Consider the following 144,179-nt stretch of genomic DNA (forward strand, 5'->3'; position numbering starts at 1 on the left):
AGCTATTACGAAAAACTATCTAACTTTAAGGCTCATTAAGCACAGGAATAGGCTTCCAAGGGAGGTTGTGGAATCCCCGTCACTGGATGTTTTTAAGAACAGGTTGGACAAACAACTGTCAGGGATGGTCTCTAGGTTTCCTTGGTCCTGCCTCAGCACAGGGGGCTGGACTTGGTGGCTTCAAGATCCCTTCCAGACCTACATTTCTGATTCTATGATATTTCAGCAGGAAATCCCATAACTGTTAAGATAAAGCATGTAAGTATCTGGCCAGAATTTTCAGTTACAATTGGCAGAATCAGCTTTGAAGGGCACCTTCCTCAATCAAGTGCTTTTGCTTTTAAGATTAGCGTTCATAGTCTAATCATGCTACACTTAACTTAATTCACTTTGCTGTGAACTCATTAAATTCTTTTCTTTTAGTTAGAAACCCTACCATGGCTTGGCAAGGGAACAGGAAACCTGTGCTCACTACTACACAGTTCTGAATGCACTTGGCTCATTTAACCGGACAGAGTGATGGGTATTGCAGCAAATTACAGCACATCTCATTTACATTCCTACGCCGGATCACTTTTTGCTCAGCACTTAAAGAGCTACTTACAGTTGGATTGACTAAACATATAGGGAGAGAAAAAGAGACTATTATTCCAGGTTGGGCATTAGTGTCTTGGATAAATTGTTTTGTGTTATATCTTTAAAAATCCAATAACGTTCTGTATTTATGATATTTGATCATAAATCTCCAGGGATACTTTCATCCAATTTTAATTACTTAGGGCCGAGCCTTAAGTTAATGGGGTCAGTAAGGTTTTTCTCAAGTCCTTATTATCATCTGAGTCTTCTATGGTATGCTGAATAGAGAGCAAGGACTTCAGGATGTGGCCTTCACCCACCTAGTATCAAATTTGTGAATATACGCTTGCAAAACCCTCAAAATTTGCTTTGCAAAAGTCTCAAAATTTCCTTTGCAAGAATATTTATTCTATCGGTGCTCAGCTGCCCAAATGTTCATGTGAAATGGTTGTAAATACAGTTCAATAACATTCACATTTTAATTAAAATAAATGCTTGTGGACAATTTTTTTCTCCCATTATTTGCTCAATAATACTTGTGACTTTCAAAAACATTCACAACCTTTGGGGTCAAAATTTCCTATATTTGCGTTCTTCCTCAAGATGCATTTTTGGAAAATTTGAGCTAATCCCTTTATCCATTTTTGAGTTATGGTGCAGTGGAAAAAGTACACTTCTTGCTTAACAAAAATTCTAACACTAGTCTATTTGAGCAGAGCTACAGCAAAAAACAGCTGAAGTTTAAACTAACCTTTGGCATAACTATAGACTTCTTTGAGGAATAGTGTATTTGATTGGTTGGTGGGGAAATGGTTTTGATTACATAAAAATTAGGAACATTGAAACTATGCACTGAGCAAGTGCATGAGATTCATTCATTAGGCGCTCATTCCATGACTTCAAATTTTAGGCCATGTCTACACCTACAAGCTTACAGTGGCACAGCTGTACCAATACAGCTGTGCTGCTGTTAAAGTGCTCATGTAGCTGTGTTATGCCGATGGGAGAGAACTCTCTCGTTGACATAATAAAAACAGCTCAATGAGCAGCGGTAGCTGTGTCTGCAGGAGAGAGTCTCCCACAGACAGTGCTGTGCACACGAGTGCTTATGCTGGCAAAACTTATGTTGCTCAGGGGTGTTTTTTTTCACACCCCTGAGTGACAAAAGTTTTGCCAACATAAGTGCTAGTGTAGACGTAGCCTCAGTATGTGGCTGTTTGGTTTTATTATAGTAATACGGGCCCAATCCTGAAGTTCTTATTCAAGCAAAACTCAGTAAGAGTCAATGTAACTTTTGCTTACATAAAAATTTAACAGAGAAACTTAGTCTTAAGGGACAGAATGCTGCAAAACATTGCAGGTTTAGTATCTTCCCAGGTGATAAAGCTGTCAGCATTTTATAATAATTTACAAATATAGTTGCAGAATATTGTCAACAGTAGCTTTAACCCTCAATGCTATCTACCTTAAACATTTATTTTTTATGACCCTTCATTATTCTCCTGTTTGAGTTCTTATTGTGTGCAAGTATTATACAGTAAAGGTACCATGTACAACTCTCATAAGTTACAAAAAGTAATTTGAAAATAAACCCTAGCTAGAGAAACATCCCTTCCCCAAAGCAGGAAAAATAATGAAAAGATTCCATAGTATTCTGTACAAAAAGCAAATATTGTTCTGTCAAGTGTTTGCGTGCAAATGATTAAACATCAGAGTATTAAACTTTTCACACACAAAAGTGAATTGCCATTGAACAAAAGACTCTAAAGAGAAGTAGAAACATTTTTCAGTTGCATGACAATGCAAGCAGGAATTAGTACTTTTTATAAATTTCTGATGTGTGCTTCCTGTTCCAGTTTGTTTAGTCACAAGTACTGAATTAGATTTCTGTTGGCTGATTGCATTTATTATAAACAGGTTTTGTGCTTTGTTTAAATACATCAGGCTACTTAACCCTTGCATAGGCAGCTAAGGTAAAGGGGGTGGGAAGGGAAAGTTTAGTCTCTGGCATTGCTGTTTTTTTTGAGGTTAAAAAACAATTGTCAGAGAGATCACAGAGAGGTTAAAAGAGGGCTTGGCTGTTGCTTCTAAAACTAGTTTCTCTTTTGTTCCTTTTCTAGAAACTAGATGTAACTTCAGGTCAGAAGGGGTTGAAATGAGGCACTTATTTAACAAGCACAACCACTGTATTGATGAAACTGGATCAGAAAAGCTTGTGCGTTTCTCCTAGTGCAATATCTTCCTGTACTAATTCAAGCCATGCTATGCCTCAGGTGAGTACTATTGATTTGTTTTCCCTTTAAATCTACATCTATATATTGAAAACCTACATTGTTTAATAGAAGGGGGAAAGAAACCCATGATTTAACATCTTGTTCCTAAAACACTTTGTGCAGAGATAAAGCAGGTGACTCAGCAAACAAGTGGTTCCATTTTAGTGAGGAGGATATATTCTCCCTCTCTGATATTCACATTTGAACTCCACTTTTAAAAAACAACAACAACACACCAAACAAACATGGGGTGTCAAACAATAGTTAAACTGTTTCCAAGGGTCTCTCTCATGCCAGCCTTTACATCTCTTCAGGTTATCCTTGCTCCGCCCCCCCCAACCCCCCCGATTTTATTATTTTTTTAAAAGCACTCCTAAAACAGCAGGAATGCTGCGCTGGCCTTGAGCCAGCAAAGGCTCAGTGAACAGGATAAAATTTCAGTTCAGATTTACGGGAAGTTGCTGGTGTTGGGAGTAAAAATCTGGTTTGGTGAGTTTAAGGGCAGGGAGTATACAAGAGACAACCTTGCTACTGTGAGCAGGGAGAACAAGAGAGGGGGAAGAAAAAAAGAACAGAGAGATGAGACACTTAACATTTTCCTCTCACAGTCACAGTGTGTGCTCCTGAGTCCTGAGATATCGCAGGCTTTACCAAGCCAGTAGGCAGAAACTAGGCTCTGGTAGGGTAATATCTTAGCTTAACTTTCATGCTTTATGTCTAGTCAGGAATTTAGTCTAAAAGAGTGCCTTCTGATTAGCGCTCCTGTTTAGTACTTTGGAATGTGCAGCTTAGGTCAGTGAGAATCAAGGGTTTTAGCTTAGCTGGTATTACTAATTACAAGTTTCTCTGCATGCATTTCAGTGTTCAGAAACTCTAAACTGGCAGAGAGTGAAAGGAGGGGGTTAAACAGCATTGTAGGGAGTTGCTCAACACTCCTCATTTAGCAGAACATTAGAAAAAGTAAGAAGATGCATTGCTGCCCAGAAACTCTTTCTTCTCTGTGAATGGTGCTTAAGTGTAGAGACTGTCTTCAGAAACACAATACAGGTAGGCAATTTTTTGTGTTCACTGTGCTATCCCTCTGTCCTTACTGCAGGGTTTATTCTCTTGTGATTGTTTTAAGAACATGGTGGGATGTAAGGTATTTTTGAAAAAGTGTTTTACATAATTTCTGTAAAAAAACAGAAACAAAACCACAAGTTGAACTAAGTTTTGATAAATCCTTTCAAGTGATTGAGCAATGGACTGGATTCTTTCTTTAAAAACTTATAAGATTAGAGAGGAAACGAGAAATATCAACTAAAAGAAGACTGAAAAGTGATTTCTGGTACATACACTATTTCAGAAGTTAAGTTTAAAAGATTATGTACATCTTCATATCAAACAAATTATAACATGCCAGTATCTTCTTATCTGATGTGTTAAATAGTGTTGAAGTAAATATGTTTGTGTTTTTTTAGTTAAAATCAGTCTGTGCAGAACATGTAGTGGTGACATAATTCTGATGGATGACAAATTACAAATTAACAGGGCAGCTGGTTGGGATCTCTGATTAGAGACATTAAAATGAAGAGAACAAGACTTTTCTAATAGCTATTTAAAAATAAAATATATTATGGTAGATCTCACCTTTATATGCCTTTAGCCAGATTTATGTGTGGTTAGATGAGGATTGTTGGGGCATGTCTCTCTCCCTATGCATGTAAAAAGAAACCGTTTGTTTTACAAATTAAAATTATACAGTTCATTTCCCATTGGGGCTTTAAATAAAGATTGGGGCTAAAGTCACAGAATTTTAAAAGTTGGATATAGCAAAACAAAAGATTAGATTTTGAAATCTGCCTTAAGTTCTACCTATGCCACCCAGCTGAGGTCACAGGGCAGAACTTGGCCCCAGGGGCTAGTCTGAATCTAATAGTGGTGTCTTTATGAGCCTTCCAGTTTTATGTAATAATAATTTGGACAATCTTGCAATATTGCAAGTCTAATGCTGAGTTCACATGATGGTCAGGGGGAGAAAAGAAAAAAAGCATACATCAGGCATACATACAACAAATATGTAGCAAGTTGTTGTACTTTAGGACTATTGCCAGAGAGATATGCAACATTATATACTAAACATCTCCAAGTACTGCAGGTGCCAGATCATAAAGGTGAAAGATCAGTTGTGGTATTAAGCAGAGCCTGGTATAAAATTGGAAAACTGAAGACAATGTGCACTCTTGAGAAAGGAAAATAAGATAACACCAGAAATATACTGCTATTTGGAGTTTATCTAACAGAGATTCATGTTTAAATTACTAACAAGGCTAAAAATCAAACTATACAGTCAAAATAACATTAGAGTCTGAAAAATAAATTAGGGGAATACATTTTGCTTGTAGTCTCAGTTTCTCTCCCGCTCTTATATTCAGTCACTGGGCCAGATTCTTCTTTCACTCATGTTTTATCCCAATGAAGTAACTTCATTGACTTCAATGTAGCTATTCCTGATTTACAATCTGTCTGAGATGAGAATTGGGCCCTCTCTCTTCCTCATATATCTTGGGATTTCAGACACACACAACAAGACAGGCTAGCTTTGGCATGTAAATATGACTCCTAATAATATCTGTACCTTAATGTTCCAGTACAGTCTGAAAAATCAATGTTTGATTACAAAAATTAAAGGAATGTGCTATACATCGGCAAAGTATAAAATAAAGCTAAACACTTTTGGATAAGAGTTCTTATTTTAAGCAACTAAGATGGCAAATGTTTATGGAAATATTGTTTCAAGAGAAATTTTATCTAAGAGCCTGAGCCTGCCAGGAGGTCCATGCATGGAGCCCCACTGATTACTGTAGGACTTTTCATAAGTGCAGGAGTCCACCTGCATGGAGATTACTGCAGGATCATTGTTTAAGTCTGTGGCCAATGGCCATCCATATCACTAATGTTTGGTGTTATAATTTGCTGTTCTACACATTGTACAGAAGTTGTATTATGCTGATTCAGTCATCACTGTCATATGATAGAAGCCTGTCTGTGAAAGCTGTATAAGTGTCTGGTATCAGGGAAATTCATATGACTGCACTCATTAGGATTTTTTAAATGTCTGCTGTACTTTCTCTGTTAAATAAAAGCAGGTGCTCAGATCTAGTTTGAGCTGGTTGTCAATGTAAATATCTAATAACAAAAGTTAGATGGCACACTATTTAGAGTTGAACACTATTAAAGCTATTCTGAACATACATATGCATGCTCATATTGGTTTAGAATAATGAGTTATGTATGTATTTTCCTGGACTCTGGCAATTCTTATACATTCAGATGAGAGTAATATAATTTCATCTCCCACTTTTATAAAATTCAAACTCTTTTCTCTGAGCATGCATGACTGAGTTCTCAAATTAAGAATGATCCAAATGACTAAGAAGTATACTAAAAGTGTCTGCATTACTACTGACAAACAATAGTAGAGACTTAAGGGCCAAATCCTTTTCCTACTGAACATAATGGGAGTATTGCAATTGATTCCTATGGGACCAAGGAGAAGGATTTGGCCTTTAGGGAGGAAATACATCTGCCAGTTACTAGTTAACTTTGTATACCGATAGTTATGCATGAAGATTGTGTCTCTCTCTCTTTCAGGACATTTACATCTCAATATTGGAGATGACTATAAAGCAAAAGCCCTAATCTGAACACCCCTCGACCTAAATTATACTCGGGTCACTTGGAACTGTGTTCCCATCTATCATTTTTCAATTTTCACGCTTCTAAAACTGACCAGTGCATGCTACACACTTGTAGTAAGGACACTGCTCGTTATCTTTCCCAATAAGAGGCCTAAAAGAATATTTTTTTGTTGTTGTTGTTTTTTAATAACATGGTTCTCGGTACACCTAGGTCCTGCCAAGATCAGGCACATCTTCTCAGTATCCTTGTCAAGACAATGTAGGCTTTGTATAGTTAAGACTTGCAAGGGTTTTGGTGACACAGTAAACTCAATAGAGCACAACCACTTCTTATTAACTGCAAAGTCGACAGACAGCCTCATGTTTGGGGGCTTTTTTGTTTGTTTTCTTTTTACATTTTATCTGCTGAAAATCATAGAGGAACTCTCTCTCAGCAGAGGACTTTTTTTTAGAATATACTTTTCACAAGATAATATTCAGACTGTAATTTTTTTTTTTTTTTTTTACCTAGTTAGGTTGCAGAAGATTTTGAGAGGGGATACAGGCAAAGGTGGGATATTTTGGAGAATGAAGGGGCGAGACAAACTACAAATGCATCAGACTTATTTCAAATAGAATATTAAAGAGCCATTCAGATAGTAACAATTTTCAGTCACTAACTAGGGTTGCCAACTTCCTAATCACACAAAACGGAACACCTCAGTCCTGCACAGCCCCTTCCCCAAGGTCCCGCCCCACACTGCCCCTTCTCCGAGGCTCCACCCCTGCTTGCTCCATCCCCCCTCCCTCTGTCACTCACTCTCCCCGACCCTCACTCACTTTCACCGGGCTTGGGCATGAGAGGGGTGAGGGCTCTGGCTGGAGGTGCGGGCTCTGGGGTGAGGCTGGGGATGAGGGGTTTGGGGTGCAGGAGAGGGCTCTGAGTGGGGCAGGGGGTTAGAGTGCGGGGGAGTATGGGTTCTGGACTGGGGGTGCGGGCTCCAGGTGGGGATAGAAATGAGGGGTTCAGGGTATGGGAGAGGGCTCTGGGCTGGGGCAGGGGATTGAGGTGTGTGTGTGGGGGTGAGAGCTCCAGCTGGGGGGGGGGGTGAGGGCTCTGGGGTGGAGCTGGGTATGAGGGGTTTGGGGTGCAGGAGAGAGCTCTGGGCTGGGGCAGGGATGCAGGGTCCCGGTGGTGCTTACCGCGGCTCCCAGGAAACGGCTACCAGGTCCCTGCGGCCCCTAGGTGCTTGGGCAGCCAGTGAGGGTCTTCATGGTGCGCTCGTGCCTGCAGGCACCGCCCCCGCATCCCCCATTGATCGCGGTTCCTGACCATTGGGAGCCGCTTAGCCCGCACTCGGCGGCCACTTCTGGGAGCCCTGCGGAGCCAGGGCTGAGCCATGGACTGGACTTTTAATGGCCCAGTTTGCAGTGCCTACTGGAGCCGCCAGGGTCTCTTTTTGCCCAGGCATTCTAGTCAAAAACCGGACACCTGGCAACCCTATCACTAACAAACTGGGCTGGATTTAACTGACAACCCAGAGGGAGAAAGCTCTGTATCCTATTTACTATGCCCTGGAGTCATCTAGTCCCTCAACTGGATTTACTTTGTTGAAGCACCATCCCAATTGTAATGCATCTTACAGAATGAATGAGAAGAACTCCATGTACAGACCATAGAGCTAAAAAAGTTAAGGATCAAGTTTAGCTCTTTCCCACCTTATGCAAACAATAGGGGCCTGATCACCCTCTCGTTTACACTGGTGTAAATTAGTAGTAACTCCACTGATTCAGTCTACTGTACTGATGCAAAACCTGTGTAAATGAGAAGGGGTATAAGCACTAAGTAGGAAGTAGAATGACTTGCTTCATCCAAGACAGGTTTAGGTTTGTCAGTGTGTAAACAGTAAAGCCAACTTGGATAAGTCACTATATAAATATCAAGTTATCAGGGATGATCACAAAGCACTTTATAGAAATGTACTGAGATACACATAGGGATAATAAAAATACAGCTACCTCTGGAGTGGAAAATATCGCCCGTTTTATACCATCAATTACTTTTTTTTTTTAAGAGGGTAAATGAAACCGTAGGAAGACTCCAGTTACCCAAGCTCAGACTAGGCCCAGATGCCAGGGTTAATACATTCACTCTTGTGAAAAGTGCCAAGGCATCTTTAGTGACCACAAGATTTTCCCCCAACTAGCATTTTCTGAAACCTTGAAAAATCCATTTCCATCTAGACCTGCAGTAAACCTTTATACATGCATGGACAAGTATGTTTAGTTAAAGACCGCAGAGTAGACCAACAATCCTGTAATTACTTATTAGCACTGTGTGAAACACTGAATTTTCAATTCAGAGAGGATTAGACATATTTTGTTGTTCATGTCCTGTGAGTATCACTGTGAGTTCCAGATTCAAAGCAAAACTCCGCCAAAACCCTGGGATTTAAGATCTTTATTAGAGGTGAATCTGTACTGTGTAGAGTACAGTATATAGTACAGAATTGCTGGCCGCTATTGTCCCTTTGTTTGCTCCCCCATCTTTCTGTATGTATCCACCTGTTGCCTCTTTTCTTATACTTAGTTTCTAAGCTCCTTGGGACAGGGACCCTCTTTTTAGTCTGTGTTTGAACAGTTCCTAGTACATTAGGGTCCTGGTCCATGACTGGGGATCCCAGACACTACCACAACACAAGTAATAATGGGCTGGGCTTTAATAAATAAGATGGGCTAAAGAGCCATTTTGATTTTGATTTTGATTAGAGATGGTTCAGATCTGGGTTCTATTTTATCCAAAATGCCAAGATTTGGATGGAAGGGAGAAGTCTGATAAAAGGTTCTGATTTTTGGCTTCTCTCCAGTCCTGTGAGCCTGGGCTTCAGGCCTCCGTATGCAATAAAGAATCTGAAAACAGGAACCATTTTTTTTGTTCCTTCCAAATACTCTAAACCATCCCTCCACTTTTAGTGCATATTTCCCTCCCATGTCTTATCCGTTTGCCATGTTGTACTTGCATGTTTAATGAGACAAACTACTTATGATGATATTACGCTTCCCTATTTCCAGATCAAAGTATGATCTTTTGCAAAAATCTGGAAGCTAATTCTACCAGCACTTCATTTTTAAACCTGTCCTATGTTATGCACTAAAGATACACAAAGAACATCAATTTATTAACATTTATTTAGAATTTATTAATAATTTATATAGAATTAACAATTGTCTAGAAAGTAACTGCCAGTGCACGATTCTTGTATTTTCAATGTTGGTATTTTTGAAGTTTTTCCCAAACTCCAACCACAGCTGAAAGGATTCCCTCTGAAGTCACACTCTAACTTTTCTGTATGTTATATACACACACAATAGGTTTTAAATCAGTAGCTGAATAAAAGAGAAGAGAGGAATGAATGGTCCAGTAGTTGTAGCACAAGCTTTAGACCTGGGAAACCTGGGCTTAAGTCCCTGCTCCACCACAGACTTCCACTGTGATCTTAGGCAAATCACGTCTACACTGGAATTTAAAGATCCGCAACTCGCTCAGGCTAAGGGGCTTGGGCTAAGGGGCTATTTAATTGTAATGTAGACATTCCAGCTTGGGCTGGAGCCTGGGCTGTAAGATCCTGCCAGGTGGGAGGGTCCCAGAGCTTGGGCTGCAGCCTGAGCCAGAATGTCTACACTGCAATTAAACAGTCCCGCAGCCCAAGCCCCATGAGCCTGTGTCAGGTGGCATGGGCCAGCCGTGGATGTCTACTTGCAGTGTATACATACCCTTATTGTCTCTGTGCATCAGTTCCCCATTTGTAAAATGGGGATCATAGAACTTCCATACTTCACAAGGGTGTTGTGAAGAGAAATATATTAAAGATTGTGAGGTGCTCAGAAATTATGGTAATGAGGGCCCTATAAGCATCTAAGATAGATAAAAAGCTCCACATAAACATTTATACCACAGGTGGTGGCAATACCCATATGATAAACTGCATTTATCTTGTACCTTTCTGTGGCTCTTCAGCACTATATGCCCCCTCATCTCTCTCTGCCAAGACTATTACTAACAGTCCAAATCTCTGAGCAGCTTTCAGACACCTTTAAAAATGTTAATATTTAAAGATGGTTTCCTTCTTTCCCCAAAACATGGGATCCCTCCTTCCCCCAAAAATTACACTGCTCTGAGATTTAGGATGGGCAATGTTAAGTCCTAGACCAGCGACAGATTAAAGGTCCAATGTCTCCTGCACTGTGAAGTGACAAATGCGTGTTTTATACTAGTGGTTCTCAAAGTGTGGTGTTTGGGTAACTGGTGGTCACCTGACCATTTGCTTCTGACCTGGGGAGAGCCAGCCAGTCTCCTCTTTGTTCCAACCTTCTCAGTTCCATTAAAAGAGAACTGAAAGACAATAAATACTTTCCCAATATTACTTTCCCATATAAGCACTTGTTACCATTGCCAAATGCACGTATGGTTACAAACAAGAGGGTAAATGGTATAAACAGTTGAGAGTGGATTGGGTGGTCGTCTAGGAGGCAATGGTCTTGAATCGCCTCTATAGTTACACTTGCCTAAAGTGGGTGTCAAACACTAACACCTGGGTGGGAGAGTGGAGAATTCTGATTTGGTAACTTTGAAAAACCTGATGCCTACCTTTTGGAGAGGATCTGGGAATCCCCATGTTACTTTACTTGTTTCTAGACCTGACAAATCATGGGATTTCAAAATTGTCATTATGATTTTTAGAAAAGTCATTTTTAAATATATCACTTCCCGCTTTTTTCTGAGAGCTGTATAGTTGGGCCTATATAACTGAGGGTTGGTCTACACTAGAAACTTAGATCCACCCAGCTACATCCACACCACTGAGTGATGTAGTTAAACTGATCTAACCCTCAATGTAGAGAGCTCTAGGTTGATGGAAGAATTCTTCCATAGATCTAGCTACTGCCTCTCAGGGAGGTGGATTTACTACAATGATGGGAGAACCCTCCCATTGCTGTAGTAAGTGTCTACACTGATGCACTACAGTGGAGCAGCTGCAGTTATGCCACTGTAGCGTTTTAAGGGTAGACATAGCCTAAGGCATCAGTCTTTAAAGACAGCTGGATATGAAAAGTGATACCAATAAATGCATGAAAATCCATAATCCACTTCTAAAATAACTTGTGTGTAAAATAATTATAGCTGTGAGCAATACAGTCACCCCGAATGCAAAATCAGGTGTATATCTAAAACAGAGAGAGGGAGAAAATCTAGATGATATTATAGGTGGAGCGGATAGCTTCACCTATTATTAAGTTGCCTGACACTTCCCATTATAAAACCCTGTTCTCAGTTGCTTATAACGTTGCCAAACTTTTTAACTGCTCGGGCTGAAATTTTCCATCCTGAGTGTCTGCCTCAGACTGAATTTTTAACTTCAGACAAAATTCAGCCACTTCTGAAAACAAGGCTAAAGAAAAATACATTGTTTTACTCATGTTAAAAAATGTTGGTGATTTTTTTCATTGAAAAGCTCTAGTGCTCCCATGCTTTAGAGCAGGGACTTGAAAATGGGGGGGGGGGGGGGAGGGGTTGTGAATTCTTCCATCTCCACCAAGGTCTGTTCACATTTGGCCCAGTTATATGCCTTTGAAAATCACAATTCACACATGCTCCAGCCCATGTCTGATCAAGACCTTCCCCAAATGTGTTGCAGATCTAGGGTTAGGGTCCAGGTATCTTAACTGAGAGCAAGAAGACCCATGTAGAGGTGGGAGTTGCCTGATTAAAATGCAGAGGGGACAACAGTTGGACACACAGAGAGACTGCGGGGAGGGGAAGGCAAAAATTGGAACTTGAGGATGATTGGGGAGAGAAAGGAACAAAGGGACTGGGTTGGGAGAAGACTGACTGACTGGACAAGGAGACTGGGCTAGCAGCTGGAGAGTGCAGGGGAGAGGACTGCAATTGGTTGGAAAAGGAGACTGGGAGTGGGAGCCAGAAACCAGAAGGTTGGGGAAGGGTGGGGAGGAAGACTGAGATTAGATGAGGAGCCGAGGAACTAGGACAGACTGGGCAAGGAGACTGCGACTGGGGAGACAGTTCTGATGAGCAGCTGAGGTACAGTGGAGAACTAAGACTAGCTGGGCAAAGTGAATGGGACCAGGAGCAAGAGGGAGGACACTGATATGGTTGAAGAACTTGGCAGGGTGTGTGTGTGTGATTGGGACTGGGAATCAGTGGCAATGAAGGGGTAAATGGAGGAATGGAGACTGGGATTGAGTAGGCAGGGAGAATGGGACTAGGAAAAAGAACCATGGGACAGGTTGGAGGAAACAGGGCAGACGGGGTTCCCCTTGTGGGGAATGGGCAGACGAGTCTGTGTCCCTTAGAGGAAAAAACTCCTTCAGAGCCTGGAATGGAACCCAGGGTTCCTGAGTCTCACCATTCCTCTGCTCTCAACAAATATCTGTGAAACCCTCTGGGAAAGTGTACCATCCTCCTCTATAGCTGGTTCACATAGCAGATGACAACCTATAACTAGTGCTATCAGTTACTTAGCTCAAGTGGCAGAGGTCTGTGGGGGGGATCTAAAGGTTCAGAACCCTGCTGATGACCCTTATGAGTGTCAATGTTATGCCATATGAGGGAATTTCTATTTGTTTCAGTTTGCTTTTTTAAAAACCTAGGAAATTATAACCTTAATGTTATTTTAATGTAGTTTTTTGTGTATAAAGTCAAACACTCAAAAGTTAGGAAATGTAAGAATTAAAGTTCCCTGTGCAACCTTAATTCAAGCCCCATGTGCGTATGCATTGTGTTACAGTCTTCAATTACATGCTTACATACTACTTTTCCCACTGGAGCCCTGCCTCATTCAGTGCACAGGCTGGACTTGCTCTAGGGATTAACTGGGGTGGTGTAGTGCAGGAGCAAGTGAAGGACCCCTGTAGTGACTGAGACAGGGGACTACAAAAAAGAGAAGGGATGTCCTCCTGGTTAAGGCAGTTGAATTCTGCCCATGAGAAGTGGGTTTTATCCCTGCCTCTGCCACACAGTTCCTGTGTGATGCTAGTTAAGTCACTAGACCAAACTTTTCACAGGTGGTCACTGTGTTCCTCAATTTCTTGGATGCCCATCTTGATGCCCTGAATCTGATTTGCCAAAGACCTGAGCACTCTCAGCTGCAACTGAAGTCACTGGTAGCTGTGCTTTGAATGTACATAGTGCTGCATAATGCTGAGTACTCTGAAAAATCAGGTCCTCAACACCTCAAATAGGGCACCCAAAATGAGTGGACACTTTTGACCTTAATCTCTCTGTGCCTTACTTCCTCAACTGTAAAAAGGGTTCACACCACCCCCCTCATCTCAGAGAAGTGCTGTGAAAATAAATTCATTAATATTTGTAAAGCTCTCAGATACTGTACTGATGAGCACCATAGAAAAAACCCCATGAGGAAGTTAATAATTCTATCTTCAGAGCACAGTTTCAACAGTAAATAAGGCCTAGTGTCACATACTGAACAGTGAGAAAACACAATATTGCATAGTTGCTCCTTAAGTGAGCACTGTCCATCCTATGCACTGAATGAGGCAAGGGTCCTGTGGAAAAAATAGTATGTGATCATGCAGTTACAGAGTGTATCATAATGCATACACCTAATGGGGCTGAATTAAGGTTACACAGGCAACCTTAATTGTGACATTTCCTAACTTTTAAGTGCTTGACTTTGCAATCTTAATAATGTTCTCTCTCTCGCTCTCTCAGAAAGAGAGAGATGTTATATAAAATTGTTTTTTCCAAGTCCAAGGAGTTCTGTCATTGGCCTGTTGAGGAGGGGACACTCAACGGCGATTATTCAGCCTGTTTTTTGTTCTCAGTTCTGCCATTGGCAGTATGTTACCTTGGTCAAGTCTCTCAAAGTCTGTGCCTTAGTTTCCCCACCCAAAAAATGGGGCTAATATTTCACTGCCTTTGCAAACTGCTCTGTGATCCCATGCTGAATGGTGGGAGTGCAACTATTATAATATTTAATTGAAGATATCTTTCCAAACATTTGAATGACCTCAGCTCCAGTTTGAAGAATCCGGTTTATTGCTCATCTATGATCTATTTATATAGTAGTTTAAAAAATATTATGGGCCAAATTCATCCATGGTTCAACTTCACAGAGTTCAATGGAGTTACACCAAAGATGAATTTGGCTCTGTATAGATTATCCAAAGACTGATTAAATTAGCAGAATTATATTATGAATTCCTGATAAACCATTAGCATATACTGACATTTTACTATAAATCAGATAATATGCAACAATTGTTACAAAATACTCCTAACTCTTCAGCTAATTGTTTAGTGCTAATCTATTAACATACAATAAATAGTCAGAAATTCCCAGAGGGGGTGGCTCTCTGGATAGATGGTAATGCTCTGGACTGTCATATTATTGTTATTTAATATTTTCATCAAAGTATCAGGGCCCATTGTGCCAGGGGGATCTTGCAGTGAGATTTGAGTGAGGAGAGAGTAGATACCATGTTAATCAGTTCAGAAAAGATGTTCCGTGAGTAAGGATGTTTGTGTGAGAAGCTGACAAAGGGGTGAATGAGGCTGGTGTGATGAGTACAGCAGAGGATATAAGGGGCAACACAATAAGCGATTAGCGCAGATAACAGATTGGGACAGGGTTGTGAAAGATCTTAAAAGATGAGGATAAAAATTTTGAACTGGATGCAGAGTAATAGGGGAACCAGTGGAGGGATTCAGATCAGGATTGGGTCCCCCTGGTGCTAAGCACCCCGGAGACATAGGTAAATGCCATCTGCACCCCGAAGACTTTGCAATCTGTTGTCAGTATGGTCAAGTTATAATGTTAGGGATATGTTTACATTAACAGAGTCTGGGCTGGGGGATGGCAGTAATTTGAGGCTGATGCTTTATCCTCTTTTGTTTGAGGAAAATAAAAACATTGTTTTAGCCAGGATTTGTGCTATCCTGCGACATCAGCCAGGACTGGCTACTTACACTAAAGCACTCTTTTGGAAATCCCAGGGTCACACAAAGGGCCTGATCTTCACCATAAGTGACACCAAGGCTGAGACTCCAGACGTCGTTGCATCGGTCAGGATTAGGGCCTTAAACACTATATGTGGGATTTTCAAAAGCACCTGAGGGAGTTAGGCAGCCAGCTCCCATTGCAAGTCAGTGGGAGTTGGATGCCGAACTCCTTTAGATGCTTTTAGAAATTTTGCCCTGTATCAAATGATCATTTTAGACTATGGGTTCTGCATGGGCACAGGGGTCCGTGCACATGGACCCAGTGGTAGGATTGGAAATTTGGACCCTAATCTAGAGAGGTGCTGAGCACCTGCAGAGACCTTGTAAATCCCAATAAAGTTGATAGGAATTGCAGAGTCTCAGCAAGGATGCAGCATCCTTCAAGATCAGACTCTTGTAAGTATATTATACACACACACACACACACACACACACACACACACACACACACACACACACACACACACACAATATGACTGCTTTTTTAAACATAGGAAATAGTAGTGTAGAAATCCACTCTGTTCCACTGAGGGTTTTTTCTCCCCCCTCCCCCCCCCGATAGACAATTATTCATAAATTAAGTTGATGTACCACACAGTTTACCTGAAATGAACCTGTGTTTTCATATTAGAAGGTAATGAATGGGATATTGGAAATATGATCTCTATTCATTTATTGTCCAACCTGCTATAAATATGGTACAGATTGATTTGGACCTTCATTTTTTTAAACATAACCAGCCTTACAGCATTGAGTGCTTTGGCGGCGAAGTGATTAAATCAGAATCAGCAATGTTCAAATTGCTCCTACGGTGTAGGATTTGATATTTGCTTGGCATGAACAAGCCAACTTAACAGAAGGGGGGAAATGTGAGTCTAAACTTGTTTAATTCTGAATAGCGAAGGAAAGGGCTTTTTAAATATTCTTTTACAGACAAGTTAAGAGTACTGAATAGGAGTTGGGTCTCAATCATTAGCAGTTAGAGATTATGTGATTGCAGACTCAGATGTGTGTTGTTTAATACTTTCTCTCTGCTTTGCCAAATGGATATCACAACTGGCATTTTATTTATAATCAGACCCACTGATGAGGTATAAAATTTCAGAATGGATGTTTTGTTCCTTAAAAAAGTCTGTTCCTCTTGAAGTCAGTGGCAAAACTCTCAATGATTTAAATGGTGCAGGTTCAAGCCCTTCGTATGCTAAACATACTTGACAAAATCCGAAGCTATGTAACTCGGCATAGCTCCATTCTTGTTTGTGTTTTGTTGTAGTAGCACAGCACACCAATCAGAGATCCCCATTGTTCTAGGCACTGTGTGCACAATGAAATGAGTCCCTGCCCCAACTAACTTGAGGTCAAGAATCAGAAACAAGTCACTTAGGTAACCATTCAAACACTATTCATACCAAATAGTTGAAGTTAGAGTGCAAGCAATTACTTCACAAATAAGATGAAATGCCATATATACCCCTCAAATGTTCATTTAACAATTCTGAATAGTAAACACCCTTCCTAAAAATTATTGTGTGGATAGTTCACAAGCAGAAAAATGGGCAAAGTGCCCATGTAAATTATTCGCTAGGAACAGTTTACCCAGTTCTAATAGGGGAACAATTATTAAATTCTTCTCATGGTAAAGCACTGAGTTGGTGACCTTGATAGAAAGACACAGAGTGATTTTTGTGAACCGTAGTATCAGAGGGCCTTTATAACACATTATCATAATTTTTCCAAGTTTTGAGGCTTGATCCTGCATTCCAGGCATACCCAAATTCCAATTCACTTATGAATGGAAGTTCACAAAGAACATGGGATAGATCTCTTGGTATCTGAGATTTTGTTTAAATAGAGGGGTTAGCTCTGATTTCAACCAGCAGCAGATCACAGCAACCACCATAGCTGCACTAGCACAACTCTCTAATGTAGACAAGGAAAATCACAATCTACACTAGTTTGAAACTTACACACTATACTGATTATTAGCCTCCAATGGCTGAAATCAGGGCTAAACCCCAGTGTACATGTACTCTGCAAGTCATCTTATTTTTTTACAGTTAGGTGATCTCAGTACCTTTATATTATTTCTCTTTTTGGAATATTTTTTTATTTTTAGTATTCTAACAACTTTGTTGTTGTTAGTTTGTTTCTTAGTGCCTATAACTTTCCTGCATTTATATTCAATTTTTATGAAGAATTGTGGGAATACTTAAAGCTGTAAATTAGTGCCCTTTGTAGTTTTTTTAACAGAAGGAGTTAAATGAAACTACTTCTAATCTCTTTATCCTTGTCACACCACTCCGCTATGCAGTAATACACCAAAGAATTTCCAGAAAGCAAAGGTTGGCGACTTAAAGTAGCTCCCTCCCTGGCTAAAAAAAATATATTCATAGTGTAAATTCATGTTCTTTTCTATTCGGTGCTGAAAGTTTGTTATGCTTGTGAGTAAAGGAAGCTTAAATGCAAAGGAGCTCGAGGCAGGAGAAAGACTGGAGCAGAAAAATGGAACTCTTTCTCATTTTGTATTAAAATTGAATCCAAACAAACCGTTCCCCTCTGAAAGTTAGATCAGGTTTTGAAATGCTGAAAATAAGGCATTTTATAGGACTTTATAATGGAAGATATCAGTGGCACATTGCTAATACCTGGTAGAGAGGTAAGCCTGCAAAACAAATAGCAGCATGTCCTTGAGTGCACCAGAGTTATGTGCTAGACAGGTTTTCATTTTTTACCGTATTGCATAATATCAGCATACACAGAAGGACACGTAGCATCTGAACGGCCCTTTCATTATTGGACAAGATCCTGCTCCCATTCAAATCCAGGGCAGTATTCTCATGGACTTCAACAGGACCTGGCTCTTTTTCCACACTGGATTCTACCATAGCCTGCTAAAAGCTGGACAGCAATTTTCTAGAATGTCATCCTTCTTCCGCTCTGAGTCCAATCCTTCCCTGCTTGCCCCAGCCTCCTCCCTCCCCACGCCCACTCACCCATCTACACACACCACTACTGAAATCCCATAGCAACTGATGTTATTTGCAACCTGCCCGCCCTCCCCCCACTTTTTTTTTTAAATAAGGGCCCAGCTATTACTTAACTTTGAGATATTCAAGGCAAAATGCATATTGATTTTCTTGGCACACAGTAGTTATCAATCTTACCGAAGTTGCATGTGTAGGTGGTATTCTGATTAAAAATAAACATACAAAAATGTAAAATGTGGGTGGAGGTGAAACTGTGGCTGATACTATTCAATGCATTTCTATCATCATAAATCTCTCTCTTCTATTATGCAACAAGCTAGAAATCTACAGATTACTTGAATCATCCTTTTGTCAACGGACCAAAAACTGTGTGGATTAATGCTTGTATCATATTAGCAAGATCCTTATATACCAAATTTATATTTCATATTTAGAGCCAGCACCAGCCCACACTGATGTGATGAAATGTACCAACAGAGAAATATGTGTTTTTCCTAACACTACATACAACCAGTATCTCTCAGCTTCCCTCCTTCTGCTCCACCTCCCTGATGATCCTATTTAAATCCAGAGAATATCACTGCATATAGTACAACACACTCTTTCAACAAAGTTTCCCTGGGTAACTCTGGCAAATGAAATGTCATAGTAAAAGTGTACCTGCATAAATTCTTCAAAAGAATCAATTTTTCTAAACATACTTTTTACTGGCAACTTGGGTTTCCATGGGACCATAATTTATTTCAGAGCCAGCTGTATCATATATAGGCAGAATTGTCAGATTCCTAAAATTGCAAAATATTAGGAACAGCAAAATGTTTATGGACAGATTTTTAAATGAAGTCCATACCCAACACTTCCCATTTTAGGCACCAAAATAAGTGGCCAGATTTTAAAAAATATTCAGCAATTCCAAATGTTCTCATCCTCCCTAAAGCAGTAGAACACTAGCACATATATAACATGCCCAGACCACCCAAAAACGCTAGCTATAGAACTCACACCATGATTCTAGGACTTAACTATAATCCCGTTTCCATGGGGAGCAGTATTGCTGAATGAAGTAGAATAGAAATTTGTTACAATATTCCCACATATCTGATCATTCTCCTCTAAATTTCCACAGGTAATGGATAGGGTCAGTGAGCCTTGTCCACTAAAGTTTTATTTTGGGTGGTGGGAGAAGGGTTTAGTTGTCTATTTTTGTTCTCTGTTGTCTCTGTTTATTCCTTACTGGAACTAGAAATGCACTTCAGTTCACTATTCCTCCTTCAAGGGCGCCAGTGTCAGATATACATGCTTAATGCATCCTGATTCAAATAAGAGCGTGACTCATCATTTCAGGAATTATTATCTAGACAGCAGAAGTAAATCTTTCTAAACTGGGGCTTGGGCAGAACAGGACAGAAACCTTGGGAGTTTTGGGATCTCTGCTCCACAAGTCATCTGGAGCCCTGAAGGAGCAAGGCAGAGTAATAAGTGACAGCAGAGGACAATGCTGAGTGTTGCGGGTTGCCTGCTGAGCTGGACTGCCTCACTTGGGAATTGGCTTATGAATTTATGAATGGGAATAAGACACTGGTGTGTTGGGAGACCATGAAGTTCTATTTTTGTTATAGTTCTTTGGCAGGGTGGGAATGCTAAGTGGGTACAATTCACTGGTGAAATTACATTCCATTTAGCTGTTACCTATCCTGGTCAGGGCAGCTCTTGAAGCAATCCACTCCCAATGGAACCAAAAGGTTAGTTTGGTTCTGAGTCACACTCACACCTAAAATAAACAGGTTTTTTTTTTTACAACAGGGACCTAACTGGAAGTAAAAACACAATGTGGTTAAAAATCACAGACTCCATAGCTGGTAAATATAATATTAATGAGGCTTTATGGTATTTTTCCATCTGTTAACAATAGACAAATATTATGTAAACCAGTGGTTCTCAAACTTTTGTACTGGCAACCCCTTTCACATAGCAAGTCTCTGAGTGCGAACCTCCCCTTATAAATTAAAAACACATTTTTTTCTCCAAAGCAGAAGGACATGTTGTAAAACTTTTTTTGTTTATAAAAAAAAAACTTGTTTGGTTTTATTTATATAATATCCATTTTATAAGTGGGATCACACACTCCAGGGCTTTTACAATTTGTTGGTTGAAAGCACTCAGCCTCCAACCGAACTACTCAACTTTGTGCCTTTGTCTTTTAACACCGTTTTAAATGCTGGAGGCAAAGCGGGGTTTGGGGACAGCTCATGACCCCCGATGTAATAACCTCGTGACCCCCTGAGGGGTCCTGACCCCCAGTTTGAGAACCCTGATGTAAACCAAATGGTGGCCTGATATTTCAGGTATTATATGAGATCACGTACTGAAATGCCTGCTGAGCTTTGTGATGGTTAAATATTCTTTGCTTCAAATGTTACTGGAAAGTGAGGATGCTAAGAAAGGGTTGGAATTACACTGTCCTACCATTTTGATTGAGGCTCCTAGATGCTATGGTAATACATAATAATAATAATAGTTTTGATATTAAAGATCAAACAACTTTAATCAAGGTTGCTGAAATATTCAGAACGAAGATCTCAGTATGCAAAATGAGTTATTCCCTTCTTAGATGGAAGTGTTAAACTTTGTAAAGCTTGTCAAAGGTTTATCTGAGGAAGGCATTTTTTCCTAAGAAATATACCAGTTGATTTACTGTCTTCCTGTTAATTCTAAAATGAAAAAGATGTTCTGGGTTCAATAGCAGGATTTTTTTTATTTGCCAGATTAACGCCATCATCCACCAACTTCATGGAAATCTGCTAACGGTAACAAATTTTAAAATTAATAGCAACAACTTTATTTCCTACTTATATCTAGTTTAACTAACGTGGAAACATCTAATCCGCTTAGTTTTTATACTTTCACAAACAGGGATTTGTTTGATTAAAAACTTTTAATTAGTCCAATCACATGGAGTAAGTATTTAACAACTCCAAGGCAAACCTATTACAGACATCAGAGGTGCCTCTCACATCCAGTTTCTAGAGCTTAATTCTAGGACTCTTTAACCATAGGCTAAAGAACTTGCATAGCAGGGAAGGTGAATGCTAACCCAGTTTTTCTGGATAAGTGGGTAACATTCCTCAGAGGTAGCTTCCCCACCTCCAGAGATAATATTGGCATCTTTTGCTAGCCTCCATTATGTGCTCTCTAACTAAGGTAATATCTCACTTTGTGTATTAAAAAACACAACTAAAGAAAGTAATAATCTTCTCACAGGTTTGGTGGGATTGTAGAAGGGCTGAGTGAGGTTACTGAGGCAGCTGATCACATTAAAATACTGGGGTGCTGAGCCTACTGAACTTTTGAGCACAGTAGCGTAAACCCAAAATCAAGACTCCACAGTGACTATACAGGTCTTAACACAGAAAGTGTGGGGTCACCCCTACAGAAAAGAAGGCGAGGCTGGATAAGGAATGCTAATCAGCAAATGGCCATCGATTTTGTAGTGAGTGAAACCAGATAAGAAAGGAATGGTTGATATAAAAGGAAAAAATTAGTTACAGTAAAAAAGGCAGTGCGAATGTTTGCATAATGGGCTAAATGTGTACATTTATTTGTGTCCCAATTAAATTCTAGAGGTGCCAGTCAAATCAACAGACTGATTCACTTTTTTGTATTGCTTTTATAGGATTTTCACTTGCTTTGGAAATCAAAGATGTGAAAATGGGGTATAATTCAAATGCAAGTAAATTAGAAAGTCTGTAAACCTGAATCTGTAGAAATCATACACACAGTGAAGACAGATTTGTGCCTAGTACAGTGCAAAGAGCATCATTAGCAGTCAGTAATAATAATGGTGCTAAGGTATGACTTCAGCACATGCACTTCAGCCCTCACCCTACGGATCCATCTCCCAAAAATTTAAAGGGCCTGATTCTCAAAATGGCAAAAACAAGCTGTTAAGCTGCCATGACATAGAGGAGTTCTGGGCTGACATACAGAGGATCTGCATGTATGGGAGGTGGGGCCAGCCAGTGGCACTACAATAACAAATATAGCTGTGAGCCAATGCTGCAGGGGTGATAAATAGCACTGGTATTCCTATGGATTTCTGTGAGAAGTGGCAGCCATGCTCCTTGAATATTCCTCTCTGCTACTAGCCCAGCCATCAGCAAGGGTGGATGCAATAGAACATGAAGTATGCAAAGGCCATAGCCTGCAGTGTTCCCTCTAATTTTTTACATCCATGTGCGGAATGACTTTTGTTATGTGCACCGTATGGAGGTGATGTGTGGTGGGGGTGGGGCCGAGGGGTTCGGAGTGTGGGAGTGGGCTCAGGGCTGGGGCAGAGGGTTGGGGTGGGGGTAAGGGCTGTGGCTGGGGGTGCAAGCTCTGGGGTGGGGCCTGAGATGAGGGGTTTGGGGTGTGGGAGGGGGCTCAGGGCTAGAGCAGAGGGTTGGGGTGTGGGGTGTGAGGGCTCTGGCTGGGGGTGCGGGCTCTGGGGTGGGGCTGGGGATGAGGGGTTTGGAGTGCAGGCTGCCCCAGTGCTGAGGCAGGGAGAGAGGACTCTCCCCAGCCCTCTCCGCCGCAGCAGCCCGAGGCCGGGGGAGAGCGTGCCTATCCCTGCCTGTGCGGCCCTTGATAGCCTGCTGCGTGGCTGTACAGCTTAGAGAGAACTTAGGCCATAGGTCTTCTCATTTTCTTAAACATTTTTACAAGGAAAATGGAGAACAGGGACCTAGATATTTTGAAGGCTTGTAATGAAAGCTCCCTCAAGCTTTCCTGAGGCAGACAATCATGGGGAAAGAGTCACTACAGAGAGGCCCGTGTTTCCTAAGTATTTCATGTGCTTATGAACCTGTAAAAGAAAAAATGTGGGCCAGACTCACGCCTGATGTAAATAAGCAAAATACCTTTGACTCCAGTGGAGCTGCGCCCATTTACACCAGCAGTGGAAAGTGTATCAGAGGCAGAGGTGCCATGGAGAAATCTGCCTGCAACCCCACTCTGCCATGGAATCAGGACCAAGCCAGTGCACCCCACACATTGGCAGGGCTAGGTGATGCATTTCTCAGAGCCCTGGCCAGAGGGAGCCCTGGCCAGAATTTAAAACTGCCCCTTCCTCAGGCAGAATCCCAAAGGGAGGGTGGCAATGGTATCGATTTGTGTCCTTTCCCAGAGTGAATCCTCCTCTGCATAGTCAATGAGCAATTGGAAACCCCTGTGCCTACAGGAGTGAATCTGACCGTTTTTGTGTAAGGATATGACTTCTTAGTACCACCCATTTCTTCTCGACTGGAATTGCCATTAAAAATGTAATCTGACAAATCACCAGAAGGGGCTAGAGACCTTATAAATTAAATAAGCCAGATTCTGAACTTATTTACCCTGGCATATATTCACTGATGTCACTGGTATTACTCTGGAGCTGTTTGTACATACACTGATATAATTCATCTTGCCCAGTGTTTAATGTGCTTTGAGATGATGAAAAATTTGTGAAAATACTGTATCAGCAGTAACAGTAATAATGAATAAGAGCAACTTCCTTTCTGCATTTTTAACATTTAATAGAGGTGATGAGTATTAAATTCACTGCAGCCCAGTCCATCAGCAACTTTTAACCATGATTTTGTAACTTGCTAGGGTTGGATTTACACTAGACTTAACTTTGAGTTAATTGATTGCCAGTTAACTTGAGGCATTTGACATGTTTGTAAAGGCTCATGGGGACACTGCCCACACATTTGTTCCTAGCTACAAATGCTTGTTTTTTAGGATATAGTCTCTCTGTGCATTCTGGGAAAATCTGGACAAATATGAAAAGCTATACCATGCTGCTTCCACAGGTGATAGAGCTTATGGAGGACATGTACATAGAGTAGCAACATTAGCATGTGGTGCAATGCATTCTGTGATAACCTATCACACAGAGAGCTGGGAAGAATGACTGGCCAAACTGGTTACACAAATATAGTCTGGTGTCCTGTCCACAGTGCAAAACAAAAGGCCCATCAGTGTACTGACCCCCTTTATATGAAGACAGCCATATGCCAGAGGCTTCAAGCAGGAATGAAATACTGATAGCGGATCATGGCCAGTAAGACAGTTTTTCAACCATGTTTTTTTATGTGACACAAAACCACATTTAGAACCAACTAATAACTGGTTACAAATTCAGTTAAAACATTGTAGTGTGGACAGAGCTTGAAAGATCAGACTTTTAACCTGAATTTCCATTACTGATCACCTACAAGGCAAGTAAATGCTGGTAAAATATGACTATAAAATTCCTGTGTGATATTAGCATAGTAGGCATTGGAAAGCTCTTGAGGCAAAGTTACATTCAATTACAAACCACTGCAGTAAGACCTTTCTCATTCGCAGATAACAGTACGGACCTGATCATAAACAATAAAAGTGAGCTGCAAAAAATAAATTAGAAGAACTCCACTTTCTGGCTGGCTTTCCTAGTTGAGCTGAAAGTGAACAGGAGTAAAATGAAAATCAGGCAGAATAACTTGACAGGAGAAAGAGAAATTATGATAGGGAGCATAACTGAAAAGCTAAATAATGCATCTAAATAATTCCTTCAATGGCACATGGTTCAGACATTGTAACTCACCAAAAAAAAAAAAAAAAAAAAAAATGGACTAGAAACTTGCCACTCTATAAAGAAGCAAGAAGAGAACAAATGTGGAAATTCAATTATGAGGTTATCTATTAAATCAGTGAATACAAAGTGAATTTAATAGGTATCACATGGAAGACTAGGTTGAACAAATAGTGACAGCGAAGATAACTTGATAGTAGGACTGATACCAAAAGCAATCTCAGACTAGAGAGCAAAGCCTTAAAGACACGATGGAGGTAAATTCAACATCCATTGAGTAGATGATGTATGGACTAGACTTGGATCAAGACAAACACATTTGGTGGAGAAAGGTTCACTCAAATTTTAAAAAGAAATTTATTTCATTCAAGTGACTGCTCTTCTTCCGTTTGCCTTCTATGACTATGCATGCAACATAGTTCTGCTTACACTAGCTCCCCTGGACAGCAAATGCTAGGCCTTCACACTTAAAAAATTGCACCAGAAGGACTATGTTCTGTGTGGGATGAGACACTGCTTGATCCAGGTTCCCTGGACCCTAGAATTCTTTGCTAGGTCCAGAGAGAAAGGCAGTCAAACGAGCCAAAGAAAGATCTAAACCGTCCCCTTTGCAATTAGATCATGCGCACCCACACTCAACTACTTTGTGTGAATGTGACCAAATAAAGTTACATTTATATTCTAAACCCAAACAGCACTGGCAATTTTAACATCAAGATTGGATGTTTTTCTAAAACATATTCTCTAGGAATTGTTTTGGGGATATTCTACAGTTTGTGTTATGCAGGAGGTCAGACTATATGATCACAATGGTCCCTTCTGGACTTGGAATCTATGATTCCCTACAGTAATCTGATTTTTATACCAATGATGCTTTACATAGTACAGCCCAAAAAGAACATTTAATATTTTCTAAATTTCCCCTAGTCTTCTTGCGGTGGTTGAAACCCTTCGCTGTGCAGAAGGCCAACACAAAATGTACGCACTACTTAAATGGGGAATAAGCTTTGTGCTGGCCCTCTGCACAGGGATGAATTTCACCTTGAGAGATGTAAAGCCCAAGTGGCTTCATTAAACCCTCCTCCTGATTTAACAGTTATGCTCATCCAATCAGAGCACTGAAATAATACCATGTAACTTACGCAAGCAATCACACCTAACCAATACACTTCAGATTTCAATAATAAATAGTTGCAGTGAACTGTACATGAACAATCCAGACAGTAAAATATGGACCATATTCCTTTATAAATCCACATTTAATATCCGTCAGTACACTATAGCATAACTGCAAGTGTTCTTTAGGCTAAATTTGCTATATGGTACAACAATCAATTGTAAGCAGAAAAGTACTAACAAATTCAACCACGTCGGGGAGAGGTAGGAACACTCGGTGTATAGAAAAGAATTTGACCAGGATAATGCTAAAAGATCATCATCAGCAGAAATTGATATCTTAGGGGAGAATATTATCATAGGACTCAGGGACAAGATAAAAAAAAATATTTTTCCAAATCTATCACCTGTAGGATTTAAAAAAAAATTATTTTAGAAGTAAAGGGAAGGTTTTTAAATGCTCTAATAAGGAAGAGAGTGAGAGAAAAAGAACATGACAAGAAAAGGAGTAATCTTTAAAACAAGCAGGTAAAGAAACTGGAAGGAAAAGAAGAAAGATAGAAAGTTTTTTTTAAAACTGATGGGAGAAAGAAGGGAAGGGATGGGGGATTCATCACAGGATAAGGAAGGCAAGATATCTGAAAATGATGACAGGGACAGAAGTATAGTGAGGAAAGGAAAGTGGTAGGGGACATAGAAAAGAAGTATGTTAAGGAATGGAGAAATAGAAACAAGAGGGAAGGAAAGCAAAGAAAAGTAAGAAAGGGAAGAATGTTTTGAGGATAAAAAACAAACTGAAGCTGAGCTAGAGGATGGATCTGGAGATTTTTAGGGTAGGGAACTCTTTACCTTCAGGCTGCCAGTTCAAAGCCAGCCCCCACATTAGCTGTTACAATCTGATGACTGTTAGACGGCCTTCAGAGATTGATGGTCTGACTTTACCTCACAAAATCCACCAATTAGCACTGTTTTACAGAATCAAAAAAGGTGGCAAATGCTCTGCCTAGAAGGTAAGCATCTCCGTGTTGATGCAGAAATAAATCAGTAATACTCTCCATTTGTTTGCAGAAGTTCAGCCATTTCTACTTTTTAGAAAATATATGTAGCACTTCTTCTTAGCATATGCACAACCTGCCTCAGGTGGCACGTGACCAGGATTTCATCACTGAATTTGGTCCACTGGTTGGATCATTAGCGTCCCTGGCTCGGGCCAGGTCCTGACGGGGGTTGCGACATAAACACTGATCCATGCCCCCGTATGTAGCACTGAGACTTGTCTTCATTCATTCATTCTCCTGCTTATGGAGAATAGAGTGCACACTTTGGATCACCCGTTTCCAGAGAGCCTGGTCTCCTGCCAGTGTAGTGCTCTATATTAAGGCTGAGACAGGCAAGGTCAGAAGCCACACCATCCCTCCAGTGTGTGTGAGGCCATCAGCAAAGTCTTTCCATCCAGCTTCTGTTGGATCTATCGCATAAAGCTGGTGGGCTGGTACTAGGGTGATCAGATGTCCCAATTTTATAGGGACAGTCCCAATTTTTGGATCTTTTTCTTATATAGGCTCCTATTACCCCCTACCCCCGTCCCAATTTTTCACATTTGCTGTCTGGTCACCCTAGCTGGTACAGACTCCTGCATGCAGAGCAGAAAGCCAAGCCACCTCAGCCAGTGTTGAGTCAATGGAGAACACATTGGAAGCTGGTTGGTCTGATGCCAGACATTCTCATTCGTAACATGATAAAACCACTATATGACTTCAATACGTCACATAGAAAACGTCTCTGTGGTGGCCCAGGTTTCAGAACAATACAAAAGGACAGAAGCCACTGCTGCTTCACAAATATGCATCTTAGTCTGAATTATATGTGGTGCTGATTCTACAAAGACTCCCAAAAAGTGTGTGTAATACCCATAACCTTGTGTTGGGATGCTTATGTTGGACCATCAATAAGGCCTCTACAAATCATACTGGTGAAGATATATAGACGACCTTATGATGACCTCACACTGGTGTAAATCAGAAATAACTCCACTGAAGCCAGTGGAATTTCACTGGTATAGAACTAGTGAGATTAAAATTGTGTCTGTCTTGCTCACTTTATTATGATGAGAAATGAACCTGAACATAAAATGAAATAGTTCATCAGCACAGCTTGTGATGACCTAATTTTATGAAACATTCAGTGTTTCAGGAAAGCTAAGAAAAAATGGAATAGCAGAAGTCTATTCTGCTGACTGAATAGAACTTTCCACTTGGGGATGCAAAACCCAATACCAGGAATGGTTTCAATATTGTCAACCCCCAACATTTGAAAGCCATGAGTCAGACCCCCCAAAATCATGGGGTTAGCTTAAAAGATCAGGAGATTTTTTTTAAAGTAAATTTAGAGTTCTTTTTATTTGCCTTCTAGTTTTTGAGCCATTGGGGTTCACAATTTCAACTTTTCCTCTACAACTAGAAGCATTTATTTAAAAAAAGTAAGTTAAGATTTTCATGTAACCACATGATTCCAGGAGATGGGGCTTTAAGAAAAACACCAAATATTGTAAGACTGGCAATAAAATAATGAGAGGTGGCAACTCAGGAGTTTAAAACCAGCAATGGTAGGGTGGTTTACAAGACCCATTGGTTCTCACCACAGAGTGCAGGTGGGCCCCTGCTCCTGTAACACCCTGTCCGCTGCCTGGCCCGGGGTTATGGGATTTTTAGGTGTGCGCACGCGGTGGTCAGGGGGCCCTGTGTAAGTGTACTGAATACACATTGGTTAATCCAGGTCTGCAGCTGAGAATCTGGCCTATCTAGTCTCAAGAGAATTATCAGGCAATGATTTGACGCATCCCAGTGACTTCTATGAACTTTGCTTAATAAACTCTTTTGTATGCCTCTAAGCATGTCTAGTTTTTTCTTTAGACTGCAGGGCATTTGACTTGTATACTGCCCCTAATACTTCTTAGCAAGGAATCAGGTTTGGAGACATTTAGGATTCTTCATAAAATCTAGAACTTTATGAAAGAGGAATACATGTTTTATGAAATATTTTAGAACTGTTTTCACCACTCTTTCAAAGAGAGAGGTTATTTTTATCTCCCCCCGTCCCTTCCCAACTGGAATAAAATCATCCAAAGTTTTGGATTCTAGACATGAAAATTTCAAAAAGGATATAAGTTTTAGGTTCTCCTGTCTCTAGGAAGGAGGATTCCTGTATGGAAATGCAGCTTTTCACTCACCTTCCCTAGGATTTGTATTATTCTTGGTGTCCTTCCTAGGCTAAACTCTGTCACTTATGGGTGGGATTTTCAAGAGCAATCGGCAATGGCCTAACTCTACTTCGGAGGAAGTCAATGGGAGTTTTATTGGTTTCATTGGGAGCTGTTAGGTCAACATAGAAAATCCCAACCTTCATCTCCAGTTTACTGTTTAATCGCAGGTGGTACAAACAGCCCTGACTTTGGTGACACCTTACGTGGAGACTTCTTTTTCTACTGAAGTGTACCTGATGCCTCTTTCTCTCTGTCCTTTCATCTCCTTAGGGCCCATTTCCCTCAAAGGGTTAAACATACAGTCTGCTAACACTGATGTTTATAATATCTTAGAATACATTATTATGAACTTCCTTTCCCCTGATAGCTGGGCTAGAGGTGGGTATGGTTTGAGAGAATGAAAACTGAAACAAAGTCAGGGTTGCATCACTTGTTGCCAGCTCCGGGGGGAGGCAGTCACTGCTGTGTGAGGGCTCTGGCTGCATTGAAGCTTGTTCGATTTGTTGATACTGTTGTCTCACCTCATTCATTCAGGTACCCCTGATGCTACTTCAGTATGAAATAAATAACTGGACACTATCATCAGTTAACTGGAAGCAGATATTATAGCGCAGGATTCAGTTGTTTATCAAAGTCACTTACTTAGGGTATGTCTACACTATGAAATTAGGTCGAATTTATAGAAGCCGGTTTTATAGAAATCGGTTGTATACAGCCGATTGTGTGTGTCCCCACATAAAATGCTCTAAGTGCTCTAGTCGGCGGACCGCGTCCACAGTACCGAGGCTAGCGTCGACTTCCGGAGCATTGCACTATGGGTAGCTATCCCACAGTTCCTGCAGTCTCCGCCGCCCATTGGAATTCTGGGTTGAGATCCCAATGCCTGAATGATGCAAAACAGTGTCGCGGGGGGTTCTGGGTACATGTCGTCAGGCCCCTCCCCCTCCGTCAGAGCAACGGCAGACAATAGATTCGCGCCTTTTTACCTGGGTTACCTGTGCAGACAACATACCATGCCAAGCATGGAGCCCGCTCTGCTCAGCTCAGCTCACCGTCACCATATGTCCTCTGGGTGCCGGCAGACGTGGTACTGCATTGCTACACAGCAGCAGCTAATTGCCTTTTGGCAGTAGACGGTGCAGTATGACTGGTAGCCTTCATCGGCGATCTGGGTGTTGGCAGACGTGGGTCTGGCAGATGTGGGGCTGCATTGCACACAGCAGCAGCCCCTTGCCTTTTGGCAGTAGATGGTGTATTAAGATTGATATCCATCGTCGTCATATTGCATGTCAATCATGGGCACCTGGGCAGACATGCTCAGTCCTATCGAACTGTCTTGACGATGATGGCTATCAGTCTTAGTACACTATTTTCTGCCAAGTGCCCAGTATTTTCTGCCAAGCACCCAGAAGATGCCGAGGGCTATCAGTCATGCTGCACTGTCGTCTGCCAGCTTAAGATGTAAAAAATAGATTTGTTCTGTATTCATTTGCTTCCCCTTCCCTCCGTGAAATCAACGGCCTGCTAAACCCAGGGTTTTGAGTTCAATCTTTGGGGGGGCCATTCTGTGTGACAGTTGTTTGTGTTTCTCCCTGATGCACAGCCACCTTTGTTGATTTTAATTCCCTGTACCTGTACGCCATGTCGTCACTCGCCCCTCCCTCCCTCCCTCCCTCCGTCAGATACTAGTTTCGCGCCTTTTTTCAGACCAGACGCCATAGCACTGGGATCATGGAGCCCGCTCAGAGCACCGCGGCAATTATGAGCACTATGAACACCACGCGCATTGTCCTGGAGTATATGCAGAGCCAGGACATGCCAAAGCAAAACCAGGACCAGCCGAGGAGGCGATTGCAGCGCGGCGACGAGAGTGATGAGGAAATTGACATGGACATAGACCTCTCACAAGGCACAGGCCCCAGCAATGTGCAAATCATGGTGTTACTGGGGCAGGTTCATGCCGTGGAACGCCGATTCTGGGCCCTGGAAACAAGCACAGACTGGTGGGACCGCATCGTGCTGCAGGTGTGGGACGATTCCCAGTGGCTGCGAAACTTTCGCATGCGTAAGGGCACTTTCATGGAACTTTGTGACTTGCTTTCCCCTGCCCTGAAGCGCCAGAATACCAGGATGAGAGCAGCTCTCACAGTTGAGAAGCGAGTGGCGATAGCCCTGTGGAAGCTTGCAACGCCAGACAGCTACCGGTCAGTCGGGAATCAATTTGGAGTGGGCAAATATACTGTGGGGGCTGCTGTGATCCAAGTTGCCAGGGCAATGAAAGACCTGGTGATATCAAGGGTAGTGATTCTGGGAAACGTACAGGCCATAGTGGATGGCTTTGCTGCAATGGGATTCCCAAACTGTGGTGGGGCCATAGACGGAACCCATATCCCTATCTTGTCACCGGAGCACCAAGCCACCGAGTACATAAACCGCAAGGGGTACTTTTCAATGCTGCTGCAAGTCCTGGTGGATCACAAGGGACGTTTCACCAACATCAACGTGGGATGGCCGGGAAAGGTACATGATGCTCGCGTCTTCAGGCACTCTGCTCTGTTTCGAAAGCTGGAGGAAGGAACTTTCTTCCCGGACCAGAAAATAACCGTTGGGGATGTTGAAATGCCTATCGTGATCCTTGGGGACCCAGCCTACCCCTTAATGCCATGGCAGCCTGGACAGTAGTCAGGACCTGTTCAACTACAGGCTGAGCAAGTGCCGAATGGTGGTGGAATGTGCATTTGGACATTTAAAAGCGCGCTGGCGCAGCTTACTGACTCGCTCAGACCTCAGCGAAAAGAATATCCCCATTGTTATTGCTGCTTGCTGTGCGCTCCACAATATCTGTGAGAGTAAAGGGGAGACATTTATGGCGGGGTGGGAGGTTGAGGCAAATCGCCTGGCCGCTGATTACGCGCAGCCAGACACCAGGGTGGTTAGAAGAGCACAGCAGGGCACGGTGCGCATCAGAGAAGCTTTGAAAACGAGTTTTGTGACTGGCCAGGCTACGGTGTGAAACTTCTGTTTGTTTCTCCTTCATGAACCCTCCCGCCCCCCCCCCCTCTGGTTCACTCTACTTCCCTGTAAACCAACCACCCCACCCTCCCCTCCCCTCCCCCCTTCGAGCACCGCTTGCAGAGGCAATAAAGTTATTGTTACTTCACATTCATGCATTCTTTATTAATTCATCACACAACTAGGGGGATAATTGCCAAGGTAACCCGGGATGGGTGGGGGAGGAGGGAAGGAAAAGGACACACTGCAGTTTAAAACTTTAATTCTTATTGAAGGCCAGCCTTCTGATGCTCAGGCAATCATCTGGGGTGGAGTGACAGGGTGGCCGGAGGCCCCCCCACCGTGTTCTTGGGCGTCTGGGTGAGGAGGCTATGGAACTTGGGGAGGAGGGCTGTTGGTTACACAGGGGCTGTAGTGGTGGTCTCTGCTCCTGCTGCCTTTCCTGCAGCTCAACCATACGCTGGAGCATATCAGTTTGATGCTCCAGCAGCCGGAGCATCGACTCTTGCCTTCTGTCTGCAAGCTGACGCCACCTATCATCTTCAGCCCGCCACTTGCTCTGTTCATCCCGCGATTCAGCCCGCCACCTCTCCTCTCGTTCATACTGTGCTTTTCTGTAGTCTGACATTGACTGCCTCCACGCATTCTGCTGTGCTCTCTCAGCGTGGGAGGACATCTGGAGCTCCGTGAACATATCATCCCGCGTCCTCCGTTTTCTCCTTCTAATCTTCACTAGCCTCTGTGAAGGAGAAACATTTGCAGCTGGTGGAGGAGAAGGGAGAGGTGGTTAAAAAAGACACATTTTAGAGAACAATGGGTACACTCTTTCACTAAATTTTGCTGTTCACATTACACAGCACATGTGCTTTCATTACAAGGTCGCATTTTCCCTCTTATATTGAGGGCCTGCCGGTTTGGTGTGAGAGATCACTCACGCAGTGCCAGGCAACAGATTTCGGCTTGCAGGCAGCCATGGTAAGCCACAGTCTTTTGGCTTTTTTAACCTTCTTAACATGTGGGAATGGTTTCAAACAGTAGCGCTCTCATTTCCCATACCAAGCACCCGTTGGGTTGGCCATTTAAAATGGATTTGCAATGTAAAAGGAGGGGCTGCGGTTTCCGGGTTAACATGCAGCACAAACCCAACTAACTCCCCTCCCCTCCCCACGCCCAATTCTCTGGGATGATCACTTCACCCCTCCCCCCCACCGCGTGGCTAACAGCGGGGAATAACCCGCAGAGCAGGAAGGTGCACCTCTGAATGTCCTATTAATAAAATCGCCCCATTTCAACCAGGTGACCGTGAATGATATCACTCTCCTGAGGATAACAAAGAGCGATAAGGAATGGATGTTGTCTGCATGCCAGCAAACACCGGGACCATACGCTGCCATGCTTTGTTATGCAATGATTCCAGACTACATGCTACTGGCCTGGCGTGGTAAAGTGTCCTACCATGGCGGACGGGATAAGGCAGCCCTCCCCAGAAACCTTTTGCAAAGGCTTTGGGAGTACATGAAGGAGAGTTTTCTGGAGATGTCCCTGGAGGATTTCCGCTCCATCCCCATACACGTTAACAGACTTTTCCAGTAGCTGTACTGGCCGCAATTGCCAGGGCAAATTAATCATTAATCATTAAACACGCTTGCTTTTAAACCATGTGTAATATTTACAAAGGTACACTCACCAGAGGTCCCCTGTGTGCCCTCAGGGTCTGGGAGCACGCCTTGGGTGAGTTCGGGGGTTACTGGTTCCAGGTCCAGGGTGATAAACATATCCTGGCTGTTGGGGAAACTGGTTTCTCCGCTTCCTTGCTGCTGTGAGCTATCTACATTATCTCCATCCTCATCTTCCTCATACCCCGAACCCGCTTCCCTGTGTGTTTCTCCAGTGAGGGAGTCATAGCACACGGTTGGGGTAGTGGTGGCTGCACCCCCTAGAATGGCATGCAGCTCCTCGTAGAAGCGGCATGTTTGCGGCTCTGCCCCGGACCTTCCGTTTGCTTCTCTGGCTTTGTGGTAGGCTTGCCGTAGCTCCTTAATTTTCACGCGGCACTGCTGTGCGTCCCTGTTATGGCCTCTGTCCTTCATGGCCTTGGAGACCTTTTCTAATATTTTGCCATTTCGTTTACTGCTACGGAGTTCAGCTAGCACTGATTCATCTCCCCATATGGCGAGCAGATCCCGTACCTCCCGTTCGGTCCATGATGGAGCTCTTTTGCGATCCTGGGACTCCATCACGGTTACCTGTGCTGATGAGCTCTGCGTGGTCACCTGTGCTCTCCACGCTGAGCAAACAGGAAATGAAATTCAAACGTTCATGGGGCTTTTCCTGTCTACCTGGTCAGTGCATCTGAGTTGAGAGTGCTGTCCAGAGCGGTCACAATGAAGCACTGTGGGATAGCTCCTGGAGGCCAATAACGTCGAATTCCATCCACACTACCCCAATTCCGACCCGCTAAGGCCGATTTTATTGCTAATCCCCTCGTCGGAGGTGGAGTAAAGAAACCGGTTTAAAGGGCCCTTTAAGTCGAAAGAAAGGGCTTCGTTGTGTGAACGTGTCCAGGCTTAATTCAATTTAACGCTGCTAAAGTCGACCTAAACTCGTAGTGTAGACCAGGCCTTAGATTGTAATCTCTATGGGGCAGAGAACCATCCTTTTATTATAGACATGCACAGTGACTAGTACTGATCCCTGATTGGTGCCTCTGAGCAATACTGCAACACAAAATAAGAAAAAGGAGTTCCATGCACAAGAGTTCCAGGAGAAGTTTATATAATCAGATCCATGAGTCCTGTGCTTCACAGCTCCTTATACTTCACCTAGTCTCCTTCCACCATGTTGAGACCACACAGCTCATAGGAGTTTCTGCAGTTCTTGGGCTGTGGTGATTCGCCCACATAGCCTCTATATGGAACAAATCAGGCTAGAGCAGGGATGCTCTATGTGTGTTCAGCCCCTGACATGATAAGGTATGTTGTGCTCTGGCAGGTGAGCTACATCTACTGGTCAGTGCAGTTTGAGTGGCTCTCCTCAGTCAGAGGTCTCCTATGCTACCTGATGACCAATTGTGCTGGGAAAGCAAGTGCTGCATGGTTCCCCTCCGTTTATATAGCTGGCAGCTCCATTTCAGAAATCCACTAAGAAGAGGTGACAGTACTTTACATTTCTTCTATGGATGAATTACAATCTGCTAGTAAAAACCTGGGCAGACTCTGAGGATTCACTGAGCACAAGTCTCCTGTGTCTGCATATCAGGTATGAATAATAATACTGGAATAGCAATAGAGTGGGGTGAAAAATTATTCCACCCCAGGGAATAGGTCAGTCTAGGATAGTTGTAGAGGCATTCTGCAGCTGTTGGTTAGAAATAAATACCATCAGAATTGGTTGCAACTTCAGAGTGCAGAATCTTGGAAACATGCTGAGTTTGCGGGCCAGCCGCATAAAAATTTGGGGATGGATAGGGTTCCAACTTAACCAGTGCCCATTTTTGGTACAGTCCTGGAATCTTAAAACTGGCTCTCCCTCATTCTTCCCCCTCAATGTAAGTAAGGGATGCATAAAAAACCTCCTCTTTGACAACTCAGAGGCGCAGTATATCACATGTGAAAGATCGGTACACTAAAGCAGTTGTGAGCAAGGAACCTTAACTTGTTCCTTTTTTCCTTTCTCATTGTATGATAGAAGAATATAATCAGAAATCTGAAGACACCCACAACTTTGACTAATAAAGTTTCAACAAGCATTAATCAATGTGCTATTTAATTTTTTTTCCCCCCCCAAAAGATCACTACAGACTATGCAAAATGGTCCATAGGCTGACTCATATCCTGGAATTTCACACTAATACACCATGTGATTCTACAAGGTTTGTATTCATAAATAAATGACTAGCATGCAGATATTTTATTTAAAAGTACACATACAGAATACAAACCCACAAGAAAATTATACTTGGCATCAAAGATTGACAACTGCAAATAAGCAAGGGAATCTATCTAATCTATGCCTGTGAATTTTTAATGCATCTATCAGTTCAGTATCTAAGCACCAACTGCATAAGCAAAAAATAGCAACAAGTCTAATGGACCAAATTCTCCACACTTTTTTTGAGTGTGGTATTCTCACTTGTTCAGATTACCTGAGTGATGTTGCACAACACATTTCATTGGCTTTATGGACGGAAGACTTGTATGAAGGAGGTCTTATTTTGTGCCCTAACTGTGGGAAGTCCAAAGCTCATGCTTATTTCTGGTAGTAGGGAGTTCCACAGATGAGTGCCTGCCAGTGGGAATGTCCAGTCCCTAGTTCCTGAGAGTTTCACCCTAGACTCTGTCAGACACAACTAACCTCGTTATCTCTAGCCTGACTCACTCTTGTTTGCATATTTATACCTGCCTCTGGAAATTTCCACTACATGCATCTGACGAAGTGGGTATTCACCCACGAAAGCTCATGCTCCAATATGTCTGTTAGTCTATAAGGTGCCACAGGACTCTTTGCTGCTTTGTCAGACACAGTATCTCCAAGATTGCAGCCGGTTACAGAGAGAGTGGTGACCTCTGACATAGCTAAGCCTGAGTCTTTGAGGGCTTTAATGAGTAATACCAGAACCTTGGGTAAATTTGGAATTGGATGGGGAATCATCCAAAAGTTATGCTTTCTGTCACCTCTGGTTCACTAGAATACTCCATCCCATCTTGGTGGACGATGACCGGGCCTCAGTTATCCCTATCTTTGTCACCGCTCCTCTCAGCTGGTCTACCGCAATGCAATATACCTGGGCATGAGGCCTTCAGCACTTAGGAAACTTCAGCTAGCAGAACTGTGCAGCGCATCTTCTCAGCAACACAGGCTACCATGAGCACATCAAACCTGTCCTCTACTCTCTACACTGGCTTCCCACAGAATTATGAATGAAGTTCATGGTCTCAGTCCTTATCTTCAAGGCCCTCCATGGGGTTGGAATCTAAAAGCCTAAAGCTCCAGAATGGAGGCGATAGTCAATAACTATGCTCCTCTCACACAATAAAACTTTCTACCACAAGGGTAAGTCTAGTATATGCAGGAGACAGAACTTTCTCAGGGGCCTGTCCAAGACTGTGGAATTAACTCCTGAAGAAACTAAGAACCATCAAACCTCACCACCTTCTGCTCCAAGTGCAAGACACATGTCTTTGACCCTGCCTTCTCTAACATACATATCAATATGTATGTTAAAACACCCTACTAAAACAAGGCACTCTATTGCACATGCTTCTTTTCCTGGAGAGAGGCTGAAAGAACAAACACGTGACACATGCTAGTCACATTGCTTAATGCACTACTGGAAGGCACTTTGGGTACGTCTATACTTCTCCGCTGGTTCGGCGGCAAGCAATCAATCTTTTGGGATCGATTTATCGCGTCTTGTCTAGACGCGATAAATCGATCCCGGAAGTGCTCGCCGTCGACGCCGGTAATCCTGCTCCGCGAGAGGAGTAGGCGGAGTCGACGGGGGAGCCTGCCTGCCGCGTGTGGACCCGCGGTAAGTACCTTTAAGTTCTAACTAAGATACTACGTGAATAACGTAGCTGAAGTTGCGTATCTTAGTTCAAACTGGGGGCTTAGTGTGGACCAGCCCTTTGTTACTGTACTGATAAATGCAGTATAATAATTGATACAAAACAGAACTGCGTAAAATACAGAGCACAGGTGTGATGCGTTCTTGTGCATTGAGCACTATGTTACCTAGCAGGCAGGGCACTGCATGATAACTATGTGCAACAGCTCTAGAAGAGACATTGCAATTCCAATTCTCTCCTGGGCTAAAACAGGCCCTGAATATGCCAGATAGCTAGCTGGAGAAAACTTATATTTTTAATTGAAACAAAACCCAGGGAAAATAGGAGTTTAAAAATGGAAACATATGAGACCCAGCACTGTAGCAGCACTATGAAAAACCACACAGAAACTTGATGACAGTGTATTCATCCCTGCTTCTTTTGTTGTATTGGACTTATGAATCTTGAATTAATATTCTTCTCTTAACAACTCAACTTTAGCCAATGTTTCCCCCCCCCACTTACGCACAGTGGTAAATACAGCAAGCAGGACTGGTAAACAGAAATTCCTGAGTTCTAATCCCAGTTCTAGCAAGTGGATCCCCATTTATGGTCTTGGATAAGTCACTTACTCTCTTTGCCTATTGTTTCCCCATAACACCACTCCAACTCACAGGGCTGTTGTGCAAATTGTTTGTGACGTACTTTGAGTATGAAAAATACAAATTATTAAGTATTTCTAGGGTTGGGTGTGTTAACAATCTGCTTAAATTAATGTGTGAGACCACATAACACAAAACTGCTGTTGCTGGGGCCAGCCTGGCAGTTTAGTAATACTGCAGTGAGTTGACATGTGGAGATCTGAGTTTGGATACCATGCTTCCAGGACAGCAGGAAGCGATGCTGCAAAAACAGGCAGGACACTATGCCCCTGAGGGAAGGAAGGGAGAAGTCTTGCATCACTCTTTAGCGCTCCTTTAGGTCACTGCATGGAATGGTGTTTACTGACTCCAATGACAGACAAATTCAGCCCTCTTCTGGTTGAGAGAAATAGGCTGTATGAAGGACTTTGGAGAGAGGCATAGTAAAAATAGGGGAGGATAAATTTCCTTAAGTGGATCAGAGGGCTCCTTAGGAAAATATATTTGTTTTACTGTTGTCACATCCTTATTGGGACCTGGAGCTGGTTTTGGATCTCTTAAATATGTCACCAAGCATAGAAATAACCTACCGATGACAAATACATAACTGATCTAGAAAAGTTTTGTGGGGTTTTTTTTGGGGGGGGGGGTGGCAAGGCCTTTTAAGAAAGAAAATGACCTTTTCAAAGTGCTTTAACTAAATTTACAAATCATGCAAACCCTTACTCATATGAGTAGTCCCACTGAAACCAGAAATCATTAGATATATAGGAATAATTTCATACCGTACTGACATAGAGCCATCGTGGATATCTATTGCTTTGTATTTAAGTACCTATGCTTAGATCTCTGGAGTAGAATGTCAGTGTACACAAATATTATTCATCAGTTCAGGATTAGGAAGTGATAAAAAATACTGTGTCTAATTTAAAGTGTAAGGAAAATTTTAGGTAATCCGAAAAAAATCTAATTTACTCCATCTGGAATTATTTTTAGAATGCACCTTTTTTATTTAAATGTCCAGAAAATAATTTTCAGTGTAATCTTTTTATGATGGTAGTGGAACACTTATCCTAAATTCTACATTTGCCCCAAAATGACAGAGATGAGATGTGCTTTGTTTTTTATGTATAAAGATATTCTGGTTTGTGGAGCCAAAGAGCTATGTTGTATTTTGCTTTTTATTGCTTTACTAAAGGAAAGAGGCAGCCAATTATCACTTCCAAGGACTCTTAGCAGTCATTATGGTGAATTACTCTTTTTTTAATTGCGTCATTTTCTTTTTGATTATCTGTCAAACTTTATTTAGACTTTACCTTGGGAAAATGGTGTGCTCTTTTATAAAGAGTGGTGTGGCCTTATAAGAAGGAAAATTACCTTTTAAAACTTATCAGGATGCTCAGCTCTTCAGGCACCAAAGCAATCACTATGCCACCAGTACTTTTCATCTGAAAATTGGTGTAAACACTTGTGTCTAATTCGGTAGATACATTCTGCTTACCCAAAAACCCACTGTGATTTCAATGGGGTTTGGTATTATTCATTTCCAACCTTAAATGTGTAGCACGATATTCCTCTCCAGAGAATGCTGCATTTCAAGAGTGGGTGAAGTAATTAATGTATGTTGCAGTTTATCAAGTGTGTTGGGATCCTTCTAGATGAAAGACACTGTGTAAATGTAAGTCATCAATATAAATAATACAACAGTGCATAGATATGATGTCAAATACTAACCATCACTTCACAATACTTTAAGGTTATTTCAAAACACCAATAAGGTTTATATTTAGATTCATACAGTAGGTTTCAAAAGATAAAGGCAAGCAGAAGTAATTACAAAGCATCCTGTTTTCCACTTTGTAAACTCATTATCACATATGTTGACATTACTAGTATGATAACATTTTGTTCGGGTTCAGAACTTGATTTTTTATTTAGGATTGGATGACTCAAACAGCTGTCCTGCAATCTGAACTTCCTGCTTTAACATCTTTGACAATCCAATATTAAAATGACCCTCCAGGGTTGGTAAACCCCCAAATTTGAACTACTTCTCCCCTCCTCCAATAGCTATTTGCAATGCCCATACAATTGTTTAATGTGCTTTATTTCAAAACTTGCTTCAGTGGTCTCCCCTCTACCTTCCCTGCCCAAAAAAATTCTAGTAGCCTGTCACTTCTGAGTAATCCTCCAATAATAAAGCAGGTATATATGCATAATGGAGACAAAAATTCAGTGCTCCTTAAAGTTTTCTCTTCTTCACTGGAACAAATGGGAGCGTTTAGATCCCCAAATTACCTGATCAATCCATCCATTTTAGGTACTTAGATCATTCAGCTCTTAAGATTCAAAGTGGCCCCTAGAGCTTTGGTTCTTGTTCAGATGCTGTTAAACCAAGTTTAACACAAACAGCTGTTTCTCATAAGATTTTGCCCTAAAGTGGCAGAAGTCTTGCAGGAACATGCTACTCTCCTGAGATTTCTGCCCTTTAGTGCCAAAAGTTAGTGAGAACCGCTCATGAGATTTCAGTGTCACTTATGTAAAACAAATTCAAGCCTCAAACCTGAACACTAACCTAAACCTAATCGCAACTGAGATCCAAACACCAACAACCTGGCGCATCTCTACTTACAAATACAAGCCCAAATCTGCCCTCAGCTATGCATACACAGCACCTATCAATTTCAAGGGAAGATGTGTTGGTTTACATGAGGGCAGAACTGGGTCCACATGTCAAGTGTAAAGACCATTTTATTTTGCATACACCAAAATATTAAAATTTCTTCCTTCAGATAATCAAAGAAGGAAAAGATTCTAGAAATGTGTATGACAACAAGATGTACCCTATAAATGGAAGTTTTAATCAATACATTTCCACTAACAACAGCATGATCCTTGGGAAAGCCATAATGAAAGGAACTTCAGTGTGGCTGTTGCAGTTCACAGTTAGATGTTTCAAAATTCATTTCAAAGTGCCCTGCCATAGTATGGATCCCTGTGATTTTTTTTTTAACCTCTCTCGTTGCATGGAAAAATAGCTAGTGAGACAACTTGAGCTGTAATGGGGGATCCAGAAGATAGCAATACCACAAAATTACTGTGGGAAATTTCTATACTGGATAAATGCAGCAGTTTTCTGGTATAGAACATTGTTTTGTTCATCCCTTGAGCTCTCATACAATAGAATAGAACACTACAAGCATAAAGTATTACTGGCTATGTGTGCGTAAGAGTAAGTGATATCTAGTTTTAGTTCTTGCATAGAAGAGGAACAAGTTTTGCAACATAGTTGATATGCACATGTGATACAGCTGCTGTAAGAGGGTATTATTGATTTTCCTTGGCTTCTTTTATATGAAGATTCTTAATAAGTAAGAAAATCCATCTAGTGCTACTTTAATCAAGAACAGTGAAAAAGATACATTGTTCTCAGAAAAATCACTATCTAAAGCCCCTTCATCTTCCACTCTCTCCATCTCTGGCACTAGCAGAATCCTGGACCTTGCCCCTCACCTCTCAACACAGCCTCTGCAGCTGCTCGCTCTCTCAATGCCCCCCCACAAACCCCTCACTTCAGATTGTCCCCACAGGATTGTCAGGCTTTCCCTCTCCTGCTCCTCTCACTTGCAGCAATTTCCGCCCTACATATTCTCCTCCTTCAAACACCTCTCATCTGACTTTGCTCTCTTTTCCCACTCCCCAAAGCTACCATCAACCATTCTCAACCAGAGTCCTCCTCAGCCACCTTCCGCTCTGACTAGAACACCCAGCTCGCCTCTTCCTCTCCTCACAATCCCCAACATTCATTCTCAGTGAAATCAACTTAATTTGATGTCCCACCTCACCCACTAGCTTTCCAGCTCCTTACCCTCATTTCTGTATTTGATCTTCAATGCTGGATCGTTTATCCCACTCATGGAAGAATGACCTAGTCTTCACTAAATACTGCCCCTTCTCTGATATTTGAATATCCGAGTTTCCACTCTCACGATCAACTCATCTCCTTCAACATTGCCCAGCTGCCTGACATCATCTCTCCTCCCAGCCCTTCTGTGACCTCCAATACATCTGTGTCTATGCCTTCCCTACCTCTGTCTTCTCCCTGCTCTCTCCTCCTCTGGTGACAACTGTCAGATCCCTCCGCTGCACTATGTCCTCAACTCCCTTCCCTGTCTTTCCCAGGGCAAAGTCCATTCTGCCAGTCCTTGAGCCTGGGTCACTTCCAACAGCCAATTAAATGCTGCTGAATGCCTCTGGTGAAATCCCATGACCATGCAGATTTCCACTACTACAAATTAGTTCATTCCTTCTTCAGTTCTGCATATTTCTTAGCAAACAGCACTATTTTTCCAACCTCACTGGCTCCCAATACCAGCCACCCCCCATATCACTTACAGTATTTACAAACTTTTGATTCTCTCCTAAATCCTTCCTTCCCCTCCCCTGCATCCTCCTTCCTCTCTGCCTAGGATCTTGCTGACTTCCTCAAACACAATATCAATAAGATCAGCCCTGATTTCCCTCCTCTCTCCCTTTTTTCACTTTAATTTCCTTCCTGCCCTTTGCTTTTCCCTCCTCCTCCATCACAGACATCAAGGTTTCTCACCTGTTCTCCTCCAAAACACCTCCATCTGTCCCACATTTCCTCCTGCAGCATCTCACGTGCTCTCACTCTCACCATCTTCTGAGTCCTCTCCTCTGGCTCCTTTATCTCGCAATAAAAGCATGCTCGGATTTCTCCTATCCTCAGAATGCGGACCCTCCACCTGATTGCCCCACAAATATCACCCCACTTGCCTTTTCCCCTTTATCAACAAACCACATCCAAGGGGCAGTTTACAACCACTGCCTCAAGTCCCTCTCCTCCAACTTTACTCTGGATCTCCTCCAGATCAGATTTTACTCTCTTCACTTCAGTGAAAATGCTCTAACCAAGTTTTCTATTGACCTCTTCCCAGCCATATCTCAGGACCTCTACACTCCATCCTAATCCTCTGTGATCTCTACTGTTGCTGCTGCTGCTCAGTTTCCAGCTTGTATTTGGCCCACACTTGGCTGCCACAACACTGTCCTCTCCTGAGGCTGCATTACCTTTTTGAAGCCTCACTCCATATTGAGGTTCCCTCTGAGAGAGGTCCTGGAAGGAGCATTATTCCTCTGGAGTGGGGAGAGAGGGTGTCACTAGGGACACAGAATAAAGGATCCACAGTGTCTGTGGTCAGCTCTGCAGCCTCCTTCCCCCCGCTCCACCACAGTGTAATGGTGCACCTTTAACAAACACGTCTCCTTTAACAAAACCAGTGACTATCTGGTAAAACACATGAGAACAGAAAGGATTTCATCCAAATATTTCACAAATAATATGGTCAAGGTTCACCATTTTGCTGGCAAGACTGATTCAGTCTGAGCTTTCCCACTCAGCTGTAAAATCTCCATACACACTATCTTCTTATGTTTTATTCTTTAAACAGAAATTATGTTCACCTCTTGGAGTTCACTTACAGCAGCCAGTGCACTGCCTGAGCCAGAGAAAGAGGCTGTATATAATCAAGTGTTTAGGACAGAATATTAAAGTTATATAGCAAATATTTGTCAATGTTTAATCCTTAGGATGCTAAGGAGTTTTTGTAGTTCGCTACTAACATGATCAAATGGCTGCAACCTAATCAGAGTTCATATTCTACAGCCTGGAACAGCAGAATTAATGCATTATAAACACTTCTTTTTATAATTTCTTAGAAGCACTTACATTTTACAGCCCCTTATACCCAGTGATGTGATCCTTCAAGTCCTCCTAATGTGGGCCATCCAGGGGCAGGCATAGAAACCAATCATATTCTGGTCCTGTATTAGCATCACTCAGATTTTCAGCATTGCTCAGCACTCAGCAACTCCCATTGAGAAGCTTATAGCAAAATTTTCCAGAAATTTCAGCATCCAGTGTGCTCGGCTCTTTTGAAAATCTGGTTACTTGTTTTGGTGCTGAAAATGGGAGCCTAGTTCTTGTGAAAATCTGGCCCAATATCCTCTTTTATCCCACTGTAAGTCTATTTTCTGGTAGAATTGGACTCATCCACAATCTTCTTGTTGGGAAAATTCTTATCTAGTGTATGTTGCTGTCATTACCTCTGACATAAAGTGCCCTAAACGTTGCTATATACATTGCCCATTTTGGTGCAGACTGCAAAGGAAATGAACGATTATGGGGTTCTGAACTCTATTACCATAGCTTCATGCCACAAGAATCTATCACCATTTCTTCCCATGAGTAGTACAGTACTTTGTGGTTAGTCCCTCTGAAATCAATGGCACTATTTGTGGAATCTGGCCCTTAATAATTTGAGTGTTTGGTCCTCCATATTCCATAGTTACTGTATAAAAGTATAAAACTAGAAGCAGCTGTGGGAAATTTAGACTAAAATCAATTACATATAAATCCTCTGGGCCAAAAGCTGAGCTGGTGTCAATAAGCATAGCTTCATGGAGGTCAATGTAGCAACACTGTTTTTTTGTTTTCCACCTTGAAAAAGTGCTTGGGTCCTATGACTAATTTTATAAACAAGATAGAGCACAAATACTGAATTTTAAAGGATGACACCCATCTCAGCATAAAACAGAGGAGGAGGAGTTGGTGGTTATCTTATAACCGTTAGCCCAGTTTTTAGAGCACTCACAGGATGTGGGAGATTCAAATTCCCCCGCTGCCTGATGTGGAGCAGGGATACAAGTGGAACAGCTTCAACAGAGGAGACTGAGAGACACCTACCCCAGAATACCCTATAGCCCAATGGTTAGGACACTCACCTGAGAGCTACTGCTCCATATCAGGCACAGAGTGGATTTAAACATGGGTCACATCCTGGGTGAGTGCCTAAGCAGTGGGTTAAACTCTATAAGGGACCACTGCCAACTCTGATCCAGTAGGTGTGCTCTGATCATACCTACTGGATCAGGCCCTGCAGGGAACACTGAGTTTGAAGATCACACTGGGGCATATGTGTGAGATAGGTGCCAGGACATCAGGACTCAGGTGGCTTTGCAAATGTCCAGAGGTGTGTTGGGAATTCAGGTGCCTACAAAGTTAGGCAGCAGCTGAGTGGGGGTTTTGAGGATCTACATTTTGGACTTAGGTGCCTAGTTTAAACTCTGCATAGATTTGTGAGGTGTGGGTATGTTCATGGTTTGTTTGTTTTTTAAAGTAGCTTGCTTCCTGCTTGAACTTTCCCAGTTGCTTACTGTTATAAATGTGACCCCATGTGGTATGGTGCAATACAGCAACACATGTAGGAGCAAGCTGAACAGCTACAAGGAAGTATTTTGAAATACTTGTCTGCAGTCGGAGCTTGCTGAATCACCATTGTAGCACTTTCCCACAAAATGCAGATAAAATCTAGACATTTCAAGAAATCTTTGGATCTTCTAAATGAAATGTGCGTATCTGCTTTCTAAACTTTTTTTTATAAAAAGCAACAAGTAAAGAAGTGAGCAGACAAATATTTTATCTGTTTTTTAAAATTCCTTCTTATGTGGGATGTTCTCTAAGCTGTTATTGCAGGATTTTGTACTTCTTTTACCCATCTTTTGCTAGTCAGCTCTTTAAAGACAGAAAATCTTCCAGGAAACAGAATTGCAAACAGCAAGTATTTCCTCACATCAGCATTCAGTTTTTCTATGGATCGTGGACAATTTTTTTCCAAATTGCATGCTCTTCCAGCCACAGATGACAGAAACTCTGCCTGGTGAAAACACTAATGATGCCAGCCTGTGGATCGACCAATAGAGGAGTTATGTGAACAGCCATGCTATTATCTCCTTCTCCAAAAGCACTCACATTGCTTACAGGAGAACTCATTCTCTGCTCTGGGGAGGATTCATTTTGCACTAGCTCTGGACCTACAGTTCTTTGTCTAAACCCTTAGAGAAAGGCACTGAAGCTATCACCAAAGTAAAGAATAGGCACAGATGTTGCAGTGGCTGAACTCCTATGGTGACCATGTAGGTAGAGTATGTCTACACTGTAGCTGGGAGTGAGCCAGCGGGGCTCACACTTAAAATAGCTGCTTAGACATTGCAGCCTGGGGTCTCAAGCTTAAGGGGTCGGATGGACCGTGACATCTACACAGCTATTTTTAGTGTGCTAGCACGAGCCCCGCTAGCACAACTCGGTTTATCTGGGCTGGGAGGCTTGCTCCCAACTGCAGTATAGCCTTGCCCATAACATCTCAATAAGCACAAAGTACTATCTTAAAGTAACAAGCAGAATACATGCTACCCTGGTGAGCGCCATCTTCAGATCATTGCTAAGGAGCAAGTTGCCAGTGAATGCTCTTGATGCTTGTTTTTGTTATTATTTCCCCCTGTGGTAGAGATGCTTAGGGTCCCACATGGAGCCTCAAGGATAGATGCCCATTATCCTTTCTCCTTTACACCAGTTCCCTTACAGCTTCCAAGGGTTGCCAGTCCTTCTGCTCAAGAGGGTGGCATGAAGTTACCGTTGGAGTTTGTCAACTCTGCCCTGATATTTATTGGAGGGGCCACTACAGAGAAGTTCAAAACACTCTTTTCTCCTGGGATGGGGGATGGGTCTGAGCACATTATCTCCGCAGTGCTCACTGTTCTAATACAGTAAGCTCTTTATTATGAACATAAAACTTTTAAAGCTTCTACAGCAGCCATAGGGACTTGCTCCTGGCTGCCATGCTGGATTTATCTGCACTTGGTGCATTGTTTATCGATCTGAATATTGCCATGAAGGATGAAACACAAACGTACCCTGAATGAAGTGAGAACTATTTATCATTTACTAACTAGTGCAGAAACTCACGGCAAATAGAAATGCACCCAATCAGGTATTTTATCTGTAACACTTTAATTTTGTTGTTGTTGAGGCTATTAATATTTCCTGAGTAACTGACATTTAACTGATAATGCTTCTTCCAAAAGCATTATGGATTTTTAGGTGCTTTTTCCATTCCTGAAATGTACACCTTTCTCTTGCCTCCAAACCAATCTGAGGATATACATTTTCTGTCCTAAGTTAACATTTGACTTTACAGCCAGAATGCTGTATGACACAACATCGCTTCCATTTCCAGTAAGCAAATATTCAAGTGTTTTATAATTGCCCTTGAAATCTATGCTCTGTGACAAAGGTTGGACTCTGAGAAGAGAGTGAAATGCCAAGTTTCTGTGGGTCACAGTTTCTTCTGTCACTGATATGTTAATCAAAAACTTGCCCTTGGTTATCTGTGTAAGCACGATATGGGGAACTTTGGAATAGATGATGCAGAGATGGGCTGAACTGCCTGAGAAGTGTTTGGGTCATGCTGAATGTTGCAGAGCTGTGAAAAACTTCTGTTTGGAAACAGAAAAAGAGGAGAAATGAAACTCAGTCCAGGTTTATCAATCCTTACAAATAGTTTGGAGAGAATGTGACCCTGTTTATAGATTTGTGCCAAAACTGTGAGAAACAAAGTCCATCTCTGGCATTGTCTTGCCACGTCAAATCACTTTACCTCAATGTTTTCCTCATCTTCAAAATGAATTCATTAACATTTATCTTCTGACAGTGCTTTGTAGGGTTACTTACCTCATAAGTTTATGTTTGTACTATGCTTTGAAATGTTTAAGTGCTAAGTATTCTTACTGCTTCATTCCAAAAGCAGGTGAAACTCAATGGTTTTGGTTGAGTTTTGCTGTGAGGTTTGGAGTTAATTCCTTGGAAATTAGAGAAAAAATTTGAACAAACCCATATGAATGAAAAACACTGAGTTTCACAAAGCTGTAGCTCCACACAAATAGGAGAGATACTTTATCACTTGTGTATCAACTTAACTTGTTAATTAACAATAAGTTATTTAGTTCACACTATATCTCCTCATATCAAGTGTGAAAAAGTGGTTTGTGTTGTGTGGCATTATAGTGATATGACTATAAAATGCAGTGTGTCACTCAGACCTCTACCAATCGTGATGACTGAACAAAAATTTGGCCACTTGACAGGCTCAACATTATTACAGAGAGTGTGTATGACCCACTGGGGAACATGAGGTTTTGGCCATTCTTTCTATAACAGCTGCTGAATACTGGCCTGGTCTACAGTAGCACACAAACTAAGGTCAACCTGGTCCTTTAGCTCCAGCAGCAGAGTCTCATGCTTTTACCTCAAGAGCAATCCCTGATTCTGACCCAGCCAGTGGTGTCATTACATAAGAGATACTGAGATGGTCTAAAGGAGTAGAAAATTTAGATTTAATTGACGTTAATAAGTAGAACTGGTCAGAAATTTAAAAAAACAACAACATTTTTTTTGGGGCGGGGGGTGGGAAATGCTGATTCATCAAAAACTGAAACTATTCACAGAAACATTATCAGTTTTGACAAAACTTTTCTTGGGACTGGATCTCCGGTCCAGGATGGAATTTCTGGTCAAAACAGAAGATAAAGTCCATGCATCTCTCACATCCTAGGTGAATGCCCTAACCATTGGGCTATAAAATCAGTTTCTTTCTCTCTGACCCAATGGAGCTGTTTCATTTTGTATAAATAATTAAATATTCAGCAGGAGAGACTGAGAAACACACCCCAGAATAGCCAGTACCTGGTGGTTAATCCTGCACTTGGCTGTTAGCTAATCTGGGGTGACTCTCCCTCATAATTTCAAAGAACAAGTTATAAATTACTTAGACAAGTTAGATGTCTTCAAGTCACCAAGGCCTGATGAAATGCATCCTAGAATACTTAAGGCGCTGACTGAGGATATATCTGAGCCATTAGTGATTATGTTCAAAAAGTCATGGAAGACGGGTGAGATTCCAGAGGACTGGAAAAGGTCAAATATAGTGCCAATCTATAAAAAGGGAAATAAGAACAACTCAGGGAATTACAGACCAGTCAGCTTAACTTCAGTACTCAGAAACATAATGGAGCAAATAATTAAGCAATCAATTTGAAGACACCTAGAAGATAATAAGGTGATAAGTAACAGCATAGATTTGTCAAGAATAAATCATGTCAAACCAACCTAATAGGTCTTTTTTTGACAGGTTAACAAGCCTTGTGGTTAGGGGGGAAGTGGTAGATGTGGTACATCTTGACTTTAGTAAGGCTTTTGACACTGTCTCACATGACCCTCATAAACAAACTAGGGAAATACAACCTAGATGCAGCTACTAAAAGGTGGATGCATAACTGGTTGGAAAACCGTTCCCAGGGAGTAGTTATCAGTTGTTCACAGTCAAGCTGAAAGGGCATAATGAGTGGGGTCCCACAGGGATCAGTTCTGGGTGGGGTTCTGTTCAATATCTTCATCAATGATTTAGATAATGGCATAGAGAGTACACTTATAAAGTTTATGGACAATACCAAGCTGGGAGGAAAGATTGAAAAAATTGGGTTTTGTTTAGTCTGGAGAAAAGAAGACTGGGGGGGGGGGACACGAAAACAGTTTTCAAGTACATAAAAGGTTGTTACAAGGAGGAATGAGAAAAATTATTCTCTTTAACCTCTGAGGATAGGACAAGAAGCAATGGGCTTAAAATGCAGCAATGGCCATTTAGGTTGGACATTAGGAAAAACTTGCTAACTGTCAGGGTAGTTAAGCACTGGAATAAATTGCCTAGGGAGGTTGTGGAATCTCTGTCATTGGAGATTTTTAAGAGCAGGTTAGACAAACACCTGTCAGGAATGGTCTAGATAATACTTAGTCCTGCCATGAGTGCAGGGGACTGGACTGGATGACCTCTCGAGGGCCCTTCCAGTTCTATGATTCATCCCCATGTGGAATTGTGAAGAGGAGGTGGGAAGACATCTTAAAAACTGTTTCCTGCCCAGCTCTATTAATAGGCCACAGACTCCAGAGTCTGTAGCACATTTTAAAAGGAAAAATGTAGACTTGTGACTTTAAAACTCTGGCAAACTTGTGTGTCCTATTGAACTTGCCACAAGTCCTGTACAGACTCCATGTGGCTAAGACTACTTTGGTCATTGCCCATGATCAAATAAGCTTTTTTGTAGAAGAAGAATAATTTGCATATACATAGCTCCTCTCTTATGAGGGTCCCAATGCTCTTTATCTATAATGAATTAAAGTTCACAACACCTGTATGAATTACAGATGGCAAAACTGAGACACGGAGAGGTTAACGTGACTTGTCCACCGTTACACAGGAAGCCTGTTGCAGAGCTGGCAATAGATCCCAGGTCTCCTGACTCCCCATCCTATGCTTTAGTCAAAAGACCACGCTTCCTGACAGAAAGGAAAGCAAATGTTTTAAAGCAGCTGTGAGGTGCCTTGCTGTCAGGAGAGAATCCAAGATGATGATTGGGATTTAACAGGGCCCACACACTAAGCACTGCACATTTTTGTAGAGAATCCCATGGCATCACCACAGTCACCAGTTGATATGAACTGAATTAAATATGAATTGTCTGCAGATGTCAAGGACCACATTAATACCTGACTCCCATCCTGTATGGACATGGGCTGCTGGAATGACATTCTTAAATACAAAATGCTGAGAGAAGCTCATCAGAATCCTCCCTCTTTCTCCAACTTCCAGGCAAAGGACAGGTTATGTAATGGGAAGTCTTTTGGGAACATCAGGAGTGAGTGAAACTAATAAAATATAATTTCTACATTGTCCCTAGCAACTGCTACCACACTGTCTGTTTCTGAGAACTATCTAGGCTCATTTACCTATGGGCAGGGCTGTGCAAATAGTGCAGGGTTCAGTTACAAACCAAGCTCAGTTTGCTTGGAGGGATTGGCAGTGAACCAGCCCCTGTAGGTTCACATGCAGACTTAAGTTCTGTGACCACAAAAGGCAAACGGGAGCCCCAACTCTCATCTATTCCCAGGTCACCCCATGTTCTATCTTTGTGGCACACAGGAGTGCCAACAGTAGGGCTGGGCAAGTGACTTTTCAGTTCACTGGTCATTTAAAAAAAAAAATTTGGGGTCAACCAATAAATGAAAATTTTCACCGTTTCTGGCAAATCAAAAAAATCATTTTAGGTCAAACCAAACATCTTGTGCTTTGATTTCAAGCATGTTTTTAATGTTTAAAATAAAATTAAAGGACATTTCCAAATGAAAAGTCATTTTGAATAAAATAATTAAATGTTTCTATTTTTTCAAAATTTGTTTGTTTTTTGATGAAAACAATTTGGCAAAATTGACATAAATTTGCTAAATTGTTTCACTGACCCCAAATCTGCATTTTCTCCAAAAAAATGTTGGTTGAAAAATTTCATTCAGCTCTAGCGAGCAACTGACCAATCCTCTCTCCTTCCAGCTGGCCTCTCAGTCCTTCTCCTTGTCTTCAGGGGCTGCCTAATAAATGTCACTGACCTCCAGTCTTTACATGTGTTTTCTGGGGTTGGAGGCAGTTGCACATGCAAACTTCAGCATCAGCCTAGGTATGTGAACTGTTCACCTGCCCATTGCCCTTTTCTCATTACTCCACCCTGAACTGGGACTGGATTATCCAAAAAATAGTAATTTGCCTTTATATTAGCATAAGAATAGCATCATGATGAAAAATTATCTATACTCTATGTGTCAGGAAACCCCTTTGATGTATTGAGAACTAAGATGTTGCCTGTGCTTTACCATCTGCAACACGCTCAGTGAGCCTCTTCATTGCTGCTGGTGATATTGCTACCACTTGCACAACTCACTTAGTGCAGCCAGCATGGCTCATTCTTCATATACGAATATAGAAAGTTTCCTAGGTTGTACATTTGCCCCTCTAATTTACAACTGACTACAGAAGATGGGTCAGGAAACTATTCTCCCTTTCTGTGACACATCAGGATGAGTCTACTCAAAGTCTGGTTGCCGATTGGAATGCTAACAAATTCATATGCGATCATGTGTGTCAGATACTGTTCTGTGCATTAGTCATGCTCCTACTGATCCATTGGCAGAACTTTCCAAATGCCAGTGGATTGAATAAAGGTAACTGTAGGAGGACCTAGAAGACAGAGAAAAATCAAAAGTAGAGTTGGGATTAATATTTCCATTAGAATTAACCTACCAACCTAACCAGATCCTTAGCTGATCTAAATTAGTATAGGTCCACTGAAGGTAATGGACCTTCTCCGATTCACACCAGCTGAGGATCTGACTTACATAGTGCAAAATCCACACTCTACATAAAATCCAGAACACTGAAATACTCATTACCGTCATGTATACATTATGAAAAACAAGCCACCAAACAGATTGTTACAGACAGCGTGGATGTATGTATCAAGTGATTGATTATATATATTAGTACAATTTAGGAACCTTAAAGAAATCAAATTAGACAAAATAAATCAAATTTATCCAAAACAAGATAGAACACAGCAGATAATATACTGTCTCAAAATACTGATGGGGAAAGAAAGATTTTTTTGTTGGTTCGTGTGCATGTGTCTGTGTATCAGGAGTTAGTGAGGGTTCTTCTATTTTATTGCGCTGTTGTGTATGATTCAGTCATTTGCTTAAACGCTCTCTGTCATTTTCAAGTTAGTTCACTGACCTCTCCTCTTTTGGGACTAGTGGTGGTACTTTGTCAAGTCAGTGTTCACTGTTTTAATGCCAGCTGGTTTCTGCTGTCCTCCATTTGTAATTGTTAACTTGAATGGAATGCAAAAACTCTGGTTTGGGACTAGTAGAATTTTAACTTTGGGTAAGTTCAGGGAAGTTGAAAAGTGGGCAGGCTTTCTTATTAGGAAAGCACCTTGTTGAGAAGTTCCTTTTACATTCATTTTGCTTGTCACTGTGATTTGGTTCTGTTCACATAATTTTACTGTGTGATTTCAGAGCACAGTAAAAAACCCCAAAAGCAAACAGACATTGATCAAAAACCTGGTCATGGTTTTTTTTGTTTGTTTTTTTTTAAGTTGTAACTGTCATTGGGATGACTGTTCCTCTGTGCTGAAGAGTTATTTAGAAACGATATACTCCATTTTATTAACTGTTCGTCAGTTTTCCTGTTAGACACGCCTAGGCTTGCTTGCAGATTAGAACAATAAAGAAAAAGGTTATCATGATTTACTCCTTGAAAAATATTTATTAATAGTCCTGCTGATGTAGTTTTTCCCCCGGCATCCTTCTCTCATATCCCTCTTTAATATTAGGGATTTTTTTATTTCGGGGGAAGAGGGAGTCAAAACAGGGTTTCTTTGCTGCATTTGCACTGCCCTGTACTGCATATATGTGTCTTTGTGACCATGATAGCGTGTTCTCGCAATGGTGTTTGCATGGAGGGTGGGACAGAAGGTTGCTTAGTGTCTCGTAAAACATTTACCAAAAGCAGTCAGCCATGGATTTGAAGGGCATTCCATTGCCAAGCTGCCTGTGGGAGGGGAAAGAGAGTGAGAGAGCACAAGAGCACACCAGGTACTTGCCAGGTACTGTTTCATACTTTAATTTTTCTTGAGTTAGAAATTCAAGAAGAGCAATGGTGTTTGACTGTAAAGGTTGCTAACGGTTTACATGGCAGAACTTGAAAATCAAAACAGTAACTAGCATTTCTCTTTATAGGTTGTTTTTGTCAAATATAATTCAGTTACAAACTGTAATCTAAGGCATCGATTGATCAATGTCTGTTTGCTTTTGGGGTTTTTTAAACTGCAGAAGTAAAATTCATATGAATTATATAAGTAATGATCTTCATACGGTTGAGGTTTTCTAATGAATTAAAACCAACTGGACTCAGCTTGTCCTGTAACCGAAGGGTTAGAACAAGAGTCAAGGCTTCTAAAATAAAATGTATAATCCAGTGATTGAAACAGGGATGTGGTTAGTGACTCACTCTGTTAAAAGACATGCCAAATGTTGAATCTAGTTTTGCTAAAACAGGCAACATGACAAACTTTTTCAGGATTCTTTTTTTCCCTGTGCTGTCCAAGTTCCAAACATAGACAAATGAGATTTATAATTATTTTCTAATATTATCCACATACAGAAAAGACAGAAGTGAAGCTGAGTAGTTTCAAAGAACTGCTCTACGAATATTATAGATAGAAAAAATATATCACATGATATAAACTGATTCAACCAAATGGTAATATGTCCTCCTTCTGTAATGGTATAATTTGATAATTCTAACATGCTTTGAGATATAACCTTAATAATGACCGAACCACCTCTCCCCCATGATTTCCCAGTTTGTTCTCAGGTAATCACAAGAGGTGAGTTTTCAATAATAGCTTGATGTGTAATAAATATTAAATGTGTGATAGGTAAAATTCTATGATTATCTACAATATGTTCTGAATCCAAAGAGGGGAGGTAAAATAGGGAAAATATATCACTAGAAAGGGAAAATCTGTTATTTCTTTAGAGGGGAAAAATGCTACAGCATCTGTTGCTTCAGCTTTCCTCCTACTAAGTCAAGCTCAGCACAACATCCTATGCAGTTTTGCTTTAATACCTCTCTGATGTAAGGGAACACTCTATAAATCTGTGTGTTGCTTACTGTACTCACATGCTAGAGAGTAGCTAGATTTAGTAGATAGCCATTGCTGCTGGATGCTATTAAAGTTTAACAGCCCTTGAAGTATATTAAAAGTTGCTTAAACCAAATGTGATGTTGATGTATCATGCTGCATAGGGCCACTAAAAACCTAGTACAAAGTGCAGTGGTCACAGCTCCTGCAAAATAGTGAGACAATTACTGGAAAACAAGGTATCTGAAATCCCACAACACTGAGCTGTAAATAAATGAAACAGGCCTTCAGAAATGTAAAGTCTGGGTAAAACCAGCACCCCAGTCCTTCAGCTATTACATAGAAAAGCAACCCTTGTATTAAAAACAACCCCGGGCACCACCAGTGACTTTCATTTCTAGATCTCATAGTAAATATGAGTCTTATATTTGCATGCAAATAATTTTCTGTCAATGCCAGACTATAAATTAGGCTGATATAGTTTAAGAACTTTTGGTTACAATCTTAAAAATCTGAAACAAAAGAGCAACGTTATCTCGCCTGTTGTCATGTGATGATAGAGTTCTAGCAGGTCACCAGAAGGAAGAATTAATGGATTAAATAGAAGGGATAAGACTGTTGACAAAATTTGTTCAGTCTTTCAGTCCTGTTTACATTTCAAAAAACCTACTTTGGTGGGATTCCAAACACTGTATACCTATGAATCTTGTTCCCAAATGCCTGTGCAGGAATGCAAAGAAACACCATCAAATAGATACAAATTTCAATTGAAAGAGGCCATCATAGTTAAAAGGTCCATGAGCAAAAGCTGCTGTCCAGTTTGCTGTCATACAGTGGTTGCTCTTAAACCTTTTCTAATTTTGCCTTGGATAAATAGAGAATGTTACTTCAGGATATGCTTTATTCCCTAGATAACAATATCAAATTATTTTTAACTTTTCCTTGTACTTTCTTGTCCTGTTTTAGGGATTACTGCAAATATGGTTGTGACACTTTTTAACTAAGGCATTTGAAAAAAATTAATTGTGATTGCTGTATCAGAGGTAATACCAGTCTAATACCACTGCAAGCAGTGGAATTGCACAGGTATCATTGAGATCATAATTTGGCCTGCAAAACCTTTACTGTGGGTGATAGTGTATGAATTGGAAAGAATCCAGCTTGATTCTCAGAGCTTAGGTTGTTTGCAGGACTAGCAATTAGAAATTTTTTTTAAATTTTAAACTGAGCTCATGTGATACAGAAATCATTGATAAACCAAAAAACTTAAAATTAAATGGAGCCCACAATGCCATTTTTACAGTATCACTTTTCTGAGCAGCAAGCATTGCACTTTAAGTTTCCATGGAAATTGATATTGAAAGAGGAAGATTTCTACTCATAATTGAATCGGACATACTTGTGATCAATGGTCACTTCAAACTGGATCCAGTCTCTTGAGTTATTCTGGAAAATGGTAATATTCCCTTAGAACACACTTCTTAGGTATTGGATGATAAAGAACAAAGTCCAAATTCTAATCACAGTTGCCAAATCCAAAAAACAGCAGCAATGACAAATCCCCGCTCTCTCTCCCTCCTAAAAAAATATACTGGGCATGATCTTGCACCTACTGAAGTGATTACCAGAACTGCTATTGATTTCAACTGGAGCAGAAATGGACCCTTTAGTGTTTGCTATGGAATTAACATTTATTCTTTTTGTTTGGTTGGTTTTGCTAATTTACTGTGTGTGTGTTTTATTGGCATAGGGCATTACAGCTTCTTTAGGGTGAAAGGGGACGTTTTCAAAGGGACAAGGAAAGAGCAGTATTTATTTGGTAGAAGTATGTTGAGTTTGAATAAACTAACCATCAAGAAGCTACATTAGTATACAAATGTTTTAATGAATTAGATAAACGTTTTATTTTTTAAAATAAAATTTTAATGTGATGCTATGAGCATCAAGACAAAACGGTGCCAATTAAAGACGTGCATGTTTACTTTTGCTCAGTGTTTGATGTGTGCATTGAAATTGGGACACAAGCATTCATGCATAAAAAAAACCCTTGCTTGCATGTGTCAGGGATTTGCATTCCTAAAGTGCCACATGTATGTATGTCTTTGAACATTTGGGCCATATTTAAAGTATTAATAGTGGCCAATACAAAAACTAAAAAGAAATGGAAACAATTGAATCTTTACAGTGAATGGCAATTTGATAGGACATCTCACAGAGAAAAAAAAATCAGCTATAGCTACTGTAAGGACAATATTGTTAACTGACGACCTGGGACAAATTCTGCTCTAAGTTACACCAGTTAAAATCCAAAGTAATTCTACTGAAGTCAATGGAGTTATTTTGGACTTATACTTATGTAAACTGAAATCAGAATCTGATCCTCTCTTTGCTAAGCCTCCTAACTTCAGTGCAACTCACTATTGTGATAACATTATAATATAGTTTAATTTTGTATAATGTTTTTCACACAAACTGTATCCCAGAATGAGTTACAAAGTTCCTAATGAGAGACAGCCCACAGTATAGCATAAATCATAAACCACAATGTAGACTCTTGGCCCAGATCCTAAACCCTGTTGCAGCCATTTTGTATCAGGCCCTAGAAAATAATCCAGCCCTGTGCTCCCACCCCATTTGCAATGTGGCTTGCTCTCCCAGAGGTATCTGGAAGGGGCATTTTAATAAGTCAGACTAAATATTTGTGCCCCCATGACCGCCAAATAACCAGACCTCCTAATTGGCTCAGGAACTGCAACTGTGTCTGCCCCTTGCACTTCTGTCAGGCACAATCTTTGTAAATTGTGTGTGTCCTTTGAGATTGTGGCAAATTGTCAGTCTGCTCTCTGCTGGGCAAAGTTTGGGGCTTCCAATATTCTATTGCGATTCTACTGCTCATTCCAGTGGCTGTTATTCATTCTAGTGTTCTTGTACTGCAATTGCTGTGCAATCAAGAAAATAGTGTAGATTAAATTTTGTATATATTCTTCCTGATCCTACATAATAACTAAGATATTTAGTAGTAAATCTATCTGATATGACAGAACTGCTCGCTCCCCCCTCCTTTGTGTGTGTGTGTGTGTCTCCGTCGGTCTTTCTGTCTCTCCATGCAATCTTTTTATTTAAGAACAGGGATGGTGGTGAAACTTAACACTGCTGTTTAATAATTATTATTTTTTCACGTGACTTGAAATGGGAACTGCAAACACTTTGAGCCTAGGACTAAAAGAGGAGTTTCACTGCAGCTTTTGAAAGTACTACTGCATGTTCTATTGAAATGTTGATTTTAGTATCTTCCCACACATCTCAGTGATCAAAACAGATATCTCCATTTATACCACACTGAAAGGTCGGACACCACGCCAAACGGTCAGTAGAAAAGGTCCCTGCTCCAAGAAGCTTACAGTCTGGCAGTCAGACAGGACAGAAATGAATGTGACGAACATGGCGCTGGGTTGTGCTCGGACAGGGTTACATGAACAAGGTTACGGGCTCACTCCGTTAATTCATGATGAACAATCTAAAAAGTGTCTATGTTTGTCAGGGGCCAGCCAGCAGTAGAGCCAGTCTCTGGACAACCCAGTGAGCCCTGATAGAAGTTGTCTGATTGACCACAGGAGTATGCAGGCTGATACGTAAGCTCAGTAGCCGTCCAGTGGCTGCTCAATGCATTCTAGCCTGCTGCTGTGCTTGGTCCTGTCTCGGCCTCCACTATTGCTAGCCTTGCTCTTGCTTCAGCCCCAGGCTATACCAGCTCCCACCCCCAGCTCCTTCCTGATCTCTGACTTCTGGCTCAGACCCTCAGCTCCACCTTCTGCCTACAACTCCAGCTAACTCTTCAGCTTAGGCTATGGCCTCTCACTCCCGGCTATGACCCTTGGCATCGCTCCTGGACCCACTCCATCTGGATTCAGCTCAAACTGGTAGGCCTGATTCTTGCTCCAACTGCTAGGCTAGACTGCCCATGGCTCAATTGCTGACAATATTTAATTAGTTCACTTATTTTAGACTTAATAACACAAAAATACTTTTACGGGGGGGGGGGCTGCTCTTTTTTCCTCTTATGGCAACAATACATTAGTGAAGGGAATTTTTTCCCTTTCGCCTCTAGAACTGTAAGTATATTTGTGTCACAACAGGCTGTACTACATTGGGACTTGCTCTCTACATTGAGGCTAATGGAGCTATTAAAGAGCAAACCTAAGAAAGTGAAGATTTAAATAAACTACATAATTTAATACCTGCACATTTCCAAATGTGAACAAATACTTACGTTCTGACCTCCAATTTCACTTTTGCTAAAATAATAATCTGAACAAACTAAAGGAACTCTTAAATCACTGCTCAAAATGAAATGCAGTTTCTATTAAACGAAGCATCTTTAATTACCTACAATATTAATTGCCTACAATATTATGTGCAGTTCCCAATGATGTCAATGAGAATTGCTTGCATAGATGGAGGTAAGATATTCCTCTTATTTTTCTTCCTTTGTGTTCTTTGAATAGGAATATTTTCTGTGTGCTTTGCTATTATGTATTTGAAAGTCAGGTGCTGCAATGAGCAGAGGACACTGTATAAGCTGGATGGATATAATTAGCCACCTACTCAAGAAATAATAATATGGTTAAATACTACATTTAAATTACAAATGGACCCAACTGAAAGCCAAGATCTGAATACCTCTGAACTCTGGGGAGTTCTTATCTGAATTTGATGGCTCAGGACCTTCTCCAGCCTAAATAAGGAGGGGCCTCGCAAATCGTCACATTACTAAACCACCACATGTTCTAATTTACACAGACATACATAAAATGTGTGGTTTCTCTCCACTTTTTAGCCAATAGACTATAGTGAGGTCTCATATTAATAAGACTTACAAAATAAACACCAGAAATTTGTTCACATACCATAGTATATAATATCAGTCATAATTAAAACTAACCTGCAACTGACCAAGTAAATTAAAATATTTTAGGATAAACTATCCTGGCTTTTATATTATATATATTTGTTTTCTCACTCAATTGTAAAATTCAGTGAGTTGCAATGAGTCTCCCAGTCATTAATTTGTGAGGAAGGAAAAAAAAAAAAGACACTGTTAGAAAGCTTCCATCTATGTTCCATGATTGGAATGAATAAAGTCTGACACTTTGTAAGAACAGATATGAGAGAGGTCATCTGAGGAAGGTGTGTCTTAGAAATGAAACTACATAACTCAAACCGAAACCTTTTCTGTTGTTGAATGGAGGAAGTCATATTCTGCAGATGCAAAGCATTAAGTGGTTTTTCATTCTTTTCAAAGGGCTTTAAAAAACATTCATTATCCCAGCCCTTCCTTCCCTACCCACAAAGAGTGTGCAAGGCAATGAGACAAAAACAGCAGCATCATAGCAGTGAGGTCTTTTTATTATTGTTGCTGATGAAAGCGTGTATCATGCTTGGACCCCCTTCCCTCAAAGTACTTTCTGTGCTCATAAGAAAATGATGAACAGCCCCAGAAGCATTACCTGGACTGGGATCATATTAAGCTTTTCTGAACTGATTACTTTAGTTTAAATTCTACCCAAATTCTCAGCTTCAAGTTGTCATATAAACCTTCTGTGTACATCGAGACTGTATTCTTTTTAATCTGATTTTTGACATATTTGTAACAGCTTTCTCCTAGAATCACTCACTGGCAGCTCCTGTACAGTGCAGCTCTCACCTTTCTAAAGCCCTCAGAGAGTGCTCACGCCACCCCTATACTTAGCCACATGTACCCCCAAAATGGAAGGTGCTGCCCCAAAGAAATTTCAATACAAGGCCCCAATTTTGCAAGGACTTACACACATGTTCATCTTTACATTAACTTCACTGGGACTACTCAGAGTGTAAAGCATGTATGCACATTTTTCTGGGCATAGATCTTATTGCTGCAAGTACTCCTCAATGTGACTACTTGGTATCATGAGTGCTTACTACTATGAGTTCAGTGGAACTACACATAGTAATAAACACTCTGCTTGGTAGTTATGCATAACACAGCAAGGAATCACAACAGAGTACTGTGGGGCAAACCAGGGTTATAATAGTGAAAGATTATAGAAGATGTGTATGGTTCCATACATGTTTTTAAAATATATCAAAATGTAGGTCCAGTGTCTGGGATTGGTGCTCAGGTATTATGGTGATGGAGGCCATACAAGAGGATGGAGAGATGGATAGAAGGAGGGATGGATAGATGAGTTGGAGGTCAGTGATGGAAATAAATGATAGAGGCCAATTTTGTACATACAGCATAATATGAGTACACAAGTAGGGAGAGCCTTTGTCAAAGCAATATTGTACCATTTATCCATAAACATACCTATGAGTGTAAATGTTATATAAAAGCACAATAAAGAAAGAAAAATCATAGATAGACAAATGAAGAAAGGAGATAAAGGGAAACTGGAAAGGAGCAGCTGAAGTACATCAGACTTTAACATATTGGTGGTTGAAAGAGATCTGCCTGTGTCAAAGCTATTCAAACAATGCCATTCAGATATAAAATCCAAGATGGTGACATCAAGGAGGAGTAAGTAGGGAGCAAAGAACAGAGTCTTCATGAGGCACATTTTACCCACTCTTAGGGTCCGACCCAAGTTTCAAATTCCAGGTAAGCCTCAAGCCTGTGTATATTATGATACTCAGCCAGAAACTGAAATATTAAAATTTGGTACAACCTGAGAGTGAGAGAGACAAGGACAGGAGCAGAGTACACTCCACTCTCTTCAAAACCTCAGGGACAAGAGTGGGCAGTAAAACCCAGGAGAAAATTAATTTGACAGACTCAGTAGGCCAAACACATCCTTGATAAAATTTCACTGGTATCACCTGGTTGCCTGAGGTCAGTGGAGTTACACAGAGACGGATCTGGCCCATTCTGTTCTGAGTTTTCTTCCTATTGTTTGCGAAAGATTATCACATCAGTGCCTTACCGCCTTCGAATAAAGGCCCAAGAGAGGGAAAATATACAACAGGAACTGGAAGGTCAACCACAGAAGTCACAGACATCACTCTTTTCAGTTCTGAATATTAGACACAGCACTCAGACATATGATTATGACTGTGAAACTTCAAAACTGAACTAGACATTATTTTAAAGAAGCACAAGGTTTTGTTTGATCAAAATGACAGACTTGGGTCCTAAAAATAAATAGGTTGCATATCAGTGAGAAAAAGCATCAGTTACACAGTAAGGGGAGCCTGTATTTCACTCCTGAATCGCAGAGGGTGGGGGGAAAATCAGTGTACAACTGACTCTCTGCTAGGAGTTTGACAGTATTTAAGTATAGAATAATAAGATAGAAAATATTCCTAATTGAAAAAGTACTTTCCTCCTTTCTAGTGTAAGGAATACATGTACAATCCCATAAGGTTGAATAGAGGGACTCGTCATGTCTGCTCAGATAGGGCTTTAAAACAGCAAGAGATCCATTCTTGTACTAATATTATAATTACATATTATCCATGCTATAACTATAGTCATTGGTACTGTGTAGAATTCTCATCCCTGTTTGATAAATTCATTAGCCTTAAATAGTAGTATATTTTATGCTGTGAAATGTTTTGACTCAAACAGCTGGTAGTGGATATTTAAAGAACTCTGTTAAATGCAAATAATACTGCATCTACTAAGTGAAGTAATGTATACAATTTTTTGGATACCTTTCAGAGCAACTGTATTCTGTCCAGATGTCAGAGTTTTGCAGGAGTCAGAATTGTTTCTTTTTAGGTTTTTTTTTTAAATCATTTAAGGTAAATAGAATAACTTCTAATGTCAGCAGCTTTCTTACATAAGCAGAAACAGAGGGATTCATATGCCTAGTGAAACTCTTTTTAAACTAACAAAGACCCAGTTGCACTGCGAAGGTACGAACTGGAGGTGGTGAAGTTAGGTTAAGTAAGAAAACATGGAATCATCTTCACAAGTTAGGTTGTGGTGATGAACCGCTGTAGGCTCAAATTCTCTGATATTTGCATTTAATGCAAAGAAATTTTAATAAACAAACCCTGAATTACCAAGGATGATCTTCAGGGCAGCCAAAGAGACCTAGCTGTGTACACTAGTTGAACTCTTTCTGATATTTTTAATTGGTGTTGCATGGAGGTTATTGCGATGTCAGTCTTCTGGGGTGTAATAAGCAGTTAGGCTTTGATCCAGCAAGGTATCGAAGCACGTGAGTAACTTTAAATCCATGAGCTGTTCCATTGAAGTCAATGTGACTAGTCACATGCTTAAACATACAGGATCCTAATGAACATGAAGATAAACAGAGACAACATTTAGTGGAAAACTGTAGAATTCTTAGGTTAAAAAAATTAAATGTAGAAATTCTATCATAAGAAATACCCAGGATTACTGCTCTCAAATAAATCTGATGTACAAGCCTAGAATTTTACAAGGACACTATTAAGGCTGGCAAACCCATATTTTATATTCCTGCCCCCCAAAACTTGCCTATTTATCTACATTCTTTCTTAATAAAGATAAAATCCTAGTCTCAAAAATAAGGCATGGAATACTCTAAAAATCCCAGATGGAGTTGAGTGGACAATGTGATGAATTCCTAGTGTAGCATTTATTAGGATAGCGGTTTTCCAGGAGGGGTGTGTGTGTGGTTGTGTGTGCACGCGTAGACACATTCCGGCAACCCTGCCAAACATAGCATCCTGAGTTTGTTGTTGTTCTGCTTGCCAAATTAATTAATTGGGATTTAAGATGGTACAAGCTCTAGTTGTTGAGGCCTGATAGATTTGTTCTACAATCTGTTGGCATGCAAAAAGTGTAATTATAAAAGTTTTAGAGGAGTCAAATTTTGGTACTGTTCCTTTAAGTAAATGTAAAATTCTACAAACAAGCCAGACTAGAGAAGATAGGATCACTGTCTTCTATACATTTTTTGTCCAGTGGACTTCTGGGAAGTTTGAGACAGTACATTTGGTATTTTGTTAAAATGCAGGTTCTTCCAGAGTTTTAGTTATGTGGATCATTCATATTTAGTGTTATATTTAGTTGAATTTGGTGTCATATCTAAGTCATAGGTTCCTTCAGCATCTAGAGTAACCCAGTGATAAGGCTACAGCCAGTTCATTTTGAGAGGAGAAGGAAAATGAAAGATTGTAAAAAGAATAAGATGTGAAAATGACTATTCTAATCTCCAGTTCTGGGGCACATATCTGTGCCTGCTTTAACTTAGAGACACCCAAAGTTTGTTTCACAGAGGGCTTCAATGGTAAATTGACCGAGGTCTATATGTAACTTGCATAAAATGGATGATACTGTAGCCTCCCACTTCTTCTCATCTTTTATACAAAGGAACAAAGGTGTGACCCACCAAGACTATTTAAGATGGTGCACTGTGTGCAGGCAGCTGTGGTCTGTGCAGAAGGATCCTTTGTATTAGAGGTGATGGCAGAGGTGAGCCACTTTGTAGAACTGCATGAATGGCATTTGGCCATCACTGATCTAACATTCATTTTATTTCTGTCAAATTTTGCATCACTAAATAATTTCATAGCTAGAACTTTTCTGGATGAATAATGAATGTCTTTCTGAGTACATCTTGGCTACATGTATTACACTAGCAATATATTATCTGTAAACAGTTATGTTTTCCTCTTTGCTTATAAACAGTGTTTATAGAATAACATTATTTTGTATTTGCAATAGTTTATAGTTTTTCTTTCATCCCTTTTGATCTTAATAGTTTTACAAATACAGACGCACAACCATTAGTGCTCACTGATTCAGCTCTCAGTGGGATGGCTTCCCATTGACTTCAATGGGAATTACATAGGGCCAAATATTGCAATATATTAATTTGTGGTAGAATGAGGAAGCTGAAGGCCCTTTAAGAAAAACTGTCATGGGAAACCGTTTGGGGCTGTACCAGCCTGGGATCATGCAGTTCAAGTTAGCTTTCAAAAAGCTAATTCATTAAGAATATAAAATCTGAACAGACTTAATTTCTTGTTTATTTCCCATAAGCCATTAGCACCTGGCTGGTCACAAGAAGAAAAGACAAAAAAAAAAATTCCCCCAAAATTATAGGGAGATATGCCCCCTCCTTAGGAATGAGAAAAGGAAAATGAGAGGAAAGTATGAGAGGATGAGGTAAAACAAACAAAACGTTTTACCAGCTTCGAAGGAGGAAGGTGCAGCCTACAGCAATGAGATGCAAAATGGCCAAAAGAACATTGCAGCTGCTTGTTTTCCCCTGGTTAAAAGGATTAGCTATCAGAGAGACATTCAGGGAAAGACTTCTATGGGAGGGTGAACCCACATCAGATCAGACAGCTGAGTGGTAACTAATTAATCACAGAGAGAATAGCCAGTGGAAGGGTCTGAATTCCCACCTTTGTGAGGGCAACACATCAGGACGGAAAACAGCCTGAGGTTTTCAGAGCTGAAGTTTGCTGCTTCCTGTGCTTAAAGTTTACCATCAGTGCATCACAAATGCAATATAGAGAAAGGTAACATGTTAATGAACAATCACGAACTGCATTTCATCCCAAAGTGTGTTACAAATTTAAGCCCCAATCCTGCAATGAGCTCTTGTTCCCTGCACCTGTGTGCAGCCCCACAGAAGTCAGTGATGCACAGAATGGGCACAGGAATCTGTCTGCATGGATCCAGTTGCAGAATCAGGGCCTAGTGTTTCTTTACAAAGTTAAACAGTTGTGTTTCGTCCCAAAGGTTTCTGCCTTTCAATAGCGGGTGAAGCAATCCTTACACATTAATTTAAAATGAGGGTTCCATTCATGACATCATTTTTCATTAACTTAGAGCGTCTGTAACTCTTCCTCTTCCCCCTTCCCCTTCCCCTCCCAAATAAGAAGGTCAAGATTAGCTCTTCTATGAAAAGAAAGCATCAAGTAAAAATGAATTTAGCCACACCTTTAAGGGACACTTCTTCCTCATGTGAGTAATCCCATTCACGTCAATGTTATTACCCTTGTGGGGAAAGCAAATGAGATTTGGCCCTAAGGCCCTGATTTGTCAATGACCTCCATGCAGCTGGATCCCTACAGCTGCATTATGCAGCACCACTGAAGCCAATGAGATTACATCTATCTTAAACACGTGCTACAATGCTGTGCTGGTCTAGAGCCTTAGGTGCTTTCTGTTTAATTTTTAAAATATCTTTATTGCTTATTTTTAATAAATAATAATCAAGTTTTTTTTATTATTAATATTAGGCCTGATTGTGCAAACCTTTATGTGAGTAAGAATTACCCATGTGAGCAAAGATTTGCAAAAATCAAGCACATTGTCTATACAGATTTTCACATGGTGCAGAAACATTAAGAAACATGTTATCCAAATACTCCCAAGTCTTCTTAGCATTGACGGAGGCGCCAATCCTGCAAACACTTACGCATATTGGTAATTGGTAAACACTTACTTCAGTGGGCCTACTCAGTGCTTAAAGTTAAACACATGTGTAAGAGTTTGCAGGAGCTGGGCTTAAATGATTATTTACCATATATACTAGAACAGGGGTTCACAAACTGGGGGTCGGGACCCCTCAGGGGGTCTTGAGATTATTACATGGGGGGGTCACAAGCTGTCAGCCTGCATCCCAAATCCCACTTTGCCTCCAGCATTTATAATGGTGTTAAATATATTTAAAAGTGCTTTTAATTTATAAGGGGGGGGGGGGGTCGCACTCAGAGGCTTGCTATGTGAAAGGGGTTACCAGTACAAAAGTTTGAGAACCACTGTATTAGAGTATATTTGGCTACATGTGAAAAATGTAAATAATGTCAGACTTTTGTAATTTCTAAGATTATAATAATGCTAATGACAATAACTATCCAAAGCCTAAAATATATGCAATCAGATGACAGGACACATTGAATTATTAAATATAGCACTGCCAGAATCCTTTCTTAGTGACCTCCAGTTTCTTATTTGGTTCAAACTGCTAAGTCAGTACGTTCACTGTAAATCTCTGTGTCGAACACACTGTGAAGAGAATCCCATAAACACAGCTGGGATGCCATCCACATCTTGGCTGGTTCTCTTCTAGATACAATACAGCATGCAGCTTACTTTTTAAAGACATATTTCATCAGTTCTACAGCCTCTCAGCTGTAAAATATAACTCCCTCCTTCAAATATGGCTATGAAGTCTGATTTTCTAGTTTGCTAGTTAACACCAGAATTTTTGCTATATTAGTTAAATATGATATCACAATTAACTGACCGAGTAACTGATTTTTTGGTTGAGGAGCTGAGCCAAAAAAACTGAAAAATAATTCAGTTAAAAACCAAAACTGAATTTTTATGTGTTTGTCACAAAACAGATAGATCGATATTGTTTTGGAAATATCATCACATGGTGTTCTGAAAAGAAATTTGCTCCCCAGGACTGGCAGTTGCTGGCGAGTCTGCCTGTGAGTCATGGACTCAAGAAGCACTAGAGTCCCCACCAGCCCGCCAGGAATCCAGGCAGGGTTCCCTTTGGATTTGCAAAAAGTTTGTTGAACCCAGATGTCTCTGGCGAAACATTTTGAGCTTGATGAATCCACATTTTCCAGTGAAACTTTATTTCATCGGAAAAATATTCTACCAATTCTAATCACAGTATTTCAATGACACCAGTATTATAGGTGGGACTGATGGGCAACCTTAATAATAAGTGGCACTAACACTTCCCATTGTAAGTCCCTCCTGATCTTGATTGTAAGAGAATGCTAATTTCTCTATAGTTAGAGTTGAAATCACTTTCTGGCTGTTAGCCTGATTTTCAAATACCTGCTCCTCAAAATTATCAAAATCAAAGTGAAGTTTCTCATGTAAGATTTCAGCCCAGGGTAGGTTTTTTCTGGAAAGTTTCAGGTAAATCATATGCATTTTGGAGCTATGGAAACCAAAAATTGTGGTTGTTTACTTTCAGAGATTGTTTGTTTGTTTTGTGTGGATCACCATAGCTTCTAAACGGTTTGAGCTCCAAACTCCTAAGTTGATTTAACCTGCTTGGCTTTATTAGAAGTTCCGTTGACTATTTTTGAAAGGGCATATAAGGCAAGCAGTTAGATAGTAAGAGTGCCTTTCATTTAAATACTACAGCACAAATGTTGTTTGCAGGGGGATTGGGGGGAAAGCATGTATCATTAACATATGAGCTACATATATTACACACTACTGGGCATACTTGCAGCCAACATGGACTTTATGAAGTCTGCAAGTTTTTGTGGCTTAGTATGACAGTATACGGTCCACATAGCTTGACTGAATTCTGCATGATCTGATGCAGACTCTAGAACATCCATATGACCTGACACAGACTTTATACCTCCCACATAGTCCAGATGTAAATAGCTATGATTGGGGGGGAATGGCAGGCAGTGGGCTCCGGGGGCCTTGCTGCAGAATTTACATGCAACTTGCCATAGAGTATGGCTACTTCATTAGTGTCCAGGGTATTCTAAGGCTACCTCAGGTTATGCACACTCTTTCTGCCATTTTTTAGAGTTCTAATCTGCCTGACTGCTGGCTGCACAAAGAAGTGTGAACAGAAAGAGAGTAGCGTAAATCATCTCTACCATTTTGCTTACATATGAGAGATTTTTCTTTTGGGGACACAGAAACAGCTAGTGCATATCTTATTTTTGCACTAATCAAGATTAGAAGGTAAAGAATATGCTGCCAGTCTAGCTTGTTGATTATCTGACCATCCCTTAGTGTTTGACAAGTGCAATAACAATAACGTTAAAGGCACCTTCAGGATTAATCAGCAGCACTTAAATGCATTTGCTCAAGAAGTTTTGGTTTTCAAATCAGCTTCCCAAAATCATTTTGGAACTACCAGCCCAAACCTAGGCACAAAATGTGCTCAACCACCCTTTCCCATGATGATAAGAATGATAAGGATATTCTTGCTCGTCAAGAGAATTCTCACCCTGGGTGAGCAGATGAGTGGACATTAGCAAGGCTGTTTTAGGTTACCTGAAACAGTGTACACAAGGAATTTCGGAAAATTATCATAGCCCATGAAAGTTCTCTCCTTCCTTCCATTTCTTTGTAGCACTAACGTTAGCAATTGTAAGAAGTTCCCAGTTTTAAGTAAGGTGGTTATCCAGTGTGAAATAAAATCAATTGATACTTTGCTCAAATTAATTGCAACATAAGGAAACTGGCATTTATAAAAAGGAGTTCACACTATCACTTATAAACAGTCAGTTGAGAGTTCAAAACCTGTATTTCCTGATCCACTGTGAAGGGTCTGCATTCACATATGTTCTATCAACGGGAAGCTATTGCACTATTTGAAGTAGTTTCAATTCCTAATGCTGTGCTGGCTACACAAATAAAGTTTGTGAGTTAAAGGAGGAAAAGCTAACTAGTTTGTAGAAAAGTCCTAACAGAAAGGCAAATAAGGCAGCATGTCCCCTGTGCTGGAAAAACAGGATTGTTAAAATTGCCACAATGGGTCGTATTATCGTTAGCAATTAATTGAGTTTGTTTAGGGAGAGTAAGCTACTGTTATTTAACATGGGAATAAAGTGCCATACTGTAGGCAAGCATAGTCTAGGTAGTCTGTTTACTTTTAGAGATAACCATTGTTAAAACAGGGAGCAGAAGGAGCCAAAGTGTCTGCTTTTATATCTAGCATTCATTGGAAACAGAAATCATGAGGGTACTGTATTTTGAATGTTTTTGACACCTTATCCCACTCTATGCCAACAGGGTAAAAATTAACAGGACATCTCATCATCATTTGTGGAAAGCTTATGAGTAAAGATAAGCACTGAATGAACAGGCAACTTACCAAAGGATTGAATGAAGAGAATCCTCTCTCTAACTAGTGACAGGGCACAGGACATTCACCCACTCATTCTGCAGCCTGTAGTGCAGTCCATGGGCTGTAGAAATGGCTCCACACTCTATATGTTTTACAAACTCCCAATATCTCCCTCCACAGAACTATGGAAAGAGACAATGGAGCAGTGTTCTAGAACATGCAGGGGGTGTGGAGTGCCCCCGTGCCACTGCTACCACATAATTGGCTCAGCTGCATTTTGTGCCTTGTACCCCTGGGGATGGGGGACAGCATTTAGCCCGCTGAGAAGAAAAGCAATTTTATCATATTTGAACATGTTTATTCATGGATGCAACATATTTGTATTCCCATGACAAGGAATGTCAGATCACAGTTCTTCTCTTATTTTGATCTGAGAACGTAATATTGCAGGTTGTAAAACAGTGCATGCTTAACTTGGGAGGCCATTTTTAGAAACTCTGGCAGGTACTGATGGATTCTGTTTGCACTGTTGTAAATTATCCCTGCCTTCATTCAGTTCCCTGATTTCTTTGATAATTCTGGTCTAAATTTACCACAGCCATAGTCATAATTTATTAATAAGCTGAAAACCATTCTGAAATCTCCCCACCTGGACAGATCCACAAGCTATGGCTTCCTCATTCAGATGAGAAACAAGAACATTGTTCAATATTAAACACTAGGGTGTTTTTGGTACTTCAGCTTCCTTTGACCATGAAAACACAGGAAACAAAGCCTTTAAAAAGATAATAAGCAAACTGATTTTTGGTCTCTGCAGAAAGCTTAAAGGAGGAGGATGCACAAAGCCACTACACAAGCCTTCATGGACACCCAAACCTTCAAGCAGACATCAGGAGATAAATGTTGCCTTTTGCCATCCTCATTCATGAGTATAGTTGATTCTTTAGGCTGCCACATATCTGCTGATTTTTGTGGTTGCTTCTGGTTTTATTAGAGGGACGCAGTCAATTTCTGTCTGAAAATGTTTTCCTTGTTACTATTATGTTAAAATTAACTGCTGTACATTGTACCGAGGAACACCAGAGATTACTATAAATGAAAGAGATTAGAGAGAAAAATATTTTTCTGGTATTTCCCCATTATGTTTACTATGTGCATTTGACAGCAATATGGGCCAGAGTTTCAAAAGAGCTCAGCATATTGGGGTTCAAATGTCACAACAGACGCAGCTAGGTGCTGAGCATATGAATATCTGGTGCTATGCGTATACTCAGTTTCGCTATTTCCCCCTATTAGTCACTTGGCCAGTTTTCCCTGTTTGTGTGGGTCTCTTGTATAGCAGAAGGGAGAAAAACACTTTTTAAAATAAGGAAACATTATTGTAACACCAAATAAATTAGCAGGGGAAATCTCAGGACTGGCATAAATATAGCAGCTGAAATTACTGAAATTCTTTTGTTTTTAAATGGACTAAATTTCAAAATGATTATATCCCTTTATTAGTAGTAATTATACAGTGCCATTGGCATGCATGGCACTTTACAAACCAAATAAAGACAGAGTCCCTGCCTCCTCCCCCCCCCGAAATTTATAATCCAAGTTAACACTAGAACAACAGGAGATAATAGACACAAAGAGGAAGTTGGAGGAAAGAGAATGAGAGTGAAGACAATAAGATCATGTGATTTTTGGGAGAGGAGTCTATTATCTTAAGTTACACAGCTTTTGCTTGTTTTGGTGATTGTTGTTAATATGAATATAGCACTGTAGTTTATAAACTTGCTTGAAGAAATAGGTTTTGAGAAGTGGCTTAAAGGAGGAAGATGAGGCATGAGAGGCAAAATTTAAAAGGGGGTTTCAGGCAGAGAAGATCACATGAAAGAAGACACTCAGGAAAATATGGGAGAAGGACACCGAGACGATAGTCAGGTAGTCAGATGTGAAGCCTGGGCTAAGTGCAGAAGGCACTGGGAAGCAAAAAATGATAAGAACAGAGATGTAGGAAGGAGATAAATTCATGAGGCCCATGAAAGCAAGCAAGCAAGCAAGCGCTTAATTTGAGGCAATAGGGAGACAGTGAAGGGATTTTAAGGCCTTGTCTACACTACCCCAGTAAGTCGACCTAAGTTACTCTACTCCAGTTATGTGAACGTAACGTAACTGGAGTCAACGTAGCTTAGGTTGACTTACCGCAGTGTCTACACTGTGCTGCATTAACAGGAGACGCTCTCCCATCGACTTACCTTCATCTTTTCGTTCCGGTGGAGTACCGGAGTTGACTGGAGAGCGATCTGCCATCGATTTAGCGGAACTTCACTAGACCCATAAATCAACACCCACTGCATCGATTGCAGCGGCACCGATCTACCAGACATGGCCTTAGAGAGGCTGAATATGGTCATACTATCAGGGGAGGTAGCTGACTTTTACAGCAGAGCTTTGGACAAACTGAAGGGTACACTGTGAACATTAAAAAGGCCAGAAAGGTGGAGGTTGTAGTAGGGCGTAGAGCTGGGTTAAATTTTTTAGACAAAACTTTTTTTTAAATCGAAAAATGCAGATTTGGCTCGACCAAAACATTTGACGAATTTGCATGGAATGGTTTTGGTTGAAAACAATTACTGATATGTCTTGCCCACATGTTCAGCCTCAACCTGATCACCATTTTGGGGGTTGGGAAGGAATTTTCTCCAAAGTTAGATTGGCAGGGACCTTCCCGTGCAGCCTTGGGTGCTGGTTGCTTGCTAGGATCATCTGGGTATTTCTCACCAGATCAATTCTTTACCATTGCAGGAACCTCAGGCATTGGTGCACCTTGGTCCCTCCTAGTCTCTGCCTGTGTAACATGATAGTTTAATCTTTTGAGGGCTGATACTTTAGTCTAATCCAGGCTGTTAGGCTCAATACAGGGTAACTTGGTGAGATTGAGTGGCCTCTGATGTGGAGGAGGTCAGACTAGATGTGCTGGTGGGTCCTTTCTGGACTTAAATGCTATGAAAAAAAGCAAACAGAAAAAAAATCTGAAAAAAAGTCAAAATATTTATTTTTGACATTTTAATTTGAAAAGAGTTTTCATTTAGAATTTTATTTCAATTTTATTTTTAAAGGTAAAAAACCTTGAAAATAAAACTAAAATGTTTTGTTTCATTTGACCCAAAACAAAATATTTTCAACTTTTTGTGTTTGCTGAAAAATTTGAATAATTTTCCTTTAGGGTGACATGAAACAACTTTCCCCTCCAATTTTTCTGTTTGGCCACTGACCCAAAAAATCGTTTATTCCCACAGGTCTAGTAGGGATCACACTAAACCAAAGATTCCCCAAACTGATGTTCCACAGAATATTTCCTTGTTGGCCACATGTTTCCGGCTGTTTCTGAAGGTGTGCAGGCTCTTCAAAGTAGAGCTTGAAGGCCTGAAAAAAGGATTTGGAAACAAGGAGGAAGACCCACCTTAACTGCCTCCTTTAGGGACCATGGCTACGTTAGAAGAAGAAGAAAGGCAATGGGAGACGCTTTTAGGTACTGGAGCCATCAGTGTGGATTAGAGCGGTCAGCCACTAGCAGGAGAAATATGTCTAGGAGAACAGGGGAGACAAGAACAATGTAGGTGGTCAGTATGTCCAGGGTGACGGGAACAGGCTGCTATGGTTTCTACAGACATGTTATATAATTGTAAATGAGAAGGGAGGGGCCCACAAGACACCCTCTCTATTAAAATCTAGTTCACACTCCGAAAAGTATGAGACTCCCTGCATCCTAAACAGAAAACATTACTAAGCATCACAAAAAAGATTTTGATAAACCAATATCCAGTTTCACTTTTTCTGATGATGTCAAATCACAGTGAGTAAAACAAAAAAGATTTTGGAAGCTCTGCAAAATGTCTTGGCAGTATTCTTATCAAAGACTGCTTGCAAATTTTTTTTCCAAGAGCTAGTTTTTTAAATAAAATAGCCCTGAGATCATATTCCTTCTCTCATCAATGATAATGGCTTCTTTGTATCTTTCCCATCCCATCAAAGGGAAGAAAGCAAGCAGCTCCCTCTGGAGTCAACCATAGTGCTGCTTTGTAGTTAAAAACACTATAGAATAGGTGCAGAAATGCAACCAATATTTCCACGCTCCAGAAACTAAAAATCATGATTTTTCTGCAAATGTGCTCAGCTTAAGATTCCAGCAGACTGAAAATGTGACTGGTTTATTGTTTCCTTACCTCTTAACTCTGACACCAGTTTTCCTAGATGGCTTAATTATCCTGTTCTGTTACAAATTAGAGTACCTTATTTGTACCTACAGAAATTTTAATAATGTCTGAATTAAGTCTTTCTGATGAATGGCTTCTTTTTTAGGGCATGTCAGTTAAAATTTAAGGTAAACTGTTAAGTTAAACTAAAGGTTAGTATGGTCTAGGAAGTTTAGCTTTTGCCCAGAGTATAATTACATGCATTTTCAGATTTTGACAATTTTCTTGACACTATTTCTGGAGACAGTGCAATTTAGTGGTTAAAGTGAGTGCCTGGGAGACAGAACTTCTGGGGGGTTTATTCTTGGTTCTGTCATTGACTTATTATGTGGCCTGCCAGAGGTGAAAGTAAGCCAGTATGCCCCAGTATGGCGTACCGCAAGAGCCAGTACCCCAGACCGGACCGGCTTCCCTAGGTGGCAATTTAAAGGGCCTGGGACTCCCAGCAGCGGTAGCGGTGGCTGGGAGCCCCTGGCCCTTTAAATCACTGCAGGAGCCCCCGGCCGCCGCTGCTACCCCGGGGCTCCGGCAGCAGGGCTCAGGCCGCGATTTAAAGGGCCCAGACGCCACTACCACAGCGGAGCCCCGGGCCCTTTAAATTGCTGATGGAGCCCCAGGGGTCCCAGCTGCTGCCACTACTGTCCCGGGCCTTTAAATCGCCACCTGAGCCCTGCTGCCGGAGCCCTGGGGTAGCGGCGGCAGGGCTCCTGTGGTGATTTAAAAGGCCAGAGGCCCCACTGTCGTAGCGGTGGCTGGGAGCCCCTAGCCCTTTAAATCACCACCGGAGCCCCCGGCCGCCGCTGCTACCCCGGGGCTCCGGCAGCAGGGGCTACTGCAGCGGAGCCCCGGCCCTTTAAATCACCGCCGGAGCCCAGGCCACCTTCGCTATCTGGGGGCTCCAGCAGCGGGGCTCAGGTGGCAATTTAAAGGACCCAGGGCTCCAGTCACTGCTACCGCCCCGGGCCCTTTAAATCGCTGCCTGAGCCCTGCTGCCAGAGCCCTGGGGTAGCGGCGGCGGGGCTCCTGCAGTGATTTAAAGGGCCAGGGGCTCCACTGCGGTAGCGGTGGCCGGAGCACCTCTTGTAATCGGCCTCTGCAGCTGGTATCTCCGGCAGTGATTAAATGGCCCGGGGCTTCCAGCCACCACTACCACAGCTGGCGCCCAGGGACCTTTAAATCTCGATTTAAAGGACCCGGGGCTCTAAAGGCCCTGCCTCTTTCGGTTGAGGCCCCGCCCCCTGCTCAGGACTCCTTTAAGTTACTTTCACCCCTGCCTGAGGCAGTTTACCTAACCCAGAATTTTCAAGTGTGGATATCTAAAATCGGGCTCCTAAGTCTATATTTAGGCACCTCAGTAAAAGATCTGATTTTCAGAGGTGCTGAGTACCCACAGTTCCCATTGAAATCAACGTGATTTACAACTGAGTGATTTGACCTCATAGTTACAAAAATATTGAGCATTCATTACCCTTCAGAAATAAGGAGGGTATGTGGGTATGAGGTGTAGTGTCCAAGGGTGAAGTTCACCACATATAAAGGGCCAGCATGACGCATATGCACATTTAAGTCTCATTTAATGGGAGTAGTGGTGCATAAGCCTTTGTCGTCCTGCTATTCAGGAATGAATTTTACCCCATGTTTAAGTCCTTTTAGTAGTTACAGCTAAGTACATTTTCACAACAGCTTTGGTTCAGTGGTGTTTAGGTTTAAATTGTTAGTTACTGTTGGACCTTGTTCACTCTGACATGGTGACCTTTGAGCATCAGAGGTAGTGGGGGAGGTTGGTTGCTCTTAGCAGAGCATGATCATAGTGTACTCAGGGAGGCACCTCTTGTAATCTGCACTTTTGTTACTATATATAAGGAAACCTGGTCTTGAATTACTACAATATCTCTCCCTCTCTCCCTTGAGATTGTAGTAATTCAAGACCAGGTTCCTTTATAATTCAGCCACAATAAAAGCTAAAAGCACAAGGCTGTAGATGATTTTTTGTTGCTTTAAGAAATCTCTACTCCAATTAAAAATGTTCCAAATTTACTGATAGGTTGGGCTGCTCAGCCCAAATTAAAAGGCACTTGCACATGCACAAAGGACTAACTTCTTCATTGTTCTCTGCCTCACTGGGGTGAACTCAACCACTGTGCAGAGAGCTTAAGTGGGACATAAACCTTGCGCTGGACTTCTGCACAGGGGTGAATGGTATGTTAGGAGCCCTGTCCTGTAAATATGTACTACCGAGCTTAGTGCTTACTACTGTGAATGGGCCCATTGGGATCCAAAGGGCTATTCAGATAGGTATACAGGAAATGCCATATGGAATCAGACCCCAATAGTCCATGTAGTCCAGGGGCTTAAGAGAAACATGCAAGAAACTATGCAGTAGTCAGTGGTGTAACAACTTGCTCTAAGAAAATGTTTCCTCCTATTCTCAATAGTTAAAGATTGACTTATGCCTTGGAGCTAGAGGGTTTATATACCTTCTGACTGTTTATCTTCTTTAAAAAAATATTTACTGCTCTAACTATGAATATTTTTGCTATCCACATAAATGTCTAGTCTGTCTTTAAATCCTGCCAAGCTCTTGGCCTCGATGACATCTTGTAGCAATGAGCTTTATGGGCTAATTTTGCATTGGGTGAAAGAGTATTTTCTGTTACTAGTTTTAAATTTGCCACCTTTGAGTTTCATTGAATGTCTTATAGCAGTAGGCTCTATGCCTACCATTACTGAATTCAGTGGGGGTGATTCACAGCAATAAATGATAAGATCAGTGTTTTTCCAGGATGGGTTAGTAAGCATCAGCTGTATGTTAGAATTCTCTTCTACTGTAGGCAGCAATACTCTAATACTAGTAGAGTAGGAACAGTAGCATTAATAGCATTGCAATTCAGAACTGATTAATAATTGCTTTTTAAAAATTTCATTTCATTTTCCAACATTAGCAACATCAGGCAAAAGTAACCTTTTCTACTATATAACATGTATAAAATACCCTTTCAAATGTAAATGAAATAATTTTTTCCTCTCTGAACTAGCATATTTGACTAATTACATGGGGGCATGACCTTCTCTATGTCGGCATCTTCTTTGAACTTATTAGAAAGTAACATACAAGACATCTTTCATTTCACATAGATTTAAATTTTGACCATAATTGCTCCCGAAAGAATTAATAGCGTTTCCATTTTAATAGTACAAAAAAAGTGTTGTGGGGCCTCAGTTTAACCTTACTACTTCACATTAGTTTTGTCCCACATCCTCTCAGACATCTTCTGGAAATGGCAAAACCCCACAGCGCAGACTATAACAAAAGCATGGAACCATCTTTGCCTGATTATTTTATTCATGTTTCCTGAATGTATAATTATGCACCAATTTAGTGCCTTAAAATTTATATGTAATGGGACAAATTCATGTCTGGAGTAACACTACTGATTTCAGGCTTGGAGTTGTTACACCAAGAATGAACTTGGCTTACTCTGTATTTTTATGGGTATATGTTCACTTGAAGTCACATTTCCTCCATAGGTTCTTCACATACACACATATAATTATAAACTAAGCAAGCTATTTCTCCTACCGGCTGGGAAAGGAGAAAGAGAAAAGTTACTTCTATTTTAATACATTTGGGAGGCACTCAGATACTAGGGTAATGGGGCCATAGAAGATCTACGTGTATGATTAACTGTACATTACTATGTTAAAATCATCTCAGGAAAAAGAGTTTAACACAGAGTTATCAAAGAGGAGTATCACTGAAGGTTTAGTAGTGATTGGTCAGCTGATTGGTCAGCTGACAAGCTTCAATTCCCTGTTTAATTGAGAACATGGCCTTGTAAAAATCTAACATTTCTGACTATGTTCAATAATTGAGGCCAATTCCTGTTCTCCTTGTGTCCTCCCCCACCCTTGCTGGTGAGGAGGGCTTTGGAACTGGTGCTGTTTCACTAAACAGTGGGAGGGTGCCCCAGAACACAGGAGATTTTCTGAAGTAGTGGATGTGGGGCTACATAGATCCATCAGCTAAAAATACCTGTGGAGAAGCATAAGAACTAAAGTAGCACAGCTCTGAAGATACAGAAATTACTTGGAAGTAATTCTGCAACCACTCCACAGCCACTGGAAATTATTCCTTTCTGCTCAGGCCCTCAGCTCATAGACCAGGGGTTCTCAAACTGGGGGTGGGACCCCTCAGGGGATCACGAGGTTATTACATGGGGGGCCCCCGAGCTATCAGCCTCCACCCTAAACCTCACTTTGCCTCTAGCATTTTGAATAGTGTTAAATATATATTTAAAAAGTGGTTTTAATTTATAAAGGGGGTGGGGGGAGTCGCACTCAGAGGCTTGCTAGGTGAAAGGGGTCACCAGTACAAAAGTTTGAGACTCAGACTTTGCATAGGCTCAAGGATTTGGTCCTTTGTGATTAGGAAACATCCACTTGAAAATACTGCCTCCTAGAAATAGGAAGCTTGGAAACAAGACACATCCTGAATTAGCTCACAGTTTGTTATCCACAAAAAAGCCAGGGATTGAAGAGAATTCTAAATCATTGTAGCCATATTTTGAGGAGCAGGAAAGGTAGAGAGCAGCTTTATTACTTTCTTTAGAACGTATACCCATTCACACCTTTCTTTCAATTCAGCTACAATGTTCCTAACAGCCATTTACTATTTACCCTCCCACCTTGTCAAAGGCCTATAAAACATGGTCATGCAAAGAATGGCCTCAAATTTTTCTTTAAGAGAAATATTTTATGGCAAAAGTGAAGCATAGGACTGAAAAGAGTATCTTACCTTAGGGTTTTGTACTTCTGCCTATCACCATAGTACCTGCGCTCCTTCCACATTAGATTGGCAAGAGAGGATGCTCTCATGGAGTCTCTGGCACTTTTGGGGGGGTGGGAGGGGTTATAAAAGCTCTGTTTGGTGTAGGTTTTTTTAACCTAAAACTTGCCCAAAGATATGCAGGGCTACAAGTGAGGAAAGGGTTCATGGTACAAAGGTTGACATGCTTGCAGCTCAGCAGGGTGCGGTGAGGTGGGGCTGGGGCATATGGCATCCTATCATGGCACAATGACATAGACAGCAATCTGCATTCAGCTGAAGGAACAAGGTGCATACCACAGACTGAGGGTGTGTAGTTAGTAGCGAAAGGGGTGTAACTGCTTCACAATCTGATGTGAACGTAAGCAGCATGCACTAGTTGGCCTCCGTGACAAAGCATACTTCTCCTTCTATGAAGAGTTCTGCCTGGACACCAGCCTGCAACTCTGTGGGTCAGCCACATGTGAGACATCTTTACCTGTGATGGCAGGATTCTTTTGATCATAGATGCATCTTCTGCTGTGTGACTCTACCTCGATCCACCATCTTTTTGCCATACTTGCTATAAAAATATTGTGCCAGGTGTTGATATCGTAATAATGGCATAAAACATCGTCTGAATAATCCTTATAGTGATCAAATATAAAATGTTATGTATAGAATGAATACTGGCAATTTATAAACTGCTTAATTTACAAGTAGCTAATCCACCATGTTTTGTAATCTTGATAATGAGTCACCATTCTGTGACATGTCAGTTTGTAAATAGAGCATAAGCTAAAAGATTTGTGAGAATTAATTGGTCTAGTAAAAACACCCTTGCAACACATTCAGCCTTATTTATTGGTAATCATTTTTCTCATATAATTCAAGTTTATTTACCTTACTTAAGAAAAAGAAGAACTGAAGACAAACAGCCATTTATTTTAGCTTTAATAGCTGTTGCCCTCTCTTAATATTAAAATAAGGAAATAATGTATATTTTGTACAATTGTTTATTTTTAATCAAATATTAATAACTAAAACAGAGGAATAAAGTTAGTCACCTACCCAGAAATAATTTTAGTAGCTGAAGGGAAGCCTTTTGTCTAAATATTCATGTTCTAGTGTCATCACTCTTAAGGGATGGGGAATAGGTGGACGAACAAGGCACTGCAGCAGGTTAAATGTACAGTACTAGCTTTTCACATGTGGAGTCTAGAGACCTAGTTTCAAATTCTGGTGGTGTCATCCTAGACCTTAGTGGACACTTGACTGCATCACAAACATACTTTGCTTCCTGTGCAAACGTTCAACAGGGGAATAGCATGGATGTGACCTGTCAGGATTAAATTTAATTAATGGAGCTGTGTAGTGAAACCTTCACAACTGGGTGAAGCTCACCCTTGTGCAGAGCACCGGCATAAGACCTGGGCAGCACTTAATCCCACTCAGTCTGGCCTGAAGTGGGGCTTTAAGTGGTGTGTAGAGCTTGTGCTGGCTCTCTGAACAGGGATGAATTTCACTGCTCTGCCTGACTCTAACCAGTGCTTTTAGTCTCTGCCTTTCTTGAGCACTCACATTTATTAACTGTATCCAAACTTTTAAAAATTGTTGTTATACCCTTGGGATGGCTCAATGAGTTTGTGAGTATCACTGAGAGAGAGAGCCTGATCTGGCTCCTTTTGAGGTCCCATTGCCTTCAGTGGGAGCTAGAACCATCTCGTAATGCCATTTTTAGCATTATATTTGTTTTGTTTTATTTTACTTGGTCTCACAGGTAAATATGAATTTGCTCAATATTAAAATACTCACTTTTATCAGCCAAAACAGATTAGTCAGTTAAACACAGCTTCCTAAATGTAGAGCAAAAACTAATTACTGCACCTGTATAGAAGCCACTTTTGGAAGTTTAATATCTATTCATTTAATGTTTCTTCCAAAGGAGTATAAAAAATTAGGCCATATGTGGGTTATTCAATATGTCTCAATTTGCATTTTGGAAACTCAAACCTACTTGCAGGCACAAAAAGCAAAAATGTATATCCAACAAAAATTGTATAACTTTTGCAGTCCTAATGACAAATATTCAAAAGAAGCTTTTATGTGGTACCAAAAAATGCACCTAACTCCCAGGTTAGGCACCTAAACTGCTTAGGGAACTTTGAAAATCCCATTAGGTGCTTATTTGTATTTTAGGGCACCTAAATACCTTTTGAAAATCTGTCTCATGAATGTTAGGCTTCTAAGTCACTTAGGATATTTTGAAATGCCCTTGTACAAGAGAGAGGTTCATACCTACAAGAAAAAGTACTTCATAAACATTGTGGGTCTTGAATTTTATGTAATAATTTTTTATTCTTGTGACCTCTTCCCACACACCTAAGTTTCTGCCATTTCAGGAGAGATCAGGTCAAGCAAAGGGTGCATCCGTAACATGACTGTATACATTACATTTGAACACACCTTTAAAAAATTGCATATGTAGCCTTAAGAATCTATGGCTTATAAATTAATTTTTCTAGAAACACTAATTTATCCTCCCATGTAATAAAAATGAGCAGTTATCATAACATCTTTGGCAACACATGATACCTATGCTACCTCTGAGATACTGTATGCTCTGCAAAGAGGCTTATCAGTATACGGCAAGTACAAATTTTTATACAACTTTGAAAGAAAAGATTGTGCTATGATAAACTGTATTTCGTAAAAACAAATGAAAGAACATGTTATGCTTTCAAATAAAGCGATGTTGTCTCTTTAAACATGTAAATTGGCAAGAAAATAGTTCTAAGGACATGTAGAAACCTGTTCTGCAGAAATTCAAAATGGCTTGTTAAAAAAATTAAGTGGTGGTGCAGAATTATCAGAGAACAGGCTACAGTACTGCTGCTAAGGATTGTTTTAGATGAATTCAAATTAGTGAAATGTAGCCATCTCAGAGACTTGAAATCTGGGGACTTCGCAGAATAGCTTTAAATCTATGTGTTTTGAAGGTGAATTACTTCAACTGGAAAAGTATTTTCTGCTTCCTCCACTAGAATCTCTCACTAGACTTTTGAAGATCAGGTTCAGCCAATAAAGTCAGCTTATTCACTTCATTTTTTTCTCCCACTCTCATCTTCACACTATCCCCTATGTCTAGAATGACCTCTCTATCCCACTATGCCAGGCTGCTATCCTATCTTCATTCAAATACCTCCTGAAAACCCACTTACATGACAGCCAAAAGTGCTAACCCACATTAAGATAATGACTCAACTTTATTCTCTTCTTAAAATATCTAGTCACCACCCTCTTGATTTTTTAGTGTGGTGGTGTTTGATATTTATAAGTTTCTTGGGACCAGAACCATTTCTGCATCAGTGCCTTTTACAGAGCTAAACATCCTATTGGCCATTAGAAAAAGAAATACATGCTGCTTCTTATAGGAGGAGCAACAGCAGATGGGGAAACATACTGCCCCTCTATAAGGCCTTTTCTAAACTAGGGGACAGATCACTTTCAGGTGTGAACTGTCATAACTCCATTGAAGTTGCACTTTTTTCTTTAAAATTTTTAAACATCTCTACTACCAGCGCAGCTCCAACAGCAACAGCAATGGAAAGAAATTCTTTAGGGAAAAAAATCTTTAATTCTCCACCAACTGGAGCTGATGAATAGCAACCATGTAAGGGTCCATTGTAATTCTGCTGTGGAAAAGAATGGAGGGAAAGTGGAAGATGCTAATATGAGAGTGTCAGGTCTAGACTGGACTGGACAGATCTTGGGTCTGATCCATTATGGTAATTGCTATGTTCTTATATGCACCTCTCCAGCTTTGGCCCTCACATAGCTGGAATTCATCAAGAAAAGAGAAAAAAAAATTAAAAAGAGGAAATGACAATGTTTGCATTGGTAGTTTAATGGAGTGTGACACTCTGTAACTGCTTCCAAACTGTAGATGCGGGAAAGGATCACAAACTATAAGGAACCAGTTTGTGCTTTGCATCTTGCTGAATGGGGGACACTTCAAAGCATGGGGATAAAAAGCAGGTGTGAGAAAATTCATGTAGAGAATCTATTTATCCAGGTACTTGTATCATCTAGTATCAAAGCTTCTCCACTGTAGCTGAGCACCATTTTTAATTGTACTGCTTAGCATGATATTTAGGTGCCATTATAACAAGAGATTTTGAGTGAATGCATTGTCACTCAGCATTGTCGAGAACCATCCTGCACTGGCAGGGAAATAGACTAGGGCTGGGATATTCCAGGGAGCCTATGGAGATAAGGTGCCCAATTCTCAATGAACGCAGTGGTTGTCGAACTGCTATGATTATGACACCTCAACATGCTCCCTAGCAACTCTGTCTCTTCATGTTTACTATTTAAGTAATAACGATAGAGGATCAGGGCATCTACTGGAGATTAATGATCAGCTGGAGCTAAAAGGGAAAAGAGAAACAACAAAGGAATATGGATTTGGTTTGATTTCATGGGTGATACAATTTTCAATTATTATGTAGAGGACATTTCTACAGAATTAATGCACTGCATATTAGATGTCAGATTATTGGTATAATTGCTTTTCTATTCCATTTCATTATGATAATCTTCCCTATGCAGACAGAGGCATATGGGTTTTTGGTTAGTTACCTGGAAGTTTAATGTACATTGCTGAAGATTCTGGGCAGTAAAAGTACAGGCCATTTCTATAATTTATCATCCCACAGAAAAAATGTAATACTGATTTAATTAAAGAAGAAAGTAAAGAACTATTAAAAACATTTGACTTCAATGGGGCTATACCAGTTTACACCGCTAAAGATCTCACTCATCAGCTCTTATATCAAATACTTGCCAACTCTTAACTCCAGTTCTCCACTTCTCTATTTAGGGCACTTGGAGAGAAGTATGGTTTGATCACAGACCTCCCTCTCCTAAAGTCTAATCCTAGTTCCGACACTGGCTCCCTCTGTGGCCTTGGGCAAGTCATTTAATTTCTATTCTTCGGTTCCCCAGTCAGCAGAATGGAGCTAATACTTACTCACCTCACAGTGGTGTTATGATTAATTAGTTCATGTTGGTAGAGAGGAATTCTGAAGATGAAAAATATTATACAAGTATTATTTGAACGCAACCTCTTTGAGGCAGGGATAATATCTGCCTGTGTGTTTGTACAGTGCATAGCACAATGGGACCATGATAATGACTGGGGCCTCTGGGCACTACCACTCTACTAACAAGAACTCTAAATGCCCATAACATATTAATTATAATTAAAGTAGCCACCTGTCCTGCCAATCCTCAAAAACACTGACAGAAGACATTTTCTTAGCCAAAATCCTTTGTTGTTTTCTCTCAGCTCCTCCTCCCAGTCCCTTCAGCCACCTGATCTCTTCACTTTCCTAACTCCAGTCTCTGCTTTATCTCCTCTATACCTTTTTTCTACAGATTATCCAAAGAATCCATATATTAAGTAAATGCGATTATCTCTCTAAGGGTTGTGTGCACACATCAATCCACTCCCTGAAGTGAACATGTTTTTCTATGGCCTCTCCTGTTCCTTATGAAAATATGGCCTATGATGGGGTGGGCAAACTATGGCCCGGGGGCCACATCCAGCCCTCCACATGTTTTAATTGGGCCCTCAAGCTTCCGCCGGGAAGTGGGGTCCGGGGCTTGCCCCACTCCGGCGCTCAAGCCGAGGAGAAGGGTTGGGGTATTGCCCCGCTCCGCACGGCTCCCGGAAACAACGGCATGTCCCCCCTCCAGCTCCTACGCATAGGGGCAGCCAGGGGGCTCCGTACGCAAGTGCTGCCCCCGCAGCTCCTATTGGCCGGGAACTGCAGCCAATGGGAGCTTCAGGGGTGGCACCTGCGGACAGAGCAGCTCGCAGAGATGCCTGGCCACACCTCCGCGTAGGAGCTGGGGGGAGGACATGCCGCTGTTTCTGGGAGCAGCTTGAAGTAAGCGCTGCCCAGAGTCTGACCCCCTCCTGTGCCCCTACCCCCTGCCCCAGCCCTGATCCCCCTCCTGCCCTCTAAACCCCTCAATCCCAGAGCGGAGTACCCTCCTGCACCCCCAACCTCTCATCCCCAGCCCCACCCCAGAGCCCTCACCGTCAGCCAGAGCCCTCCTGCCCTCCTGCACCCCAACCCTCACTTTTGTGAGCATTCATGGCCCACCATACAGTTTCTGTACCCAGATGTGGCCCTCGGGCCAAAAAATTTGCCCACCCCTGGCCTATGAAGTGCTGTAGGAAGACGTGTTCACTGCCGTGGCCAGTAGGGGATGACTGGTCTATATGCATAAAGCTCAGGCTGTCCCAAGTCCAACATTCTGACCAAACTGACTAAAAACCAAACCCAAACTGGGTGTTGCACTTGCTGGTTTGAACTTTAATCTCTGAGGAAAAGGAATGGATGTGCCAGTTAAAATACAACCCGATTGCAAACCTATTGCTATAACTAATGAAAGATGCGTGTACTTTAATCTTTTTGGCCGGGCAGATGTTATTTTTTAGTTTGCTACAACCAAAAAGAATTAAATCCGTGGATGCACAATAGCCATGTCCATTTTAAATAGAATATACACACTGCCAATATATTTCACTGCATGAGATTTAACAAAATGGGGAAGTGGGGGTTCAGATCAAGTCCTAACTTCTAGATAAAACTTTACCCTCAAGGAGTCTACTGTTGAGACCTTTGAGAAGTCTGTCAATTAATATTCCCTTCAAACCCCTATGGAAACAACTCACTTTGCCCATTGTAACAGCATTCCTGAATATGTTTCAAATCAGCATTCTGAAAATAGTTTTTAAGTCAAAGTGGCAGCCCAAAACTCTGGATATAGCTTTAGGAAGGATTGTAACCTGCACTACAGTTTTTGTTTTTAACTTTGTATAGGTGGGCTCCAACCCCAGACAATTAATCATATTCTGGATCACACCCTTCTCTCTCTTTTCCCACTGGTTGGTTATATTACCTGTTGAACTGAGAAATCCAACATCCAAAGAGTAAGGAGGAGTACTTGTGGCACCTTAGAGACTAACAAATTTATTTGGGCATAAGCTTTCGTGGGCTAAAACCCACTTCATCAGATACATGCAGTGGAAAATACAGTAGGAAGATATATATACACAGAGGTGCCACAAGTACTCCTCGTTCTTTTTGCTGATACAGACTAACACGGCTACCATTCTGAAACCTGCCATCCAAAGAGTGTTTCAGTTTGGTTTCTTCTCTTAACTGCTTAAAAAGGTGTGTTGTTTACTTTGCCTAAGTGCTTCTGGGGCCTAGTGTTCCGTTGTTATGTACAAACCATTTTTACTGTCATGAATCATGTTTTACCACCCCTTTGCTTTTCCTTCTATACTAGGTTTCAGTTTTTGGTGGTTGTTTTTTTCCCCTTTCCAAGCAAACACATTCTGAGTTCCGTGTTTGCAAGCTGATAGTACACACCAGGTATGCAGCTGTTATTATTCTTTCATTCTTGGGGCCTCTGAGATCAGTAAAAGTACCTTTCAGTGTTTGAACTACAGTTGCTTTTTAGTACAACCAAAGGTAAGCTAACTAAAAGTAGCCTAAAATAATGTTGCTAAACAGGCATAAAGAAAAAGGCTTTACTGAAAACATCACATTGTCAACTAAAATTTGTGCTTTCCTTATCTTATCTGTTTTGATTAACACAAGCTATTTGCACAACGCCTTGTGCTAGGAAGTTGTTTGTACATGATTCACTCCCTTTTTGCAAGTTTCAAAGTTTGAATGAAATCTTTCTGTTTAAATTCCTCCTCCCTGTGAAAATGTCAAAGCGTCTCTCTTCTATTCTTCCCTTAAGGTTCAAACGAGCCCTCCAAAAAATCCATTAGTTACAGATGGGTTTCTATTAATTTTCAAACTGCTGTTGGGTGCTTTCTTTCTAGATCTGGCTGTTTTAACATCGCTTTCCTTTCTGTCCCACCCACTCCGACTCATTCCAGGTGCCCTTAGCAAATGACTTCCAAGGAATTTAAATGGCCAAAGCTCATTGACCAATAAAGAGATGCATGTACTGTATAACAGAGTTACACAGTTCTTGTGATTAGGAGAAAGGTTGCTCAAGCAAAAGGTGCTAATACTATTAACCTGTCGCACTTAGATTTCAGGATTGGAGAGGTAAGGGAAACATTTTTTTATGTAGGCTTTTTGGTTTGTTTTATGTTTGCAAAGTAATTGAGAATAAAAGTATGCAATTCAAAGGGTATTGAAAAATTGTATGAGGAAGAAGCAATTACTTCTAATCTTGAGCTACAACCTGAACAAATGAATGCAAAAAAGGATTGTGTGTCAGATAACAAAACAAATTTTGGAATTGTTAAAACTAAAAGATTAATATGCGTAAACAATTTAAATATATTTATGCTTAATTAAATATTGTTTGTGTAAAAAAAAAAATCAGGTTTCAAGGAGTTACTTACTTGCCATTATTTTAAATTAATCAAGTGAAAGGCATTCATTTACCACCTGTTTGCATTTTATTTTGATGGGCCTGATTCTGCTACCCTTACTCATGTTCCGTAGTACTGCATTCCTATCTTATTCAAGGAATTGATATCAGAATCTAGCTCTAAAAGTGCACTAGCAGCTTTAGTCAGATGTCTTTCGGTTTCTAGATTGATGGTGGCTAGGAAATATGAGTAAACAGAATTATATATCATTATTATTAATATAATGAATCTACAGTAGTCCCTCTGCATATGGAAGTGTTTGGTATTATTATGTTAAGAGAATGGAATTCTAACACTGTCATTCATATTCTGTTTATGAAATGTGGATGTTTAATGCCTGCATATTGTACAAGGTCTAGGAAGAATGATGTTAACAAAAATCCTTTTTGTAAGGTGAACAAGTTATCTTCACATGTTGTTTGTACTTTGGGGTTAATATTAACAGAGAAGCAGGGGCGGGGGGTGGGGTGGTGGTTGAACTCAAGTATGGGGAAAAAATCAGTTTGATCAAGTACGTTTAAAGAAAGGAGAATTGACTTTATTACTAAAATCCAGTCCTGTTCCCATTTAAATCAATGGCAAGACTCCTATTAATTTAAGTGAGAAGAGGATCAGACCTGTTACTTTCTATATAATGGAGTGTTATTTTAAGTTAAACATGATAGAAGATGTGCTCTGAAATGCATACTTGGGACCCAGTCCTTCACTCTTTGCACACTCAAATCTCCCCCTGAAGTCAACAGGGTGCACAAGGAATGTAGGTGGGGGAGAGGGGGAAACCCCAGCAAAGCTATAGTCCTTTGTAGTGCTTCATGCTGAGTTAGGCCGTGTCTTGATCAGCAAAAAGGGTGCATTTTTCAATCTTGTTATCTCAATCAATCATTAAAAGCCCTCTGCACTTGTTAAGACACGGGGTAATGACTGTATGCTAGCTGGCTGTGATGTAGCCAAGGTCCCACCTAGTGTTTAAAGCTTTACCAGAGCCTTTCAGTCACATTAAGCTAGCTCGACTGAGCTAACACAATTGAAAAACATATTCTTCAGAATGTCTATAGAAAGCAGAGTGACTGTTATAATGCACTTGATTTAAATTATTTTTCCATGGGTTTCTTATATGGTTTTGCACTTTATAATAGAGATTAGATAAAGTGTTGGATAAAAATGTAGAACATTAGCAAAAGGTGGAGTAGTTTTGCTAATCTTCTAACAGGGTCATTTTCAATTCTATATTGCAGTCTAGAAGCAATCTTGTTACATGAATTGCTTTGAATCATTTTTTTCCCCTCCTTCAGCTATTCATAACAAAAATAAGGAGCAATGAAAGGTGAATTTCAAATGACATCTGCCTCTCATTCCATTTTTTTCTTAGGCCCAAGAAATGTTACTTTCAAAATCAATCATGTTTTTTACCAAATTGTACTGACTTAAATTGTCTTGAATTGATCAAAAATAGTGTCCGTGCCTCCTTAGACAGTTCCTGCCCTGGTTAAACATTTTTCTAATTCATAATATTAACCCTGGACAGAGGTAACGATTACTGGCAATCTCATCCTACTACTAGTAAACTGAGTTTCTCAATTTCAATCAGAGGTTCAAAGGTTTGTACAAACTTCACAGATCAGGGGTCAGGCACAAATTGCTGTACTTTGCAGCTCAGTTCTGCCGATATGACAGAATTTCACAGCTATGATGATTGCTTTTCCCCCCCTCTTCTGCACACAGGCAATACCAGGCAGTTAAAAGCATGATATGTACAAGTCAGCCATTGGTACCTGAGTTTAATGAGTAACTAGCTGGTGCCTTAGGTTTCCCTGGTGCAAGGTGCATATTATAAAAGGGGGCAAATGTCAGTGCACAAAGAAAAAAAAATGCTGCATTTAGTCACCGACTAAACCAAATACTTTGAGTTTAATGTATTTTAACAATAAATGTTCCCATCCTCATAACAGAGGATATTTTATGCTGAATATTCATTAATTTGACCTGGGGGAAATATGTTGGACTATATTCACCTTTCACTTACACCATTGCAATGCCATTACCATCAAAGTTGCAGGATTAGCCCCATCATTGTTACAATGTTCACATGGTAATATGAAACTCTGAGAAAGATCAAAACTAAATCAGACAAGAAACATGGTGCTGAAGATTAGAGTGAATTTAAAACAATTAATCCATGCTTTTATCTGTTCAAAATTAATTAAGCAAATAGGTTTTGTATTAAGAGTCAGTAGATGTTGTTTAATTCAGCAACTAGCTGAAAAGTCAGATCACAAACACTAAAAAGATGAAATTATAGTATATAGATCTCTTTCAGACACTCTCAACCCTGCTTTGATCACTCTGAGGCGTGTAACATTATAGGATGATAATTAGAAAATATTAACAGTGGCCTAAATTCTACTCAGAGTTACATTCACACACTGCTCCCACTGATCTCAGTAGAAGTTACACAGCCATATTGTATGGCAGAACTTAGGTCAGTGTGTTTATACATGAGAAAAGGCAAGGAGTGGACTGGATGACCTTTTGGTTCTTTCTATCCTAAGCTTTCTTTTTCTTATTGTCTATGTACTGATTTTAAAAAAGACACAAAAATAGAATAATCCTTTAAATTGCAAATGAAGAACCGTGCTATTCCTGTCATTTGTTATCAAGATCCTACGGGTACATAGTCCAAAGTAAAACACTCCCTCTTTTCCTAGAAAGAAGTGTTTTTCTTTAGCAGAGTATTTGTAAAGAAAGCACTCTTATCTGTGTTAGAATTCTGGTTTTGTAATTTTCATGGTAAACATACTCTTTAAAAACATTTCTCATTAAAACCTGGACATCTATCATCACAAATATTTGCGGCATATTGAATTATTACATTGCACTTGATTCATTTTCATTACTAATGACATTGGTAAGACTATTCATGCATATAAAATAGGTCCAAGTACAAGAATTCGGGGTTTTTATCGTAGTATTAGCATTATTGCTATTATTGTTATAGGTGTGCGTTACAAAATAAAGATGAGGTGAAATCCAGGCCTCATTGAAATCATTGGGAGTTTTTCCATTCACTTCAATGGGATCAGGATTTCACCTGTGACACGAGCTCAGAGTAGCTGGCAATCTAGGGGCCCCAATCCTGCAAAATTTTTGCTACTGAGCATGCTGATCACTGTCACCCATTAGTAAGCAATATATCAGGTAGTATTTTACAAGATCAGGTTCTAAACAGCATATGACCTAACATCATGCAGACAACAAGTGGACAACAAGGAAGGAGGGAAGTTTGCACAGTACAAGGTGACTTGATTTTTGTATGGGAAGCATAATGTTAGTTCCCCTAACATTTTTATTTAATCGATTTGTATTAGACTTGTGTAGTATTAGATGGATTTTAGAGGTATAACTAAGGGCATAATTTGGCCTGCAGAAACTTTATACCCTTAGTTATGGTGATGATGACTGAGGTGAAAGAACTCAGCTTAACCTTCAGATCATGGGTTGAATTTGCAGGGGTGTCAATTAGAAAAAAAAATATTTTACTTCATAAACTGAACACATTTGATATTTAAATCCCTAAATAGGGAACTCTGTGATTCCATTTGAACAGGCACTTTACAGAACAAAATTGCATTCATTTTAAGTCCAAAGTCATGGCCAGAAACTCCACTATCCCTTTACCCAGTCTACACATAGCACTGAATTTCTAATCTGAACAATGCAGCCCTAGGTATCATTACTATAAGGATCAAGAAGTACAAGACGACATTTAGAAGAATTTTGTTGTTGCTCATTTAGTCAATGAATTGTTGACACTAAAGAGCTTTTACTGTGGTATAACATTTTGGGTAGCAAGTTTGGGGATAAGAAAGGGGACAAAACTAAAGGACAAAGGGAAGACCTTTAGGTTGGGATTTTCAAGAGCACTCATCATTGGCCTAACAGTGCTCCCACTGAAGCCATTGGGAATTTTACCATTGACTTCCGTGGGAGCAGAGTTAGGCTAACGCGGAGCACTTTTGAAAATCCCATCCCTAATTAAATTTCTTTACTTTTCTCAATGTTAAAAAACAAACAACAAAAAACCTTGTTACCCACCGCCTAGTACCAAAAATGAAATTGAAAACACTGAGTGAATTTTTTCTAGTGTGCTTAAAGGACCCAATAATTTGTTCTCCTCTTAATAATCCTGTGGAGCTTCGCCCCAGTCCATATGTTGTTAGCAACAATCACCTCACATATGCCCACAACATATGCAGTAAGCAATAAATACTGTAATTTCTAGAAAAAGTGCTTTGTGTCTGTAATGTAACTCCCACATGTAAAAATGGCTATGCATTTGGGGATATTCTTTGTCCATGAACGTCAGGGCCTGGTGAAAAATCTGACCTTGTGGGCCCAGGCCTGAAGTCCTTTCTCAAGACTCACTCAGGACAAACTCCTAAATACACATAAGTACCTATACTGGCACACGGCTCCTTTTCAATAAATATACTAAAGTCTGCGGGAGTTTTGAGTGAGTAGAGAAGACAGATTTGGGCTTATGGGGCTGATCCAAAGCCCACTGAAATGAATGGAAAGACTCCAATTGACATCAGTGAGCATTGGATCAGGCCCTGTATGAATAATTGACTCCTTGTTGAAAGTACCATGTTACTATGATAATGGATCTAATACATCTTTACATAGACTCTCTGCATACAGTTTGCTTATTTTATTTTATATGTTATGTTTATCTAAACAGTCTATAGATGTAGCAGGACAGCACTTTTTTTGTTCACAGTTGTTAATGTTTCTGTAGTCTTAACAGACAACACCATATATGTAAGAAAGTGTGGAATACAACATTAATGTTAGCAAAGTGAGAATATTGTGATAATTAGTAGTGGCAGGAAATCTAGGTGGCCTGCTTCTCTTTACATTTTGATTTTTACAAATATCTTGCCCAAAACAGTAACTTTCCATTTGTAATATTAACATTACTAATTGCTCAGAATAAGTTTAAAATCACAAGAATAAGGTCTGATACTGCTTCCATTGAAATCAATGGCAAAACTTCAATTGATGTTAATGGAATTTTGGTTAATAGACCTATATTTATGGACCTGTCATTAGTAGAGGTGGGAATTCCAGAACCCATAATTTGAATTTTGTAGTTTAGAGAATCCCTATGGCCCTGTAAAAACGTATATGGCTGAAGGAGAACAAAAGAGAACCAGAGAGAGAGAGATTAATTCTCTCTTCTCTGGGCTTTCCTACCATAGGTAGCTACACATGTTTAATAGTATTATAGCACATCATAAGAGTAGATATGTATATGTCAGTCAAATATTGAAAAGAAGTTGAAATATATTATGTATAAACAAATGACATTTAAAATGAGTTTCTTTGGCATGGAAGCTTATTGTATGAATCTCTGAAATGCTAACGTGACGATACCCTTTAAAAACTAAGAAAAAAAATATGTCTTTGGTGGGGTTATATGTTTTCCCCTTTCCTAAAACAAAAAGTGTCAACAGACAAAACAAATAATGAATATAAAAAACTAAAATATGGCCTATATATCTATATGACCTTTCCTGATGTTAACCAAGAAGACTGAGATACACTAGGCAGGCTTTAATTCCACTTCTTTAGTGATTGATGTTGGCCTTGGCTACTGTAACATCTTCCTCTCTACACTTCTCACTCCTCCAGTCTATCTAAAAAGGTGCAGCTGAAATCATCTTCCTTTGATTTTACTCTGATCACATCAGCCATTAATATCCCTTAATTGGCTCCTTCTGTCTTTTTGCACAAGTTGTAACTCTAGCCTCACCTTCGAGGTTCTGCATAGCTCTACCCCATCTGTGTCCAGGGCCGGCTCCAGGCACCAGCCCACCAAGCATGTGCTTGGGGTGGCACCTGGAGGGGGGCGGCGTGGCGCTCCGGCCCGAGAGCGGGGCCGTGACTGGGCTCGCCGCCCTTCCCCCGGCGCTCCGGCCGCCGGGGAGAGCGGAGCCGCGGCGGGCTCTCCGCCCTTCCCCCGGCGCTCCGGCCGCCGGGGAGAGCGGAGCCGCGGCGGGCTCTCCGCCCTTCCCCCGGCGCTCCGGCCGCCGGGGAGAGCGGAGCCGCGGCGGGCTCTCCGCCCTTCCCCCGGCGCTCCGGCCGCCGGGGAGAGCGGAGCCGCGGCGGGCTCTCCGCCCTTCCCCCCGGCGCTCCGGCCGCCGGGGAGAGCGGAGCCCCGGCCAGGCTCGCCGCCCTCCCCCCGGCGCTCTGGCCGCCGGGGAGAGCGAAGCCGCGGCGGGCTCGCCGCCCTCCCCCCGGCACTCTGGCCGCCAGCGGAGCTGCGGCGGGCTCGCCACCCTCCCCCCGGCGCTCCGGCCGGGCTCAGCGCCCTCCCCTGCCACGCTCCCCGGGGAGTGGGGGGGCGGGAGGCTTTTTTGCCTGGGGCGGCAAAAAAGCCAGAGCCAGCCTTGTCTGTATCTCAGCTCCTGTTTTGTCCTAAACATATTGTTCCACCCAGTCCTCTCTCTCTGTCTCTCTCTCTTTCTCCCTCTCTCAACTTTGTGATGTTTTTCATGTCTGTTTGGAACAGCTTCCTCTTTCCCATCTGCCAAGCGTTCGCCCTCTCCTCCAAATCCTCTTAAAATGAATTCCCTTTGCTAGTCTCCCAAAGCTGACCTTCTCTCCTACACTGGGCTCCCACACTTTACTGCTTTGCAGTGTATCTGTCTAAATTAGACTCAAGGGCGGAGAGGCATCATCATACACAGCTGTATACATGTATAGCTCTGCCACCCTAAACATTGTCATAAAAAGGAGCTGTATATATTTCCTTTCTGATCCAACACCCATCAAAATCAATGGGATTCTCTCCATTAATTTTAACAGGACAGAGCTCTATGGCCCTAATTCAGCAAAGCACATGCTTTATATTCACTTTATATTTTGTGTGTGGTTTTTTAAAAAAGAGGATTGGCAAAAGAGACCGGCTGAAACCAGTTACTCCCTTTTTGCAGTAACACAGGGTACGAACTTCAGCCTTCAGCTGAAGTAACTTTTAGGGTTTGGCATTTCACGGTGTGGCTGCAAGTGTGGATAGAGACTTTGATTCAGTTTCCCTCAAAGGCAGCGGGAATCTTTCTTTGACTTCGGTGAGAACTGGATATGGCCCTTAAAATAAAAATTTGGCATCATGACCTATAAGAAGTAACCTTATCTGTGTGGCCTTGTTGACTCTCAGCTGATTCCTCTGCCAACACACTCCTACTAACCCACCTGTGATGAATACACTGTCTACACTACAAATACAACTAAATCAGGTAGCCTGGTTACAACAGATTGTTCCCTAATCTGTTACACACACAAGGCCTGATCCTGTATTCTCTTGCAGTAGAAAGTACTGTACCATGTAGTAAGTGTTTACAAGATTGGGCTACAGCATGGTTCAGACCACCATGTTGTAACCAGGCTCCCTGCTATGGTTGTACCTAAATATAGCCGGGGCTACAACTAAGTTTGGAGCCAGAAGTCTCAGCCTTCTGCAGCCATGTACAGCTTAGCAGACGAAAGAAAAATATTTATTAAATCAAATCTAAAGTGAATGCCTGTAGTATACCTAAGTGGCTGTCAAAGCAGGTCACCTGACAATCTTGCCAAGAAAGGGAACATAAATTATAACAGATACAATTGCTATATGCAAATCAAAGACCATTTGAAATGTTATATTTGAAACACAATTCTAGAGCCAATACACTATTTTTTATTAAAGTTTTTAACTTCATTTTTATTTCCTCAGAAGGGATCTTCAAACAGGTATAGTGTTTTCAATATTCAAAAGTATTGCCATTGCATTGAAAAAACCTCACACTAATGCTGGTGTTTCTAAAACTGGACTCTGATATAATTTATAACATTTTAAATATTATTTTAAATCAGGCATTGCAAATAATTTAACTTTAGTGCTTTTTTAAAAACAATAAGGATGTTTTAAAAGACTATTTGACTTTCTCTTCAACTGTAATGGTGCTTTGTAGCTGCAAGTGAACTTTAGAGGCAGGGTTACTGTATACAAGGAATTTTAACTAAATGAAAGGGTCACACCTAAAACTGAAACTAATATTTTACTGCGTCAACATTACGCAGGACCTTTTGTTAAGATGCCCTCTATGGACGCTTTGTTTATAGCGTGACTTTACTGTAATACCTGATGAAATCATCTAGCAAGGTTGTATAGTGCAAAATTGAGACTTTTCTAACAGCAAATCTGACTGACATGTTTTCACTAATGAATGTTGCATGATCTTTTTATGCAGTCTATCATAGGAAATGTATTTTAGACTTTAATATAAAAGTCACTCAGTAATCGTAAATGACCTTCTGAAAACCAGACTGACTAATAGGATTTGTCCTAGAGCTTAAAATAACTCACTGGTGGTGATATTTTAGAAAACCTCATCAGATAATCAGGTAATTTTATTTTTAAATTTCCTGTTTTAGCAGGCTCCAAAAAACAACCAGAGTTGCACTATATAGGTTTGATCCCAAATTAAATTATCCTGTGCTGCTGATGTTTAATAGAAGCTCTGCAGACTCCTGGGCTCCACGGACGTGGAACCTACCCCAATTCTGAAGGGGAGATAAAGTGCAGATTGGCTGGGTTATAATCCAAGATGCAATGCTGCAAACCCAAACCTACAGTGAATGCTCCTCCTCTCTAATACAGAGTCCTCCTGCGCTGGCCAAGACCACCCCATCACATTCTCTTCCCTAGTACAGAATCTCTTCTCCAAATAGCTTCCCACCAGTACATATTTCCCGAGAACTTCTCCCATCCATCTTCCCAGTGCATAAAGATAACTTTGTCCTCTTACTCCCCTACAAGAACAAGAAGACACCATAGTCAACTTCTTGTCACCTAGCACCTCTGCCTTAAGTGCTGATCCTGGGTGGATCAGCGTCTCCTGGAGTTGCTGGCACAGTCCTCGTCAGGTGAGGCCCATCTGTCTCAGTGCTGAGCTTTTATAGGAGCCCATTCACCTCTCTGCTTCTTTTTAAAGTGCTCCTGTAGAATCTGCATGAGCTTCTTCCTGCCAGCTTGCTTCGGAATTCTTTGCCACAGAGCTGGGCTATGTGGGGGACTTCCCTGGTGGGCTGACCCATTTGTTGACTAGCTAAGCTTGCTGTGGAGTCAGTATCTATAGTCAATGGGCACTTGCATGGCTCACCAGGATCTCTGTCTAGCTTAGTTTCTGTAAGGCACCTGTCACCATGCTATTTGATCACTGAAGTCTGTGGATGTTTCCTGCAGCACTGTGTCTTCTTTCACTCCGTTTCCCAAACATGTTTTGCAGTTATTTGTTTTCAGGTATTTTCCAATCACTTCACTTACTTCTGGTGCCATTCGCTGACCTTGATACACACTTACATGATACCACTAACTAACCCTACTGTAGATCAAATCTCAGAACACAGGTACAGGGTTGAATGCATACATAAATAAGATTCCTTAATAAAACATGTGAGCCAGATAGAATGTACATTTGCAGTTCAACAGCATCTCTCAAACATTCACATTATGTTTCCATATGCTGTTATACTATAGCTGAAGGGCTAATTTCAGCAGTGATGTAAATGGTTGTGTAACCCCACAAGGCACTTAGTACCATTGTGGATGTGGGCCTAAGTCTCAATTTTAGGAGCCACTGTAACCCACAAAACTCCTCCTTGGTTGCCTGTACCGAAATACACTCGGCACCTACATATTTGCAGTAAAAAGCTCCCTGGGCTGCTATGTTTCTGTCTCTGGGCATGCACACTGCTGCCTCACTCTAGGTGTCGGGATGCCGATCTCCCACCTAAGCCCCAGAGTAATCCACCCGGGGGGAAGATAGGCATTCCTTTGCATAACTCACCCATGGCGCCTGATCTGGTAAGCAGCCTCTGAGCATGCCTACCAGATCAGGTCCCATTCAAAATCTGCTCAGAGGAGGAGGCAGCAGGAGCCTCCCAGACATCTTAGGAAAGTGCCCTAACTAATGTGGGAATATTCTGATGTGGGGATCCCTCAAGTTCTCCTGCTGAAGCTGTTTGCATTTTGGGTAACTAATTAAAGCGTGGTTGGAGCAGGGGGACTGGACCCAAGGTCTCTCACCTGCCAGATTGGTACTCTAACCACCAGGGTAGAGAATCTCTCTCATTTTGTATATGTGGCCCAATGACTCTTTAAGCCCGTAAGGTGCAGGAGATCCCTGTTCAAATCCTTTCTCCCCCTCAGGCGGAGAGTGGAATTGAACTTAGGTCTCCCACATCCCATGTGAGTGTTCTAACCACGTGGCTAAAAGTTATAAGGTGGGCTCCTCCTCCAGTCAGTTTGTGTGGAATGAAACACATGCCTAGTTCATTCTCACAAAAAACAATTTAGGCAGCTAAGCCACCTGAATGCAGGAGAGGGTTCCTTCCTGCAGCCCTGATGTAGGCACCTATCTCCATGAGAGGGGTAGGGTTTAGGACACACCTCCTCTTGTTGGCATCTCCCATTGGCTAACCTATGTGGCTTCCTGCTTAGCATGCTGGCTTTTGTGGATTGCATTCATAGAAAATGTTTTGGGGTAAGTGACAAAGCCTAAGTTGCAGGAAAATATCTGTAGCATTGAGTTTTTCAGGTTTAAATCTAATAATCTAAACTAATACTTTTTATCTCATTTTTTTTTAAAGAAGCTGCTGAAAAGCATTAGAATGGATAATTAAAATCTAGGCATATTTATTCCAACACAGAAAAAGGACTTAACTCAGACTCATAGGCTGGTGGGTGGCAATACAGAAGGCAGAAAGCTGACATACTCATTTGTGAGGATTCATCACGTGGACCAGCTGAACATTTGAAGCCATTTTGTTGTGTTTCCCCAGTAGCAGCAAAATGGTGTCAGGAAAGATAATTAGCAGTGTGTTGATTCACCTACACACATTCTCCAAGATATCTCAAAAGTTTTCCTGTGTTCTAAGCACAATCACTTTCTTTCCCCTCCACTCTGTCACATCACTGAGGACCCACTTTTCCCAGATTTATATCCATCCTACCCTTGAGTCAGCCAACTCTGCTTGCACATATCAGTGGAGGTCTTATCACATGACAATCTTTAAATAAAAATTAATCTTCAGTTCCTGGAGACTCCTGAAGAACCCTGAAGGTTTGGCAGCCCTACAGCCTTTCATCCAAAGAGGATCACATGAGAATCCTTTCAGAGCCCTACAACAATGCTTCTTACTCTTCAATTGTTTTCGGGAGTGTTGCTGTAGCCACGTTGGTCTCAGGATATTTCTTAGGCTTTGTCTACACTGGCACTTTCATTGTTAAAACTTTTGTCGCTCAGGGATGTGAAAAAACACAAAGACCCCCCTGAACAACAAAAGTTTTAATGACTAAAAGCGCTGGTGTGGACAGCACTTCGTCAGCGGAAGATGCTCTCCTGGCACTGAAGTTACCATCCCTCATTGGGGGTGGTTTTATTTTGTTGCTGGGAGACAGCTCTCTTGGCAACAAAGAGCAGCTACACTGCACACCTTACAACAGCGCCGTTGTAAGGTGCGCAGTGTAGACATAGCCTTCATCTTTAGACATTCAGAATCCACAGTAATGGCTGAGGTACAAATGTCTATGCAGATTAGATAGATAATCAACCAGAGGGGTTGCTGATGAGCAAAGGAAAACTATCATGTATCCCAAGGGCCAAGTGTTCTGTCTCTCCTGAACCCCTGGTTCCTGCTCACCTGGGCAGTGAGAGGCCAGGATAGGGGATTTAAACTGAGATTCCTGTATACCCCTGAGGTGCTCAACCAGCAGCCTTTAAAGGTAGCCCAAACTGGGTTTGGTTTTTGGAACATAAATTGTTAAACTTTTAATTGGAAAGAGGATGAGGGGGAGGCATAAAAGGAATATAGAGTCATAAATACCATATATGTGCAGATATTAAACAAATGATTTTCAGAGATGGCCTTGAGGTTAAGGCACTGCAGTAAGACTCTTGAGATCTGGCTTCAGCTCCTGACTCTGCTACAGACTTCTTGTGTGGCCTTGGGCAAGTTACACAATATTTCCATGAGTCAGTTCCCCATCTTCCACAATGGAATAAATACTTCCCTACCACACAGGAATGCTGTGAGGAGAAAGTCATTCATTAATATTTGTGAGGTGCTTATATACTATGGTGATGGAAGTAATATAGGTAGGTAGATATATGGATGGATATTATTCCTTAAATATATTCCAATTTTTAATCAATGCTTTGTATTGTTTTTTAAAATTCCTGAGTATTTCAGAGATTGCGCATGCACTACAACTGTAAATATAGCAACCACAATTTTAATCCATTCCCAGATAATTAATCACATAACACTTGTTAACTCCTACAGTCTCATTTTCACAACAGTTTAGATTAGGAATGGTCTTTTCTTCATATGATCCTGTGTCATTGTGAAGCTGGTGCAACCTCCTCTTTGGATATACTAGATGAGGAATTGAGCTCTTATGTATCATAAGACCATGTGCTTCAAAGTGTAAATATATATTTTCTGGTTTTCCCCATATTAGTCATTCCTAATGGAAATAAGGAAATCATCTGACTCAATCCAGCCTACTAAATGTGTACAATATTAGCTCTCACACTGCAGAGATACAGTTTTCATGGTAACAGATTTAAGTTTCAATTGACAGTTTATTATATACTAACAAAATGTACACATGGTTCTTTACATTTCAGAAAAACATTTTAAAATTAATATTGTGCATGAGATTGGTTGCTATAAAGTCTTGCCCATTCACCTTTGAAAAAATCAATCTAACGTATGAAAAGGCAGTAACAATAAAAACGAGTATCAGAGGGGTAGCCGTGTTAGTCTGGATCTGTAAAAAGCAACAGAGAGTCCTGTGGCACCTTTAAGACTAACAGATGTATTGGAGCATAAGCTTTCGTGGGTGAATGCCCACTTCGTCGGACGCATAAAAACGAGAATGCCCTGAAAACATGTACTGTGTGTTTTTTCTGGCCAAGAGAAATTTTACCTGAACTTTGTGAAGATTTCTGTTGTGTCATGCAGCAGGCAAAGCTAAAATGTGTGTTTAACTAAGTGAGTAAAATAGATTATGTGGGCCAAACTGAGGTCTCTAAACAGTTCTGGTCTCTGCACTCTGTGGTACTGCAGTAACAACTGGGCACCCACAAGGGCCCATGTTCCAGTACTGGTGGCTAGCTATGGATGAGAAAGAACACATGGAAATGGAAAAAGCAAAGTGGGAGATAGATTGCTGAAAGAAGTGGAATGGAACAGACAGGAAGAGAATCTGAAAAAATACTCAGGATAGAGAAAAGAGACATGAAAAAAATAAAGGGAACAGAGACAGAAAAAGTCAGAACACTGAGGCTTGGTATACACTTAAAGCTTTTACTGGCATTGCTATGTCAATCGGGAGTGTGAAAAAACTATACTCTTGACCAACATAGCTATGCCAACAAAACTCCAGTGTAGAAGCAGATATGCCATCAGCAAATCAGATCAAAACATTATGTTTTGATAACATTGAGAAGTTTTATTTTCATTTTGATTTTAATTGTTTTTATAACATAAATTTTGAAACAGTTGTTTTGAAACAAAAAGATCAAAATGTTCCCTTCCTATATTGTCAAAATGGAATGCTCCAACCTTATTGAAATTTTTGTTTAAAATTTTTCTAAATGAAATTTCATCAAAATTGACACACTCCCAAAGAATGCATCAATTTTGATGAAACAGCATTTTCCAACAGGAAAATATTCCATCAGAAAATTTTCAACCCACTCTAACTTGAACCACTATGTGCACATGTTGATATATTACACTCCCCATATCCATACATCAAGTGGGTTAGGTACCAACAGTCTAAAGTTTACATTCGGTGCCATGAGCCTTATCTTATTTGTAAGAAGTGTTGTTCTAAGAAGTTACTTCTCACAGTGTCTTGAGGTACTTATTCTGACTAAACTTTATGTATTACTAGCAGTGGATAACTGATTCCAGGAGCAGATATCGTAAGTATAGCAATACCACTGTGACACTGAAGTTGTACACATATCCTGAGGCCTTATTGCAAACTTAGGGAAAATTCCCTGCCAAAGACTTGAAATAACTGAGATGACAGAGTTGATTTTTAGAATTCTTGAGGGGGGGGGGGGGAACCAAAATTTCTTAATGAGATCTCATTAAAAGAAAGGAAATACATACAAATTTCCCTCTCTCTAACCCTCTAACATGCACCCACTGCTCTACCTTCCACTTCTGTGAGGAGTGCTGATGTTTAGATACAGAATATTTCTGCTTCAAACAAGGACAACAAAAGATATGAAAGGTCACACAGGCAGGTTTTGAAACTTGTTTTTAAAAGTGATATCGGTTATAGAGCACATAATGGTCTCTGGCTCTAGCGACTGGAGTTGCTCAAAGATTATTTATATGCTACTACTGTTGAAAGCTACTGAAGATTCCCCTTTATAGATGAAACTGTTATTGGTCATGAGTTACACATCCTTTCCATTTGCATCAGACCTGTTCAGAGACAGAACCCTCCCTTTCATCCCCCCAGGATACACAGACCCCAAGGAGTTGCTCTGCGGCACCTGTGACCCAGGCTTCTGTTTCACACCCTCCCTCGGCACATCAGAACCTCATTAGTTCCACTGCCTCTTGGGCAGTACGTACCTGTGGAGTGCAACATTTGCCCTACATGCAAGAGATTCTCCACTAGCTTTCAATGGCAGCAACACTTAAAGCCTCTTTTCAGAACTCCTGTCCTATAAAATGAGATCTTTACATGCTTCCTCCGTTTTACAGAAGCGCTCAGCTCTGAACACACAAGCATAAAGACCTGGCATACATATTGTCCCAGCAGAACTACATCCGACTGACTAAAATCTACTAACTAGGGCCAATCTGTCCATGCTCAGACTTCAACCAATTTTACGGAAAATAGATCTTGTCAAACAATCATCACTGAATAGGGGTGTTTCTAGTGATGTTCTGCAGGGATCAGTACTAGGCCTAACACTACTCGGTATTTTCATCAATGATCTGGAATATAAACTGGCAGATGACAAAGTTTGGCAGAAAGATAAATAATGATGAGGACAGAGCAGTCATACAGAGCGATCTGGATCACTTCATAAACTGGCCCCATTCAAACAAAATGTGTTTTAATGCAGCCAGATACAAGGTGATACATCCAAGAGCAAAGGATGCAAGCCGTACCTACATAATGGGGGACAATATCCTAGAATGTAGTGACTGAAAAATGTAAGGGGCATAGTGGACAAACAGCTCATATGAGCTCCCTGTGAAGTGCTGTGGCAAGAAAAGCTAATGGGATGGTTGGATTTATAAACAGGGGAGTTGTGAGGTGTTTTTACCTCTGTAGATGGCATTGGTGAGACAGATACTAGAATACTGTATGCAGTTCTGGTGTCCACATTTTTAAAAGATCGTTGAAAAACTGAATAGAGTGCTGAGAAGAGTCACAAGAATTATTCAAGGGCTGGAAAAAAATCCTTATTGTGAGGAACTTAAAGAGCTCAGTCTGTTAAACTTATCAAAAAGAAGAGTGAGAGGTTGTGTGTATAAGTACCTTCATGGGGAGAAAATACCAAGTACTAAAGAACTCTATAATCTAGTAGAGCAAGGCACAATAAGAATCAATGGCTGGAAGCCAAAGTCACGCAAATTCAAATTAGAAATAAGGAACAATTTTTAACAGCAAGGGGTGATTAACCAGCGAAACAAACTACCAAGGCAAGTGATGGATTCTCCATCTCTTGATGTCTTCTGATCAAGACTGGATGCCTTTCTGGAAGTTATGCTTTAGCCAAACATAAGTTATTTAGCTCCATACAGGGACTACTCGGTGAAATGTAATGGTCTGTGGTATACAGGAGGTTAGACTAAATAATCTAATGGTCCCGTCTGTCTTTAATATCTATGCATCAGTGATCTTCAAAATCCAAAAGCAACTATTCTTTTAATTGAGCTAGAGGAAAATCATCATTAGCACTCAGTTGTAGTAGCAGTTAGCATTTCTATCCTCTTTTTGAGGCAAGACTATCTCAAGAAGTAGACAGACAGTACCTCCCTCACTGGTGTTCTACTTGGATACAGAACAAAATTTCATAAACTGCTTTTCCTTTTCCAGTAGCTTTACTGTGCTGATTGTGTATTGGAGCAACTTCTGTTGGTGAAAGAGATAAGATTTTGAGGTACACAGAGCTCTTCCTCAGGTCTGGGAAAGGTGCCACAGCTAAATACAAGGTGGAACAGATTGTTTAGCATAAGTAGTTAACACATATTCTAAGGGACCATACAAGGTGAAGTGGGCAATTAATGCTGGTTTGTAATTGGAGATTTTATCTGTAATTCCTGAATTATTCTTTTCAGCTTCTGTAAAGTAATTAATTAATTTACTAAAGAAGACAAATGTGTTAGACACCATAACAAAAACAATTAACTCAGCTGGCAACTAGGAATCTCATCTAAATTTACCAGATTATTGCAAGGGGACCAAAACCGTTCTTTACATAAACCATGTTAAAATTGTTTTATTTCCATTTCAGATTTTATTCTGCAAGTCCACAGAAACCTGGAAGTTCTTAGTTTACAAGTACTGCTTCCAGTGCTTAATAAGCCTTGCCCATATTTTGCTGTAAAATTACTTAATACCTAATTGATCATGAGTATAGGGTACACTGATAGCGAGGATTCCAGCTGGGAACCATGGAAATGGGGAGTGCTGGTTCTGTAGGATCACTCTCATTTTCTGATCCAGCAGTAGCCCCTTTTTACCAGAAGATCAGGCTCCATTGGGTTTTGAGGATCCAGGTGGCCGCTGTTCTCCGTGGTATCCTTCCCTCCTGTGGCAGAAGCTATCTGCATCGAGTGCCATGTCTACACTACCACTTATGTCAGTAAAACTTATGTTGCTTAGGGGTGTGAAAAACAACGATATAAGCGATTGAGCAATATAAGTTACACCAGCTTCTCCCGCTGACATAGCTACCGCCGCTCATTGGGGGTGATTTAATTATGTCAACGGGAAAGCTCTCTCCCGCCAGCATAGAGCAGCTACATGAGAGATCTTACAGCGGCACAGCTGCATTGGTACAGCTGCGCTGCTGTAAGCTCTCATGTAGACATAGTCCAAGTAACTACTTGAAGCAGCATTCACCCAGGTTACATGCCTGTACTCACCTCAGAGTGGAATTTTGCACAGACAGGGTGCAAGAACAAGACCTGCATAGTTCATGGGAAGTTGGACCACCACCTTCCTCCATAGCCCCTTTTAGATTCTCTCATACGAGGGGAAGATTTGAAGGAAACTCATCTCAGGGAGTTTCCTGGGCCAGTATCCACTGCATGCAGGAGAGTATATTTTGCTATTTAATTTTTATGTTTTTGTATTTAATAGTTGTCCTGATCTTGAAAAATAAACTTGCACATAAACTGCAGAAAAAAAGTCAGATTCCTGTCATGTTAACAACAGCTAATTAATGTCCTCCTTTCCCCTCTCTTTGTTTAGGTTTCATCACACTTTGAATGATTTTGACATAATGACAGCTGAGGATTCCACTGCTAGGATGAGTAACGACTCCTCCAACATGTCTACAACCAAAGTTCCCGAAGGTGTCGCTGGTGCACCTAATGAGGCTGCTCTGTTGGCACTCATGGAGCGTACTGGATATACCATGATTCAAGAGAACGGGCAGCGCAAGTACGGCGGGCCACCACCTGGCTGGGAGGGGTTGCACCCTCCTCGTGGCTGTGAAGTCTTTGTTGGTAAAATTCCCCGTGATGTGTACGAAGACGAGCTAGTGCCTGTGTTTGAGTCCGTAGGACGTATCTATGAAATGCGCCTGATGATGGACTTTGATGGGAAAAATCGGGGCTATGCTTTTGTTATGTACACACACAAGCACGAAGCCAAACGTGCCGTCAGAGAACTGAACAACTACGAAATCCGTCCTGGTAGGCTTCTAGGTGTTTGCTGCAGTGTGGATAACTGTAGGCTGTTCATTGGAGGTATACCCAAGATGAAGAAGAGAGAGGAAATACTAGAAGAGATCTCCAAGGTGACAGAGGGCGTGCTAGACGTCATTGTGTATGCGAGTGCAGCAGACAAGATGAAAAATAGAGGCTTCGCCTTTGTGGAGTATGAAAGCCATCGAGCGGCCGCAATGGCGAGGAGAAAGCTGATGCCTGGGAGAATCCAACTGTGGGGCCACCAGATTGCTGTTGATTGGGCAGAACCAGAGATAGATGTTGATGAAGATGTAATGGAGACTGTTAAAATCCTGTATGTGAGGAATTTAATGATTGAAACCACAGAGGATACAATTAAAAAGATCTTTGGCCAGTTTAACCCTGGCTGCGTAGAACGGGTTAAAAAAATACGCGATTATGCCTTTGTGCACTTTACAAGTAGGGAAGACGCAGTTCACGCCATGAACAACCTCAATGGCACTGAACTTGAAGGCTCATGCCTGGAAGTTACCTTGGCCAAACCAGTAGACAAAGAGCAGTACACTCGTTATCAGAAAGCAGCTAAAGGAGGAGCAACAACAACAACAGAAGTAACTCAGCAACCCAACTATGTTTACTCTTGCGATCCATACACACTAGCGTATTATGGATATCCATACAATGCTCTCATCGGTCCCAATCGAGATTACTTTGTGAAAGGTTAGTAAGCACAGTTGAACATGATATAATTAGGGGGCATTATTGCCAGCTCTGCTTTCAAGGAGGGGCCATGAATCTGTCTTAAATAGGTAACAGCTGACATGTTTTACATTTTTCTGAACTTACTTTTGCAGCACAGTTCATCATAATTATACTCTGTCTTACTTTATTAATGCTAGTATAGTGAAGATATTTTTTCTTTTGACAATCCCTTTCTAAGACAGGTGTAAGGTAGGGGTGCACTAGTGGACAGAACACAGGACTGGGTGTCAGGAGATCTGACTTCTATTACTGTTGTATTACCCTGGGCAAGTAACAGAAGTTTCCTATAGTTTGAGTACTAGACTTCTTGAGTCTAATTATCCAAAGTGTTGTACATCTGCACCTCCCTTTGACTTCAGCGCTGGGTGCTCTGAAAAATCAGATCGTAGGTGTCTCAAAATAGGCATCCAAAATTACAGGATGCCTTTGAAAACCTTAGCCATAACTATCTATGCCTCAGTTACTGCATCTAAAAAAACTGATCATACTGTACCCTCCTTTATGAAAAGCTTTGAGATCTGTTTATGAAAGGTGCTATATAAGTTAGAAATATTTTTCTTATTATTGGAATTTAATTGTTATTGAATTCTATATATTAAAAATTAACCAAAAAATTAATCATTCAGGCTTAAATTCCAACAATTATAACTGACATTTGTAATTGCAAGTGGTTTTGTACTATCATTACAGAGAATATAATTTACTGAAATTCTGAAAATGTATTTTCCAGCCAAGTTCAGTTTAACAATAAGAATGATCTTATTATTTTACCACCTATATAAATACAGAAATATTTGTAAACCCTAACTGGTCAAAAGTTCCAGCCTCAACTCAATCTCCGGATTTATATCTAACTATTTCTGCACTAGGAATCAGTTAATTGCATGTCTGAATCAGAGGCACCAGAACAGGGGGTGGGCAAGGGGCCATGGCCCTCCCACTTTTTGCCACGGACCCAGCCCCCTGCCTCTCCTCTTCTCCCCCAAGGCCTCGGCAGCTGTAGGGAGCTGCAGACCCTGCCCGAGGTGGAGGGCCCTGAAAGCAGCCCCCAGCCCATGTCCCCGCCCCTCAGGTCCCCTGCTCCCCACAGCTGCCTGGGTGGCTCTTACCATGGCTTGGCTGCAGCTCATCGGCCCCCGAGGCCCTGCCCCCAGGCCAGAAGCCAAAGCCAAGTCAGGGTAAGAGCCATGTGTGCAGCTGTGGGGAGCTGCGGACCCTCCATCTGTCCTCAGAGGGAGGCCCAGGAGGCGGGGACATGGGCTGGGGGCTGCTCTAGGGCCCTTCACCCCGAGCAGGTGGAGGGGCCCGGGTTCCCCAGCCTGGCTCTGGCTTCCGGCTTGGCCAGGGGACAGGGCTTTGGGGGGGGAAGAGGAGGGGCAGGAGTGGGGCCACGGGCAGGGGTGGGGCCTCATGCCCTCTCCCCCCGCTTTTAGGAAAATTCCATCACCCCTGGTCTGAATACCCAGACAACCTGTCATAAAACTACCACTACATCACAGGACCAAAAGCACAATAGTAATATGTGCGAAATTGCTGATATAAATTCAACATTATTAATAAATTCCAGAGAATACCAAAGTCTGAACTAAACCACTAAAATCTAGTCGTGCAAAGAATAGTACTACGAACAACAGAAAATGCGTTGTCTGATTGTGCATTCCTGATTCGAGCAAGATTCCCTTTGTTTTCAAGAACAGAGTCATTCAAATTCAGCTATTCTAACTTCAGCAAGCTTATTACTATCCAAATGCCTATATGTGGGGGTGTTAAGCATTTCCCCCATTGCTGTTACTGTGTTATTCATCCTCATTTTGTTATGTTGTTATTATAAGCAGGCAGCATAAGAGGCAGAGGGCGAGGTGCAGCTGGCAACAGAGCCCCTGGCCCCAGAGGCTCTTATCTGGGGGGATATTCTGCAGGCCGTGGCATATATAGCAGATACCACGAAGGGAAAGGAAAACAGCAAGAAAAAGGATATGAGCTTGTACCCAATTTGGAGTTGTCTGCTGTCAATCCAGTTACCATTAAACCTGGTGCAGGTTAGTATAATTACTAGGTTGGGCAAACCTGTTGGGAGGTGGGTGGGGAGAATAAAGAGGCTTGAAATTCAGCCCGTTCTTTGAACTGAGCTTGAACTTTTTAGATTCAGATTGGTTTGGGTAAATTAACACCCCACCCAACCAGCTGTGGTGATACTTAGGATATTTTTATGGCTGGGACCAGTAGGTCTGTATTCTTCCTGCTGAGTTTGGCCAATTGTTCTATTCAAATCTAACAATCACCATCCTCTCTACAAATGTGAGGCAGCAAATGCATTTTCCGGCACCACTCACTGAGGGTTACTAGCTATGCTCACTTGTGTGGGCTCCACAGGCCAAAGGAACAAGATAGTCCCACACCTCTCTGGGTCTAACCATATAGCAGCACAGCTGCTGGTTTCAGAGGCTGCTGCTCTGTTTGCTAGAGACTGAAGACTAGGGGTCACATTCCTCCCTGTTTATCTCCTTTGATGTTAGTGATTACATTGGGGTGACTTTGGCACCCTGACTACAGACATCTAGAAGACAAAGGGGTTGGGAAGCAGGCAGATCTCCCTATGTGAGGATTTCCTTGGCGTGGGAGAGTTCCTAGCTGGCACAGAGTTGGCAGCACTGGTTTCTATGCCACCTTTCTGGAGCCTCCAGTTTAGGATTATGGTAGAGCAGGAATGGGATGGCCAGATCACACAGTGCTCCAGCAATTCCTGGCTGGCAGATAGCCCCTTAGGTGCTATTACTAGCTGACAAACTTTAGGACAGCCTCTAGGCTGTTCTAAATTACACTGGGGCAGGTGGAGAACCAGCCACAAGATCAGAGAACAGCAACTAGTTCCTTTCTACCACCCCCTTAGCAACAGCCTGTGGAAGCTGGGTGCAGCTGAGAATCTAGCCCTTGGTGTTTATAGGAGAAAATGGTAGTGGCTAGAATGAAGTTGTGGAAGTCCGCAAGACCCTGTTTGAATAGACTTCTGTTTGGACTAAATATTATGAGGTAGAATCTACATTCAAGTGACCAGAGTGAGCCACTGAAAAAAGGAATCATGTCCTCTCCCTACAGTGTAATCATAATTGTAAGAGACAAACTAATAATAAAACACCACTGATGTTACAGTAAAAATGCACTTGATTGTAGTTGTAACATTATGAAATACTCTAATAATCAATTACAAATAAGTGGAAATCACTTTTAAGATATGCACTTATCTTAAATAAAATAAAAAAAGATGAACACTCCTAAAGGAAGATGCCATCCTGACAGTTTGATGATGTAGTTTGAGAAAAGAGGCATTCAGCTTAGTATTTGCATGACAAAAGTAGGTTTTCAAAGACGAGGTCTGTTTTCAAAGAAAGATTTGAGATAATGTAACCTATATCCTCAGACTCTCTGGGCAAAATGTCAGTTCTCAGAGAGAGCATTCCCACCCTTCATAATTGTGAATACAGCTTAGGAGTTTCAGGTATTTCTAAAGACTATTTGAAAAATGATTTTTGATATACACACTATATTCTTGCCTAGTAAATATTTATTGACAGTATCTAATTTATTAGAACTTCAAAGACAGGCCAAAAGCAGACTCTTGAGTTCACATATTTCCAGATTTTAGGAAGGTTTGGATAAAATCCCTAGATCCTAACCTGCCCCTGTGGTACTGGTTCCAATACCTGAATGGAAAGGACTAATTGCTGATTCCTGTCAACGTGTGCTCAAAATCGTATAAAAAGAGGTGTTCTTGTGAAGTTTTTTTTTTTTTTTTTTTTTTTTTTAAAACCAAAATGGTGGGAAACAGAACTGTTGATCTCACATGATTTCTGCCAGTTTGGAATAAACTCTTGCAAGATTTCAACACCATTGAAGCCAAACCTTGATTTGGCTTCAGATCTGATCCATTGGGTAAAGCTAATTCAGATCCCAATCCAAACATCACCTCCTCCAGCCATCTGTAATTATAAGTAGTCATTCAGTTATCTATAAATTTATTGTTGAAATGTTAATTAATCAAAAGCTGACTGTACATTTTGAGGAACACACAGAATCACACATGTGACTGCTGGAGATTTTCAGCAGGACAAATTTGCTTCCTAAGCAATGCAGCCAAACTCCATTCAGAAATGTGTACAGACTCACAGGCCTTGCATGTATAACCCTCACTGTTCATAGCTCTTTCCCCCGGTTCTTCTATTTATTGCAAGTTACCTGCTTTTTGACATGAGAAGAAAGGCGTAAGAGGTTTTTTTTAATTAAATAAATAAACTGAAACCAGAGTCAAGCAGAAAGATGTGATGAAATATGTGCAGCTAAATTAAGCCAGAAAAATATACTACAGTAAGTAACTATAGTGCAGAGTTGGCCAAAGTGAAGCCTATCGGCCAACTGCTACCCACAGAGTTACACAATACAAATCACACTCTTCTTTTCATACAGCAATTCTGCCTATGGAAACTTTGGGTCCCAGCATGCAATACTCCCACCTTGATCTCAGAGGCAGTAACTAAGATCAAGATGGAGCACTGCATGCTCAAACTTATCATCTCCTTAGGCCACTAGATGAGGACAACTGTAATCTGAACAGATTTCTGTAAATTTGATGTAGCCTTCAAGTTTCCTGACACGTTTTCAGTGTGACCCTCATGGGGGTCCTGCTTTAAGAGCCCATTGAGATAAAAGTGTTTGAAAACTATGCAGTACATACAAAATTGTAGTACTGAGTCCATGAGCACACCTTGAAATATTTATAGTAATTAACAAATGAATTGAGAAGCACCCCTAAGACCTTGTATGTTGTATATCACAGTGATGAGCGTGGTGTAAATTACCTAGCAAGAGAGGTTTCTTTTACCTTGGAAAGAAAGCACTGTAGATGCAACTCCAATATGTTTTTGTGTATGTGGTCTGTTCTAGTGGCAATCCCTGCTATTGGAGCCCAGTACTCCATGTTTCAGGCAGCTCCAGCAGCCAAGATGATGGAAGATGGCAAAATCCACGCAGTGGAACATATGATCAATCCCATTGCTGTCCAGCAGGATCCAGCTAGTGTGGCAGCAGCAGCGGCAGCAGCAGCTGTTATACCTGCAGTTTCAACCCCTCCACCTTTTCAGGTAAATTCAGCATGCAGTCCTTGCTAAGCTTATCTTGGTACATTGAAACCCTGGCCTCTTGCCATGCTGCAGTTTAAAGGGAGATTGTTTAGTTATTAGACTAAAAAAAAACAGCCCTACCTTGACAGTTGTCTCACACTGCAGTAAATCACTTAGCCCCAAACAGGTAAAGTAGGAGTCACATTAACTATTGCACAGATTAGCTAAATCTCAAAAGGAGTGTTCTGTGTAGAGCTGGAGTGCTACTGCACAGCCTCAACATGCCTCTGCCAGAACTGTGTGCCCTGATGCTATGCTAGGGTCTCCTTGGGCTTGCAGGGGGAAGAGTTGAGAAACTTGCAACACTGGCTCCCTCTTCAGTTTGGGGTCTTTTTCCATCTCATTTTAATTTATTTTCTCCTCCCCGTATAGCACAGGGCCGGAGAGCATATTGGCCACAGAGAAAAAGGAAGGTAGTTAAAGCACAGGTAGAAGCAATTCTACTCGTGCCTTGGCTTTACTACAGAGTTGCTGTGCAACATTAACTACTCTGTACTTCACTTACCCAATCTGTCAAATGGTGATAATTACCCTTCTCTATCTCCCCAGAGTATTGTGAGAATAAATTCTGTAATGTTTCTAAAGCACCTTGGGATCCTCTAATGGAAGGTGCTATAGCAGTACAATGTGTAATTGCAACAATTAAGAAGATCTTTGCAAATAGTAAAAAGCTCTTAAATCTGACATAGGATGAGAGAATTCATGTTCAACAGAACAAAATACAGCTAAGGCACTTTCAGCACTTATTTTGGGGAGTCTTTAGTTCAGCAAGTGGAAACTGGACATACATAACATTAAAAAAAAAAACTGTTTTGCCACTTTTGTGCATGTGGGACTAGACACAACCCCAGATCCCTTCTCAGCTTGAGGTGTTTTGTTTTGTTTTTTACTGCTCTAGCCACACCAACCTTCACATGCCATTACTACCTAGAAGAAATACATAGCTCACCCTTTGAAGCCTGCTAGCATCATTCCTATAACTGACTGGATATTCTCTATTGATAGTGCTGAAGTGCTTCCCTAAAAGGCTGTTGGTGTTGCCTCGGTAGCAGTGCCAGTCCAGTCAGGGAGCAAGAAACCAGGATGGGAATCCATCCTGAAACCCTCTTATGGGAAAGTCACCCACGCTATGGCATTGGCTGGATCTGTAAGGGTTTATTTTGATATGACATATTGACTTTTTTTGTGTAGTTCCATTCCATTTATTATGTTAATAGTGAAAAAAAATGACACTCTGAGGCTACTACAGCTCCAGAGTTACTCTGTGTAATTACATTGTGACAGACTCTTTGGGCACAGTAACATTTGCAAAACAAATGCCTTCCTTTTTATTATTCCTTATTTGTCCTGCAGCCCCATCCTGGGCCAGGAGCTGTACAAACACAAAACAAAAAGACTCCCTGCCCCCAAAGAGCTTACAATCTAAGTAAACTTGTTGCCATATCACTGATCTGCAAAGCTCTTTGGAAACAAGTCGTGAGATTTCAGAAGGTGAACAGGGACAAGGGGAGGTATTAATAATACTTTGCACTTCAATAGCACCTTCTATACAAGAATTTCAGATGTGTCACAAGCATGAATGAATTTAGCCCCACAACAAACAATGGGTTAGGAAAAGTATTATTACACCCATCTTACAGAATTGAGGCCCGGTGACCTGTCCTGTGTCACAGCTAGGAATAGAGCCCAGGAACTTGATTTGCCCCTATGGGTGCTGAGAGAACTGACACCTCCTGCACCAGCAAGGGTAGTGGTACCAAAGTGGGGAATGTACCCTTAGGTGAAGGCAGGCAGTGGTACCAATGCTGCCTCCAGCAGAGGAAAGCAGTTTCAGCTTACCTTTGGAGTTCCACAGAAGCCCTACTGGCGAAAACTACCTGGGAGATATCTGAGACATTCGAGAAGGGACAGTCCTTTCCCTGAAGTGCTCAAGGAAAGACAGAAATGTAGACAGAGTTTAGGGAGTTGTCTTTTTGTATACAAGTCAGCTAGATTCACTATGGGCCATGTGGCAAAAAATGCATCTTTAAGAGGGATGTATATATGGATGGGGAGGTTGAACCATGCATAAGGGCCATGTGGAAGAAGACACGAAAGTGACCGTGTGGGCAGCTGAAAATGAGGAGACAAGGCTGGGAACACTGGTGGAGCAGAGGAGGTGAGGGGCAACACGAAGTTTGACGAGAGGATAAATGGGAAGGAGCAGTAATATGTTAAATTTAAACTTCTTGTCTCTGCCTTCAGAAATCTGTAATAGTAGCTGAGGAGCCAGAGAGAGTCAAAGACAAAAGTGACATCACCCTTGTGCTCTAGCTCCCTCTCTCCACAGTTGGCCCTGCCTACTTTCTGGCCTGTGCTTGCTGGTTCCAGGTCCCCTGGAAGAGCAGGTAATGCACATGGCTTCACTGGTTTGCCCCCCCCCATCACCCATGACGTGCCGTCTCTACCCTTACAGGCCCACAGCCTTGGTCTTGCTAGCAGAATCAAATCCACAGTCTCCTAACTCCCAGTCCTATGCCTTCACCACAAGATCATCCTTCCTTAACTTTAAAGGATTCACTTCAGTTTTTTAATGTGTGAAATAATTATACTCAGCCTAGTAGATTAGATTGCTAGTGACTGGATAAAATCTGTGAGTTGGAATGTTAAATGCCAATTTTTTGTCCCCAGGGTCGCCCCATAACTCCAGTGTACACCATGGCTCCAAATATTCAGAGAATTCCTGCTGCAGGGATTTATGGTGCAAGTTATGTTCCGTTTGCAGCTCCTGCTGCAACAACAGCAACTATAGCCACACTACAGAAGAACGCAGCAGCAGCTGCAGCAGCAGCAGCAGCTTATGGAGGCTATGCCGGGTATATACCTCAGGCATTTCCTACTGCAACAATCCAGTTTCCAATACATGATGTCTACCAGACATACTGAAACTATCAAACAGTGGGGGGTGAGGGGTGGGGGGACGGGAGGGGAGGGACAAACACTGAAGGAACACTTTACTATTTATGAAGAAAGAACCTACTGCAAAAGAATATGTTTGGACTCAGTAAACTGAAAAAAACCTGAAAGTGAAGAATGTTATCAAATATTATGTTTGAAATATTTTATATATGTGACGTTTTCACTAATTTTTTAGGATATTTTTAAAATTTAACATACCTGTATTCATACATTTCTAAGTGACCTACATGCATTAAGCCCATTGCCTATACAAATTTATACACAGTAGTGGGATTGCATAGGGGTTTTTTGGTTGGGTTTTTTTTTTTTTTTTTTAAGCAATTATATTTTCAATATATTTGTGGTATGAAGGTTATTTTTAGTAACTTCTGCACTCCAGAGAATTCTATTTTGTAGTGCCTTTAATAATATATCAACTATATATATATATATTAAAAAAAAAAAGTACATCTGAGCAGCTAGGAAATGTATAAACAATATATTTTGAAGAATATTTTCAATATTTAAAGAATACATACAATAGATTTTTGTTTGTTTTTGTTTAAAACAACAAGTATCTTATTTAAAAAGCTATACTGGAAAGTGCAATTTGAAAATGAGCGAGACCTCTGCATTTTGTGCTGGCATTAGTACAGTTCGTTTATCCCTATCAAAAATCACAGGCAACAAACATCTATTTAAAAAAACCAACCTCATAAAACAAACCTCTTTAAAGCATGATTACGTGAATCGTTTTAGCTAAAGAAGAGGCTGCTGTGTTTTCCATAACATCTGGCTTTTATATTTATTGAAGTCACTTCTAGTTCAGTCTCTGAGCACATGCTCAGAGTATCTAATATTTCATGAGAGGTATCTTGACTTAGATCTTCTTCCAGTATAAAACCTAGTTTCTTTTTAAATGCTCTTTTTATTTTATTCTTTTGAAGTGTAAGTAGTAGTGACAGAGAATGTATGATATCTTAGACAGGGCCAAATGTGCTTTTGTCAGCAGGAAGTACTGCATTATTTACCTGTAGCTTCATCATGTTTCATGCAAAATTTCTAAGGTACTAGGGGTGTTAGTGATATTGTACTTAATAAAATGGGGCTAGCCTCCTTCCCATTCTCCCTTTCACGCCTAATTCCCATTAGCGTTAATTGGAGTTATGCATGCACATCAGGGAAGGCAGAGACTATACCCTTATGAATTTAAGAAATAGAGTTTGTAAATATCTTCTAATATACATTTTTAAAGTCATTTTATGTTGCTAATTTACATGGTATGTGGTTTGCCACAAAACAAAACAAAAAAACATTTTATTTCAATGTTATTAAAAAGTTTGTTTTATTAAGAAGTAAATATATTATTGCAGTGTTTTGTGGCCTGTTTAAAGGCTTTTATTTACTAATGCAGTGAATGTAAAATACAGTAAAATGTCAAAGGAATAGCTCACTCACTTTATGAAGTGCATCAGCTTTGCCAAGACAACTCTAATGAAGTGTGGTGTGCAATAGGGTAGTGAATAAACAATTTTGCTTTCTTTTTTAATTTAAGAATCAACTGTAGGTCCATACAATAAAGGTATCTTTTGCCCACTGACAACAATTTCAGATCATATCTAACTAAAATAAGTGACCACCTAATATGTATTTTCTCAACTTAAGTTGGGCCACTGTTTTTTACTCAGCAACACTCTGTTATATTTAATGCTATTTAACTATTATCGAAAGTACTGTGAGGAAGTTAACCATTTAATCAGACTCTGCCCCCAATGCTCCTTCCCAGGAGAGTTTTATCACATGTTCCAGCCTTTCCAAAAATGCACCTAGACCTTAGGCCCAACCCAACTGGAGTGTTATCCAAGGGCTTGATTGCATGGAATGGGCAGCCTTCAAAACCAATCTCTCCTGGGAATCAGTGGGGAATAGAAGCCCAGCCCAGCAGAAGTGGGAAATAGTTCCCACCTCTCCTGCCTTTGGCTAAGTCATCTCATGCCAAGCAGTGGCCACAGATAAGACCCAACATGAGTAAATGCCACTTCATGCAGCTTCAACACCTGACTGGATGGCTGCATAGAAACCCATTGGGTCAGCAGAGGATGATACAATGGAATGTGGGTTGATACTCTGCTTCACCCCATCCCAGCTCCTCCACCAAAACCTTGGCAAGTTCCAGCAGTGGAGAGATGGTGGGGGGGATAATGTTGAAGCCATCACGCCCCTGCCCCCATTTCTGTGCCCACCAAGTGGAATCCACCCAAATCCAAGTCTCCTCTGCTTGCAGAAGCAGAGGGCGTGATCCATTCCAAGGTCTTTAGTTTAAACAGCAACTAGAGTTCTTACTGTATTTTACATATGCCTGTATATTATGTGCAACAAAAATAAAGATGGAAATGATATCCTAACGTGGCAGACACCAAGAGACTTTAAAAACAAATGGCCTTGATGACTGGAGCTCTTTATGGGCTCCGGGGTCTGTGCTAGCAGCTCCAATGGCAAGATTGGGCCAAAAGTTGGTAGTACGGTCAGTTAGGTATCTCTGAGCCCCGCACCTGTGGTCTGTCTTTATACCTGTTTCTCCACCATTTCATGTACACTACTGAGGTAAGTTTATGACTTGAAATGTGAACATTTTTAGGTTAAGAACAAACTATATAAAGAAATATATATGTATATATAAATATATACATATATTAGCGTGCCTCATTTTCAGAAGTGCTAGTATTTTGGGTGTTTTACTATATCTCTGTTCTTTGTATTGTTTAAAACTTCTGAGTTTATTTAGTTCTTGCTCCATTTATGGTACGGTCCTAGGATGTAGTAAATAAAGCATTCTTTAAAAACAGATATTGTTACTTCATTTTAAAATGCTGCTTGCCAGGTTTAGTCACAGAGAAAAAGCTGTTGCATGTGATACACTCTGTCCAATTATTTGCAACAGAAGTGGGGCAAATGTGTGAACTGAGTAGAATTTGTGGTTAAAGTAAAGTAAATTGAAAGAGGAGGCTCTTGCCACACGGCCAGAGTTGGGGGAGCACTCTCTAGATTTTTAGCAGCACCAGACAAGGAGGAACACTTGGACAAGGAGGAGCATACACTGTTTTTAGTAGAGAAAGGGGAGATGTGCTGCTCCACTGCCCTCCCTTACTTTAATCCCTGAGCAGAACATACCAACTATGGGCCCCAATCCAACTCCCGCTGAAGGTAATGGGAGTCTTTCCACTGATTTCAATGGGACTTGGATCAGGCCATATAATTTTTCACCTCTTGGTTAAATTCTTTCTCTGGACACAGATGGAGCTGAGTTTGGTGTCTGACTTTAATTTCCATTTATCCACAACACAAAACTACCACACAGTTTTGTGCGCTGACTGGCAGTTTTTGCAATAGCAGGGATGTTGCAGGGCAGCACTAAAAGTGAAATATATTGGCAAACTGGCATAGGGAATCTTACATATTGCCTGCATTTACTATGCCCGTCGCAGTTCAGGGCTAAGAGTCCTTCATTTGTTTTTTTCATTTGCACTAAATTTGTGCACAGACATTTAAAGAAAAAAAGATACTGATCTTTCATATATTTGTCCCTTCTCAGCATATCTTCTCAATATATATAGTTTCCTTTTTAAAAGTTAATTTCAATGGCTATAAAAGGCTGTCTGGCAGCCCTGCAGGCCAAAGCCTTCCTCAAAGCAGGCAGTAGCAATACCATATTCGCCTCACGGTCTCAGAACCCCCAAATACTTTTAAATGTCAGATGATAGTTAAGACTCTGTGCCAATTCAGTCTTTGCCTTACTCCCTTGACTGCCTTTGTAATGTAGACACCTGTGTAGGAACTGGAATGAAGCCAACAACTCATTTCACATAAGCTACCAAACAACCATGGACCTGAATGACATTTGAATCAGAACTACAGATGAATGACTCCATGGTCCCTTATCTATCACAAGGGTTCTCAGCCTTTTTCTTTCTGAGGCTCCCACAACATGCTATAAAAGTTCCATGGCCCACCTGTGCCACAATTGTTTTTCTGCATATCCAGAAGATTAAAAGCCAGGGCCAGCATTAGGGGGTAACAAGCAGGGCAATTGCCCAAGGCTCACACCACAGAGGGCCCTGTAAAACTAAGTTGCTCGGGTTTTGGCTTTCAGCCCCAGGCAGCGGGGCTTTGGCTTTCAAAGAGTCTAATGCCAGCTCTGCTCTCTGGTTTATTTTGGCAGACCCCCTGAAACCTGCTTGCAGCCTTCCAGGGGGCCCCAGACCCCTGGCTGAGAACCGCTGATCTATCCCTCTGCGTCTTATACTTGCAGAAGGTTCTGTGAGGATTTTCTGTCACAGTGAAGCATGCACTACTGAAACCCAGGGTAGCCTTGCTATCCTAGAGTGTTTCAGTTCTGTCAGTCTTCAAGCAGGGTCCCCCCTTAAACAGAATGTGCTAATTTTGCCTATATCTGTTTGGGTTTTTGCGTAGACTTTTAGAGAGTCTCTGTCTTCTTTTTCTCTTGGTGTGTGCGTGTGCGCACACATTAATCTGTGGCCAAATTTACTGAAGATACCAAAATTGGTGGAAAAGCAAATACAGGGGGAACGGAACCAAACTGCAAAGTGACCTGGAGCGATTAGAGCAATGAGAGCTGCAGGCAACCAGGGAAGGATTAGTACTAATAAATATGGAGTCCTACATCCAAGGACAAGGACATCAACTGCATAAATACATCACATGCAGTTACACCCAGCATGTGAAAGCAAATGTTTTTATAACTCACCTGTCCCTTAGCATGATGAAATAATGGCTGGGAACCTTTGCTCACATACCCTGGTGATCAAAAATAGTCTTGAATACAAACTGTTAGAGGAACCCTCCAGTAGGTTTCTTTAGCCATATCTGTGGTAAGAATTTTTTCCTAAAAATTCCCACTGCCGTTAACACCAGCTCAGCTGCACCTGTACAGGGGCACTAACCATTGCACACCAGCATTAGCAACCCTGGCAGGTCAAGTCTAGACGATCCACCTGCTCCAGCAGTCATTTTCTGTAGCAGGTCAATTAAGCCTGCTCACAGCATGACTAATCAATATGATGCTGAAAACAGGTTTCAGAGCCAGAGAGCCATCCACATTGTAGATTAACAGATTATAAAGCCAGTGATCTAGTGTGACCTCCTCCATAATGAAGGCCACAGAGCTGCCCTGAATTAATTCTTGTTTGAACTAGAGCATATCTTTTGGGAAAACATCCAATCTTGATTTTAAAATTGCCAATGATGGAAAATATACCCTAACCCTTGGGCAATTGTTCCAATAGATAATTAACCTTACTGTTAAAAATTACATGCTATTTCTGCTCTGAATTTGTCTAGCTTCAACTTCCAGCCATTGGATTTTGTTATACTTTTGTCTGGTAAATTAAAGAGCCCTCTTATCAAATTTCTGTTCCCCATCTAGGTACTTATAGATTGTGATCAAGTCATCACTTAACTTTCTCTTTGTTAAACCATACAGATTGCGCTCTTTGAGTCTGTTACTCAAGGAGCTCAATAGAGTATGTTTTCCCATTCTTTAATCATTCTCATGGCTCCTCTCTGAACCCTTTCCAATTTATCAACAACCTGCTTGAATTGCGGACTCCAGAACTAGACACAGCATTCCAGTAGTGAGCACACCAGTGCCAAATACAGAGGTTTAACCTCTTTTAGTCCTAAGGCTTCCAACGTTGCTAACACACTAGCTGCCACACCAGATCACACCAAAAATCCAAAGGAGGGCTTCCTGGGTTTAGCAGAGGGCCCTATCCTGTGAACTGCTGAATGCCCTCAGCTCCCATTGCCTTCAGCTCGAGTTGGGGATGCACATCACTTCTCTCAGGGTCAGAGACAGCTAGCCCAACTACTGCATGTTAAGGGAGCAGGGAGACACAGGCAGAATTTTGCCCTAGCTATTCTGAGTGAGATTTGGGAGCTATTGTGACCTTGGCGTATGCACATTCCATAGGTGAGGTTCATTTTTGATTTCTCCAATTAGTACACTGACTCCACCACAATTAGTCCCCAATTAGTGTCCCACCTACATTTATGCTGAAGGATAAATAAAAGAAACCCACGCACCTGACTTGTGTTTGCAAAGAGAAGCTGTGCTAAGATCTACAACACAGTTTTCTGTTAACTATAAAATCAAGCACTCTTCCCAGGGAGATGAACAGTTGTTTTACTGTAAGAGTGACATTGGGGCTCTAATGAAATATTCCCTTAACTTCTTTGCATCAGATCCTTTTTAATTATTAAAATAAAACTGCAAACTATACATTTTATAAGCATTCTGATCTTTTAAAATAGAAACATTTACAAGAATTTCTTGTTTCTCTAGCTTGCTGGCTTCTTTTCCCAGTTTTGTAAGCTCTTAATTAATGATTAACCTATCATAAGGTTCAAATATGCCTGAGTCATGCTGAGGATATTAACATAAAAAGTGCCACTGAAACAGTTGTGTTTGTAAGATGACCTTGCTGAACTAGGCTTGGTTCAAAAACTATATTGGGTTCCTGAGCCAATTAAAGCCTCTGCCAAGTTGATTTTATTTCTTTTTGAATACTTCTATCTTGAATAATAATTTTTGTCAAAGTTTTTCTACTAGTTATAATATTCAATTGATTTTTAATATACCTTATTATTTTCCTGACACAAACAACACACACAAAAATACAGCCATACTACAATTAACAAGAATATAGATTAATCAGAAAGTCAAATGGAGTAACACCATTTCTGCATTGCAACATGTTATCTATATAGTATTACCAGAGCTCAAAAAATACACACAAAATATATGTTAGGCCATGCGCAAAAAGGTATAGCAGAGAGCATGTTCACTGATGTGAATCTAAAAACCAGAAGTCAGGTTTTATGAGCTAGTGAATGAATTTTCAAGTATATGCTGAATTCCCATTGAGAGGATTTTAGGAATAAATCATAACCTGCCATGTAAAAAGGGTGACCAAGTGGGGACATGGGAAGCTGAAAGTTAGAAAACTCCATGGGTTTGGCTACAGAGGTTCCACTCCCTAAGGGAAGGGTGTGCTGCCCCACACATTCCAAATTCTACATAGGAAATCATACAGTTCTTCGGGCATCTGTGGTGGACAGAGGAATCCAGGCTGAGGCCCAGTGTCCCACCTGATTTCCTTGGGCCCCCTGACACCAACTAGGCCTTGGGGAGGGGAAGGGAAGAGAGAAGATGACATTATGGAGCAGAAATCCACGTAAATTAAGATTGACATAGCCATGTCTTACCCAGAAAAAAAAACAACCTATGGGTTTGTAGATGGATGATACCACAGAAAGCAGATGTTCCTTGGCTCTGTCCCTCCCTGCTCAGTAATTCTTCCCCCCTCAAAACCACAGAGCACATCAGTTGTTAGTTGTGAAGTTTAGAGTGACCACTAGGGGGCACACAGCAAAGAGGTAAGAGTCAGTGATGAGCTGCCAAAATCTTAACAACCGGTTACCTATAAAAAGTTCTGATTTAAGGGATGTGCCACAGTATGTATTTTTTGTACCTTTCTCCATAAGAAGTGGCAATGCATTGAGTCATTGGGAGTCATACTTAACAATAAAAAATACATCCGTATTTTCCTGGGAGGAATTTTTATAATTTAAAAATTTAAATTTAAATTTCTAAATTTAAAAATTCCTCCCGGACGGCGATTTAAGAACCAAAAAGTCTGACATGTCTGGGAAAATACGGATGTATGTTAACCCTACCTAAAGTTCTTTTTTAAAAAGATGGGCCTGAACTAGAAATGAGCTCCGTTTCACATTTGTGGGTCCCCGCCACTCCCTGGGGGTGTGCTAGGGTGACCAGATGTCCCGATTTTATAGGGACAGTCCCGATTTCTGGCTCTTTTTCTTATATAGGCTCCAATTATCCCCGTCCAGATTTTTCACACTTGCTGTCTGGTCACCCTAGGGTGTGCACATGTGTGGGTCCCAGCTGCTCCCTGCCCCCCTCATTGAAGGTGTGCAGGGTTACTGCCCTGGGAACTGCAGGGCACCAGTGGACATGGGGCTGGCTGCACACAGGGGCATGGGGCAGGGCTAGCTGGAGGCAGGGGGTGCGGGGCTGGCTGGAGACAGGGGGGTGTGGGGCTGGCTGGCTTCGGGCAAGGGGGTGCAGCAGGGGTTGGCTGGAGACAGAGGAGTGCAGGACTGGCTGGCTTCAGGCAGGGGGGTGCGGCAGGGGTTGGCTGGAGACAGGGTACGGGGTGCGGCAGGGGCTGGCTGCAGGCAGGGCAGGGGGTGCAGCAGGGGCTGGTGCAGGCAGGGCAGAGGGTGCGGCAGGGACTGGCTGAGGGCAGGGGGTGCGGGGCTGGCTGAAGACGGGCTGGCTGCGGGCAGGATGGCGGGTACTCACGGGGAGAGCGGCTCAGAGCAGCCCGAGCAGCAGGGGACCCACCAGGCAGCAGCGGGAGCAACAGGGCCAGGGGTCGGGGGAGCAGCAGCAGCAACAGGGCCCGTGCCCAGAGCCAGGCGGCAGCCCACATGGCTCCCGCAGCGCAGCGCCCCTGGTGGCCGGACAAGGAATTACATCACTTCCCAGCCAGAGCCCATTAAAGCCGCAGCGCCCCCTCGCAGGGAAGCGGGTTAACAACCGGTTCTAAAACTGCTTCAAAATTTAACAACCGGTTCACGTGAACCGGTGCGAACCAGCTCCAGCTCACCACTGGTAAGCATATGTGTAACTGGGAAATAAAACTGTTGCATTCACCCCAACCACTGTGTGCTTGGTTTCTGTTAACTCTACAACCTGAACATGTGGAACTCATGTGGAGGGTCTTCCTGGTGCTGTGAGGGGGGACGATACCACATTGGCTCCACTCACCTCCTTCCAACAGAGCTTAAGCCCTGAGGTGGGCTGTTACACTCTTTCCATAGCAAAAATGTGAAGACCCTTCATGGAATATTGCAGGGTTGGCTTCTCTCTTTCGATGTGAATGCAGGCTAACTGTAATAATCATTGATCAAGATCACAAAGAAAATATTAAAAATTGAATGTTTAAGTTTTTGCTGATGTTTTAACTGTAGGACTATTTTAATACAAAATACTTTCTCTGACCCTCCAATGAACTAGAATGGGATTCCATGCCTTTCACCCAAAGGCCAGGACTGGTGTAACCTGTTATTCTAGAACATGAAGAACAGAAGGACTAGTCCTGCAGGCCATAGTCTTTAATCAAGAAACACAACATTTTAAAGATGAGTAGTCAAATCCTAAAGCTTTATCAAGAAGCCTCTATGAACTGCAAAGTGATGGACAAATTCTTCAAATGTACACAACACAGTGATATGACACTGACATTTTAACAAGGGGCTCCAACATAAAAATGCCTGGTCAGCAATACATGTGACATTTCCTGGATACCATGCTCTCCCCCCAATACATAAACATCAACTTCACCCCTCTCCTACAACCCCTCAAGCCACCACATTTCCCCTCCCAAGCATCTCATGGAAGTGTCTCTAGTTAGCTCCCCATACCTGGCAGTTGATCATGAGAAAAGCAATGGCAGGTGTCCTGCAGATGCCATGGTGACAGGCAGGCCCAGATTAACCAATGTGCACTCAGTGCACTTGCACAGGGTCCCCATCTCCAGGGAGCTGGAGGGGACCCTTGACCACAAAGAGAAAAACAAAAAGAAATCTGCAAGGTGCTGCAACCCCGTGTGCCAGATTGCAAAGCCACTCACTCAAATTTAGCTCAGCCACCTCTCAGTCATGACAGAGAGGTGGCCAGGCCAAACCTGAGCAGCATGGGGCTATGTGAGTATGGAGCGGGTGCTGGGCACAAACATAGTTGTGTGGCTGGGATCAAGCATGAGAGTGGGTGAGTGGCCAGGAAGGTCCTGGGGGTGGTGGGTGAGGGGTTGGGGGCAAGTGGGGGATGTTGGGAGCCAGGATGTTAGGAGTGAGTGGGAGATGTTGTGGGCTATGTCAATGGGGCTGAGGTGTTGGAGGCTGTGGTGAGCAAGATATATGTCAGGGCTATTGGGAGGTGTGGGATGTGTCAGGATATGTGGGGTGGGAGTGGCATTTGATGGGCTGTGTGTGGATAAGGAGAGGGGCATTCTGGGGTCTGCCCAATTTCCATAGTGCACAGAGCCCCAAAATTCTTTAATCTGCCAGTGCCAGGGGTGTTGTCCTGAGGCCTCTGGCAGTGGAGTGGCTGCTCAGGTGGAGAGTAGAGCCCCTATGGTGGTCGTTGGGATGATTGGTTAGAGAAGAGGTACCTTGGGCAGCACTCCCTCACAACTGGAGCTCTCCTCACTGGTTCCTGTGAGGAGTAGGTCCCCCAGGCTGTGATGGGGCGAGCTGGGTTCTGGGCTTCCTCCCAATACTGGCTCTTCAAACACAGGGCTGGACCTGGAGCTGGGCAGGAACCAATGATGAGAGAGATGAACAACAGCTGTGGTGGGAACTCCCATTCAGCACCACACACGTTTGGCCCCGCCTGCTTGTCTCTCCTCTCTTGTGCCCTACTGCTGCTGGAGCAGCCAGTGCTGCTACATGCTCCTAGCAGGAATGGTGGAAGTTATGCAGGTCTGGTGATTTCCTTGTATCATCTGCTATGCCTGTGCCCACTAGTCCCTCAACCTGCAGGCCAGCAGCTGCCTGACTACATACCAACCAGCTCAGTAACAGCCTTAGAGGGGACTGAAAACATTATCAGGCTGTGCTGGCCTTAGCTGAGCCCATGATATTTCACTAGCTCTCCAAGTGGCTTCATGTAATTATTGAGGAGGAGGGTAGACAGAACTGATCTTTGTAGGATCCCACAAATGAGATCCCTTCAGAAAGAGCAACTATGCATCACCATTCTCTGGATTCTGTGGGAGAGAAATAAACTGAGCTACTTTAGTGATGTTCTGTCTGCTCAGTCTGGATAGACGTCATATCCTCTTGCTCCAAAATCATGACTGATCTATAAGAGAATTTCTGTTAGCTGTTAGGAATATATTGCATATGACTTACATTACAGAAATTCTGATTCTTTCCGGTAGGTGGCAGTGGTGTAAATACACATATGAAAATGTTTAAAATGTAAATAGCCACGTTTATATTATTACTAAGCCAAATATTAAAACAGGATGGAGACTGTTTAAAAAAATCTGATATTGGGCTCCTGTATGGGTGCTGGGCAGTGGCACTAGTTACCAAAATGGCTGCTGCTGCCACCACTAATGGGCTCAAAACTACTAATTGTAATTACAAATCGTAATTCTCTAATGTGCTTCACTGTTTACTCATATGAGGCTTAAATGGAACTTAAGGGAGGCATAGGCTTCATGCTGGTATGCAGGGGTGAATTGAATGAATAAATGTTTCCTGTCTTTCAAACTTTTAGAGTTAGGCTGAGCAGGATATGTCCATGCACTGTATCCTGAAAGCTACCTTTTTCCGCTTCCTCCCCCTTTTATTTGGATGTATGTTCACTCCCAAAAAATAATGGATCACATATTCATATACTAGTTCAACTATAGATAGATTTGAACCACGAGTTTCAGCAGCAATAGAATCAGGGTTTTGGTTCAAGTGCAATGGATTTCAGTGTGCTCCTCTTCCTGGGATGTGAGAGAGATTTTCTGCAGCTGCTGCAAGCTATTCTTTTGAAATTGTATGTGTGAACTGTACTCTTTGGAACTGTCAATAAAGGGAACATTTTTAAATAGTGCAAGTTTTCTCTGAAGAGTTCTTGCGAGAAATAATAAACTGCTAATAACCTAACAGCATAACCCTATCAGAAAAAAAGTTTTAAAACAAATTAATTGGTAATTCTGTTCTCCAGAAACTTTAATCTTGCTAAACCACCAGTTGTCTCAGTAACTGTGTACACTCCTAAGCCCTTTCATGCGCAACAGTCACTCAACATCATGCTTCACCTATTATCTGAACAGAGTATGGATCACAGACTGGGAGCCAAATTTCTGAGCTCTAATTCCAGCTCTGCCACTGACTTGCTGTGTGACCTTGGGCAAGTAGTTTCACATTTCTGTGCCAGTTTCTCCATCTGTAGTGTGATAATATGTAATAGGGATAATACCCGCCTATCTCACCCAGGTGTGATGAGGTGCCTGAAACCACTCGAAGGGCTCGATTCTCTAAAATGCTGAGCACCTGCAGCTTCTGCTAGGTTCACTGGGGGTTGTGGATCCCCATAACCTCTCGATTGGAGTCCTGGAACTATAGAGAACTAGCTACAAATTAAGTATGACAGAGATAGTGATACTGTAGGATCTGATTCTGATCAGCGTCTGATCCCACACATAATTGATCTCACATCAACTTCCCTGGCACCACTACAAGTTTATACTGTGATCTGAATATAATCCATGTGGTGTATATGGAATAGTGTATATGGAATATCTGCAATATTGCCCACCCAATGTTCGCAGAGAGGAAAGCGTAGCAAAGCTCATGATGAAATTGCGTGATATGCCAGATCTACCCTTAATTAAAGACTTGTTTAATCCATCACATGGTCATCTGCCCTCTCATCACCTGTTGTGGATAAGTTTACTGGGTGAGGGATTTACAGTAGAGGATGCATGATCCGCAGAGTAAGTGACAAATAATTACCTTGTCTCAGACCCCATTCAACGTCAACCCGAGTTTGATTTACTGTGAAGACAATGGAGTCTTCTGAACCAGTTTTGTACCAGACATGGAATTTGTGCTGCAGCAGAATTTCGGTGGTGTTTTAAAGACAGTCCACTATGTCAATGTGGGCAGCCACAAACCACGACACACAACTTCCTGGAGGTCTTCATGCCTTGAACATCGTTGATAAAAATGCTGTGGCTTGGCTTGACCAGATTGCATATGCCAAATAAATAAATAAATAGTGTATATGGTAGACTGAAACAGCCATCAGACTATTTTGCAATTAATCAGGTGCATGAAACTTGTTCTGCATATGCCCTTTCAGCTTTTATCTATATGAGTAATATTTTTTCACATATTGCTTATTTGAGGTTGGGCCTTGGACAGCAGAGCGGTTTTAAAGGATTATATTTGACAAGGATAGGTGCTGCATTCAACTTTTTTATTATTATTATTAATTTAAATCCACCCCATGAGAAAGCAAACTTTCTCATTACTCTATTATGTCCTTGCAGTTGGTATCCACAGGAGAGAGAATATGAAATGTACAGCCATTGGTGCATCACTCACCTTAAACTAGTTTTTCCACATTTTGCAAGCAATTCTGACCATGTGATCTGTGTGGCAAGATAAACTGAGACATATAATCCTTTTTTACACAAGGAGGTGAATGGTATGCATTGTGGTGGTGATTAAATTACAGTTTGTCCAAAAGAAAAAAAAGTTTAGGCTAGGAAAACCCACCATTTGATAACCAAATTTTATTTCTCCAGCTCAAAAACTCTCTTGTGGCAATCCTGATAATTTTACTTCAGCCTCGGCATTTAGGACGTCAGTAATGTAAATCTCACTTAGGATGAGGATTATACTATTTGCTTTTGCAAGCAAGATATTATTAACAATTTTCTGGAAGTGTAGGTTGTTGATCCACTGCTTGTGTTAAAGCAACAGTCATTACGTACATGGAACTAAGATGAGGCTATCAGATACCATGTTGCTCTTGGAAGCAATGACACGTTTTTATTGTTGCCTTATCTTAAGAACACCCTAGTTTTTCAAAGGAAACGTTGGTGCCAATGGACAGAGAAGTAGTATATTGTATTGTGATAGGTTAGGCACTGCATCTGACATGTTGCCACAAGGGAGAGAACAGATCTGATAGTAGCAAAGGCTAGCAGCACCTGATCACTATACAAGAAAGTCAAAATGTACCAACAGAAGGGGAAGACTTGCAAGAAACTTGGTAATGTCTGCCCATGATCATACAGCTTACCTCACATTAGCCCTTAATGCCCATAAGATAATATGTGTAGATGCTTTGTAAGCATATGCTACCACACATAATTAAAAGGAACAATAGAAATCTGCAAGGATTTTAGTGACAATCAGCAGAAATTGCCTTAAAAGTCTGATGGGGTTAGCCAGCATTCAAGGAATTTCCAGGAAGATTTTCTGCTTTCTATCCTCTTTGGCTGTATTCTTATATTTTAATATATGCTATCATTGTAAGATGCATTATATTAGTAAGGTTTTGAATGGCCTTTTGCTATAGTCCAGTCAATTAAGGAACAGAGGGAGCTACCACAAAATAACAACTGACACTGAAAAGTGTGTTTTTAAAGACATTGCAGTCTTGACCTGAAGCCCATTGAAGTCAATGGAAAGCCTCCCATTGACTTCAATAGCTTTGGATCAAGCCCTAAAACACTGTCAACTTTGTAACCCTGTAGAACCACAGCTTCAGCTCAATATCTTGACAGCCACATTTTACCAACATTTTATTGGCCGCATGGTGGCTAGCACTTGGCTAATCCACAAAGGGGAGAGGGCATGCAGAAAACTGGAAAGCATGCAGCACCCTCACTAGTGGGCATGCTCCCCACAAGCCCTGGGTGGCATTGTGTCCCAGAGTCCACCCCAACTTGGACCCATCTGTTAAAAGCACAATCATCATTATGGATGTCAGTATTTTTGTAAGAATGAAACTGAAATATGGATGAGGAGAGTGGAAAGCTGGGTGTGGATGAGTGACATCAAACCTAATTGTGGGGGATGGGGAGATTCTTACGTTTAGAATTTTAAAATGTCACTTATTGCAACCAACATATTCTTTCTGCACTAGCACTGCCTCTCTGTCCCAGTTAATAAGAAAGTCCAACAGCTTATGTTATAGAGGAGGTCAGACTAGATGATCACAATGGCCCTTTATGGTTTTATAATCTATGAATCAATACATTTGGCCTAAGAACTGGTTTAACTAACTGGTTTAACTACAGCTTTGTCATGCCAATTCATTCTACTCCTACTAGTTCCTTTCCAAAGACAGTTTCTGGGCAAAGACAGGGCTCACATATGCTGCCAGAACCCCAGGTGCATTCCCTCTGTGCCTGGTCCGTCAACCTTCATTCACTTCTTCTAATTCTTTCCTGGCATTTGCACAATCACACCACACCATTTTCTAAATGAATAGAAAAGGCACTGGTGTCCTCTGTAAAGCCTGCTCAATGAAGGTGAGTCACAGTAATGTCATTGCCACCTCTCCCTCACGCAAGGGAAGGATGTGAAAGTTCTTCTTCGAGTGATTGTTCACGTCCATTACACATTAGGTGTGCGCGCGCCGCGTGCACGAACGTCGGAAACTTTTCCCCTCAGCGGCTCCCGTCGGGCCTGCAGGGTCTCCCCTCCCGCCAGAGCGGCGCCCCGCTCTAGCGTATATATATCCCTGCCGGCCCGACCCTCCCTCAGTTCCTTCTTACCGTCCGTCCGTGGCGACGTTGGAACAACTCTATCTCTCGTCTGAGAGTGTCCCTTAGCATAGTACTCAGTGTTATCTTCAGTTATCAGTTCTTTAGTAGTTAGTGTTAAGCTGCAAGCCCCTGGCTATTTAGAAAGACTTAAACTGTGTCGGGTGTTTGGCCAACCCCGGCACCGGCCCTGGGCGGCGGGGCATGCCGCACGCCCAAGGCTTCAAGGCTTGTGCCACGTGCCGCAAGCCTATGCCAGTAAGTGACCCACACGACTCGTGTCTCCGTTGCCTGGGGGAAGCACATCAAAAGGAGCGCTGCAAGATCTGCAAGGCTTTCAAGCCTAGGACTAAAAAAGAGAGAGACTTTCGCTTGAAGCAGCTGCTCATGGAGACGGCGTTACAGCCCTCCACTTCAACGGCACCGTCAACCTCAGTGCGGAGTGCCCCAGCATCGGTCCGTGATCCGACGCCGGCGGGGCAACCTAAGCCCACGGCACCGAATCAGCGGGAACACCTCCTGCACCGGTCGTCTTCACCGGCTAAATCGAAGGGCCAACCCAAGGCCCGAGGACGTTCCCCGCACAAGAGGGTAGCGCCCGCGAAGACCACAAGTGCTCCTAAGGCCGTTGCGGCCCCAGCACAGGTCCCAGTGCCAGTGGCTCCAGCGCCGAAAGGCCCGTCGAGCCCCGGGATAGGCGCGTCGAGTGAGGAGGAAGGGCTGGAGGAACTTTTGGAACAGCCCTCCACCCCGGACACATTTGAGGCAGCAAAGGACCTCATTGAATTGTCTGCTGAGGGCACCCTCCGCGCTAAGGACATTCCGCCGAGACTGCCATCGAAAGGCAAGCCGGCTATGATGTGCCCATCACGGTCGCCACCTCGGCACCGTTCACGGCGCCGGTCCCGGTCGAGCTCCGCCTCGGTGGACTCCCGGCTTCCCTCCACGCAGAGGGCCGCACAACCGTCAGGCCCCAACAAGCGCAAGGCACCGACCCAGCAGCCCTGCTCGAGTGGGCACTGGGACGTGTCGGTTGCGCGATCCCCGAGACCGTCCTCCCGCAGTCGCTCCCAGTCCCGGGGTCACCGGTACCGATCCAGGTCCAGGTCAGCAAGACGCTACTCCCGGTCCCGGTCACGAAAGCACTACTCTCCGACCCCGGACCGGCACCGTTCCACGGCACCGCCGTGGCCTTCTAGATCACCGTCTGTAGTTTCGGATGTGGACTCGGGCCATTCCAGCAGATATGCCCACAGAGCGCAGGCCAGTAGGGAGCACGAAGCCACTTGGCACCCACAGTGGGGCCATCCAGGACAATGGCCATTCTGGACCCCTTGGGCCTACCACCAACAAGGCCCCCCGTCCAGGACCTCGAGATCTGGCCCCTCGGGACACCGGTCCCGCTCTCCACAGTGGCGCCCACCCTCTCGCAAAGAGGCCACGGTCTCCAGGCCGCCAGAGAGAGAAAAGGCTGACTCGGCACCGAGCCCGGCACCGTCCCAGACCCATGGCAGGGAACGCATTCCAGAGGAGCACCCAGCCGATGAGGAGTTGCAGGAGGAGGAAGACATGCAAAAGGCCATGACCTCCTCCTCCTCGCCAGACGAAGCCGTGGCGGGCACAACCGTGTCCGGCCCTCCCCCGATTGACCATTGGGCGCACCAGGACCTGCTCCGCCGAGTAGCCCTCAATTTGGGGTTGCAGGCAGAGGAGACGGTTGAGCAGGAGGACCCCATGGTCGACATCCTAAGCCCGGAGGGCCCCTCCAGGATCGCGCTGCCGCTCATAAAAACGGTCCAGTCCAATTATAAAACAGTATGGCAAACCCCAGCCTCCAGTGCACCTACTGCAAAAGGCGTGGAGAGGAAATACTTTGCCCCATCTAAAGGGTTTGATTTCCTCTTCTCTCATCCAACACCATGTTCGCTGGTCGTCTCTGCGGTCAACGAACGGGAGCGACATGGCCAGCAAGCCCCGGCCCCCAAGGCCAAGGAGGCAAAACGCTTGGACTTATTTGGGAGAAAGGTCTACTCATCCGGAGGCCTCCAATTGAGGATCGCAAACCAACAAGCGATTCTGAACAGACACAACTTCAATTCCTGGGCATCGGTCTCCAAGTTTAAGGAAGCCTTGCCTCAGGGCTCGCAACCCGAATTCGCAGCCATAGTAGACGAAGGGAAGGCAGTAGCCAAGACCTCTCTGCAGGCCTCCCTTGACTCCGCGGATGCAGCCGCTAGGACAATCGCGTCAGGAGTGGTAATGAGACGCTCGGCGTGGCTACAGGCTTCCGGCCTTCCCCCAGAGGTGCAAAACACCCTCCAAGACCTTCCGTTCGAGGGATCAGGCTTGTTCTCGGACCAGACGGACACCAGACTGCATAGCCTCAAGGACTCTCGAGCTACCCTCAAGTCGTTGGGGATGCATACCCCAGTGACGCAGAGGAAGCCCTTTAAGCCCCAACCTCTGCAGAGACAGTACCACCCTCGTCCTAGACAGGAACCGTACCGCAGGAGGGGCAGGGATAACAGGCGTAGACGCAACAACATGCCTAACCAGGGCCAGAATCATGGCCAAGGCAAGCCGCGGCCGGGAAACAAGCAGGGGTTTTGAAGCTGCGATCGAGGACAGAGTACCGACCTCTATTCCGGACCCCCCTCTGTGTTTCAGGGACCGCCTGTCCCATTTTTACCGTGCCTGGTCACACATAACATTGGACCGCTGGGTCCTGCGCACGGTGGAGGCAGGCTACACCCTTCAGTTCTCCTCGCCCCCTCCCTCCCACCCCCCATCCCCGTCCCTCTTCAGGGACCCCTCTCACGAGCAACTCCTCATGCAAGAGGTGCAGACCCTCCTCACAGTAGGAGCGGTGGAAGAGGTTCCTCCGGACCTCAGGGGGAAAGGGTTCTATTCCAGATACTTCCTCATTCCCAAAGCAAAAGGGGGCCTCCGTCCTATTTTGGACCTACGCAAACTAAACAAATACTTGCTCAAAACACGTTTCCGTATGGTCTCCTTTGGTACTATTATCCCGTCCCTGGATCCGGGAGATTGGTACGCTGCCCTCGATATGAAAGATGCCTACTTTCACATCGCCATCCGCCCGGCCCACCGGCGGTTCCTGCGCTTCACCATCAACCAGCGCCACTTTCAATTTACGGTCTTGCCCTTCGGCCTGGCAACGGCCCCGCGAGTGTTTACAAAATGCATGTCCGTGGTGGCAGCTTTTCTTCGGAAAAGAAGGATGCGCGTCTACCCATACTTGGACGACTGGCTCCTTGCGGGCCGGTCGGAGGCCGAGGTTCGCTCCCATGTGACATTGGCACTACAGGTGTTCCGCCAGCTCGGTCTACTGGTCAATGTACCCAAGTCATCACTGGTCCCCACACAGAGACTGGACTTCATAGGGGCAGTCCTGGACTCAGTGGCGGCATGGGCGAGTCTTCCCGTATCGCGGTTCTTGGCCATTCAGAAGGTCGTGAGCTCCATCCAGCAATTCCCCACGACCATGGCCAGATGTTGCTTGCAACTCTTGGGGCACATGGCGGCCTGCACACATGTAGTCAGACACGCCCGCCTAAGACTCAGGCCATTGCAGTTGTGGCTGGCCCAAACATATCGCCCCAACAGAGACCCCTTGGACCTGGTCGTGACGATCCCGGATCGGGTGTCGAACTCTCTCCGCTGGTGGCTCGATCGGCAGCAGGTTTGCGCAGGGGTCCCTTTCGCCACCCCGCAACCCGCTCTGACGTTAGTAACAGACGCGTCGGACCTGGGTTGGGGGGCGCACCTGGGGGACCTGCGGACTCAGGGCTTATGGTCCAGGGAAGAAAAGTTGCTTCACATCAACCTGAAGGAGTTGAGGGCGGTTCGCCTCGCCTGTCAGACCTTTCACGCTACCATAGAAGGCCACAGCGTGTCAGTTCTGACTGACAACACTACCACCATGTTCTACATAAACAAGCAGGGCGGGTCCCGGTCCTCTCCCCTCTGTCACGAGGCGCTCCTCCTCTGGGACTTCTGCATAGCCCATTCAGTCCACCTACTAGCAACATATCTCCCGGGGGCCCAAAACGGGTTAGCGGACCACCTCAGCCGGTCCTACCACATGCACGAGTGGACGTTGAGACAGGACGTCCTGCATTTAATCTTCCGGAGGTGGGGGTTTCCCCAGGTGGATCTCTTTGCCACCAGGGACAACAGCCAATGCCCTCAGTTTTGTTCATTCCAGAACCTCAGTCCGGGCTCATTGGCAGATGCCTTCGCGATTCCGTGGGGCGGGAACCTGAGGTATGCCTTCCCCCCATTCCCGCTCATCCACAGGGTCCTCCTCAAAACCCGCAGGGACAAGGCGACAGTCATCCTCATCGCCCCGGCGTGGCCACGCCAACACTGGTTCACGACCCTGCTGGAACTGTCCGTGACCACTCCGATCGCCCTCCCCCTCCATCGCGACCTCATCACGCAAGACCAGGGTCGCCTACTCCACCCGAACCTACCGTCGCTACATCTCACGGCGTGGTTTCTCTCTGGCTAAACGATATGGAGCACAGGTGCTCCCATCAGGTCCAGCAGGTTCTCCTTGGTAGTAGGAAGCCCTCCACAAGAGCGACCTACCTCGCCAAATGGAAACGGTTCTCCCACTGGTGTGAGCCCCGTCACATACAGCCTCTGCAGGCCTCAGTCCCATCGATTCTGGACTACTTGCTGCACCTCAAGCATCAGGGACTCGCCCCCGCCTCAATTAAGGTGCATCTGGCTGCCATATCGGCATTCCACCCTGGGGAGTCGGGGGCTTCGGTGTTCTCTAACCCCACAGTAGCCCGATTCCTCAAGGGGATGGAGAAGGTGTTTCCCTACTCGCGCCCGCCGGTCCCTGCGTGGAATCTCAACCTGGTCCTGACTAAGCTCATGGGGCCGCCCTTTGAACCCCTGGCCTCTTGCTCCCTCATGCACCTCTCATGGAAGGTAGCGTTTCTCGTGGCCATCACATCAGCTAGGAGGGTATCGGAATTGAGGGCCCTCACTTGGGAACCTCCATATACAGTTTTTTATAAAGATAAAGTGCAACTCAGACCGCACCCGAAATTCCTTCCGAAGGTGGTCACGCATTTTCAGATGGGACAGGACATTTGTTTACCGGTGTTCTTCCCTAAGCCACATTCGGACCCAAGCCACCGCAGCTTGCATACCCTCGATGTCCGTAGGGCCTTGGCCTTTTATCTAGAACGGACCAGGCCATTCCGCAAGTCGACTCAACTGTTCGTCGCCATTGCGGAACGAATGAGAGACCATCCTATCTCGACGCAACGCTTGTCAGCATGGATTGTGCTTTGCATACGCACGTGCTATGAGCTCGCTAACGTACCAGCCCCGGAGATCAGGGCTCACGCTACTAGGGCCCAAGTGTCCTCAGCGGCGTTCTTGGCGCAGGTTCCACTCCAGGAAATCTGTAAAGCGGTGCATACGTTCACAGCCCACTACGCGATCCATCATCAGACCAGAGAGGACACGGCGGTCGGTAGAGCTGTGCTTCAGTCGATTATTCCTTGACTCCTACCTTCCTCCAATGGTAAGCTTGTGAGTCACCTAATGTGTAATGGACGTGAACAATCACTCGAAGAAGAAAAAACGGTTACTTACCTTCTGTAACTGTTGTTCTTCGAGATGTGTTGTTCACGTCCATTACACTTCCCACCCTCCTTCCCCTCTGTCGGAGTCACCGGCAAGAAGGAACCGAGGGAGGGTCGGGCCGGCAGGGATATATATACGCTAGAGCGGGGCGCCGCTCTGGCGGGAGGGGAGACCCTGCAGGCCCGACGGGAGCCGCTGAGGGGAAAAGTTTCCGACGTTCGTGCACGCGGCGCACGCACACCTAATGTGTAATGGACGTGAACAACACATCTCGAAGAACAACAGTTACAGAAGGTAAGTAACCGTTTTTTCTGGTACATTCTTCCTTTTCCAGCATGAGTTCCTAGCAGTGTGTGAAAGGTTTGCTTCCTGGATCCTCATCTGCCCACTTAACTCACCTGGTGTTAAGAGACCACAGCACGTTTTAGCAGCTTCCCAACACCTCACAGGACTGTGTTCTTACTTTTTCTTTTTGAATGATATTTGAATATCTTTGTACCATTTGCAGAGGTTTTCATATCATCTATAATCAACATAGAAGATTTTCTCTATTAAGGAATATGACTCTGAGTAACTTGAAAAAATGTTAATCCATATTCAAAAAAGTGATTCTTTGCCTCTCTCATCCTTCTGGAGGTGCAGACCAATTAAAAGTCTCTGGATGAAGATAAAAGGGAAAAATAACCGGGGTAACGTTATGATGGGGCTCTACTATAGACCACCATGGTTAGGAGGAGGCAGTAGATGAAACATTTCTAGAACAAATAACAGAAATATCCAAACACAAGAACTGGTAGTAATGCAGGACTTTAACTATCCTGACATCTGTTGGAAAAGTAATATGGAAAACACAAAAAATGTCCAATAAGTTCTTGTAATGTATTGGGAACAACTTCTTTGTTTCAGAAGGTGGAGGAAGTAACTGGGGGACAGCCATTTTAGACTTGATTCTGACGAATTGGTTGAGAATCTGAAGGTGGAAGGCAACATGGATGAAAGTGATCATGAAATGATAGACTTAATAATTCTAAGGAAAGAAAGGAGTGAGAGCAGCAGAATAAGGTCAATAGACTTTAAAAAAAAAAGCAGACTTTAACAGACTCAGAGAACTAGTAGGTAAGGTCCCATGGGAAGACAAGCTAAGGGGAAAAGGAGTTCAGGAGAGCTGACAGTTTCCCAAAGAGACAATATTAAAGGCGCAATATCAAATTATCCCAGTGCAAGGGGAAAATAGGAAGAATAGTAACAGGTCAATATAGCTGTACCAATAATTCTTTAATGACCTGGAAATCAAAAAGGAATCCTACAAAAAGTGGAAGCATGGACAAAAATGCTAAGAATGAGTACAGTAGAATTGCACAAGCTTGTAGGGACAATATCAGGGATGGTCTAGACAGTATTTGGTCCTGCCATGCAGGCAGGGGACTGGACTCGATGACCTCTTGAGGTCCCTTCCAGTCCTAGAATCTATGAATCTATGAATCTATGAATATCAGGAAGGCTAAGGCACAAAATGAGTTACACCTAGCAAGGGACATAAACGAAAACAATAAAAGGTTCTATAAATACATTAGGAGCAAGAGAAAGATGAAGACTACTTAACAGGAGACTAATAATGGATGACAACAATAAGGCTGAGGTATTTAATGCCTATTTTACTTCAGTCATCACTAAAAAGGTTAATTGTGACCAGATACTTAACACCATTAATATTACAACATGGGAGAAGAAACACAAGCCAGAATAGGGAAAGAACACATTAAAGACTATTTAGATAAGGTAGATGTATTCGGGTTAGCAAGGCCTGATGAAATTCACTCTAGGGTATTTAAGGAACTAGCTGAAGCAATCTCAGAACCATTAGCGATTATCTTTAAGAACTCATGGAGGTCGGGTGAAGACCCAAAGGACTGGTAAAGGTTAAACATATTACCTAGCTTTAAAGAAGGGGAACAAAGAGGACTCAGGGTATTACTGAAGTTAGGCTGCCTGAGCTGTACCTGGAAAGTTTCTGGAATAGATTATTAAACAATCAATTTTTAAGCACCTAGAGGATAATAGGGTGATAATACTAGCTAACATGTATTTATCAAGAACAAATCATGCCAAACCAACCTAGATTCCTTCTTTGACAGGGTTACTGGCCTAGTGGAGGGGTGGGAAGCAGTAGATGTGATGTATCTTGATTTTAGAAAGGCTTATGACACAGTTCCACATGACATTCTCATAAGCAAACTAGGGAAATGTGGTCTAGATGAAGTAATATAAGATGGGTGCACAATTGGGAGGTTGTATCTAGTGGAGTTCCTCAGGGGTGTGTACTGGGTCAGGTACTATTCAATATTTTCATTAATGAATTGGATAATGGATTGAAGCGTATGCTTATAAAATTTGCAGATGACACCAAGCTGAGAGGGGATGCAAGACCTTTGGCAGAGAGGATTAGAATTCAAAATGACTTTGATAAATTAGAGAGTTGGTCTGAAATTAAAAAGATGAAATTCAATAAACACAAGTGCAAAGTACTATACTTAGGAAGGAAAAATCAAATGCAAAACTACAAAATGGGAAATAACTGGCTAGGCAGTAGTACTGCAGAAGACGATCTGGGCTTACAGTGGATCACAAATGCAATAAGAGCCACCAATGTGATGCAGTTGCAAAAAGAGGCAAATATCATTCTGGGGTGTATTAGCAGAAGTATCATATAAAGACACAGGAGGGAATTGTTCCACTGTATTCAGCACTGGTGAGGCCTCAGCTGGAGTCCTGTGTCCAGTTTTAGATGCCACACTTTAGAAAACTGTGGACAAATTGAGAGAGTCCAGAGGACAAAAATGATACAAAAACTGAGTATGTTTTGTCTTGAGAAAAGACAACTGAGCAGGGACCTGATAACAGTCTTTAAATATGTTACGGGCTGTTATAAAGAGGATAGTGACCAACTGTTCTCCATGTCCACTGAAGGGGGGACAAGAAGTAATCAGTTTAATCTGCAGCAAGAGAGGTTTAAATGAGCTATTAGACAACATTTTCTATGATAGTTAAGTACTGCAATAGGGTTACCAAAGGAGGTTGTGGAATCCCCATCACTGGAGGGTTTTAAGACCAGCTTAGACAAACACCTGTCAGGGATGGTCTGGGTGTACTTGGGCCCGCCTCAGCACTGAAGATGGTCTAGACTCTAGATGATCTCTTAAGGTCCCGTCCAGCCCTACATTTCTATGTTTATACGAGCTCTCACTGAGACTGAACTGATAAGCCTATTTTGAGCTTCCTAGATTTAATTGCCTTTGATTTACTAGTGACAAAAAAAAATTGGGAGAACAATTCTGGAATCATAAAAGACTTCCGCCTTTCTGTGCTATTGTTAAATACTCTACCTGTAACTCAGAAATGGCTTATCCGATTTATTTATAACGTTTATTTCTTCATAATGTGCTCCAGTAGCACAACTGGTTAGTGCACAGTACTTATAGAGGTGTGGAGTGATGCTGGGGTTGTGAGTTCAGGTCTCACTTGGAGCATCAGTTTTACTACCTTGAGTGCATGGGACTAGCAGTCCTCTCGATGTCCCTTCCAGTCCTATGAGTCTATGGTTTCGGATATGCCAGAAATATTTTCTTCAGATCTCAATGATTTGGAGAAATTTCTTTCTTTCTTATTTTGATGAAGTTAAAGGGAGGTGTCAAAGTCAGGCTTATACTGTGCCTAGGAACATATCTAAGGAATATATGCAGTATAATACAAGCCATATATACATATGTATTATACTGCATATATTCCTTAGATATAATGCCTTTCATACACCATAAAACCAATGATTTTCAGAGATTTAAACATAAACTAAAGGGAGAAGGAAGGTTTCAAAACAAGATTTAAAGTGAGGGCCAATATAACATTCTGACACCACAAGCTGTGCTCAGAGCTAGCAAATAGGTCTGTCGGAAAGATATTCAGAAATAACCTAATAATATTACATGACAACGAAAAGGCACAGTTGTAACTAACAAATTACTCTTGGCTGTTTTTTCTTGGTAGCCTTCAAAGGTTTTCCATCCTTGATTCTAATCTTTCCAGGATAATCTCTTTTGTAACACTTGTTACTTGTCTATTCATTAATTTTTCTAGCCTGTAACTCTTGATATGTACAAAACGCCCTAAACATTTGTGGCAAGTCTGAGCCTATGAGGTGTCTCATGGTGGGAATTTATTGGCCTGTTTTCTCTGTAGTCTTCTCTAGCTAACATAGAGCAACTTTTGGGTTTGTTTTTTTTCCAAAATATTTTATTCTCTAGTTCAGAAAGCTGCATTGTTGGGCTTCTTACTGAAAAATTACTAATATTGTGTCTTTGTGATGTGGGCAAAATTCTGTCCTATAAGTGTGAAGTTCATTGTTGTGGGGAAGAACAGTATGTTTGGAGCCAAGCAAAGGGCACCTGAGCCATCCTGTCACTGCAGAGCAGAATGAGTCAGGAATCTGGGGAGCAACATACTCTTTAATACTCTAAAAAGACACAAGCAGCACCACTGCTCATAAGAATGCCTCTAATGGCAAAGTAGTGTGTGCACAGAATGGAATAAAACACTGCTTTAAAATAGGGATGTGAATAACTAAGGAAAATCAAGTGTTTGTGGCTTCATGGAAACACAGAATATTTGACAGGTGCATCTTGAATATTTCATTGCTTTAGCAAAAGTGAAAGGCAAGTTTCCTCCTCAGACTCCCACAATAACAATCAAAATCGGGAATGTCTTTCCCTGAGGAAAAATGTCTTTCTCTACAGACAAAAAATCTACAGGCTACGATCTGAACAACCTTGCATAAGCATAGGCTGTAAGAATATGTGGAAAAGGGGGAAAAAAACAACACTAGGAGTCCTCACTCACCCCCTGCCCAGGCCTCACTATCCATTGACATGTGATAGGCCCTCTCCATGGACAATCAGTGTGGGGGGTGGGGGGTGTAATGAGGCAACTGAGAGGCTTCTAGGATAGAGCTGAATACAATGTCTAACAGATACCAGGGCCATCTTTGGCCTTAACGAACCTGACATTTATTTAAATAAAGTTCATTGAAGATGCAGGTTGTATCCAGCTCCATCTGAGAAACACCAAAGTCCAGGTTGCCCCAGTACACCCTGTTAACCCACCAGATGTGGAGCCCTCCAGCAGCTTAGGAGACCCAGAAAGGGGTGGGATTGGAGACCAACACTCTCAGAGGAGTTGTCAGGCACTAGGTTTAGATTTTCATTAGGCCTGGGTCTATGAGGTCAGGTAAGTGTGAAGGAAGGGGGAAGCAGCACCATTTTCTCACAAGTTGGACCCTGTCGTTAGAGGCGGCCTGCAGGTTTGTTTTAATTCATTAGCTTGACAGTGGGGAGGGGCCATCAAGAGGGGTAATTCTGATAGCCACAGATGTCACAGGTCTGGTCCCCAGCAAGCCCTCCATTTTAATAATGGTTGAAGAGAAAGAAATACAAAGGACACTAAGAAAAAAATCTAAATGAAAGCTTCTGTTTTAATGAAACCAGAAAGAAATAATAAGGTGAAGGCAGAGTGGAAAAAACAGCAAGATGATCATTTTGTAAACAAAAGAAACAAAAGGCAGCTCTGTGTAAGCAATTATTTCACTCCAGAAATCCAAGAACCATGGAACACAGTTATAGAACTGCTGCCCAAGTGTCTTTAGAAGAGGAATTTAGTGTAATTGGGATAATTTGAACTTTGCTTAAATCAAGCAGATAATGACTGGGCTCCTAAAAGACAAAGATGAGAATTTGAGTGCTGGAGTAATACATAAATCAGTGAGGAGAAACTATTAGGGGCCAGAGTGTGAGAATATCCATGAGTGCACACAAATGTGTAACAGTGTGTGTAAAATATATATCTGCATGTGAAAAATGGGCACCTGGGCATGAAACAGGTAGTACCTGTACAAGTACCAATTTGCACACACATGTTCCCACTGAGCGTAAGAGAGTTTAGGATTTGGAGAGACCCAGGGGGAACTGATCCTAAGTTGTTGTCGTATTTGTATGTTCCCACAGCACTGAACAGGCACATTTTAAACCATTAACATAAGATACTTCTTTTGCTTGCACACTTACAACCCTGGACTCTAACTATTTAAAATATAGCCTATGTGCAAATAAGAAATGAAATATATGTACTAAATAATAATAATAATAATAATAATAATAATAATAATATGTACTAAATCTATAGTAATACAGCAGAAAGATTTAACCTGCATACTGTATCAACATTCGTTTAATCAGAAATAAGCACAAATGTGTCTCTCCACTTTAGTGGTGGGAGCTATGCAGAAGAACTAGACACTGTGAGCAGTGAATGGGATGACAGCAGTACAACTACGGAGAAAAAAACATTGTTGCTGGACATACAAGGCTGTTTCCTTCCTGACTCTGTGGAGTACTAAATAAGACTTGAGGTGATCCACTACATTTCAATCCTAGATATGCGCGATGCAAGACAAATAAAATAAAAGCTGTTGATGAATGTTAAGGGATCTGCTGATCAGAAGATATAGATTAGAACCAGCTAACAGAATTAGAAGAGGATAAAGAGAGGAGATTGCAATCATCTGTTAAGAAAATGAACTTTGGAAAATTGGCAACTATGAAAGGAGTCTCATTTTTTCTATAAAGTGATAGAATCAAAGTAACAGTAACTAGACACTAATACATTCAAACAAACGTGTAAGGAACAATGAAAAGAATGAACAGATCCCATTACAAAATGATAAGGAGCTAGCACATGATGGGGGTTGGGCAGATCATTGTATTGAAGTGAAGCTTAAGCATGTTTCTGCCACAGAATAATTCTGACACTTCTAGTCAAACTGAATTCCACAGAAGACAGACACATAAAATCATAGAATCATAAAAATGCAGGGCTGGAAGGGACCTCGAGAAGTCATCAAGTCCAGCCCACCATCCTCTTTGTAACAACCCTTAACATATTTGGGCTCTGTTATCAGGTCCCCACTCAGTCTTCTTTTCTCAAGACTAAACATGCCCAGTTTTTTTAACCTTTCCTCATAAGTCAGGTTTTCTAAACCTTTTATCATGTTTTTCCTTCCTCTGGACTGTCTTTAATTTGTCCACATCTTTCCTAAAGTGTGGTGCCCAGAACAGAACACAGTACTCCAGCTGAGGCTTCACCAGTGCTGAGCAGAGCAAGAAAATTACCGGTACCTCAGTTTCTTACATATGACACTCCTATTAAATACACCCCAGAATGTACCATATAGCATATTTACAAATAAATTTGACAGTGTGATCCTGCCAAGGTGTTTTTGGACTATGGCTACCTCCCACTGTATGGTGTCTGAGCAGCCTGAGGGTCGCTCTAAATTATTCTTGTTAGTTACCTTCATATTCTGCCCCCCCCAAATAATCCATAATCACACATCCAAAGATCTGGCCCAAGCAATAACCATTGTATAATCCCAGGTGATGACTGTGACTCCCTGTGGCCTCGAGTAATTCACTTACCATCTCAGTCAATTTCTCCATCTGTACAATAATGATAATTACCTACTTCACAGATGTGTTGAAAAGATTCACCATTTAAATGTTTACAAAGTATGTGAAGATGGAAAACTATATAAATGCTAAATGTTATTATCCTCAATTAATTATCAGATAACTCTCAGACCACTCCCTGTTTAATGTTATGGATTGTGTCTACTTGTCCCTTGAAAGATTTGTATGGCCACAGAGATAGTTTTTACCACACTCTTATAGCTTACAGCATTTGAACTCGAGTACACAGTTGGCTAGGTAAGTTATGGTTTCCTTTCACATTTTAATGAAGCTTCAGGCAAAAGGACACCACTGGAAACTGGATATAATAATGATCTGATCCATTATAACAACTCTTATGTTCCTAGACCACCCTGAAATAAATCTCCAACCCAATCATGGTCAGAGGGAACAAGGACCCAGCAGATCCCTGCCAAACAATATAGAAGAGAGGGAGTCCCACCTTTGCAGCATGGACACTTATGATATGAAACCCAGTGGACGCCCCTTTGCAAGGATCTGGGACCATAGCTGGAGGGGGCAGGCCATGTATGAGACTACAGGACATGTGGTCTCTGCTTGTCATCAGCCACCAGTGGATTCCACTCAAATTCTGACGGAGTTAGTATTACCTTGTGTGTGTACCACTTCTGCACTGCTAACCTCCTGCGCAGTGTGATTTCCAGGGATAGCAGCCACTGGGGAAGACCCTATGGAACTGCGCTGCCAAGGAGCTGAAGGATTACAGTGAGTGGCCAGAAGGGAGCATGGCAGTAAAAGACTGCTGTGAGGAAAGTCCAGGAATCCATGGGTTTCCCCCAAGATGGATCCGCTGGTTTGTGGCAACAAATCCCTTATTTGTATCATGGAGGAACATAAGGGGCAAACCCCACCCTCACAAATGAAAATCTATAGAAAAATCCACAAGGGGAACCCCAGGGAGTTTTCAGTCCTTTCAGGGTAGGAGTAAAGACCCCTGCATAATGAACAATCCTGACCACGACTGATTTCCCTTGATTGCTGCATTGAAGCTTCAGATTACTTGTGCAACAGAAGCTTCATTCTCCTATGTGAGCCTGCCTCAGTAAAATTAAAACTTTCTAGCATGATTCCCAGAAGTCACACTAAAAACTAGTTAAGAGTTTATTACAAAACCAAGATATTCTTCCTGATGAAACCTGAAATGAATAATGAATTTAATCAATAGTTTTCTACATCAATTTTCAGGATCTGAGATACTGAGAGTCTTTGTTTGAGGCCAAATTCTCGGTAA

At 41.9% G+C, this 144,179-nt stretch overlaps 1 protein-coding gene across 2 annotated transcripts; it reads left to right on the plus strand.

Annotated features, from left to right (window-relative positions):
• The first annotated feature begins 54,024 nt into the window (after nt 1-54,024).
• RBM47 (RNA binding motif protein 47) lies at nt 54,025-114,321 on the plus strand. Of its 2 annotated transcripts, XM_065405161.1 has the most exons (5): nt 54,025-54,101; nt 105,021-106,180; nt 108,055-108,261; nt 111,161-111,357; nt 114,067-114,321. In XM_065405161.1, exons 1-5 carry the CDS (start codon nt 54,025-54,027, stop codon nt 114,319-114,321), a joined length of 1,896 nt encoding a protein of 631 aa, XP_065261233.1. The 2 variants fall into 2 exon arrangements, with proteins under 2 accessions (XP_065261233.1, XP_065261234.1); XM_065405162.1 differs by lacking the exons at nt 54,025-54,101; nt 108,055-108,261 and having other exon boundaries at nt 105,052-106,180.
• The last annotated feature ends 29,858 nt before the right edge of the window (nt 114,322-144,179 follow it).

Source organism: Emys orbicularis, chromosome 5, assembly GCF_028017835.1.
Source record: "Emys orbicularis isolate rEmyOrb1 chromosome 5, rEmyOrb1.hap1, whole genome shotgun sequence".
NCBI classification, from domain to species: domain Eukaryota; kingdom Metazoa; phylum Chordata; order Testudines; family Emydidae; genus Emys; species Emys orbicularis.

Excerpts from the sequence above, each read along its gene's own strand:
- RBM47 (XM_065405161.1), top strand. The coding sequence starts at position 54,025 with ATGGATTTGAAGGGCATTCCATTGCCAAGCTGCCTGTGGGAGGGGAAA. Across the intron at positions 54,102-105,020 it reads AGAGCACAAGAGCACACCAG|GTTTCATCACACTTTGAATG; the intron begins GTACTTGCCAGG and ends CTCTTTGTTTAG. Across the intron at positions 108,262-111,160 it reads TACCATTAAACCTGGTGCAG|TGGCAATCCCTGCTATTGGA; the intron begins GTTAGTATAATT and ends GGTCTGTTCTAG.